This window comes from Phacochoerus africanus, chromosome 15, assembly GCF_016906955.1.
Source record: "Phacochoerus africanus isolate WHEZ1 chromosome 15, ROS_Pafr_v1, whole genome shotgun sequence".
Taxonomy (NCBI): domain Eukaryota; kingdom Metazoa; phylum Chordata; class Mammalia; order Artiodactyla; family Suidae; genus Phacochoerus; species Phacochoerus africanus.
The window spans coordinates 122,835,660-122,957,555 of NC_062558.1; the positions used below are offsets into that span (position 1 = coordinate 122,835,660).

Consider the following 121,896-nt stretch of genomic DNA (forward strand, 5'->3'; position numbering starts at 1 on the left):
TACATTACCAGAAGTCTTCTAGGAACTGAGCACATTCTAGTCCTAAAGATGAAAGAGTCCACCTATTTCCTATCAAAGTACATTGGCAAAGCTCCTACTGTAAACCCAGGACCATGCTAGGTTCTATGGAAAAGATGAGCCATACTTTTTTCTCTGGATAAGTTTATGGTCTCTTTAAATGATAAAATGTTTGTACCAAAAGCTCTGGACCCCCAACATTCAATTGAGAACCCCTCAAATGTACAAACACACTTGCATTTGTGAACAAACATTATCCACCTCCTCCTGGAAAAGCAGATGAGTCAGTATAATGGCTCTGAAAATAATTCAAGGACTTAGGGGAAAATGACTCATTTCGTTAAAAAGAAATTCTTTAGGGCTACTGAACCAAGGCATGAGGAAGCTGGGCAAGGCTGTAGAGCATCCTTTTTCTCTCTAAATGTAAATATTATCACTTTTTGCCATGTCAGGATGCAGACACACAGCTGAGTAATGACCGGAGCTTCCGGTGCCATCAAAGAACATGATAACGGCAGCAAACATTTACATATTTCCCGCCCCTGAGGTGCTCAGAGGCTCTTTTTTTTTTACAAATGTTTTTCAAAAATATAAATAAAAACCTCCCTGATGCACCAGAGCAAGTGGCGACAGGTATTCCATCTCTGTAGCAGAGACAGTGGGAGTCCAACGAGATCGGAAACAAAGCTGGACACATAACCAACATGCACGTTTGGAGCCAGCATCCTCTTCTTCCTCTGAATTGTGCCTCTGCTTCTGATTTCATTGCCTGCTACGGCAAAGCCCGTTCATTCTCATGAAATTCTCGGTGTGCTCCCCAACGCTCCCCAGACTCCCTTAAGCCAGTGGACTAGTTCTGGTCAATGGACAAGGAGCAGAAGTGAAATGTGTCGCTCCTGGGTTGGAATTTAAAATCAGTGCCCTTGCAATCACTCTCTCCATCACTGCAGCAACCTTGGAGGCCACGTGGTGAGACAGAGGCCTCACAAGGTGGATGAACACGGAAGCATGAAACCAAGTCACCAGGTGGAGAACACCATCTAACCTGAGTCAGACTCTGTGACCATGAAGAATACTTTTGCTGTACGAAGCCATGGGGATGCTAGGGTTGATTTATCACCACAGAGAGCCCATCCTGTCTTGCCAGATACTACCCACCAGCCATTCTTACTACCTGCACATTCCCTTCCTGGCAAAGTCCCAGTCTTGTTAATGGTTCACTCTCTTCTTGGCCACATGCTCAGGGTGAGGGACTGCCTCTCTGGCCCTAGGACAGCAAGTCATGAGTTGATCTCATCAGATAATGATGGTTGTACTTGCCTTGCCAGAGATGACTTTAGGTTTAGACATGTGATCCTATTCTGGATAAGGAGTTATAAGGGAAGTCTCCTGCAGAAATTCTGGGAAAGGCTTTATTCACTCTTAAAAATATATGTATGTGGAGAAGTCATCCGTGTTATGTTTCAAATGCAACTCATGAGGAAGTGATGCTTGGCGTCACTGTAGCCATCTTGCAACCATGAGGCCAATGAAAAAGCCAACATGGTAGAAATGACAGAGAAGGAATGTGAAAATAACATGAGTCCTTGAAATAATTGAGCCATAAATGAGCCAACTCTGCAACCACTCTGCCTTTTTATTATTTGAGAAGTGAAAAGTATCTACCATTCAAGTCAGCATGGCTTAACCCCTGCTGGACATTAGGAAAAGCTGGGAAACAGTGAAACACACCAATGCCCCAGCTCCTGCCCAGAGATTCTAGGTTATCAGACTGCAGTGGGGCCCAGACATTGCTCTCTCAATATCTCAGGTGATTCTAACATAGAGTCAGAGTGAAAGGCCACTGCAGCAATTTAAGATTCCTGAGGACAAAAACTACATCCTTCCAATATTTTATGTCCCTGCAATCACTAAGCCTAGGGCTAGTGTGCCTGCAGGCTCCTCCATAACTGGAAAACAATCATCTATAAAGCAGGTAACATGGGCTCATCTCCCTGCAGGATATTTTCTCACATGAGGAAAACCAAGCTACACAGTTCCCATTGTGGCTCAGCAGGTTAAGGACCCAACGTTGTGTCTGTGAGGATGAAAGCTCGATCTCTGGCCTCAATCGGTGGGTTAAGGATCTGGTGTTGCAGCAAACTGTGGTGTAGGTAGCAGATGCAGCACGGATCCAGCATTGGGTGACTGTGGCCCGGAGGCCGGCAACTGTAGCTCCGATTCCACCCCTAGCCTGGGAACTTCCATATGCTGCAGGTGTGGCCGTAAAAAGAAAAAGGGAAAAGAAAAAAGAAAAGCTGTGTCTTGGAAGAGGTGAGTTGTGACTGGCAGCAGAGGCATGGGAAGAGGGGTCAGAGGCAGCTCTCGGCCAAATGCCTCTGTCCTTGGGAGCTCAGGGTGCCCTTGACCACCCGCCTGGCCTCTCTGTGCCTTCAGTGCTCCACCCCTCGCATTTCCCAGGCCTGGAGAGTTTTCTGGGTCATGTCCGGGCAGGTCTTTTTCTGTGTCTGCTCTGAAACCTGAGAGAGTGAGATGCTACAATATTGCCACCATCTAATATAGAATAAACACCAATCCGGTGTTCCTTTACTTTGAAGCATCCAGGGCCATAAAATAAACGAGTCCTTTACTCGATGCTGAAAGCTCCAATTCTGTACAGCCAGTGACGGCAGAGCCTGGGGTGCAGACAGCAAACAGCCTGGACCTGTAACACTCCTCATCCCCACCCCGCTGTCCCCAGAAACTGGGGCAGACTTCCCTCCAAAGATAAGAGCGGCCTCTTTCCCTCTTCCGAGTCTCCTAGAACTGGGAGGAAAAAGCCCTGAGAAACCTCACCCTCCTATTCATTTTCCCTCTCCCTCCCCGAGGAACACAGAGGCTGAAGCCTTCCACAGCTATTCCAAAACACGCACATTCCAAAACAAGCTTAGACTGAGCCTGACTGTAAATCCTCTGTCTAGATAATGACTGACATCTATTACCGCTTATGATGCACAAGGCACCGAGCGGGGAGCTTCAAGCATTGCTCCAAGGTTAACGGTTCTATACTCGTTTTTCCGTCAAGGCAACAGGCACCAAAAAATTAAGCCACATGTCTGTGATCACTTCACTATGTATCAGTTACACCACGGCAGAGTTACAAAAATGCCTGAAATGTCTTAAAATTTTTTTTTTTTTTTTTGCTATTTCTTTGGGCCGCTCCTGCGGCATATGGAGGTTCCCAGGCTAGGGGTCCAATCGGAGCTGTAGCCACTGGCCTACGCCAGAGCCACAGCAACGCAGGATCCGAGCCGCGTCTGCAACCTACACCACAGCTCACGGCAACGCCGGATCGTTAACCCACTGAGCAAGGGCAGGGACCAAACCCGCAACCTCATGGTTCCTAGTCGGATTCGTTAACCACTGCGCCACGACGGGAACTCCGAAATGTCTTAAAAATTTAAGCTAGCTTCGGCTCGGCAATTTTTCCCCACCTTGGCCATGATCTGTCTGCCTTTGCCATCACCTGCAAATTGATGCTTCTGCATGTGTCTAGGTACCTGCTTCTGGCTGTTGGCTGGCTGTTGGCTGAGGTGCCTCTGTTCCCCTCCAGCAGGCTAGCTCTGGCCTGTGCACAGAACAGAACCAGTGTTCAGCGCGAAGGCGGAAGCACAGAATTGACGCAGTGCCCTTTTCCCTGCATTCTGTTGATGAGAGCAGGTTACAAGGCCAGCCCACATTTACGGGCTAGGCGAAGAGGCTCTCTTTCCTGATGGGAGGAGCAAAGACACTGCAAAGGGTATGGATTTGGGGAAGCTATTAATCCCCCACAGCTGAAAATGATGGCACTAGATTGGAATCCGGGCGGTGTGGAATCAGGCCCTGAACTCCCCCAGCTACACACTCCAGGGGCTGTTCACACTCCCAGATATCCAGGTTCTATGGTTCTGGTTTGAGCTCCCCACATGTGCTCTTTCCAAGCTAAACTTCCCAGATATTCTGCAAACATATGTTCAATGCCACCTCTGTAAGCGTCAGCCATTCCAAAAACTGGAGTTAATTGAAGAGGGAAGTATGTAAATCTTTTTATTATTTATGTATTTATTTATTTATCTTTGTCTTTTTAGGGCCACACCCACGGCATATGGAGGTTCCCGAGCTAGGAGTCAAATCAGAGCTGCAGCCGCTGGCCTATGCCAGAGCCACAGCAACGCCAGATCCGAGCCCTGTCTGTGACCTACATACACCACAGCTCATGGCAACGCTGGATCCTTAACCCACTGAGCAAAAGGGCAGGGATTGTACCTGCATCCTCATGGATGCTAATCAGATTCATGTCTGCTGAGCCTCGATGGGAACTCCATAAATCTTTTTAAAGCCGGGCTCAATTCTAACCAACCAAACGTGCCACTGGGAAAACCTCATGCACCAACAATATCATAAACAACATCCACCAGATTATGTGCAGTGGTAAAATTAAGTACCAAGAAATAAAGCATCTATTTACATAGAACTGCAAGAGGAATCATTAAATGGTGAAGGATTTTGAGAACAGCTCCTCTCCTCCTGGTGAGAGCTGAGAGTTCACCCAGAATGAAGGACCCAGTCCCTGGACTGACACTCAGGACTCAGACTGTAATTTCCAAGAGAGCTTTTACCCAAAACTCCCTCATATAAATACTGCTTGATAGCCTCGGACTCCAAGTCCAAGCACACTTCATTTTTCTTCAAATTACCTCCAAACAATTACATTTGTATTGCACTCATGTCCTGTAATCCAAACTCCATCCCTCCAAATTGTCTGCTATAGGAAGCATGACCAGATCCTTGCCTGCGAGAATTTTTTTTTTTTTTTTTGGACATGTGTGGTGACATCTTTTAAGCAGAGTCTAACAAACTGAACTTGTTACACAGTCTGTAAGTGGCTGCTTGGGATGTGCGAGGAACTCTTAGCACAGAAAACCGGTAGCTCCCCGAGAAAGAGCTCTGGTCCCCACTCTGCCCTCTCCCTTCTCCGACCACACGGAAGCTCCTGGGCCGGGCTGGACAACCCAGAGCATTGTGCCCGCCCCTGCACCCACCACCACGGCCCCGAGAGGTCCCAGATGGAGGAGGTGCTGTTTGCTGAGCGGCTCCTCACCTTTTCCACATTTTCAAAGCAGAGGGAAATTTTGCCTGGAGCCAAACACCACCATCGTCTTTCTCACATCTTCCTTTTCTAGCTCCCAAATGAAAATATTAAGAAAATACAGGGAGGTTTATTTCACTGAGAGAGAGAGAGACTGGAAATGAGAACCGCGCTTGGCAGCCAGAGGAAATCAAATGGATTTCGGAAATAAAGGACTGGCACTTTGCGGTGCCGCAGGCCTTGCCCCTGAACTGAAGAGTTGCCTCATGCCTTGTCCACGTCAGGCCGGCACATGCTCCCAGTTCCACGGACCCTCCACTCATCAACTCCCACTGCCCTTTTACAGAAGGCCGGCCCATCCCCCAGCTGTAGGTACCCACCCCCCCACCTTCACCCCAACCCCTGGCTCTTCAGCAGCTGATTAAAGCACTAAGCCTGACTGGGTCAGCTGCTCAAGGATGGGCCAGGGGCTCTGCCAGCAGGGCCCGGGGCCCGGGGGAGGGTCCCCCAAATGCAGAGGGTCATCACCACCCCTGAGGGAGCCCCCCACAAGCTCAGATTCCTGTCCTGACTCCTTGGAACCCCCCTGGGAGAAGGGCTGGCTGTGTCCACTGCAATCACCATACCAAGTGAAGTTCGTCAGACTGGAGAAGACAGAATCATATGATATCACTTATATGTGGAATCTTAAAAAAAAAAAAAAAAAAAAAAAGGATACAAAGGAGCTTATCTGCAGGGCAGAAACAGCCTCACAGACTTCAAAAGCAAACATGGTCCCCAAGGGGGACAGGTTGAGGGGAGGGACAGACTGGGGGTTTGGGACTGGCATGGGCGCAGTAAGGTCTATGGAATGACTGGCCAGTGGGGACCTGCTGCAGAGCACAGAGAACTCCGCCCAATATTCCGTGATCATCTATGTGGGAGTAGAATCTGAAAGGGAATGGATGTGTGTACATGGATAACTGAATTACTGTGTTGTGCAGCAGAAATGATCACAACCTTGTAAATCAACTGTATCTCAATAAAACTTTAAAAAATGAGGGGAGGAGTTCCCGTCGTGGTGCAGTGGTTAACGAATCCGACTAGGAACCATGAGGTTGCGGGTTCGGTCCCTGCCCTTGCTCAGTGGGTTAACGATCCGGCGTTGCCGTGAGCTGTGGTGTAGGTTGCAGACGCAGCTCGGATCCCGCGTTGCTGTGGCTCTGGCGTAGGCCGGTGGCTACAGCTCCGATTCGACCCCTAGCCTGGGAACCTCCATATGCCGTGGGAGCGGCCCAAGAGATAGCAACAACAAAAAAGACAAAAAAAAAAACAAAAATGAGGGGAAAAGTGAACTACAACAGTCATTAAAAAAAAAAAAAAAAAAAGGCTCTCCTGACCATGTTGACGGTGGGCCAGCTTTCGAAACAGGGGAAGCAGACAAGCTTTGAGGAACCAGACACTACCAAAAAGACACAAAACAGAGACTCTGATTTGGGAGGACTCTGGGGGGCCCACGTGCCTCGTGTACCTCCCAACGCCCCCAGACTTCATCATGAGGACCCTGGTGGCCCCAAAACCAAGTCATTATAAACTGCCACCACCCTTACTCTTTTTATCTTCAGTCCTAAATTGTCAGGGGCACATAGAAGAAAGCCCTCCTGATAGAACTCGGCATTCTCAAATCATGTTTTTCCTTTTTTTCCAGGAATTAGTCCATGATGAACGAGGCAGTGACCAAGACCCTCCCTTCCAGGGGTACAGAGAGTAACAGATCATTACAAGGGTATGCCATTACCGTGGGCAGTCATGGTCACTTCTGAGCCCAGTCTCTCTCCCTAGGTCACCTGAGAAGCCAAGTTGCTTTTTGACAGGGGACATTTGGCAGTCAGGAGACATTCTGGCTGGGTTGGGTTGGGTTGGGTACATCTCAGGTAGAGTTTGTACTGCTCTCTGGTGGGTAGAGGTCAGGAACATTGTTCCCCCTCTCCCGTGCACAGGACAGCCCCTCACCAAGAATTATCTAGCCCAAAATATCAGTTGTGTTCAGGTTGAGAAGCCCTGGCTGAGAACAATGTTCAGCACCATACTGAATCAGCAATTAATAAACTCTAAGTTCTAACTGAATAAAAATCCTTTTTTCTTCCAATGGTGGAGTAATCAATGTGACACATGGTTGCTGCAAACCTTTTATCCATTCACTCAGTAGGTGTCTTAAATTCCAACTCTCTGCAAGTATTATGCTGGGGAGAGGGCTTTAGAGCAAAGAAGCCCTCACAGAGCTGACAGCATTGTTGGGGAGAAGGGCCCTAGGCAAAGAATCACCAAAATCAGGGTGAAGGTGCAACTGTACATGCTACAAGGAAGCATGGGAGTGAGTGACGGTGGGATTTCACCCAGCAATGCATATGCTTATGCTCGCAGGTGTGTGAGCGTGTGTGTGTGTGTGTGTGTGTGTGTCCTGTGTTGGGGCATGGGTCGGAGATGTCAGAAGCCTCCCTGAGGAAATGGGGGTTAGGCTAAGATGTACAGGATTCATAGGAGTTCACTGGGACAAGAGAAACGATAACAGCTTTCAAGGCAAAGGACAGTGCGCATCTGAAGGTCATGGGACGGGGGAGGGTGGTACATACAAGAGGCTGAGATGACAGAGAAAATGAGAATCTGAGAGTGGCAACAGAGGGGGCTGGACAGGGGATGGAGAGCTGAGAGCCTGAGAAGCTTTGGTTTAGGGAATGTTCAAAAGGAAGGTCTTTCTCTTAACAGCGCTGGGAAAGCATTCAAGTCTTGCAAACTGGAGCTGGGGGTTCCAAGGCCTGAGGTATCTCCTTGTCCATTAGCTCTCAGCCCTGTTTGCACATGAGAAAAACTCTGGAGAGCTCTTTAAGAAAATACATCTTCATTCCCCACCCCGAACCAAATGAAAGAAATTCTAGAGGTGTTTCCCTGCCATCAGTCATTTTTTAAAAGGTTGAGAAACAATGTTCTAAGCTATAGCAAATGCCAAATTCACACATACCCTTATAATCCATCATTTCATTCATTAATAAATGCCTGAAGATGATGAAAGGTTAAGTTACCCAGAGGCAGCTAGTACCTTCCATCGCAGGAGAAGTGATTCCATGGGAAGGTTTGGGGTCAGGTAGATGGCTTTACAAGGAGGGGGCCTCGCTCAGCATACCAGCCTACGGCAGACACAGTTCTAATTCTTTTCTTTACAAAACCACAAACAACATCAGGACCTCTAAAATAGAGTTAATCCCATGAGTTTGGAAATGTGCAAATGCCAAGGATCTGCTGTATTTAGAAGATGCCAAATGCCAAGACAGAAATCAGATTGACATGATGCAGCAAAGCAATGGTAAAAGTGGGGAAAAGAAAAATTGAACAAAATAGCAGACGCTCTGGTCATACAGAGAGATGTTAGATTTTTAAGTAATTTCAAGGGGAGCAGGGATGGAATTCGTTTCTGAAGTTTAGAATTTCAATGTTGCCTGGAATTACAAATAATTTATAAAGTTACCAAGATACGCTCATGTAATTCACTCAAAGGGCTTAGCTTTCTGCTGACTTACCCATTATGGTACAAAATAGGTGACTAAACCAAAGTAAATGTAACAGATCAGTGCAAATCATGGTAAAACCTAATCTAAGCACCAATAATTAAAAAAGAAGACCCAAATTTTAAGCTAATAAAGTTAAGAAGACCCCAATACAGTGCATCACTATTTACAATAGCCAAGACATGGAGGCATTCTAAATGCCCATCGACAGAGAAATGGATTAAGATGTGGTACGTATACTCAATGGAATATTACTCAGCCATAGAAAAGAATGAAATGATGCCATTTGCAGCAACGTGGATGGACCTAGAGATGATCATACTAAGTAAAGTAAGTCAAAGTAAAATACATAATATCATTTATATGTGGAAGCTTAAAAAAAAAAAAGGATACAAATGAACTTATAAAACAGAAACAGACTCACAGACTTCAAAAATAAATTTATGGTTACCAAAGGGGAAAGGTGGGGGGGTGGGGTGGGGTTGGGGTGGACTGGGAGTTTGGGATTGGCACAGTCACCCTGTTGTATATGGAGGGATGATCACTGAGGACCTGCCTTAGAGCACAGGGAACCCTACCCAATATTCTGTGATAACCTATGTGGGAAAAGAATCTGAAACAGAATGGATATGTGTATATCTATAGCTGAATCACTTTGCTATACAGCAGAAATTAAGACATTGTAAATCAACTACACTTCAATACAATTTTTTAAAACAAAAAAATATATATAAATAAAAAGATTTGGACAGAAAGAGATTGCCTGCACTAATAAGTAACTAGGTAAAGAGCTTTTCACATTATTATTATTATTATTATTTTGGCCACACCCACAGCTTGCAGAAGTTTCTGGGCTAGGGATCCAATTCTTGGCCACAACAGTGATAATGTAGGGTCCTTAACTGCTAGGCCACCAGGAAACTCTAAAAGTAAAACTATGGGGTTTTTGTTTTGTTTTGTTTTTGTTTTTGTTTTGGCTACACTTGTAGCATGTAGAAGTTCCAAGGCCAGGGATCAAATCTGCACCACAGTACTGATCCGAGCCACTGCAGTGACAGCACCCTTTTCACGCTAGTATTAATACAACAAAGGAAACCTGAGGCAGTGCTTTAAATGGAGTCTTTGTATAAGACAAAATAATAAACAATGGGTAACAGTTCAAAAAAATGTTTAATTAAAAAAGAAAAAAAAAGTAGGCAGGGAAGGAATTTTTTTCAACACAGCTTATTAGACCAAACAGTACAGCTAACTCAATAAAACATAACCAGTTCCATGATGTCATCTTCATACCACCAGATAATTCATTTGCTTCAGTCCACCACACACACAAAACACTGTCGATGAGAGACACCTGGGAACAATAATGTGTCTCAGTAGGATTCATGACCGTGACTCCTGGTCAAGGCCACTGGCAAAATGAGTGAGAGGTGACCAATAATTTCTTTGGTGTGGCTTATATAAGGACAGTGGGGGAAGGAACAAAGCAAAAGAAGAACGTATTTGGCTTCTTGAGCCAAAGTCAGACCCAAATACCTCCAAGCTTGAACTCAGAAGACCAAAAGAGACTGAGAATCCTTCCAGAAGCTTCCAGTTGGGGATGATCTCAAAGTGCTATATTGAACTAACATTCTATAATTCTATAGCAAGGGATATCTAAGATTAAAGGGAAAAGAGCAAAGGATAATAACCAGACAACCAAGATACTAAGAAATTTGGAATATTTTGACCCAAACAGAGGCTGATTCTTATTTACATTCTAACTTATTTGTAAAATAAAACAATAGGAACCCTTTAAACCCTTTAGTAATCCAGTGATCTAGACCCATTTATAAGCCAAACTCCTCTGGAGATATAAATTTCACTAGCCATCACAACCCATTTTTCTATTCAAACAAGACACACTTGAGAGTTAAAAAGGGTCAAATCACTCTCAGAATCACAGATTATGATATTAAAAAAAACTAAATAGAATTTTCTCTAGGCAAGGAAAAAACATATTAAATATTTCGTAAGAACTGCTTCTTTATTATTCTTTACCTATCAATTGATTAATAGTGAGTGACAGACAAAGAATTTTGAATTTATAAGACAAATTGTGACTTAAAGCATTAATTGAGAAAACTCCATTTAATTATGAATGTCTCTAAGATGTGCATGCACGCCGTTTGCTTTACTGAAAGATAGATGCCGATGGCATTTACAGAAGCCAAACACTATCATTTCCAGACAACGAAGTACTTTGTCTTTTTCATTAAATGTATAGCTCCATCAGAAAATGACTAGACAGTGCATTCATTTTTTTTTTTTTTTACCATTTATTTACAGCTAAACAAGGCAGAAAAATGATAATGCTCCTGGAAGGAGGCCCATTCCCAAACAAACAGGCCGATGGCCCTTATATTTAGGCATGTTTTTGCTATGGACAAGAACCATTACCCTGACAAACAGTAAAGCAAGTGATAAGCTTTTAATAAAATAAGAAGTCCATATACTCTGTATGTATTTCCTGAACAAGCAACTTAATTTTTTAAAGATTTTGTTCTTTTTGGAGTTCCTGCCGTGGCTCAGTGGAAACGAATCTGACGAGCATCCATGAGGACGCAGGTTTGATCCCTGGCCTTGCTCAGTGGGATAAGGATCCAGCGTTGCCGTGAGCTGTGGTGTAGGTCGCAGACGTGGTTTGGATCTGCTATTGCTGTGGCTGTGGTGTAGGCTGGTAGCTACAGCTCCAATTTGACCCCTACCCTGGGAACCTCCATATGCTGCAGGTGCAGCCCTAAAAAAACAAAGAAAAAAAAAGTTGTTTTTTTTTTTTTTTAAGTGTATAGTTTCATTATTTGGGATATGTTCCCATATGTCAGGGGGAAAAAAAAAAAAAAAGGATCACGTCTGGCATGTCAGGCTGTGGAGCTGAGAATTAAGGAGCACACGGGACTTGCTATCCTTTCATCTTCCTCTTTGTCCTGAGGCCCAGCTCTCTACCTGGAAGGTCCACTGTCCATGGCACCATCAATGAACTGTGGCTAACTGATTTCCTAAGACCCACTGAAACATACCAAGAAGCAATGAAATTATCCCCACCTTCCTTTTCAATTTTGTTTCCATTCACTCCAGAAACAGTGACTAAAAGTCTACTGTTCAAAGTCTGTCATTTCCCCAGAACTGGTCTAGGAACTAATAAAACAGAATCAACCTGTCTCCATCTGATTCAGCCTAGTTGTAGCTTCATGGACATAAACAAGGACATTCTGAAGCACTAGTTCCTTCCTAAGGTAGGAACTTGCTCAGAGTATCTTGGGATTGATTGTTTTTTGGCCACACCCACTGCATGCAGAAGTTCTCAGGTCAGGGATCAAACCAAAGCCACAGCAGTGACATGCTGTATCCTTAACTGCTAGGTCACCAGGGAACTCCTATATCAGGGGTTTAACTCATGGTGAGCATATACTAAGGGCTTCCCATGTGCCAGGAACTTTACATGGATTATTTCATTTGAGCCAGAAAGGAGCAGGGCACTTTAATCTCCACATTTTAAGAAGGGAAAAACTGGGGCCTCGAGAGGTTCGGTAACCTGCTCTGGGTCACACAGAGAATAAACAATGGCACCAAAGTATGGACTGGGATTTTCTGCCCCCAAAGCCTTTGCTACTGACTTTTCTGCCATATAATCCCAAAAAGTGGAAGTGTCTCATCTTGTTTGGGGACTGGAAAAAGAAACCAGGAAAGGCTTTACAGAGGATGTGACTCTTGAACCAAGTCTGAAAGATGAGGGTGTACACAGGTAGGCAGACCAGGAGAGGACGGTGTGAGCAAGACAGGTGTAAACATCTTAGCCCTCAGGGAAGCTTCAGGGCAAGGGCTGGAGAGGTGGTGAGCCATGCACTGGAGACATCCACGGGGCCAGGCAGTGGAGAACCTTGAATCCTAGCTGAGGGGTGTGGACTTGATCCGCAGCAGTGGGAAGCCACCAAAGGGTTTTAAGCAGGTATATTGATGGGGTCATATTAGCATTTTAGAATGACTAGCTGACAGTGCAAGACGGATTAGTAGGATATCAGATCAAAGGCAAGAAAATCAGGTAAGAAAGAATTGTTTTAGTTACAAAAAAAACAAAAAACAAAAAACAAAATCACTAACACGGAAGCAGTAGGGATAGAAAAGAGAGGACAAAGTTAATGAAATTTAGAGAGTTACGGTGAATAGGAATGTGATTGACGAACCCTGGGAAGGGAAGGAGAGGGCAGTGGTTTATGCCACTCAGATTTCCGGAGGGAACTGAGAGATGCCATTAGGTCAGAGACCAGGACACAGCTAGAAGGTGGAGGAGGGAGGTAAAGAGGTCATTTGGTGATATTTTAAATACCAGGTTTCTATGGAGCTCCTAAGTGGAGACATATCCAGCAGGCCAATGGATATGAGGCCAAAACGCCTTACGGCAAGCACATATCAAAACAATAAAGGTAATAAGCAATGAAAAAGGACACCCTGTGTTCCTTAACCTGCCTGTATGGACCAGGGCCTCTAGGTAAAGAACGCTGAAACCTTAGAGGCAGCGGAAGGATTATGCTCCACTTTCACCACATGAGGGCAGCACAGAGGCCCCTCCTCACCAGAGACCAATTACTCTCTTGCTCCTGCTTGGCTTTTCAGGCCCTAATTGGTGGCATAGGACACCAATGTTCCGCCTAAATAAAGATGGTTCCGAAGGAGGCCCTATCCATTTGCCCTTCCTGCCCTCAACAGGGGTAGGCTGGGACAAGCAGTTTTTCTTTCAATAAATTCGTCCTGAGAATCAGAGCCCTGGTACCAGGTAAGGTGAACTAATTTCTCCTTTGTCTAAACCCACCCCCTTCTAGAGACTGAAAGTGTTTCGGAGGTAGAGTTTAGGGGAGTTTCATGCAGCCATTCAGTCATCATAACTCCCATGCCCCTGCATATTTATTGCATAGGTATGTGAATTTTTATTAGCATTTCCCTTAATATTTCCGCCGGTGTCTATGACTGTTGCTGTCACCTCCTGTGTCCTGGTTAACATTTACCATTCAAGAAACTAACAGTGGAGTTCCCATCATGGCTTAGCGGTAACAAACCCGACTAGTATCCATGAGGATGTGGGTTCAATCCCTGGCCTTGCTCAGTGGGTCAGGGATCTGGCGTTGCCGTGCACTGTGGTGTAGGTCGCAGGTGTGGCTTGGATCCTGAGTTGCTGTGGCTGTGGTGTAGACCAGCAGCTATAGCTCCAATTTCTGATACTACTCCTAGTCTGGGACCCTCCAAATGCCGCAGATATGGGCCTAAAAAGCAATAAAAGAAAAAAGAAAAGAAAACTAAGAGTCACGGCTTACCCTGTGTCAGAAGGAATGCTGGGTCCTAAGGATGTCCAGCTGGCTGAGACCCAGTCCCTAACATCAAGCCAAGCATGGCTCTGATAACGTCCTCTTGGTCAGGCAGGGACACTGACTCAGACTGCTGGAAAGAAGCTCTCTCCACCCCCCTGCACCAGCCTCCAAAGTGCCCCCAGAGGTCTGGCCTTGACCTTTAAACCACAGAGAGCAGAGCCTGGGAAGAAAGGAACCCCCCCATCAGCCATCACATTTGGCGAGAACTGAGATTAATAAAACCCTTCGAATTTCTCATAAATGATAACATTGTTTATTCTTAAATGAGAGAGAAATGGTACTTCCTGTAAGAGTTCCATTTGCCCTCTTTCATTCTGAGACGCTTCCCGACTATTTCATAATCAAAAAGCACCATGCATTTCCCACAGCAAACCCAGTCTCGTGGCACGCCACCATCAAAGTTAAGATTTACATATTGCTGAAATTGAGGATTTTTAATCTTTTTGTTCAATAACAAGAATTGTCGTGAATTAGTAGAAAGAATTACAGACCTAACACATGATCAGAGGTGATTAGTTTGAGGGGAAGAAAAGGACACGGGACCATTATTATGTATGAAGTAACTTGGACACTGAATTATTTCTTCAGCGAATATCTACAGGCATCTCTCTAGATAGATAGATAAATAGATAGCTAGATGAATGTGTGTATATGGATAGATATATATATCCATTTTATTCCACTATAGGTTGCATACCACACAATTCACCCATTTCAAGTGTGTAACTCAGTGGTCTTTGGTATATTCACTGAGTTGTACAATCATCACACTTTCTAATTTCAGAAAGTTTTCATCACCTCAAAAAGAAAGCCCATAGATAAATCAGTCATTTCCCAATCCCCCGCCCCCGCCACTGGAGACCACGGCTCTATTGTTCGCCCCTGTGGATTTGCCTATTCTGGATATTTTATAGAAATGAAATCATATGATATGCGGTCTTTTGTGACTAGCTTCCTTCACTTAGCCCGATGTTTTTAAGGTTCATCCATGTGGGAGCATGCATCACTACTTTGTGCCTTTTCTTTGCTAAATAATATTCTATTGTATGGATAGACCACATTTTGTCCAGCCCTTCATAGTTGATGGACATTTGGTTTGTTTCCACTTTTTGGCAATTATGAATAAAGCTGCTATAAAGGCTTATCACAGGTAATTGTAAGGATGTGTCTTCCTTTCTCCTTAATGGGCACTTTAATTCCCCATTAATGGAATTGCTTGGCCACATTATGACTCTCTGTTTCACGTTTTGAGGCACAGCAGGGCTATTTGCCAGATCACTGCACCATTTTGAATTCCTCCCGGAAGTATTTGGGAGATCTACTTTCCCCATCTCCTTGCCAGCACCTATTACCATCCATCTTTTTGATTATGGCCAGCCTAGTGGGTATGAAATGGACGTCATGGTTTTGATTGGCATTTTCTTAATGATTAATAACGTTATGGCTTTTTGAAGCCAAAAGTTCTGGAATATGATTTAGACCTTTCTTCCCCCTACACTGAATGAAAATCTGTCTTCTGAGAATGTAAGCAACCACATAAAGCCACAGAATCTAAAAGATACTTATAATATTAATAGAACCCAGAGCACCATTGGTGGTTTCGGCGGAGATGTGAGAAGTTGCAGTGAAGATAAGCTGTGGGGTAGAAAGTATGCATGTTCGTGGGCCTCCAGAGAGAAGGGAATCGAGTCCCATCAGCCTCCACCGGGCAGGGAGGCTCTGACTGAGGCTGCACTGAGCAGGTGCCACCCCCATTTGCTCCAGGCCTCTCCCTGGTGAATGACCTAATGAGGACACAGTCAGAACCCAATAAGCGAAGAGGAAACTGTGGGCAGAGCACCATGTGGTCGTGCCGACTGGCCTGGGGAAAGGTCTGGCTTGGAGTTTGTGGGGTGGGCAGGGCTTGCACAAAGCCTCTTTAGGACCATGTTGTGATCCTACAGGGGCCTTGGACCAAAGATGGGAGCATGAGGAGATGGTCTAGGGTTGCAGAATCCAAAGTGGGTAGGCTATACTGAGCCCGTCAATCAGAAACTTGGACTGCGAACCAGATGTTACCACAACTGTGGTCAAGAGCATCAGTAAACAAACCAAATGTTTGTGCACCCACCTCCCCTCCCCGCTTCTATCTGGTGACCTCCCCACATGACTCTGTTTCACAGGAGGGCAAGGCTCTTCTGTTTCTGGGGTTTGCGTGGATCAGCTTGTATTACAAGAAATTGCGAGAGTCACTGGCCAGGCGTCGGAAGACTGAAAAGAGAGATGCAAAGACCTGGCCTCCATTTGAGAAGCTTACCTATTACAAACAAGAAGAAGTGGGGTGTTAGAAGGATAGGGAGGGACGGACGGAAGGAAGGAAGGAAAGAAGAGGGAGGGAGGGAGGAAGAAAAAAGAGAGGGAGAGAAAGAAAAGAAAAAGGAAAGGAAAGAAAGATTTTTAAAATGTTAATCTCTATGATTCTATGTGGTTATATATCATAGAAAAACCCTGGATTTTACTTTAAAAAAAAAATCAAAAATCACCACTTAGGATGTGACTGCCGGTGAAATCAAATTGGGGCCCGAGCTTCTTCAAGGAGGGGAAATTTAGGGGCAGGAATAGTTTGTGTGAACCCCACAGGATCAGCAGCTTGTGACCATAGATGACTGCTCAACATGGAACAAAAATGATCAAGTGGCCCAGGAGGTTTCTGCCATTCTGGCCATTGGTTTGGGTGGGCCTGACCTAAACGGCCCATCCAGGGAAAGCGCAAAACCCAGGACTGGCCAGAGAGACTACGATCAGGGACTTTAGCTGGACCAGTGACAAAGAGAAGACTTCTCTTCCTCCTGGACTTGAAGCCAGGCATGCTTGGGGACCATTCATGCAGGAAAATCTGCCGGGAGGAGTGGCCAACAGAAGAGAGAGACGTCAAAAGACAAAGACAGACAAAGAGAGACAAAGCACTGTTGACATCATTTGAGCTTCTTGGCTACATCTGGGCCTGAGATGAATTACGTCTGGAATTTTCCATTAAGTTAATGAAGGACCCTCCTGTTCCACACATATACACATTTTTGTTTGGTTTCTGCTTTTGCCCCTTAAATCAGTTTAAATTGGGTTTCCATCACTTGCAAACAAAGGCCCCAATGGACACACATGACTCAGATTTTTTTTTTTTTGTCTTTTTGCCATTTCTTGGGCCACTCCCGCGGCACATGGAGGCTTCCGGGCTAGGGGTCGAATCGGAGCTGTAGCTGCCAGCCTACGCCAGAGCCACAGCAACGCAGGATCCGAGCCGTGTCTGCGACCCACACCACAGCTCACGGCAACGCCAGAACCCCGACCCACTGAGCAAGGGCAGGGACCGAACCCACAACCTCATGGTTCCTAGTTGGACTCGTCAACCACCGCGCCATGACGGGAACTCCAGATTTTTTTTTTTTAATTTTCAACCATCGGTGTCCTATCCACATGGACCCCCTTCACGCCTATGGACGCCTGTTTGTCCCTGGACCACAATCTCCCTATGTATAGACAAAGCAAACTCCATTCGCATTCCAAACACAAGCCAACTTTCTTCTCCAGCAGCCTGCCCTGCGTGATGCCTCCTCCTCTGAGCTGTCACAATCTGTACACTGACCCACCCTCAGCAGGGACCTGCTGCACTCCCCATCCTCCTGCCCCAATGTCATCTATTCAAGGGCATCTTTAGCTCCAAGACAATCAACTTGACACACTGGTCTCAGCTTGCCAGCACCTCAAAGGCACCCCCAGCTCACTGGTGCTCATCTCCTGGTCCACTGCTCCTTGTTTTTCCCATTTCCAATCCACACAGAAGTTAAAGGTTTTTAACGACAATAGTAACATGCTCATTAGCAGGTGCAATAACCAGGCTAAGTGGTGCCTTCACTTTCTCCCTCCTCACCAATCTGCAGGACATAAAGCCAGGCATGGTGCACATCCTCATGGCACCATCCAACCCAAGTCCCTACTATGCCACTGGGGTTTTCTGGGGGTGTTTGTAAAAATTCACAAGGAACTTTACCTAAAACTTCCCAGGGAAGAGAGTTCCCATTGTGGCGCAGTGGGTTACAAACCCGACTTGTATCCATGAGGATGTGGGTTGGATCCCTGGCCTCACTCTGTGGGTTAAGGATCGGGTGTTGCCATGAACTGTGGTGTAGGTCACAGATGTGGCTCACATCTCGAGATGCTGTGGCTGTGGCGTAGGCCGACAGCTGCAGCTCTGATTCGACTCCTATAGGGGAACTTCCATATGCCACATGTGAGTCCCTAAAAAGCAAAACAAACAAAAACTTCCCAGTGGAGAAGACAGATGTATACAGATGTCCTGAACTCCATATTCCGTGCCCTCTTGCATGTCACCTCCAGCCCACCCCTGCTGCTTCTCTTCACTCCCTGACACTCCAGAACTTTCAAACAGGCAGGAACATGGGCAAAAGGAAGTGCCTGCTCCCACTCCTTGGGTGGGACTATATTTCTACACTGCTCCCCAGGCTGAGGTGTCCTGGTGCCCAGCCAGGGAGGCTTAGTTGAAAGAACACAGCTTAATTTGTATTATAATGTGATTTCACCTACAGTCACATCTCCCGGGTGTTTGAGCAAGACTGGGGTTTATTTTGCAGGGAATGGGGAGAGACATGCTCATATACACAGCACAGCGGTTTACAGGGTAGCCCAGGTGCTGAAGGGGATCCACGTGGATGGGATACTGGTATCGATACTGGAGTCAGAGGTCAAGCATTGGGACTACTATTTAACATGCTTTTCTGGTGTAATAGAGACAGTAATGGAAGCAGCATTGTAAGGTTGCTGGGAAGATAAAAAGTGATAACCTGTGCAAAGCACTCAGCACAGCCCTCAGCCCAGAGCAAGTGTAGTGGAACAGTGTTGGGATGCTGACCTTCTGATGCTGACGAAGGGGCCTGGTGGTCCTAGAGCTCATGATGTTCACGGGCTCTCGGTGGCCAACTGTCCCAAAAGGCATGCCTATAGGTCTCACGTAGAAGCAGTGGTTCTCAATTGGGGTCGATTTTCCTGCCAGGTGTCAAGGGGCAGTGTCTAGAGACATTACCAACTGGGAGGTAGGGGGTTCTACTGGCATCTGGTAGGCAGAGGCCAAGGATGCTGCTGACCACCCTCCAATGACTACCCTACAGGGCAGTGCCCCATATCTAAGAATCACCAGCCCAGATGTCAGTGGCACCAAGGTTACATAACCTGGGCTATGGCTACATCTCTTGAAGTGTGGTTCTCAGGCTACCTGCAGAATAAGCTTGGAGAACCAGTTAGAAATGTACAGACTAGGAGTTCCCGTCATGGGTCAGTGGAAACAAATCTGACTAGCATCCATGAGGATGCAGGTTCGATCCCTGGCCTCGCTCAGTGGGTTAAGGATCCGGTGTTGCTGCGAGTTGTGGTATAGGTCGCAGACACAGCTCAGATCTGGCATTACTGTGGCTGTGGTGTAGCAGCACAGCTCCGATTCAACCCCTAGCCTGGGAACCTCCTTATACCGCAGGTGCAGCTCTAAAAAGACAAAAAAAAAAAATGAACAAACTGAACCCTGGACCTAATCAGACCTTCCAGGGCTCCCTGCTGATTCCCAGGAGGACCACGGTTTCATGGGGCTCCATCCTCGTGCGATGCTTTGGAAAGCAGCCTTCATGGACCTCCCCAGACCCACATCCTCCTTCTCTCTTGCTGTTTCCAGGACTGATTGAGGAAGACTGCAGTAACACTGGAAGCTGCTTCAGGTACTAACACATCTCTCTCCCAGGTTGCAGAATGTGCTGGGGGTGGTGAGTCAGGGAAGGGGGCTGTCATCAACTTAGAAGCCGGAAGGAATCTGTGAGATCACCAGTCTAACTCCTTCTTTTTGCAAAGAAGGAAACTGACATCATTAAGAGAAAAAAAATCCATACTTGGTCAGATTCCAGAGTGGGTCACTCTTTGGTTTATTTCCTATTTTTTTCCATCTTAATCAAAATCACATAAAGAGGAAGTGGGGGAGGAAAAACTGCGTGGCAGGAGGTGGAAAGTGAGGGACCTGGTAGCTGGAAAGGTGAGAATAATGTGCCTTATTGGGTAATGGAAGAGGAGCAGCAAGAGAGGGATTTTAGGATCTAACTCTTAGGCAGTAAGTGGTGAGCCCTTGACCCCTTCCTCTGTCATCCTAAAGCAGCTGTGGCTCCTGCACACGGGGAGGTGACTTCAGCAGACAAGACTGTCAGCTGTGATCAACCAGGAAAATATCACTGGCCGTATTTTCTTATCCTCCCTTTCAAAAAGGAAAAGTAAGAATATCATCAGCCTTGGGATATCACATAAAAAGGCAGACATCTTTCACATGTTTTTACTCAGCAAGACCACTATCCAGGGAAAAATGTTATGTTCTTTTCATTGACACACACAGATACACACATATACACAACAGATTATATATATATATATACACACAGAGACACACAGGTACATACATGCACACAGAGACACACATGTATACACATGCACACACATGTACACAATATACACATGAATACACATATATACATAACATACACACACAAACACGTGTGCGGAGTTTTTGCAAAGACAGCATAGACAACACACCTATTTTCCCCTCCTTCAAAACTATCTGCTCAAAGAACTTTCAGAAAAGGCAGCTCTAAAGCAATCCATCAGGCCTGCTGGAAATAGAAGTCACAGCCCCTGCCCTCAAGGGGTTTCAAATCTGGAAGAGGGCAGGTGAAGCCTCCATGAGGATGGCAGGAGAGAATCCTTCAACCCAGATGAGGCTGCATGAACCAAGTTCAGCTATGATCTTAGCGGGGTGGGGCGTGTGTTGTTAGAGGGCCGTCTTTGTGTTCCCCCCTCTGCCTGGAACAGCCTCCTGACCCAAGTCTGGATTCAGGCGAGTCCCAGAGCCTCCTACCCCGGACACAGTGAGGAATCTCAAGGCCTGAAGGATTCCCCAGTCCTTGCCCTCCCTTCCATACCTCCTCTGTCCCAAATTCCCTCAAAGGGGAGCCTTCCTCGCATGCCATGCCCAGAGCCAGGCTTCCACAGTGATCATTCCCATGGAAGGGAAGAGCTGGTTCTCCTTCAGAGGAAGAAGGCACGTTCCACCGCACAGGAGCACCCTGCCCAAGTGGAAGAGACGGGCTGATGGGGGAGTAACTCCCCTGCCAAGGGACCACGGCTCTACCAGCTTTACCATGTGCCAGGAGGTCACAGGGCAGAAGTGTTGACCCCATGCTTAGAGCACAAGGGGGAGGACCATGCACTCTGCGGTCAAAGAGAATCTAGTCCAGATTCTCTGACTGCCATTTAATAGCTATAAAAAATGATGCACATTATTAAAAGTAGGTGCCTACTTTCTTGATTTCTTGGTTCACCGATGCATTATCTCTTTCTTCTTCTCCAGGTGATAGAACCATGATTTTCCTTTCGGTAGAAAGCATCTAACTACTAACCCCATCTGTAGCTCTAGGTGGGCTACAGGTGGGCACGCAGTCAGCATACTCCATTCTCTCAGCCACATTGATCAAATCAGCATGACACATGACCCAAGTCAGACCAAGGAGATTCAATGCTGGGATTTGAAGTTGGGACCCTCTGAGAAGGAAAACTTTCTTTTTACCACATTTGAAATTGAGAAGGTATAAACCTGAGGTCTCTGGGGCTGTCACACGAAGAAAGCCCATCAACACAGCAGAAAGTAGAATCAACACAGTGAAATGGTGTCCTGATGACATCATGAGGACCCTAGATCCAGCTGTGCCTAAAGCATTAGAATTTCTACTTACATGAATAAATTCCTATTTGCCTTATACCAGTTGAACCTGGGCGCTAAACATCTGCAACCATGAGTCCTCAGTAATACACTCTCCAAGCCTATGTTTCTTCATATTATAACAGAGATAATGCCAGTTTTTTTAATCTCCTGTGGTTGTGGTGAAGTTTAATGAAGATAGGACAACAAATAGAAAGTGTGGGCCTTTAATATCAGTTTCTCGTAGGTAAGAAACTCAACTAGATTAGATTAGAAGTTGTGGCAGAAATAATAATGTTTATCAAACAATCTATGCACTTCTCTATGTCTCCCAGCCCTGCTGCCTTTAAGTGAGGCTATATGATCGGTCCTGGCCAATGAGCAATAACCAACATTGCAGAGTTGGTGTTTGACCCTCCAACTCTCATCTCTTGCCATAGTGACCAAGAAGATTCCCAAAGAGATGGTGGCACCACAAGATCAAAGCAGCCAGAATCACTCAGTTACTGTGTAAAGGACAACTGGCTGGAGAGTTGTTAGCCCATATCTGCTGTGTGAAGCCACTGCGATTTGGGGAGTATTTGTTACTACAGCATAGCCCTTCCTATACTGACTAACAGAGCTGTCTTCCAAAGAAAGACTCCCACAGCCAGGCAGATGAATTTAGTGAACACCCAAGCCTGCAAGAGGGGCAACACTTCCAAGGAGGTGGACACTTCACCCCCAAGACCAACTTCACATCTACTTTTGCAGAAGGGCTGCCCATGCCATCTCCCAAGGTTCCACTTCAAATCTGTCAAGTGCTATGGCAGGCTTGAGCTATCAAGCAGAGGGAATCCATGGCTGGGAGGAGGCGCAGAGGTTGCCAACGCCTTGCCAAAGTTCTTAGGATTAAATGTTAAATGCTAATTTCTTACTATGACTCAGAAAACCCATTATGACTCAGAAAACCCATTACTCGGTGCTGCAATTCATGCGTGGCCCCCTCAGTCACCACAACTCCACCTCACTGACCTTCCAACAATTTCTGAAATATGCAAGCCTCCTTACTTCCCCAGGGCTTGTGCACAGGCTGTGGCCTCATTTCACATGCCCTTCACATACTTGGTTCCTTTTTGTCTTTCAAGTCTGCACCTCTCTGGCTTGTCCTTAGGTCTTCTTGACCTCTCTCTTGGAAGCAAGTCCCCTCAATGTTGTCCTTCTCAGCATCCTTCCTGCTTTCTCCTCCCTCCTCCACCATAGCTCCTTCTTCCTCTTCTTCTTCATCAACATAACGAACAATGACTGGTTGTTTCTTATGCACTGGGTGGAACTCTAAGCTCTACATGGATGAATTTAATCTGGCAACAACCCTAGGTACCAATCAGGAATCTTGATTTCACCAATAGAAACAAAACCTATTTAAGTCAAAAATACACTTATGGGAGGGATGTTGAGTAGCTCACAAAATCAGTGGGATGCCTGGAACCAAGCAAGACCAAATGGTCAGAACCCCAGCCCTGATCAAACCATGGGCAGGAACTGGTGAAGAATGACTGCCACCAGTGCTAGACATGGGTCACCATGGCTGTCTGGATATACTCACTGCTGCCTCTGCCAGCTGTAACTGTCCTTGCGCCTCTGAGGCACTTCCTTGCTTGAGTCAAAGTCTTTGAGCAGAAGCATCCAATTTCCCAAGCTAAGACCAAGGCCCTTTCCAGGCTGCCCAGGGGCTAGATATCATCTGCTTATGTCAGAAGCAGGGCTGCCTGGTAAGAGGCACAGTGGGAGATTCACAAAGCTTAAGAAGTGGCCAATATCACACTCCCATCATGTCTCATCAGAGACGAATCTGACCATGTAACCATGAGGACGGAGGTTCGACCCCTGGCCTTGCTCAGTGGGTTAAGGATCCAGCATTGCTGTGAGCTGTGGTGTAGGTTGCAGACGTGGCTCAGATCTGGCATGGCTGTGGCTGTGGCATAGGACAGCAGCTACAGCTCTGATTTGACCCCTAGCCTGGGAACTTTCCTATGCCACAGGAGCAGCCCTACAAAGTCCAAAAAAAAAAAAAAGAAAGAAAGAACATCCAAATCACAGTTTTTAAAAATCCTTGCCAACACCAATGCCACCACCCCAACCACTGAAAAAATATGTTGAACAATTAAGGACTCTCCACTTGAAGAGAGGTCAAATTATTATGAGGGTATAGCCATCCTTTCCAGTCTCAATCTACTGATGACGGCAGGTAGGGGGGTTTCCCAGATGGAGGTCTGCAGCCTGCGTTTCTCACGGATGTGTAGCTGCTGACAGCAGAGCCAGATGGCAGCGATTTCTAGGTCTTGCTGCTCGAAGTGTGTCACCTGGGAGCTTGTTAGACATGCAGCCTCTCAGGTCCCACCCCCATCGGCTGAATCCAGATCTGCATTTTAGCAAAAGCCCCAGTGATTGATGAAAGTTTGGAATGTCCTGTTGCAGCGCCCGTGACTCTCAGCCTCACCCACGCTGGAATCACACGGGCAATTTTTACAAAGTCTCGAGGCCGAAACTTACTCCCAGAGATTCGACTGCAATTGTTTCCCAGGTGTGGCGTGGGCATTGAAATTCTGAAAACTCCCCATATAACTTTAATGGAAATCCAAGGTCAGCAACAACTTAGACACACATGATTCTATTCAATCCAGCGCTCTCTCGGATAAAGCAACATCCTTACTGTGTCGACCCAGGCCATCATTTTTCAACCTCTCCCAGGAACTCCTCAAGGGCCCCTGAGCATCCTCTAATCTAGAGGCCCATTCCTGTAGAAGTCGCTCCCAGCTCATTATTCTAGATCTCAGTGCTTTAATTCTTTTTCCCATAAGCATTCGAATTCAATAAAGCAGTGAAAGACACTCAGAAGTCCCAGCATCAAACGCTCCCATTTTACAGATGAGTGAACTGAGGCACACAGAGAGGAACTGAGTTTCCCAGCATGAGGACCTGAACTCTAACCTCCCAAATTCCCCGGCAGCCACTTTTCATTGTGCACACTCCCTCTCCAGCAAAGGGCACTTATGAAAAAGGATGCTTGATGGTTGTCTGGTCAAAAGTTCATCACCAAAGTGTTTATTATTAATAATGAGGTTAAGAGCTTCAAAGCCAATCCAGTGCCTGTGGCTCCCATGAAAGCCATTTTTCAGTCAGTCCTCATCTAATTACTGGTCGGTTCAGTAATTGGAAACAGGCTCTATCCGACGGTCAGGGTTTCAGGAAATGGAAACCTCTAATACAATTCTGCCTGGGAGGAGTCAGCTGCCATGATCGTGGGCAGCTGGGACTTTCACACGGCCTGCCCTGGGGAACAGGCACAGAGAGCATACTCCAGGAGAAGTGGGAAACACAGGCTGAAAAGACAAGATCGCTGAGGTCAGGAAGGGTTACGGTCCCACCAGGAAAGCCGAGCGCTGGGCTCCTGTGCTGCGGGGACTTTGTGTTGGGCCAGTGCTCCAAGGACCATTACTAAGTCCAAGGTTAGGCAAGCCCCTCCACGGTGTGGTTGGCTTGGGGTCTTGAAGCTACGCTTACTGAGTAGGTGCTGGGTACGAAACTGTGCCCTGTTTGTAGTGCCCCATTTAATCCTTGAATCCATTCCAGGAGGTAGGTACCCTGCTTTTATTTTATTACAGTGATTTTTATTTTTTCTATTACAGTCGGTTTACAGGTTCCCTGCTTTTGACAGAGGAGGAAACTGAGGCTAAAAGTGGTTTGAGTCACTTGCCTGTAGCCCCTCAGATGGGGTGGAGCCTGGCGTGGGATCCATCTGATCCCAAGGCCGTTGGAGCCCAGAGCTCTCACACCCACCAGGATCCCCTGTCCATCCTTTCTGGCTGCAAGGATTTCAGTTCCTAATCAGCAGCAGCCTGGTCCTCACAGGTGGACGTAAGCAGAAGGTTCCATCCGAGCAGAAGGGCAGCTGCCGGTCAGAGGAAAGGAAGAGGAAGGAAGAAAACAGCCTCCACGGTGTGAGCAGCACAAACTTGTGGAGTGCCCGCAATGTGACTGGGCGGACCTGGAAGCTGCCAACCCCGGCATCTGCCGCAGCAGCTCGAGTTCACTGCAGTGGGACCGTGAGGCCACCACCACCACCACCACGTGCGCCATCTGGCCTTCCAGGGGCAAAGATCCCGCCACCACTGTCTGCAGCTGAGCAGGTCTCCGGCGGCTACTATTTAACAAGTTCTTGGCTCAGCAGTTCCAGAGATGGATTACTCGAAGCCCCACACTCGGGTGCCGGATTTTCTGCCACGCCAGCTGCAGGTGGGTTCTTAGGGTTGCCATCAGCCTTGTTAACAGGACCTGGTCTGTAGATCATCGTTTGCCCATCTGGTGCCACCAGCTGGGCTGCCAGCGGCCAGGGGATTGATTTTTCAATCTCTCTCTCCCTCTCCCTCTCCCTCCCTCTCTGCATTTTTATTCCAAGCCAACTTTCTCTCAGCATTTCAAAACCCCCTACCTCATTTCATCCCATTTGGTCCTCGTTTTCAAGCCCAACCTCAAGTGTGCATCAGCGAGAGGAAAATGCTCTTTTTGGTCTGATCAAGCAGGTGGAACTAATTCAGGCCCACCCTCCTTATTTCCTGAGATTGCACAGAATGTTCAAGAAGGCCAACACATGGCAGAGAATTGGCGCGAGAGGAAGAAGGAAGGCCATCTGGACGTTGCCGAAATCTGCCCATGCAGGTCACCGCAGAGTCATTTCCATCCCTAACCTCAAGGCCACTTTTGGCCTCAGGACTTCCCTGGAATCATCTACTGCTCCTTTCTCATTTTTTAAATTTTTTTTTTTTTTTTTTTTGGCTGCACCCACAGCATGTGGGAGTTCCTGGGCCAGGGATCAAACCCATGCCACGGCAGAGCAACCTGAGCTGCTGCAGTGACAACGCCAGATCATTAACCTGCTGAGCCTCCAGGCCACTCCTCCTTTTTCATTTTAGACTGAAGATATACTGAGGCTATCCTGGCATTGCTTATCAAGACTCCTTAGGAACTATTTCTTCTCTGAGGTCCTATGGCCTCCGACACAAGTCTCCTCTGCTCTCGGCCCCCGCAAACACATCTGTGTGGCCACTTCACCAGAGCTCAGCCTGCCAAGCAGGAAGTCAAGCCCCTCATGGGGTCTCCCCATGGCTACACCGTCCCCTCCTCCCCTCTTAGTCACCTCCTGCCTGCATCCCTGAGAGTCTTCTGGTCAGAGACATAGATGGATAGGGTCTTGCTTGCATAAGCTCTATTCCTCCCAGAATATTTTTCTCCTATATGAGTCCTTTCTGGTCCCCAAATAGTCGAGGCTATTGAAATCCAAAGGCCAGGGAGAGAATTCTTTTTCCTTCTCCTTTTTGTCATCACAGGAAGGGACATGAGACAAGACAAGACTCGGAGAAGAATGGAAGAGTCAAGAAGGAAAAAGAAAGAACAAGTCAGTTGATAGTTTCAAAATACGTGCCCACTACAGGTTAGTTAGCCAGTCTCAGAAATGTGGGGCAAGTCGCCCAGAGACACAGACCACTTGCTGATGAGACAGGGTGAGCCAGAAATTAGCATCAAGATGAGATGTGAGGATTCAGACAGCTTTCATCCAGTGCGTCCAGCTGTGAGTCAGAATCCCCTGATCCCCCGCAGAGAATGTGACTTGAACACAAGCCCCAGGAAATTGTTCAGCTGCAATTCTGTCCTCTTTGGAAACAATTTTCCAGAGGAACATGCTAAGGCCCAGCGAGAAGAGGCTCTCAGGGAGCCGTCGTGTATGATCCATCTCTGGATTAGAATCTCTGTCCAAAAAAATCGAGACGATTCATAGCAAAGTCATGGCATCAAGGCTAAAATATGGGGCTCAGGGTTCTTTCCCCCAGAAGCCAGCCTACTGTGTCCCTCCTCCCTGTTCACTCCTGGCTACAAAAAAATGTTATCCATTTTGACATTTATTCCCCCAAAATTATCCAGGAGGCCAGTAGGGTTGCAAGAGGAATGGAAGAGCATATGCCCAGATGTGCCTGCCGTGAGCAATAAGTGATATAAATACAGGGAGTCCCCGTTGTGGCACAGCAGAAACAAACCCTACTAATATCCATGAAGATCAGGGTTCGACCCCTGGCCTCGCTCAGTGGGTTAAGGATCCGGCGTTGCCGTGAGCTGTGGTGTGGGTCACAGATGTGTCTCGGATCCCGAATTGCTATGGCTGTGATGCAGGCCGGCAGCTGTAGCTCTGATTCGCCCCCTAGCCTGGGAACTTCCATATGCAGTGGGTGTGGCCCTAAAAAGAAAAAAAAAAGAAAGTGATGCAAATACGTAGTCTGCATCTGTCTGTCCCACCAGGGGGTGTATGTGTACAGGTGTTGGGGGCAAGGACACTAAAGATAATCCAAAAACACTAATCTGACCAGTAATTAATTACTTGATTAGTCCTAGGCAAGTACTGGACAACGTCATAATTTTTTTTATTTCAGTAAGCAAATAAATGAATTCCTCCTATGTACCCACCCACCCCCATGCTTGGGCAGGAGAATACAGGTGTAAAGACATCCTACCAGGCCCCTATGCTCTGGTAATTGACATTTTTATGGGAAGAAAGACAAGGGAAAAAAAAAGTAAATATGAAAATATGGACATTGATTCTTAGATGTGAAAAATGGCATCACGAAAGCAAAGCAAAAGGCTGAGCTAGAACAGGAGTCGGAAAATTTTCTCCAAAAAGGGCCAGATGGTAAATCTTTTATGCTTCGTGGGCCATATGGTCTGTGTCGCAACCACTTGGCGCTGCCGCTGTAACCCCAGCTCAGCCACAGTCAACAGGTGAAGGAATGGCCGGGCCGAGGGCCAACAAACGTTATTTACAAAAGCCAGCTGCAGTCAGATTTGGGCCATGTAGCCTGATAACCCTGAGCACCGCGCAGGGGGGCAGAGGGTAGAGAGGACATCCCCGAGGAGGTGGCGCTGAAGCTGAGACTTGCAGGGTCTTGAGGAAAAGCAGCCCAAGGAAGTGAGGGGAGGGTGTGCCCAGGGCCAGAGCCGGCTGAGAGCCAGGGCAGGGGCAGCAGAACTGGTAGCAAGACAGCGAGCGGCAGGGGGGCGGGGGGTGGAGGCTGGTAAGGAGGTGAAGGACCATAGGCATCAGCAGGGACCCTCTGTGGGCTGTAGAAGGAGTCAGAATTTTTTCTTTTTTTTTTTTTGTCTTTTTAGGGCCACACATGCAGCATATGGAAGGTCCCTGGCAATAGAATCAGCTGCAGGTAACAGCCACAGCCAAGCCTGATCCAAGCTGCATCTGCAACCCAAGCCGAAGCTTACAGCCACACCCGATCCTTAACCCACTGAGTGAGGCCAGGGATCTAACCCAGATCCTCACAGACACTATGTCCGGTTCTTAACCCGCTGAGCCGCAATGGGAACTCCAGGAGTCAGAATCTTATTCCAAGTACAACAGAAAGCCATGGACTGTTTTAAGCAAAGGATGGACATGATCTATACCTGCTGGGTTCATTTATTCAGCAAGTACTTAGGAAGCCCCCACGATGTGCCAGACACACAGCATAAGGAGCCAGGAATACAGGAAAATAATAGACACATATGCCCACCAGGAGCCCATGATCTCGTAAGGAGCAGTGTCAGTCTATTCAAAACTATGCTTGTAAAAAGTGCTATGAAGGAAGTTAAAAACAGAATCGGGGGGCGGGGGGATGGACTGGGAGTTTGGGATTGGTGGATGCAAACTATTACATTTAGAATGGATAAGCAGGAGTTCCCACAGCAGAAACAAATCCAACTAGGAATGATGAGGATGCGGGTTCGTTCCCTGGCCTTGCTCAGTGGGTTAAGGATCTGGCGTTGCCTGAGCTGTGGTATAGGCCAGCAGCTGCAGCTCCACTTTGACCCCTAGCCTGGGAACTTCCAAACAGAAAAAAAAAAAAAAAAAAAAAAAATACAGAAGGAGTTTCCATCGTGGCTCAGCAGAAATGAATCCAACTAGTAACCATGAGGTTGCAGGTTCAATCCCTGGCCTCGCTCTTTGGGTTAAGGATCTGGCATTGCTGTGAGCTGTGGTGTAGGTCACAGACACAGCTCGGATCTGATGTTGCTGTGGCTGTGGCATAAGAAAAAGGGAAAAAAAAAAGCTACAAAAATATATCCTCTCAAAGTTCCAGAAGCAGAAGGTAAAATCTGAAATCGAGGTGTTGGCAGGGCCATGATGCCCCCATAAAGGCTGTAGGGCAGAACCTTCCATGCGTCCTCCTGGCTTCTGGTTGTTGGCAATCCTTGGCATCCCCTGGCTTGCATGCATCTCTCCAGCCTGCCTTCTCACAGCTTTCTTCTCTCTGTGTGTCTCATGTCCTCTTCTTCTTCTTCTTTTTTTTTTTTTTTTTTTTTTGGTCTTTTTGCCATTTCTCGGGCCGCTCCCGCGGTATATGGAGGTTCCCAGGCTAGGGGTATAATCGGAGCTGTAGCCACCAGCCTACGCCAGAGCCACAGCAATGCGGGATCCGAGCTGCGTCTGCAACCTACACCACAGCTCACGGCAATGCCAAATCCTTAACCCACTGAGCAAGGCCAGGGATCAAACCCACAACCTCATTGTTCCTAGTCGGATTCGATAACCACTGAGCCACGACGGGAACCCCCTCATGTCCTCTTCTTATAAGGACACCAGTCACAGGGTTTAAAGCCCACCTAAATCCAGTATAACCTCATTTTAATTACATGTGCAAAGAATCTATTTCCAAGTTAAGGTCACATTTTGAGGTTCTAAATAGACCTGAGTTGGTGGGGGGCGGGGGGAACCACAATTCAACCCTCGACGGGATTGGAGGTCAAGGAAGAGTAGGATGAGATTTATGCTACAAAATATGACTCTGGCAGCAGGGTGAGAATGGATGAGAGTGAGGGCGCGAGAGGGCAGAGGTCAGTGGGGAGGTGATGGAGAGAAGGGGGCGGACTTAAAATCTGTCTTGAAAGTTGAGCTGACGCAGCTGGCCATGGAGCAGATGTGAGGGACAAACAAGAGGGGTCGAGACTGTCTGGCCCTTCTTTGGACACCTGGCTGGCTGGGCCATGGGATCATATCCACGTCGGGAGTAGGCGATGACGTGGGCAGTGCTCCGGAAGTACCCACGTGTTGACGGCTGGCTCCGGAGCGAGCATTTCCGCTGCCAGGACAGGCATCGTAGAAGCAAGCACAAGACCCCTTTCTCTGCTTTGCAGCTGACACCTCCAGGCTCAGCCTTCAGCTCGCACAGTGGCTTCCACCCCTCAGGAGAAGCAGAGAGCAGACCTGTGCTTCCCGACCCTCTCCAGCCCAGGCACCCCAGGCTGGGTGTTTGGGTGACTGTTATTGCTACAGTTTCCGCGTCAGTCTGCCTCATCAGCCCCCAGGACCCCCAGAGGTTCACATCTCACTTCTCAGCTCTGGACGAGAGCTGGGGCTGAACAATGGATGGGAGGGAGCAGGAGGAGAAGGCCAGGATCTCAGACTTTTTAGGGTCCCTGCTGGGAAAGATCTGGAGTCACAATATGGGTGACAGAAGCAGGCCACAGGGGAAAAGTGGTACACAGACATCAAAATAAGTCCTGTGTCCACTGAAGAAGACTTCTCTGAGGCAGTATCCCAGGGGACTGGCTTTTAGAAAGGGGACACTCTGTATGTGCTCCTTGCCTGTTCTTTGATGAGTAGCCTTGAAGCAGTTTTGTGACCGTGAGAAGAGTTTGTGGCTGCAGGAGAATAGTGGCTTCTGGCAAGCGGCCAAAGGGAGGAGAGAGAAGCCCCTAGGCACATGTACACACAGGATGTAACATACACACACACACATACACACACACTGCTCAGCGGGCTGCCTTTTGATTTTGTGCTTTGAGGATGCTGGTGCTACAAAACTTGAATCCAGATCAGATTGAACCTCCAGATCCAAGCCTCCTGATTACAAGCAATTCGGGGGACGGAGGAACAGATTGTAGGACCCCAAAGATGAGCCAACAGCCAGAGCCAGGTGTGGGGAACCACAGAATAACTAACAAAATTTCTTGAGATCATTTTTTTTCTTTTTTTGGCCTTTTAAGGCCGCACCCACAGCATATGGAGCTATAGCTACAGCACCCCAAGCTAGGAGTCCAATCAGAGCTACAGCTGCCAGCCTACACCACAGCCACAGCAACGCGGGATCTGCACCGCATCTGCAACCTACACCACCACTGATGGCAACGCCAGATCCTTAACCCGCTGAGCGAGGCCAGGGATCGAACCCACAACCTCAGGGTTCCTGGTCAGATTTGTTTCTGCTGTGCCACGATGGGAACTCCCTGACAAGATTTCTTAAACGAGTACACTGCGGGGGGGGGGGGGGGGAAGAGAAATGGAGAGAAAAACTACAACTCAAAAGAAACTTAAAAGATTTTGCCTGCCATATGTGTCTCTTACTTGGATCCTGACCAGCTGTTTCAAAAAAAAAAAAAAAATCGAGGCGACTGAACACTGACTAGAGTGACTGCTGATGTTTTTAGGTGTGATACTGGCATGATGATTATGCTTTTCTTTTCTAAAGACTCATTATCCTGCAGAGCTGCCTGACGAAATACTTATGGATGAAATGATACAACGGGAAGGATTTGCTCTGAAATAACCCAGGGGTGGGGGAGCAGAGAGGATACAGATGAAATCGGACTGGCCCTGAGTTGGTGATCACGGAAGGTAGGGGACGGGCACCTCAGGCTTGTTCCACGATTGTCTGCATTTGTGTGTGTGTTTGAAATCTGTCCACGGTGAACAGGGCTTTTGCTAAAAGACCTCTGGCCACAGACTCTCGCTCTGCCACTGATCAGCTGGGGCCCTCTGGCTGCTCCTGGTTCTCCTCTGGGTAGAACTCCTGCTTCACCAGGACTAGTGTCCAACGAGAGCTCCATCGCTGCCAATTATTGCCGTGATTTAGGTGTTTGTTAGTGTCTATTCTCTGTTTCTTTGGGGACATTCTCAACAGGGCATCGGATTACTAGATTTATTTTTCGACTCTGTGTCACTTCTTCCAAGAAGACTCACTTAATATCCCCATTCAGCTGAGGTGAGCATCTCCTCTGAGTCCCCCTGACCCCCAATCTGGGCTCCCCATCCCCTGTATGTCATAAGGGGCTGTTGACTTGTCTGCATCCTCCATTAGACTCCAAGCTGTTCCGGGCACCAAGCATGCAGTAAGCACTCTATAAAGATGGTGGCCCCTTCAGCAGACAGAACCCTCCAGGTCGGGATGCAGTAATCGGCCTTCCAAGCCTTGCTATGTCTCTGTTTTGCTGTGTGGCCCTGCATAAGAATCTCAACCTCTCTGAGCATCTGCTCCTCTATAAAATCACACTTACAGTCACACTGCCACACAGAATGGACAGGAGTCTGGCCATGGCCCACGTGCCTCTTGTTTCCTCCTGGAATCTGCCTTCATAACACAGCCCCTCTATCAGCCTTGCCTTCAGAGGGGTTGCCACCTCCAACCCGTGGTCCTTCCCTTCATGGGATCCCCTCGTGTGCCCCACAGGCTCCCCACAAGGCCTCAGGCTCTGAACAAATGCCATCGCTAAGACTCTCATTGTGATGGAAACCATCCACTGATGATTTTTTAAAGTGACATTTCACACAAGCCCATCACACGTCTACCTCGCTGGCCACGTCCAGAGATGCTGGCGGTGAGAGTCACACCAGCGGAAACCTCTGCAGATGTGACACCTGCAGCCGGAAGCGGAGCTGACTTCATTAGTTGGTTTCCTGGTTCTCAAAGAGCGGCAGGCTGGGGTGGCTAAACCTTCTCCGGATTTGCCCCCCCCTTGCCCCCCCGCGCCCCCCCCCACCATCTGAATCCTACCTCCGCTTCCAACAACAGCTCCCTGCCCACCCTGCCTCCTCCTCTTCCCCTTTTTCCTGCTGTTTTCACTCCACACCCCCATGCCATTCAGGATCCCCAGCCTCTCAGCTGCCTCTGAGCCCCATCCTGCAGGACCGCCACCTTCCCACCCACTCACTGTTTCCCAAGGTGCTGCCAACACCCAGTAGGCACACAGGCCCGGTGGATTTGATGAGCTCCTACTGGGTGTAGGATCCAGCCATGCCCCCCAAAGGGCAGAGGAACAGGAACAAATACATCAAAGACAGATGCTCTTTCCCAGGAAACTCACCCTGAGGGAGGAGGCCGTAGGCACTGGTGGGCTCCTGTGCGGGCAGACCCCACCACACACACTGGGGCCAGCTTGGAGCCCCTCTGATGCTCATCACAGCAGTCCTCAGCCCCCGGAGCCCCACTCCCCAGGGCTCACGTTGGCACTGGTAGATCCCCAAGGAAACAGCATCCACATCTGAGCCGCAGAGGGGAGGAGGGGGGTGCAGGGGATGTGAAGCAGCACTTCCAGGCACTATGGCATTTCTGAGGGTCCTCAGACACCCCAAACCTCTCCCCCTTTTAGCTACCTCAAAGCTGCACAAGCAACTGCAAGGTGCTGCCGCCCTCTAGTGGTCAGATCCTGGAAGGACCGTGAACTTCCCAGAGAGGCACTTGCCCAGGGCCAAACTGTGAAGTGCAGGACACCAGCCTTCCAGCCGCAGCATCACTCCCCTCGCCCCTCCTCAACATCTCCCCATCTTCCCACAGGTCCCAGAGTTAGCATTCTCCCTACATCTCTTCCCAGCTTGCTCTCTGAACTTCATATTCAGCAAGGTGCAAACTTTACACTGTAAGTAAAACAATAATGGCAACCTTATCAGAAGAGTCAATTTAGAAACAGCAAAGTCTTTGTTAGTGAGGTTCTTATGTAATTCAGACATCCACGAGGCATTGCTGGGCTGCAGGAGAGGCACCCACTCTCCCTTTCTGCAAGCTAAGCCAGACTAAAAGCCTTCTGAAACCATCAGCACCCCACTTTTCAGTGGTGAGGAAGTACACAAGTGGGTCACAAAGAGGGAGGAAGAGGACACCAGAGCTCACTGCTTATGCAACAGCAGTGAGAGCCAAGCAGGCTTGGAATCCCAGGCACAGAACAAAGGAGAAAAGTGATGGGCTGCCCTGGTCCCATCACTCTGCAGCCTCTGCAAGCATCCTCAGTGCTCTCAAGACAGCAAAGACGGCCCTGCTTCAGTCCCCTTGGCACCCACATCTCCAACAGTATCAAATCTTTATGCCTGTTTTGCCAAAGGGAGGCCATTCGGGAAATGCTTTCTATAATCACAACAAAGAGCAGCAACAATACTCTTTAAAGACCTTAAACTGTGTTCCCCTTCATTGGTTTCTCTGCCTTGAGCTCTGGCTACCTTGCAACTCAGGGGCTGGCCAGCCTCTTCCAGCTTCTCTATGGTCCAGAAGGGGCTCTGCTTATGCTGAGCAGAAGTGGGCAGGGGACCAGAATGACAAAGTGACCAAAGCCTAGACTAGCACAGAGCAACGAGCAGAGACAAGGCCACAGATAGGAGGCCTGGCGCTGCAGGGACCACGCCCACTGCTGCCCCTTTATACCCCACACCTCCCGGTTCCTGTCTCTTCCTTTTCCCTTTCCACCACTCGGAGGATCCATCCCGGAGTCTTATTTGTGGCCCTCGGTGAGAAGCCCCATTGTCAAAGAGCATCCAAAGTGTCCCCCCGCCCCAACTCCCAGAAAGCACACCACTCCAGTCCCAGGATCCAAGAGGCAGCATTCTATCAGCCGCGGGTCTGGAAGCCCCAGATGAGGTTCTAGCGCCACCTAGTGGGCTGATATGGAATGCGAGACGTGGCCACACCCTGTATCCCGATGCAGGTGGGGCCAGATGGAATCTGATTGGAATTAAGCAAAATCGCCTCTAAAACTACGACCTCAGTGATGCTGAGGGCGCACAAAGCACTAATCCGGACCACAGCTGCCCCTGTTCCCGCGCTGCCTTGCACAGCGTCTGTTAGAATATTCTGGGAATTTCTGGCTGAGGGAGCAGAGGGCAGATGGAGGCAGAAAAAAAGCACAAGGCAGAAAAAGCAGAGGGTCGGGGGCGAGGGGCGGGGGGGGGGTAGTTTTCTGAGTCACCTGGAAAGAGGTAGACCTTTAACAGAGCTAGCATTTATAAAGCTTTCATTATGTGCTAGGGTTGATGTTAAATGCTTCATGAACATTCCTTACCTCCTTGTATACCAGGTGGAGACCGTTAATCAAGAAACAGGCACCAGGTCACGTGCACAGGGCTGATGAGCTCAGGCCTTGGATTCGAACCCTGGGGGCCTTAGTCTGATTTTTGAGCTCGGAATCACAAAGCTATAAACACTTCGACCGCAGTATGTCACAAAAGACAACCCGCAAGCCCCCAGATGCCTGCCTGCATGGGGACCCTGCATATTCGAAACCAGTTTGTTGGCCGATCAGGGTTCTGTACCCCAAGACAGCCGTGAAAAAGCCGTGCAAATAGACTCACCTATGACATCAAGGTCAAGGCTTCCTTTTCAATGCTCAGAGATCACAGATGATGGCATCATGCACCAGGCCAACCCTCTCTTCCCCTCCCAAAACAGCCGCGGCCTCTGGGCCCTGGATTGGACCGCTTTAACTCCCAAGGCAGACGTGTGGGTCTTGAGAGGCAGGCTTTAAATTATGGGGAAATCATCAAGCCCACATTCTAGGACATCGCCCACCTTTTCCCTTCCGCTACCCTCTTCCCTATCCCACCCTCAAAGGTAGTGACGGTGGGGGCTTACCACACGGAGATCATGAAATCCAAACACTCAGGAAGAAGCTCAAGGTCAAGGCAACTCCGGGTTCCGTAGAAAGCACAGGGGTTTGAGCGGCAGGCTGCCCATGCTTCCCTTAAGAAACTTAGGGCGTTTCCCAAGAGTTTCGCGCCTCCACTTCCGGTCTGTAAAATGGGGCGGGGCTGGTCATGCCTGTAAAGCTGTTAGCGCAGCAACTGGCCGCTTATTCATGCTCATCGCATATTCCTTTATTCTCCCCACCTGCTCACTCCACTTTAAATAAAGACGTGCCTTTAGTGACATGGCTCTTTGTTTTGGAAAAATGAAATAAAACTGCGCAAGTCCAATAGGTCAATGACCCCTGACCTCCGTGCCTGCAGATAATCCAGGCCTGCGGAAATATAACAAACTGGAAGGCACGTGCCCTTGTAAATGACCGCTACCCATTATCAGCCCATGGTTCCGTGTAGAAGGCAGACCCAGCACTGCCAGATCTTCTGATAGTTTTAACAAAAGCTAGACTGTTATTATAATTTTAGATGCTAAAGAAATAGACATCTTGAAAGGTGGACTCCATTTGTTTGACGTTTCGAAATTTACCAAACTAGGCAAGCCTATAGGTGGAATTCAGCCTAGGTACACAGGTTTTGCACATGAGCTTTAATATTAAGTTTATTCAAATTATCAGGTGGGCTCTTCAAAGGATTCCCGCTCCTTGCCCTTCTTTCCAGGCCCAGTTAAGGACTGACTCTGCCAGTGAGCCCCCTCAGTCAGCTCCCCCATCTCCCACAGTGTGTTCTGTATTTGCCTGGACAAGCTACAGTGTTATTAGGTAACCTTTCTTGGGTAGCATCCTAAGTCCTAGGACACAGGACGCTGCTCCCAAGTGAGCCCCGTGCTTGACCCTCGTATCTCCCCTGCCTGCCTCTAGACTCTGTGCTAGTTATGGATAACATAGCACCCCCCTGAATTCTAATTTCTCTAGCCATCATGTTGATCTTTCTCACTGACAACCAGCAAGGGAGGCTGGGCAATGTTTACAGATCCAGTCCTCGCAGCCGTCTTCAAACACAGATGTCCAACCGGGAATTAGAAATGCCATGTTGTCTCTCTCTCTACTTATTCTGCATTGACCACGTGTTGGTGAGTCCCCCCTGACAGCCTCTGGAAACACTAGCTCTTGACATCACTTTGCGTACAGCATCTAGTCGGTGACAAGACTTGAGGTCCCTCTCAGTTTGGGTTCCCCTGAAAACAGCTCCTGAGACAGGATTTGGCTGCAAGTCCTTTACGTGTGAGCTGATGTCTGGAAGCACCAGTGAGGGACAGGCAAAGGGAGAGATGGAAGGGGGAGGGTTATTATACCCCAAGAAAAGGGTAATGGGTAATGATCACTGGAGCTTAAACCCACTGGAGACCCTCTCAATTGTTCCAATGAGGGGCTTTTTACCTCCAGTTCTCATCTCTCCCTGGATGAGAGTCACTCCTGGAGTGGTGACTTCCCACCACCTTCCAGCAGGCTCTGTGGACCCCACATGCTCCTGAGTCAAGGAACGTCTTCAGCAGGGAGATCTAGGCAGATAAGGATGCAGGGATGTCTGCAGGTGACCCTAGGTGGCCATGGGGATATAGGGTCCTAAAAAATCCACTGCAAGAACTCTGCCTCCAGAAAACCCAACACTATGGTGGAAGCCAGTCTTTACACTTAGAGAATAAATCAAACTTTCAAAGCACTGCCTACTGGCTCAGGTGGCGTTCAGGACTGCAGCCTACAGTGTGGGCGGCCAGGGCAGAACTGCTCCTTCTTCTTCCACACAAGAGAAAGAGACTTTTCCAATCTAATGAACACAGTGGAAGACTTCAGAGCAGGCCCAGCCAAAGGCTGCCTTGGCTCAAAAGCCCTCCCAAATAAATGTCCTGTCCAAATTCTGTTACAATGTTATTTGTTCTCCCTTCCAGACAAGGACCCCACCAGGGAGGCCTAGTGCCCCCACAGAACACTTCTAAAATGCAACGTTGAAGATCAAGTTTGGAAACCAGCCTCACAGCCTGCCAGCAACATGACCCTGAGGAACTGCCTACATTTGGTTTCCTCTTAGGGTCTTTAGAACCATCATCAAGTGAGCAGCACCATGCCTGGCACATAATGATCCTAAAAGACCGTCATATTATTGGCTTGCAAATTCGCCCCCCTGCATGGAGGGCAAGGAGAGAACAGAGAGAGAGGCAGACCACTCCACATTGGTAGGTTGCAAGTTTCACAAACAGGGGGACTTACCTACAAGGCTTGTCGTGGGCCATGAAATACAAGCAGATCTCCACTAGAATCTTAAAAGTTTATATAGAGGCGCTAACTGGGCTCTATATTCAGTCCAGTTAGTCTTGACAACACCTTACTCTCAGGGCTGTGTCCTTGAAGTGGCTGCCAGCAGGGGACTAGTAAGCAGAATGTACATCCATTCCAGAACAGGGAAGGGGGTGGGGAGCCTCCTATTGCCTGGGTCTAACTCGTCAACCTGTGGTCCCCTCGTCTCCATGACCCCCTCCAACACACAGGCTACTCACTGCTGAAATCTGGCTCTGCAATGCAACAAATCCACCGTGAGTGGCAGCAAATTCTAGCCATCTTCCACCTCAGAGGATTTCTTCTGGCTTGCCTGGTTGGTGCAAAGGGCATGGTCTGGGAGGGCTTCTGCGAAATCCTTCGAGCTAGACACATCGCCTTCATGAACATGGTTGCCCTCTGAATTGTGGGGTTTCAAAGGCGGAATTAGGTGAAATGAGGGGGAAGAATCCTTGCATTCTTTTCCCCGTGTCCTGATGAGACACATCGCTTTCTGCCTTGTTCCTCTGGGCCTGTTTATTGTTCCAGGGTAAGAGCAGAGTTTGAAAACCCAGGAAAAAGTGTGTCACCATGATAGAAAATTTGCACTCTGCCTTGGCAGAAGCCTTCAGCAAACGACTTCACTCTAAGCCTTGTGGTAAGATGGGGCTAACGGCACCTCCCCCAGAGAATTGAGAAGATGCATAGATAGTACTTGGCATGGTACCCAGCTAGACACCCACAAATAAGTCCCAGGCCCCAGCATGTCTAGTACATTGCTTTGCTGGAGCCAATTAACTTCCTCTAGCTTCGCATCCTTAAGTACTTTGCCAAGTTCCACACCAATCACAGGCATTGACCCTCCTTCACTGGATGGGGGTTGCTCATTCTGCTTTCTCGTTCACCTTCCACATGCCCGGTGGTCATGGGATTGAAGGGCAAATGATGTTGCTTCTCTTCTGGAGTCTGTCATCATTTAACTGTGTGAGCACAAGGGATGTTCTCTTCTATAAACCTGGGTGCTGAATACCAGGTGACACCTAATTTACCTTGCAGAGCTAAATCTTTTTTTCCGAAATCGAGAAAACCAAATGCCACACAGTTGCAAGACTTTAAAGCTTACAATACACTTCTGCATTCATGCCACCACCTTTCATTCTCAAAATTCCACTGTTGTCCCCATACAACACCAAGGACAACCACGTTCACAGAGGTGAGGTGACCAGCTCAAGGTCTGAGCATGTGCACAGGAGAGCTAGACAGTCCTAGGTTTACTGCCCCCAAACCCCATGCTCTCTCTTCTATATTCCTTTTGTTAAAAATGATAAAAACTGTTTTGAAAGGCTATATAAAACCCACAAACAGAACACAACATGGACAAGCCTTCCTTTTCCTAGACTGAAGACTGTGACCAAGCATTGTGGCACAAGTCACACAATGCAGGAGCCACGCTGTCATTGACAGAGACAGTCATCCAATGGCAGGGCTCCGGGCTACCATCTCCCAATGTAGAAGCATCTGAACATGCATAGAAGGCCCAAGCATCATTACCTTAAAGCCCAGTTTTGTCAAGGTAAGTCAACAGCTTTAATACTTCCCTGAGGAGTGTTTCTTACCCATCCTCCTACCTTGTTTTCTTGTCTTTTTTGTCCTTTTTTTTAAGGGCTGCACCCGTGGCATATGGAGGTTCCTGGGCTAGGGGTCTGCTCGGAGCTGTAGCCACTGGCCTACACCACAGCCACAGCAACACCATATCCAAGCCACGTCTGCAACCTATACCACAGCTCATGGCAACACTGGATCCTTAACCCACTGAGCGAGGCCAGGGATTGAACCCGAAACCTCATGGTTCCTAATCGGATTTGTTTCTGCTGCACCACGACGGGAACTCCTCCTACCTTGTTTTCACTTCCTAAGCGCACTGTGTAGAACTGTGGAAACTCCAGTTTTTGCCAAGACAGTGCATCTAGAGCTGGGGTTCTTAAACCTTCTGTGCCTTAGAACCCATAAGAGCTTGTTAAAACAGCCTGTTGGATGCTGGGGTGGGCCCCAAAAGAATTCGTAGTCTCAACAACTTTTCAAGTGATATGGATGCTGCTTGTCTGGTGACCACCCCTGGTCTCAGGAGAACTGCCATATCCAGCCTCTCCTTGAAATCCCCATCACGGGCACCATGCTGTTCTGCCTTTTCCTTCTTGGGTGAAGGGAGGCAGGCAGCTCTTCCTCACCACACACACCTAGAATCAGGCACTAGAATTGGGGATGTTTTGCTCATCATTTCAACAACAGAGAAATAATGAAGCATGTGCATTTGGCCTCAAACCCTCCAAAAGCACACATGGAGATGGCTTTTGTGACATTCTGAAAAACTGAGCAATTACTTGGTGAATACTTCTCTGCTATCTCCCCATAAGAATTAAGACTGGTTCAAGCAGCAGCAATTAGATGTTATAAACATTCCCTTACAAGTAACTTCAAAGGCGGTTGAAGTTTTCAGATGATAAACACCAGAGTATTCTTTAAAAACAAAACAAAACAAAAAACTTTCTTTTCTCAACCGTAGCAGGAACCTCCGTCACCATGTCATCTACTATCCAAACCTACACTCTTCTGAGAGTCAAAGGGGGCATTATTAATAATTATCAAGGGAATGTTGCAGGTATATGAGAATCTAGGTGTAGGATCAGCCCACCAATAAGGAGCCCAGAAGCAGGAAAACATATCCACATCTGCTTTTGCCTTATGTGGCCACCTCACTCCTACAAAGTTCTACATCTTGGCTATGTAAGTTGGGGACTTTCAGTAAGTGTGAGGGTGTGTCTGTAATGTTCTTTTCGCTTTTAATCTCAAATGATCTGCTGCAGGAAGATAGCAAGATGCTGTCCCAGAAGGCTGGAAAGTGAGCCTATTCGCTCATTGATTCCCATCACTCCATGTTGGACTTTTATCATAGCAAGATTCTAACTTTTACATCCACTCTTTCAGTGGATATTAATTCTGAAGTCTAATCTATGATAAAGGGAAAGCAATGTTTTGCAGCAACAAGAAAGTTGCTAATGCAAAGGAAAGAAGGAATACACCAAAGGGTGAGGGCATAGTCATGGCAACAACATCCCAGGGGAAATCAACGGGGCTAAAGTACAAAGCTCAGATAGAGAGGCTGGCACAGAACAGATAAGACAATCTTGGGTGCTGGTCAGGTTGACGGACCTGTCAACCACTAACATGCACGCACGCCAAGGGCACGGATGGCACAGCCAGGCACCCGTTAACGCCCTTTCCAGAGGGCACACTCCTGAAAGAAGGCTGCTTTTGAGCCCTTTCAAAGCATCCACAGAAAACAGTGCTCTAGTAAAATACTTAACTGTCAAAAGAGTAAACTCTTTTGAGCAACAATTATGAACTAGTGGGAAAAACCCAAGACTTCAGTTTATACTTTTAAACTTAAACATATTAAAATAAGACAGAAGTGCCACGTTTAAGAAATATTACAGAAACCCACAGAACACCTCTGTGATGGGAGCATTTACGGAGGATGGCAGTATCTGAGCCATAGATATCTTCATCTCCAAATGGTTGATCAAATTTGAGGAGCTCTGGGTCAATAATAAAATCATGCACTGCCGGTCCTCAAATTTATGTAAGATTATTTCTTAAAAGCATTTTAATAAAGTTCTATTTTAGGTCCAACAAAAACTATACAATGACTTATGTAGGGGAACTTTTAACTACAAAAACAAGACATCAAGAATACATTCACTTTTCGGTTTATTAAAACAAAACTACACTTCTGTGTGTCTTACAATATATTAACAGGCATAAAAAAAAGTTTCCATATAAGTTTCACTCGTGACGTCACACCGTGTCATTTTTCCGGTACTTTATAGTACATCTTTCTACAACAATCTAACATTTCTTTGTACAACAGGCAAATAGTTTAACACCTTCCATCAAGGCATTTCAGAGTTTAGATGTTTACCAGTAGAGTCAAAAGTCTCTTTCAAATGCAATCATTAGTTTGTATTAAACTAAAATGCCAGATGCCAAGTCTCAAGTTCCTACAAAGAGTGTTTTAAAAAACAGATTTACAGCCAAATTAAGTCTTATAAACCTCAGTGGTAAGTCCTATCATTTCTAAACGCTAGAACTACCTGTGGATAAAAAGCTGCATTCAATTGTGCAATAATTTCTTCTAGATCTGAATTAAAATCTTAATTTTTTACCTCAATTAATCCTAGTGTTTATTTTGCTACTTTCAGTGAAAAGAACCCATAATCATTAAGGAAAGAGCTCTGACCAACTGTATGATCGATTTCTGTGCTTATCATCTCTAGAAGAGGAAATATACATCCATTAAATGCAACATTTGATTTACAAAATGTATGCAAATTCTGCCTCCGTGCCATCTGGGAGTTATTTTGTCCCCTTAAAGAACCACCTGACATAGTGTTTCCCAAAATGTCTTCTATGAACCTAATGAGAGGTCCATAGGTGTCCCCAAGGAGAAAAAGGCCCTGGGGTCACATGGATTGGGAAATGCTGGGTTAAACAGGCTTGGTACTGGCAGACCCTGAAGCCCTTACAAGTGCACTGTGAATTTCTAGGAAAGAGGGTCCACGTGCAAATTGATGTTACCAGCAACACTTTTTTTTACAAAACACCCAGGAACATCCCACAGAGCACTCACACGCATGGAGAACTCTGGGGAATGCTTTTCCCTTCAGAGTGGAAATCCCACAGTCTGAGTTTACAATAGTCATTGCAGTCCCTAACTTATTTTCTCCACTCGCTCTTGTGACTTTGTGAGAGTTCACAGATCTGAGAAGCAAGTCTCATAGCACTTTCTCTGTTACTAGTCCTACACATTTCATGCTAGTTTTTTCCTTTTTTCTTAAAGTTTTGAGAGCAAAATTTTCTTCTCCTCTTCTGAATCACTTAGGAACTTCTCGTTGTGAAAGAGAGCAGTTTCATATTGCTTATTATCGGGTCTTTTTGTTTGCTTTTTAACCTGATTCACAGTCTGCCTTTCCCTGGAGGGCATGCATTTCAGTTTCATAGAAATGCAACAGAGTAAACTGTAATAAATTATTTATAAGCACCTAGTTTGTTTAATCTTACATGAAAGCCATTCGCTTTTGGAAAACAATAAGAATAAATCTTTTAGCAAAACAGTGCTATCTGGAAGCCTTACTGGGATGACGGATGATCGTTCGGTAATGAGGCACTGAAGAGTGAGCTGTGCGAAAATTAACTCGAGGGTGAGCTTGTCCGGATGAGCAGAACTTTGGTTGAGATTTGTCTTCCTTAAAAAAGGTTTTCAAAGCACCAGTTAATTACAGAAAGCATGCATATTTATTCTCACAGTGAGTTAAGGTGGCGAGAGAGCTAGCAAATCACACATTGCATTCCCCAAAGCATCTGATTAGATTTCTAGAAAACAAACCAACTGAAAGGGAAAATAAAGCCAGAGAAGCCATGGTCCCCTGGTCAGGCTGGTGCATCAGCAGCTCTTAGCAGAAGTCACAGGCAGAGCAGCAGTCCCGACCTTGACTTAAAAAGGCTGAGAAATCCTCGGTCTATAATTTAGAGGATGAAGAAAGGACTAGTGAAGTGTTTGCTTGCCTAGATAAGGAACACACAAGGGGATACACAAGCCTCCCGGCTGTTCCCCCAGTCGCAGGGCTCATTCTCCTTAGGAAAATGGAATGCTAACCAGTGAGGACCCCACTCCACCCCAGAGTCACCGCAACACTGACAATGGCTCAACAGCAGGGAGTCCTATAAGGAAAACATATATTTTAACAGTAGAATTTGAGAAGAATGGAAGAAAATCACAACAGCATAGCATTATTGCTCTGAGTTTCAAAAATTTCATACACTGTGAAATACCAATGAGTATCTCTCCCTCTCTCAACAGTCAGGAGACCGTATGAGTGTTTAAAACCCACGCTGATGAAAGTACAAACTTGATTCTCAGTACTTTTCTATTAAATGCAAAGACTATCTACAACATTCACCAGGAAGAATTCCTGATTCCATAATATCATGGAGAGAAGAGAAGGAACAGTAAGCTGTTAGAAAACATTTAATATCACATGATTTTTAAGAAATCACCATAATTACCACAGTTAGTTAATAATTATGACCCCTGCTCACAGAAAGGCACCTACCTGTTATGAACAATTCATAGTTATTTGCCACTATGTGACATCAGAGTTTCAGAATATAATCCACACATGTTTTTAAGGAACCATGATTTTTCCTCACAGCTAAAAAAAATCCATAAATGCCTCCAACCATGTGCCAAACCGCAGGCCCATCACATATACTGCACAGGTTGTACTGTGCCCAACTTGAGTGGGTACCACCCAGAGAGGGGCATGCAGTGCACGACATGTCTGCAGGGCAGGAGACGCCTGGGTCGGCTGCCTGCAGCCAGAGCACTTTAGGATAACACAGGCTCTCAGGCCAAGTGAATGCGTTAGGACAGTGGCTCTCTCTGAGAAACAGCTGTACCTGGGAGGGGCAGGTACCATCTGAAGGGTGGGAAAGGATACAGACATAAAATAGGAGTTGTCCCTAAATACTCGCTGGTCATTTACAACTCAGTGGCACGTTATTTTTTCAAAGTCAGTTTTCTGGCCACGTTTACCCTGAATTTACTTCCTGGTGTTAGCTGTTTGGTCACATTATCTGTACTCCTGACCTAAATGAATATTGTGTCTCCACGTAGCTCTCAAGATGCTTTCCAAATCTGACTGCAGAGGACAGCACAGTGATACCTGGGTGTGACGTGCATTCGCCCTTCATTTGTAAAGCACTTGGGATGAAAAGTGTTCCCCTTGAAAATTTAGCTACGACTGACAAAGATAAAACTGAAAAGACAAAAACAAACAAAAAACAGTGGATGGATGACACAATTATCTTTAAAGGAAGCATTAACCATTAATCAGAAAATATACCAACAAATTACCTGACAGCATTAAGTACACTATACAAGACTCAGTTCTAGAATCAACTACATTTTTGTGTCCATCACAGTAATTAGTCCTTAACTGTTATACTTAAAATGTCAATCTTTAATCAACTCCAAAATAATCATTTGCGATTTCATCTCGTCATCTCTTGATTATGAACTGTGACTGGGGGCGGAGGCCCCACAGTGGGATCTGTAGGCAGCTGTGTCATCTCGGAGTCGGATGGGCACAGACCATGGAGGGGAGAAGGCACTTGTCTTCCAGGAGGTCGCATCAGGACAGGCCAGGCCCGACCACACCACAGCACCTTCCACTCTCGAGCCAGAGGCTGGAGCCTACGAAGGACTCATCCCACACCCTTCACCTGCAGAGGTGCCAGGAGTTACCTACAGCACCACAAAGCTCAGGATATATTCCAGGAGTTTCTGCCGGTTGCACTGAGGTAGAAAAGTGCTGCTGAGTTCTAAAACAGACACTTTCTTTTGTTTGGTCTCTTTGAAAACCTAGAGAGAAAGTTTAGATTAAATTAAAGACGAACCAAAAAACGGGGGGAGGGGGAATGGACATTTCTGTCACCAACTCCATCCAGTGTCCTTGACCCCGTAAGACAGTAAGGCACACAAAACAATCCGGGCTTTAAGGAAACGTACGTGGCGGTGGGTGCGAGTGTGGGGTGGGGAGGTTCTGGGGGCAGGTGTCAGGTTTTTGGGAGTGCAATTCAATCAGTGTACCATATTTCAAAATTTACGTTGGAATAGAGTCACAAATAGTCCCTTACAAAGACCATTAGTACCGCCGTGAACCCACGTCCCAAAAGATACACAACAATAAAGGATACCTCCAGCCATACTGGTAAAAACAAGAAAATAACTGAAAACCATACGGGAGAGTTAACATTGCCACCAAAATGGTTGTAGAATCTTAAAACACACTGACGCCTTCATTTAGAATGAAGATGAAAACCAGGAAAATTCTGGAACATTCAAATCAATCTGTGCTGATGGGGCCTCACCTTCAACACACCCTTCTTGCATCCCCAGAAATGCCTGCCTGCCTGATCCAGCAGAAACTGCTTATCTCAGGGGCCAGCCAACACCAAGGTGGCTCCAACAGGCAAGACCGAAACAGAAAGAGGACAGAGATGAACGTGCACTTTCACACCGTGAGCCGTGGACACTCACCCCAATATCCTTAAACATTTTCACAGCATTCTTCACAAGACAATATGTGGCACTCTCAGCTGTGGGGAAAGAATAAGACTCTGTCAAATGTTTAGGCCCAGCAACGATGAGACCCCTGACGTCCAGGGGAAGGAAGTGCGGGGCCTGGGGGAAGGGCCACAGCAAGTCTGTGGACCGTGTCAAGCTCCCTCAGGCTACCTGGGAGGCCTTCAAGGATTTGCTGTTTCTCTAAATCCAATTTGTCTATTTTTTTTTTTTTTTTGGTCTTTTTAGGGCTGCAAGTGCGGCATATGGAGGTTCCCAGGCTAGGGGTCAAATCAGAGCTGCTGGCCTACACCATAGCCACAGCAACACAGGATCCTTAAACCACTGAGCGAGGCCAGGGATGGAACCCACATCCTCATGGATACTAGTCAGGTTCATTGACTGCTGAGCCAAGACAGGAACTCCCTGATTTGTCATTTTTTAAGGAAAAAAAGAGGAGAGAGGGATAAGGAGAGAAAGAGGCAAGGAAGGACAGAGAGAAGAAGGGAAAGAGAAATATCCAAAACATCCATTTCAAAGAGCTTTTGTGAGATTCAAATGAGACAGTGTGTGGAGATTCTTTTAAACAGCACAGCGATGCACAGATGACTCCCACGATAGTGGAACCAGAAAGAGCACAAATCTAGAGATCACTAAAAAAAAAAGAATTCTAAGCCCAGTTGCCCTTTAACTAGCTATGTGATCTGGGAGAGTTTCCATCTATACAGGAAGGTGATTCTAGCTCTACTGCCAACCCACAGATATGTCTCTATCCATCCATCTATCCATCCATCTACACGTCTACAGGTAGATAGGTAGGTATAGACAGATGCAGGGAGAGACCTAGATTATCTCTAGATCCCTCATGGCTCTAAAAATGACTGGATTCAAATTAGTTTCAGTCCTAAATCATAACTGTATAAAATGCCACTCCCACCCCAATCACTCCTCTTACATAACATATATTACCAAGTGTCAGCAGGATGGGGCAAGTGAAACATACACCACTGCTGGGAGTGCAAACTGGTTCAGCAATTAGGAACCATTTGGCCATCCCTTCCACAAACCTATCATCTGACTGAACTTACCACACCCCGTGACTAGGCAATTTTTCTCCTATATATCCCAACATAAACGAGTCTGTACATTCACTCCAAGACACGTTCAAACATTTCACAGCAGCACTACCACAGTAGCTCTGAACTGCAAAACCCAAATATCCGTCAATGATGGAAACGAATAAATGAAATGCAGCAAGTATTTATACACTAGACTAGGACAGAGCAACAAGAACAACCGCATGTAAGAACATGTATCAATTTCACTTATAATCTTCTGTGAAAAAAGCCAGACCTAGGAGTATCTATCTGTATCATCCAATTTATATAACATATCAAAACAGGTAACAGTAGTAATCTATGGAGTTAGAGGTCAGGATAATTTTGCATTTTTTTCCCCAATTATCTACAATGAACAGATTCCTATAATCAAAAAAGGCACAGCTTTTAAAAGAAGCAAAAATAGGGTCATACATACCATATACTGCAACTCTTCTTTCTGTTCTGTTTATCAGGTACTTGTGCAGCTTCTGCAGGTACTCAGGCTCCGGGACGGGACCACTGAAGTTGTGAATGAAGATGGCAGCAGAGCTGTAGGCCTCCAGCAATGGCCCAAGGAGCCTCTGCAGGAAGGTGATGAACTGCTGGTGCTCCTTGGATTGGCTCACCTGGGAGGGCAGGAGCGGGAGAGCCAGTCACATGTGGGGGCACAGAGGAAAGAGATCAGGCAGACAGGGGAGCCCTCTCGGAGCACCAGCGGCTCCAGAAGACAGCCCCTCGCTGTCAGCACACCATTGTTCAAGTGCAGAGTCACTGTTGGAAACAAACACTGGTTTTGAAACGTGTTCTTTATTGTAATCAGACTTTCATGGTATTTGAGGTTTGTATTCACTGAACAGCTGCCTAGAAGAACTGTCATATTTGAATGACATAATTATAACAGAATGTCATCACTGAAAACAGCTAGTCCTGACACTGGACCCTCCAGCGTTTGAAGCCTGGCTGGACAGTCATTCAAGTCCAGCCACATGTGCAAAAAAGCCACACGCCAAGACCCAAGCAATCACTTCAGTCCTTCCCAGCTCTGTCTGTCACCTCCATGTGGCCTTGGGCCCACAGGGTGACAGAACGGGGAGTGGTGGGGGGATGGGGTACTTTGGGCAGTGGGGGCTCTCACTCTACATCCTCCAAAAGCACACATTCAGATGAGCCCCTCCGCAGTATGGTAGCAAGATCCCTGTACCACCTTGACACTAATAATGCCCGAAATGGAAAAACTTCCAAGTCATTCGGACTCTCCTGTCTGTGTGTGTAAACTAGGGAGTATTATTCCACCACAAAGAGAGTAATCTACTTAGGGTATTCAGAAAAGACAAATCATTATCACTCATTTCTCAAACTGCAAATTAGAGGAGTTTCCGTCATGGCTCAGTGGTTAACGAATCCGACTAGGAACCATAAGGTTTCGGGTTTGATCCCTGGCCTTGCTCAGTGGGTTAGGTCCTCTGTGGTGTAGGTCGCAGATGCGGCTCGGATCCAGCGTTGCTGTGGCTCTGGAGTAGGCCGGCAGCTATGGCTCCGATTCGCCCCCTAGCCTGGGAACCTCCATGTGCCGCGGGAGTGGCCCTAGAAAGGGAAAAAAGACAAAAACAAACAAACAAACAAAAAAACCCTGCAAATTAGACAAAACTGATTTTCCTAAAGCAGGGATGATCTTTTAATTTTTTTTTTGGCCACGCCCATGGCAAGTGGAAGTTCACAGGCCAGGGACTGAACCCCGACCATGGCAGTGACACCACCAGATCCTTAGCCCGCTGCACCACAGCAGGAACTCCAGGGACAATCTTTTAAAAATCAGATTTTCTCGTGTGATAGGATTTGTTTTAATTGAAGGCAAAGAGCTTGATGTATGGAATTTGGGGAAAGATGGCAAAACTGAGCATGACTTAAAAAGAGCAACCAGGAGTTCCTGTCATGGTGCAGGGGAAACTAATCTGACTAGAACCATGAGGATTCGGGTTCCATCCCTGGCCTCATTCCGTGGGTTTAAGGGTATGGCATTGCCGTGAGCTATGGTGTAGGTCGAAGACGAAGCTCAGATCCTGCATTGCTGTGGCTGTGGTGTGGGCCAGCAGCAGTAGCTCTGATTAGACTCCTAGCCCGGGAACCTCTGTATGTTGTGGGTGCGGCCCTAAAAAGCCAAAAAAAAAAAAAAAAAAAGAAAAAAGAAAAGAGCAACCAGGCCAGTGGCAGCTGAATATTAATTCTCTTCTATACCTGCTATGGTGTTGTCTCGCTTTAGCGCTTTGGTGATGACTGAACAAAGGCCTTCCCTCTTTAGGGAGTGAGGGCAGCTGTGGGTAGAGAGGTGGGCACCTGTGCATTCTGATGAGAGGGTCATGAAAGGTATCATCTATGACATTCTTCTTCCTGAATTTTCAGTCTCTCTGGTCTCTTTCGATTTTTCTATATCCAAACTGAACAATTTAAGGTATTAATTTTATAAACCACTTGAGTGTCTTCACTGGGTAGAAAGCACCACAGCTGGTTTGCAGGTGCTTTGAATATGAATAAGTCTCCAGAGTCCAAGCTTATAAGAGCCTCATAACGAGTGGCACATAGACTAAAACTCATCACTGCAGAGTCCACCAGAATCCTTCACCAAGTACCTTCAGGTAGCAATCTCGCTGCTCCTCACCAAAATCGCTGTCTTCATCTTCCTCATCACTTCTCCATGACAGAGGTTCAGGGAGCTTCTTGTCCCAGTGCTGCTCAGCAAGACTGGGACTAATATCCTCCTGATCGTCTTGCTGTGCCAAGGAGATGACTGAGGGTAAGTACATCTGCACACAAACGCCTGCCCCACTGGACCCCAGACAGCGCAGTCCTCACTCATGCCCTCCCCCGACCCTTCTGTCCAGCCATTCACATAATCCCCTGCCCGCTCCAAACTCCAAAGCACTCAGGAGACAGCGGGGCGGGGGGGATGCAGGGTGGAGGAACCAGGCAGATCAAATAAAATACCCTCACCTCTTCTAAATCAGTACCTACTTTCCCAGGCCACACCCTTTTAATCTGCCAAAATTAAAACAGAACCTCAAAAAAGAAAACTGCACGTGTGCAAGCTGCAAGCACACTGATGTGCGGATCTCATCTCAGAATGCAGACTTCTGGGTGTCACAGAATCAAGTCAGGGTACGTTTTAGACAACACCGGTTACACCAAAGGAACCGAAAGATTAAACAATCCCCATGTTTATTCTCCCCATTGTTATTTTTCTCTTCAACTCATCTGGACTTGACTATATATGAAGTGGAATGACTGGTTAATGTAGCTGATAGAAAAGAAGGAAAAGGCCAACACAGGCAAGCTTGTCCTCTTACCTCTGCCACTGTGAGAATGCCGTACTGGATAAACCTGCCTACTGTTTCATGGCAAATTTGGTAAAATGTCTGGCAGGGCTGAAAAGAAAGGCATTTCAATGTAAATGTCACTGAATTATTTTTTAAAGACCAAAAACAGCACAAAAGGTGGCTGCCCAGTACTTCCATGGCATCACCTGCCTCACTCCAGCGGGCAAGCCCTGCGATTTCCAACTCCCACCCTCTTGACGAGCGCATGGTGGTGGACAAAGCCTGAGAAGAGACCGTGTCACCTGACTGGCTGAGAACCCAACATAGCACCACCTGCAAAGGGGGTTCCTGAGCTGTGTCTCCCCCAGTGAAGCCAGGCCTCAGGACGGCTGCTTGTCAGGCACCTACCACCTGTTTTCTCCTCTATAAGACAATTTCTCTGCAAAAGCTATCTTACAGGAAATGTTGTACATACAGGTGGTGGAAGAGGAAAGAGACAATGTGAGAGACAAGGTCAGTCTGGAGAGCCTTACCTACCCGAGCCTCTCCCATTCTGCCCCTCGAGGTTCATGCAAATCAGATTCCCCAACAGGACCACAAACATACCACATACAAAGAAGGCTGTGGAAGAGGGATCGTCACAATACATGTACTAATAAATGGGACGCACTCAGGTCAGTGGGAACACACAGACTTTAAATAAAATACGAATTCTATTTGTGGATGATTTTGAGGGAAAAATTCTGCTTAATCTGTATACCTCATCGTAAACATCCACAGGTGTTTAAATATAACACAAACGTTCATCGGTTCCTCTGGGCCTTAATTTCACCATGGGTGAAGGAGAAGGGGTTGAGCCTATGATTGTTAAGATCATTTCTGACTCTCATCTTCTGTGGTTCCACCAACCACGAGTGGGCGTGTTAATTATTTACAAACCCCTGACCCACTGCCTCACTACAGTAAGAGCTCAGAGCGATCTGACTGGCAGAGAACGCTGAGCAACCTGTCCTATCACACCTCCCAGTGCACCAACGGTTCACCGGAGCAGTGGTCCCACCAGGCAACCAAGAGAGGAATGACATAATGGTTTGGTGGTCGCTGAGACCCAGGAGTAGGATGTAAAGCTTCAACAATGGGCCAGAAATTCTCTAAGGGAAAAGCGTTTTATGCTGTCATTAACGATATGCTCAAGAAAAAGAGAACAGGCAACACTCACGAGCCCTCACTTACGAGAGAGATGGTGCCCTCGTTGGAGAGCAGGTAGCACAGGCTGGCGGCCTTCCGCACCAGTTGCTCCTGGCTGATCAGGCTGGGAGACACAGGCCCTCCTGAGCCCCTCTTCTTCAGAACTGCATAGAGGCTGCAGGCTGAGAGAGGAAAATGTCAATGAAGCGGGCAGCCTTAGCACTCCAGAAAAACTTCAACTGGCTCAGGTAAGTTGGATTACCTTAACCTGCTGTTAGTACATCAAAAAGAATTATCTGCATTCACTGGAGAAACTTAAGATTCCATGGGATCCCAACCCTACCAAACCTTCCTTGGAAGCTTCCAGCCCCTCTGCTGTCTCCTCTGGTCCCCCCACTTACTTCACTGCCATCTATACATCTCAGCTCACTTAAGATTTTCAGCTCCTGGACAGCAAGACATCCTACTTCTCTTCCTTAGTAAAAAGTGCGATACTATGCATACAGTAATTCAGTTATTCCTTGTTGAATAATAAATGTAAAAACAAGCTATAAAGAGTGAAATAGCACATTACAATTTTATTTGAAACTAAAACTATGCAACACATTCCCTTGAACAAGGGGTAACCATCCAAATTAAAGTGGACCCCTCTATGTGCCTCTGGCCATTTTATTTACCATGAAAATACTTCAAGACTGGATGTACCTATGATGGCCTCCATGATAAAGACGTGGAGTACCCCATTGCTGTAGAAGTTGAGTTCAAAGACTGACGGGACCGTTGTGCTGGGAGTAATAAAAAACTCATCATTCCTGCTGGTGTGGGTGATCGTGATGCAGTTTCCCAGCAGCTGTATGGCATGCATGACTACATCTTCTGAATTTCCTGAGAAACCCAGGTCAAAATCACGAGCCAGGACTTCCTCCTTCATCACAAAGAAGTCTTCCACCAATGTGGAGAGATCAATTCCCTAGAGAAACAGAAAAAAAGTGGTCTTATGAGAGTAGGAAACCTACTTCCCAAAAGGTAGAGAGACCATTTCAAGGATTTTTTTTTTATTAGAGCATACTGATTTACAGCATTGTGTCAATTTCTGCTGTAAAGCACAGTGACCCAGACATACATATATAAATATATACATTTTTTTCTCTTACTACTTTCCATCACGTTCCATTCCAAGAGATTTTGCATAGTTCTCTGTGCTATAGAGCAGGACCTCATTGCTTATCCATTCCAAATGTAATAGTTTGCATTCTACCAACACCCAAACTCCCAGTCCATCCTACTTCCAAGGATTTTTTTTTCTTGCCTTGGCTTTCCTGCAGCTCACTGTCAGCACATACAGAGAAAGGGCCAGAACACCAGTGTAAAGAAAGTCAGGAAACTGGTTACAAAGCTGTCCCCCAAGAATGTCAAGATACACCCAGACTACTCTGCCCACAACACATGACATGAGCATGTAAGATCACAGCAGGAAGCAGCCACCATCTGAAAGGAGGAAGTGCTTATTTTTTAGCAAGAACTTTCCTCATTTTAAATATTTATCTGACAAATATTTATTTGGTGCCTATATCCTGCCACTATGTTTGGTGTTGAGAACATAACTATGGACAAGACAGACAGTCCTTCTTATCACAGGGCCTAGACAAGTGTGTTGCGGGAAGGCAGAGCGCAAGTCCTAGACACAAATCAAATGGCTTGGAAACCATTAGCTACCAGAATGTTTTCTGCTTATGGATGAGATCTGCCTTCTTTCTGTTAACTGTATTACTCAAAGCATGCCTTATTGTCATAGATAGAGATATAGGTCTCTGAGGCTTTTTTCATGTAGATTTCTTGCTCTATCAGGTGTTCAGAGCTTAGCTTACTTTACTGTTTGTCTCATAGGACTAGCTGGAAGGGGGGCAGATCCATCAGTGGACAAGGATTTGAAGAGCTGACAAAGCATTCTCATGCTTTCTGTTGAACTCTGGGCGACAGTACAGACATACCTGCCTGTGTCTGTAGAGGAGCAGGCAGGCCACGATATGGGTTGACATAATGGCACAAGACTTGCTAGCCGCTGGAAGGCAAACACAAAGCTTTAATTGCACTTTTTTCAATATAGCTGAAGCTTTTTATAAGTACCTAAATCTTAATCAGGAATATCTGAAGCTACAAAAAAAAAAAAAAAAAGTCCTCTACCACACTTCCCATAATTGATTTACCAAAGCGAAGCTATAACATCATACCATGTTCTGGGCCAATGGAACCTCATTAGAGATCATTATTCATCATATAACAGAACTCAGTCTAAAATAGGTCCGCTCTCAATCCAGACCAATAGAAGTCAGTTACCGAATGACTATGAGACATCTTTATGGAAATACCAAAACTGAGGGTATGAGCCTGTTCTAGGAGCTCTACAGGACAGCCTACTTTTGTGTTTGTGACTTATTCCAGGCCTCAGTCTACTGTAACTGCACCTCTGCCTTACTCCCCTTGCAGGTATTCACCACCACATTACACAAAGGTGTGTGTGTGGGGGGGGAAAGTGGGGGTGGATAGATTTAAAGTCAGAAACCTGAGTTCCCACTGTGGCTTAGCGGAAACGTATCTGACTAGCACCCAAGAGGATGCAGGTTTGATCCTGGCCTCGCTCAGTGGGTTAAGGTGTAGGTCCCAGACATGGCTCGGATCCTGCGTTGCTGTGGTAGAGGCCAGTGGCTACAGCTCCAATTTGACCCCTAGCCTAAGAACTTCCATATGTTGTGGGTGCAGCCCTAAAAAGACAAAATAAAATTAAGTCAGAAACCATTACTCAAATCCTAACTTCTACACTAATTTCATGACTTGGGAGAAATTTCAAAATTCCCAAGCCTCAGCTTCCCTTCAGTAAGTGAGCATACCACCTAGTTCACTGGGCTGTGTGAGCATGAAATGATCCATCTGGCACGGGACCCCACAGTAACGGGTGCTTAATTTCCTCTGTTCAACCTGGCCCAGAGGAGGGTCAGAGGTAAGGAAGAAAAGAACAGAAAGACATTTGAGAATGACTATAGTCCATAACTCAATATTCTGAATTTGCAGAAAATTATAATCATACAAATCAAATATGAGAACATCTATGGAATAATATTTTAAAAAGATACCATGTGCAGGTTTTCTAAGATGATAATGAATTCATGAATACTTCATTCATAACGATGTTGTCTCTAATGTTTAAGAAACAAAAAAGTATGCAGTATATATGTAGCCATTAAAAAGAATAATTAAGTTCTTAATTAAATGTTTGTATTATAAATGGAAAATAGCACAATACAAAACTGTATAAAAATTTTTTTATAGACTAGACAGCAACACAGCTGGTTTTTGAGTAGTGGGTTTTATCTTTATTTTTCAACTTTTCAACATTAAGGATGTATCAATTTTAGTATCCACAATTTAAGCAAGGAAAAGACACAATCAAATGTGCTTAGGAAAAATAGCCTGGCCCAGCATTAGGCAGGAGTGGGAGCAGCTAGAGCGGACTGAGCTGAGAGGAGGTGAGGAAGCCGCCACGCTGGTGTCTCAGAAGTGCTGAGTCTGACCTGATGGGGAGGAGGCACAGGGAGTGGCGAGGAGACACACACACACACACACACACACAGAGTGCACCAAGGGCCCACACTGCTGCTGCTGCGGAATCTTAAAACAGCCTCTACAACAGCCGCCACGTGAAACTTGCTCTGCATGCAAGCACTCCACTCTGGGTCACTCCCACTTGCCTCATTTGTGCCCAATATCCCACTGAGAAGAGCATAAGCTCGTTAAGTACAGAGCCATTAATGATTCAATTTGTATTCCCCACAGCTAAAATAAAGCTTTACCCATAAGAGCCACACAATATTTGCTGAATAAAAAGGATCATGGAGTCACAGGGGAGAGGAATATGCAATTATAAACTTAGAGGCTATACCACAAGTAGTTCAAAGAAACTAATTCATGAGCAAAAGAAGCAACACATCATCTTGACAGGTTTTGTTTGTTTTGGGGGGTTTTTTGGCCATGCCCACAGCATGCAGAAGTTCCAGGGCCAGGGATAGAACCCACACCACAGTGGCAACCCAAGCCACTGCAGTGACAACACTGGATCCTTAACTGGCTGAGCCCTGAGGGAACTCCCCATTTTGGAGATTTTTAAAAGCCTAAGAATTACCACATGGGTCCCTCCCAGTTACCAGGTACTGTGTGATATGTTTTACTCCATTACCTCCAAGCCTTTCAACATCACCTTCTTTCTAATAAGTTACCTATCAACGCCCCGTATGAGGTGATAGAACTGGAAGTGGAATCTACCTTCAGCAGATTCCAAAACCTGGATGGTACACACTGCATCACGCCAAACCTGAATTACAGAATTAAAGAGTGTGGAACTCTACTTACTGAAGAGAATGTGCTCAGCCAGATTTGCAATGAGTCTTCTTCGGAAGGATTCATCTGCTGCGTTTCTGGACTCATTGATGGACATGTCTGTACCTTCATCAACAGCATCATTGGGTCTGAAAAGTTTGGGTTTTTTTGTTTGTTTGTTTTTAAATTAGACTTCTATAATCCCACTCTTTTACAAAGCAAATTACATGAGCTTAAGATATAAATTATTAGACACTTTAAATTACTACATATTCAAATTTAAACCACAAATGAAGTATTTCTATGAGTGGTTTCACTCCATAATACACTATATTATGTTTAATACACTCTGTTGACCAAAACATGTTATTTAATTATGACTGTTGGTACATCGCCTCCAAACCTCACTGGCAGAAAGAATGCATAAAGCAAGATGCCTCCTTTTAAAACATTTTCAAAAAGTTGATACTTGAACACATTAAAGGATGAACTTAATATTCTATTTCTCTAAGTAACAATTTGAATTTTGGAAAACTCACATAGGAAAACTCTTTTATATGTTGCAAAAATGTACAATATGCATAACCTACGCTACTATCAAAAAGACCAATTCAAACATTCAAAAATATAAGAACTCTCACATTATTCACAAAATCAAAAAGATTTTATGATGCAAACAATCAAAAACCTTCAAACTAATATGGAAACACATCATTTCAAAATCCTTTATCAGACCAAGAGAAAAGTTACTCAAGTGAGGAAGTGAAAGCAAAAACACAAATGTTCTTAATAAAGGTAACAGATTTTCCAATGTGATGTAAGAAACAATAGAAGAGTTCCCGCAGTGGCGCAGCAGAAATAAATCCGACTGGGAACCATGAGGTTGCAGGTTCGATCCCTGGCCTCACTCAGTGGGTCAAGGATCCGGCGTTGCCATGAGCTGAGGTGTAGGTCGCAGACGAGGCTCAGACCTGGTGTTGCTGTGGTTGTGGTGTAGGCTGGTGGCTACAGCTCTGATTAGACCCCTAGCCTGGGAACCTCCATATGCCACTGGTGCAGCCCTAAAAAGCAAAAAAAAGAAAAAAAGAAAAGAAAGAGAAAGGAAACAATAGCTATTTGATAGGCTACTATAAAAAAATTTCCATCAATCTTACCTGGAAGGAAGGATTGCTGGTAACAATGCTTGCTCCAAAGAAAGAGGAGCAGACACAGGTTTCTGACTTTGGCTTTCTAAATATTCCTGGGGAAAAAAAAATACAACATGATCATTTATTCCCACTGTCTCCATTTCCATAAACTAACATATAATTTCATGTGCAAAAAGTAAAAAGGAGTTGATAATAAAATGAGCCATACTACAGAACATGAAAGATACTTTCTATATCCTAAACTATCTTCAGAAGTATGGGATGACTCATAGAATGCTGCTAAGAATGAAATCTGAGACCTGAAGCTACAAAAAAACCAGGACAAGGTTTAAGGAAAATCATTTAAAAATTAAGGGCAAACGTTTCCACAGAAAAGAAACTCAAGGACTTGGACAACAGACTTGTGGTTGCCGAGGGGGAGAAGGAGGAAGTGGGATGGACTGGGAATCTGGAGTTAATAAATGCAAACTATTGCATTTAGAGTGGATAAGCAATAAGATCCTGCTGTATAGCACAGGGAACTATATCTAGTCGCTTGTGACGGAGCATGATGGAGGACAATGTGAGAGAAAGAATGTGTATATGTATGTGTGACTGAGCCACCTTGCTGTACAGTAGAAAATTGACAGAATACTGTGAACCAACTATAATGGAAAAAATAAAAATCATTAAAAAAATAAAAATAGGAGTTCCCCTCGTGGCTCAGTGGTTAAGGAACCGGACTAGCATCCATGAAGATGAGGGTTCAATCCCTGGCATCTCTTAGTGGGTTAAGGATCTGGCAATGCCATGAGCTGTGGTGTAGGTCGCAGATGAAGCTCGGATCCTATGTTGCTTGTGGCTCTGGTGTAGGCCGGCAGCTACAGCTCCGATTTGACCCCTAACCTGGGAACCTCCATATGCCATGAGCGCTGCTCTAAAAAGACAAAAAAATAAAATTAAAAAAATTAAAAAAAAAAAACTAAGCGGAAAATTTAACTTTTCGCACATCTTCATGAAATTATCTGGCATTCTCAATAAGACTAATAGTGATATTCGTTCAGCCATACCTTTTAAGGGAAATATGACAACCTGAAGGTCACATAATATTCAAAAGACTCTCATTCAAAAGCAAATCATAAACAAGAGAAGTTGTGCAATATTTTTTTTTTTAAGTTGCCAAAGGAGTTCCCTTATGGCACAGTGGGCTAAGGACCCAGTGTTGTCACTGCAGTGGCTAATGTTGCTGCTATGGTGCAGGTTCAATTCCTGGCCCAGGAACTTCTGCTTGCCGCAGGTGCGGACAAGAAATAAAAAATAAATAAAACTGCAGGACCTTAGGGGCCCACCATCTCCAGGTGTCTCCATGAGGGTGGCACTATCCCTCTGAACATGTGGGTATTAGACTCGGTAGAGCAGAGTTTCATCCTAGACTTATCAGTGTTAAGCAGCCATGAGACACGTCTTGCAAAATTTCTCCTAAGGGTATTTAGTGTCCTTTGGCAACAGGCATGTTTCAGCAAACAAATTCAGGAAACACTATTCTTGTCAGGGTTCTCATTCTACAAGAGCAGAAAATGAAACCTAGGGTCACACGGAGAGGAGGCACCAGAGGCCAGACTAGAGCCCAGATCTGGCACAGAGTTGCACCAATGCATTGGCATGGCTTCACTTCAACAGGCACTCACCTTTAAGGAAAATGGTTGTGCAAAGTCCACTCTGACACATCCGTAGTTTTTTCGTAACATTCTGATAACACCTCTCGCTACACTCCAGAGGCTCTCATTTTTCTTAGGTTTTCCCTAATTTGCAATTTTGAAAGAATAGCACGGTAAGAAATAAAGCTACCAAATATGCAAACATTGTTATCCAAAGAATAAAATTGATTATTTTTTTAACAGAAACCGAAGGTTTGTCTGGGAAAAGATAATAATGAATGAAGAAGGAAAATAAGTACTTATTGATTGAGACCTGTTGGAAAATGTTTAGCATTCAAAGATGCTAAAAGATATAATCACATCACTGGGAGAGGTAATTTGGCCAATAAAAAGGAAACACTGAACACGCAACTTCATTTAGGGCATTGTTTCCACCATGTGCAAACTACTGAAGGATAAAAATGACATAACAGCCTAAAAAATTGTTCTGCAGTTTTCAGATAAAAATAAGATGTCAAAAGGCCACCTTACTGTAGTCTGATGGTCACCATGGTCCGAATATGTAACATGAGGCAACTGAACACCAAACTCAGCCCCAGAATAGCCTTTGAGCCAATTGCTCACTCACTAAGCATTTCCTAAATATTTACCATACACAAGGCATGACGACGACGACAGCCATAGAACAGACATAGGACACATGTCAGGGCGAGTAGAGCTCATGTTCCCGACAGACACATGGGACACAAGGAGGGTCTCACAAGAGGGATACAGGTAATAATCAGATAATAATCCAGGTCTATCACTCAATTCTTAAGGCTCCAATTAGCAGGAATTTTTGAGCTTCTGGTATGTTTGGGGGAGTCTTAAAACAAGTACCACGACAAGACTTCCACACTAAATAGGAACGAAACTAAATTCCTCTGGAACTTGCACACTGCTGGGAGGAAGGATAAGTTGGCAAAACCGTCTTGGAAAACTGCTCGGCAGCATTCACAAAGCGGAACGTACATATATTCTATGACCCACTGATTCCACTCCTAGGTAAATACCCAACAAGATGCATACCTGTGGTCATCAAGAGAAATGTACAAGAATGATCATAGCCCCAAACTGGAAACCTAACATGTTTTGAATAGCAGAATAGACACACTGCATATTCATACACTGTGATACTATACAGCTATGAGAATGAACAAGTTCTAGCTATTTGTAACAACAAACGGTTGTCACTTGAGCAAAAGAAGCCAAAGGCAAAAAGTTCACATACTGCGTTACTCCATTTCAATAGTGTTCAAAAACAGACAAAACTAATCACTTCTGTAAGAAGTCAGGATAAGAGGTTACACTTGAGGGGAGAGCAATGAGAGCAGGATAAGGGGATTCCTAGGGTCCTGATAAAGCTGTTCCAGGACCTGAGTGCTGGCTGTGTAGGTATGTTCACTTCCTACTAATTCCAGCTACATGTGCTTTCTTCTGTAACTATTTATTTATATCAATAAAAAGTTCACTTAAAAAAAAATTACTGCCACTTACATTAATCTGCAGTCACTCTGCCAACATGATCCCACTAGTTCTTCAGGCTTAACTTAAACTCTACACACAAACGGTAAGCCCTGGGGAGAATGAGCCACATATAACCCCCGCCCCCAGAGTAGAGATGGCTACTCAGCACCAAGTGTTCTTCCACTTCCCCATCCCATGACCAGGGCCAGTGCTGATAAATCTCGTCATGTCACTTCCTCCAAGCGCCAGAAAGCCCCCCGTTAGCACGACCGCCCAGGATGCTGTGGGAGATGGAAGCCCACCCTACCTGCTTCCTACAGTGCTGTAAAACTAGAGGGTACAAAAACAATTCTCAATTAGTTCTAAAAGTATCCATCCAAAAGCAAAAGACTGTAAAAGTGAGGACAACTTTTGTGCAGGTGGTCTTCTTACCAATTGCTCGCCATTGTAATGACCTTCAATAATACGATCGTAGGAGATCCCAACAGGTATTATCAAGATGTCTGGGATGGTATTGGTGGAGAGAGTATCTACCACAACTGACAAAAGTCCTGCCCGAGCACAGGAGGTTTTTCCACTCCTAGAGCGTGTGCCTTCCAGAAAAATCTCCAAGAACTGCTGCTGTCGAAGTAGTTCAACTATATGCTAGGATATAAAGAGAAAGTAAAACATGAACTCAAGACCACCCAACTTAGAATAAGCTCAGCAAAGTTAAATCTAAAAAACAAACAAACAGGAGTTCCCATCGTGGCAGAAACAAATCCGACTAGGAACCACAAGGATGCGGGTTCGATCCCTGGCCTTGCTCAGTGGGTTAAGGATCGGGCATTGCCATGAGCTGTGGTGTAGGTCATAGACGTGGCTCACATCTCACGATGCTGTGGCATAGGCTGGCAGCTACAGCTCTGGTTAGACCCCTAGCCTGGGAACCTCCACATGCCGCAGGTGCGGCCCTAAAAAGACAAAAAACAAAAAACAAAAAAATAAAAAACAAACAAAACAAAGAAAAACAAAAACAAAAAACCTCTAACTTCACTACTGACAAAATATTTTACTTTCACAAATAATAGCAAGACAGGTCCTCCAATGCTATATTTTGGTAATAACAAAAAACCACCATCAAACTCATTCTCAAGCAGTAATCACTGAAATAATTAGTCAGACAACTGTCTTTTTAAAATTTCAATCAAGGCTCTTTTTCCTTCTGTTGTGGTAAGTATCATAACAGCTTTACGGACAATCAGAGATCATACATACCCCATGGAGCAAAGCCCTATAGAGAATATCTTTCCGTCCATCTGGCGTCTCATCTAGCCTCCGTCGTATGAAAAAGCCCCCAAGCTTATGGATCAAGGTACTATAAAATTTAAGAATGCATTAATTTTCTATAAGAAAAATGTAAAAACAGTATTCAAATTACAAGTTATTTCATTGTCATTCGGATGTGTCATTTGGATATAAAATGTGTCATTTGGATATAAACCACGTGTTGTTTGAGCTGCTGAGTGTGAAAATATGGACATTTTCCACTTTACATATTATTGATGTGTTTCAGTCATTTACATTATTCATTAACCCATAGAATATAACTGTGTATAATGAAGCTCTGTTGCATCTGTTCTAAGCCAGAAGGAGTTTACATGACATATTATTCCACGAAGCTGCTGGTACAGATTTTAAGAGGATTATAAAATACTAACTTTTAAAACTCTGCCGGAGGTCTCAAGACACTGGCCTTTACACATCCCCAAATTTTCCTGTGGCACATTTACTACAAGATGAATGTGAGGTTATAAAAGCTCCTTTGGGGAAATTTTCTCAAAGAAGTATTCCTTAGGGAGTATCCCAGTGAGACAAGGATAACTTTATCAAACTGAAACCAAGCATAACCATCCTCTCAATACATGAAACAAAAATCTGCTTCACTTATACATACACAGAATAAAACAGCTCTCACAACCTCACGTCTCTCTCTACAACCTGACAAATTTGGATAAGAGGTTAAAATTTAAGTCAACCTTTCCAAACTCAGAGCCTCCTCCCATTCTATTCAAATAGAGTGATATAAATGTTGATATACATTTTCAGCATCTTTTACAGTCAGTATAAGGAGGCCACAGTGAGATGTCTCCAGAGCTTGATTTCACTCCTTGAAAGTAAAACTCTGCAAAATACATTCTTAATGAGATCAACCATCCACAAAAACAACCCACACTGAAGTGGTTTGTGAATGTACAGACCAGTATGGAACAAAAGAACGCTGCACATAAATAGTCCAGGTTATCTAGGGTCTGTCGTGACTACAGGAATGAGGAGCTGAGCAACGACTGACACTGAGGCAGTGAAAGGGGAAGCTGGATTATGAGAAATTAGCAATGTTTATCACGCACTTCCCAGAGATCCACACAGAGGCCCAACCTGGAGGGAAGGAACAGGTGAGTTGTTTCGATTACAGAAGAGGCAAACTATTATGGAGCAAGGCTTCCCTACAGCCCAAATGGAACAGGCCTCTTTACACTAGGTCTATACCTAAGCGCCTTTCTGATGACTTTCTAATTTAACTTTTCAGGTTCCTTGACACTGGGAAGAGGTACCCGCGAGAGAAAACACAGATATTCTGATACTTGGAAAGGCATGTCTTTCCTGTAGGGTCATATCACACTGGATGAGAGCTAGCTGTTTGTCTACATTCCCCATTATTTTATTAGCTACTGGAATGCAAGGACCTTGTATCTTGTTTCCTCTTGTCTAGGGCACAGCCGGGCAGTATGGGCTGACTGCAGGAATGCTTCGGTCATTCACATGAGTCAGATTAGCTACAGAACTCTGAGCCAAGGGATAAGGAAGGAGCTCCTTGGACTGTGAGGCTGGGGATCAGACTTCCGGTATGCAAGGCAGTGACTGCCCCCTGGGAGGCCCTATCCGCACAAGCTGCCAGCCAGCTTCTTTCCCAGTCACTCTCCAAATTCACCCCCCTCTTCCTCTGCACCCCTCACAGAGCTGACCTCAAAGATGCTTTGTGCTTGGAAGCCTGAAACTTCAATTTCCCAAACCAACTAAAACTTACTATTCCATACCAGTTCCCCACTGGTGATCAGCCCCACTCTCGACCTGGTTCCCCGGGGATCGACATCTGGGAGTCTTCCCTCCTCTCCTCCTCTGCCGAACCACATCTGGACTAGCACCTGGTTTTATAAATTCAACCTACTAAATACTTCTCAAATCTATGACCTCTTCCAAGAGCACTACTACACTTTTATTGAAGCCTTCATTATCTTCTGCAATAGAGTCAGAATTGATCTAACTGCCTCTAGCCAGAAGGACTTTTCAAAATGCAGATCTGAACAAACCATTTCTCAATTATGAGATACGCTCTAAATTCTTGGCTAATTCTCACTACCTATGCAGTCACCACCTCCAGGTTCTGACCCTTCCCAATGCACCCTACATCCTAACCCTACAGTCTAAGAATCATCTGCCATTTCTTGACTATATCATGCTTTTAAATCTTTCTCCCTTTCCACATACTATTCCCTCTGAGTGGAATGTACTACATTCTCTTGAAAACCTCTAAAATATACCTTTCGTGTTATACTGTAACTATTACGTTTCTAGCCCTACTAAATTATGAGGTTACAGTAACAGGTATGGGTCTAGCTTACCGTTATACCAACACAACCTGCCCACCACCACCCTGACTCCACCTCCCTACTGTGGAGCCAGATACAGTAATTTGTTGTCTTACCTTTCTAATTGCCTTTTATCCATTTGATAAATACTGTTCAAAAAGTTTAGCTATTTTCACAGTTCACCAAATACCCCATACAAAACACAAAAATAATGATGGCAGTCGTAATGGGTATTTTTTGTACTTTCCAAATTTCCCAGATAAACATGCATTACTTTTATAATAAAAATTAAAAGCTAATGTCCACATCATAGAAACATGGATCAAAAGGTGTAATTTAAAAAAAAACAAAAATTCCAAATATAATCTTCATACCCTTCAAAATAAGCTTAAGCTGATCTTACCTGAAGATGGGGATGTTGAGATTATTCCCTGAAGCAATGTAAGGTGCTTTGATGTTATGGCAGAAGAGAATGAAAGTGAGCAGGAGATAGTCAATATGTGATCTATGAACTGGTAGAAATATAAGCGGCAAATTCATCTAGCAAAAGGAAAAATGCCAAATTTAAAATTCAAATGGAAAGTTCAATTACAGTTTGAAACTTCCTATTTGGTTATTCACTCAAAACACAAGTGAATTAGTGACTTATTCCTTAAAAACATTTTTCAATAATAAGAACTTCTTTCAATTTAATATTATCTACCTAAAAAAATTAGAGCAACAAAATAATCAAGGAAGGAGACGGGCAATCACAAATTCAAGTTGAGAGTTCCCTTTGTGGCACAAAAGAAATGAATCTGACTAGGAACCATGAGGTTGCGGGTTCAATCCCTTGCCTTGCTCAGTAGGTTAAGGATCCGGCGTTGCCGTGAGCTGTGGTGTAGGTCACAGACATGGCTCGGATCTGGCATGGCTGTGGCTGTGGCATACGCCAGCAGCTGTAGCTACTAATAAGACCCCTAGTCTGGGAACCTCCATATGCCTCAGGTGCAGCTCTAAAAAGACAAAAAGTGGAGTTCCCGTTGTGGCGCAGTGGTTAACAAATCTGACTAGGAACCATGAGGTTTCGGGTTCGATCCCTGGCCTTGCTCAGTGGGTTAGGGATCTGGCATTGCCGTGAGCTTGATGTAAGTTGCAGATGCGGCTTGGATCCCATGTTGCTGTGGCTCTGGTGTAGGCCAGCAGCGGTAGCTCCGATTAGCCCCCTAGCCTGGGAACCTCCATATGCCATAAGAGCAGCCCTAGAAAAGGCAAAAAGACAAAAAATAAAATAAAAAGACAAGAAGACACACACACAAAAAGTTAAAGTACAGTTTACTATCTTCTGAGAGGAAGCCCTAATCTTATAAAAAGAACATAGGTTTTGGAGACAAGCTAGGTTTGGTTTGAAATCCTGGGCAAGTGATTTACTAACCATGCCTTAACGACAATTTCCCAACCTTTATATGTCTTTATTTTTTCATTTACAAAACAAGGATTGTTGTAACTGATTTTCAGAGTTACTGCAAGGTAACTTACAAAAGGAATCCTGCATATTCCTGGTAGGTTCTCCTTTACCCCACTTATCCTCCCCAAATTCAGAGCTACTATAATTATCTCACATGGGGAAAATCTTTCAAATGTATGGGAATCCACAACAGTATACAAGAGAACATTTCCAAAAGAATTCCAAAATAACTCTGCAAATGTGGAGAAAACAGAATGAAAGATTCACATTCTTGCCTCAGTTGCAGCTTTAACCATCTCAAGTTGACCCTTGTGAATTTGAATATTCCAAAAGAAGCTGTTGAACAGTTTTAGCAGCACCCATCCAGTTAGTCTGAAAGTTAAAAAAAAATTATTTCATGTATATGCACACATATATATAAACATATAAACATATATAGCTGACATTTGTCTATAAACATTTGAACCTACAACCTGAGAGTGACTATAATTGATTTCACATATGAGCACATGTGCATGTATGTGTATATCTGAATTGTGGACCTAAAAAACTGACTTCACCTATATATTACTTATAGAAGCATCCATTTATATGTACTAAAATCTTACATTTCACTCTGATTGCATACTATATATTTCAGAAGCAAATGATCAAGCAAATATTTAGCTGAGTAGAGTGATCCCTCCACTGCATACAAATCATTCCTTTAAGTCATGGGCATGTGTAAACTCATCAAGAAAAAAAGAGAGGGCTCAAAATAAACAAAATCAGAAATGAAAAAAGAAAAGTTACAACCAACACCACAGAAAGAATCACACAAGATTACCACAAACAATTATATGCAAATAAAATGGACAATCTAGAAAAAGTAGAAAAATTCCTAGAAATGTACAATCTCCCAAGACTGAACCAAGAAGAAACAGAAAATATGAACAGACCAATAGACAGGAATGAAATTGAGTCAGTAATTTAAACAATTCCCAACAAACAAAAAGTCCAGGAACAGATGACTTCAAAGATGAATTCTACCAAACATTCAGAGAAGAGTTGACACATATTCTCCTCATACAAGTCCAAAAAACTTCATAGGTAGTTTGAACAGAACAAAAGAACAGAAGACTTTTGCATCCTGCTCTTCCTATGAGCCTGATACCAAAACCAAAGACATCACAATACAAGAAAATCATAGGCAAGTATCAGCGATGAACACAGAAGCAAAAATCCTAAACGAAATATTAGCAAACCAAATTCAACAATACATTAAAAGCATCATACTCTGATCAAGTGAAATTTATCCCAGGATGCAGGGATGGATCAAAATTTGTAAATCAATGTGAGACATCACATTAACAGGTCAAAGAATAAAAATCATAAGATCATCTCAGTAGATATAGAAAAAGCTCTTGACAATTCAACAGTCATTTATGATAAAACCTATCAATAAAGTGGATATAAAGGGAACATACCTCAACATAAGAAAGGCCATAAATGGCAAGCCCACAGCTAAGATCATATTCAACAATGAAAAGCTGAAAACATTTTCTCTAAGATCAGGAACAGGATCAGGATGCCCTCTCTTGTCACTTTTATTCAACACAGTATTGAAAATCCTAGCCACAGCAATCAGAAAACAAAAATAAATAAAAGGAATCCAAAGTGGAAAGGAAGAAGTGAAAGTGTCACTGTTTGCAGATGACATGATAAGAAGAAAAAGATGCCACCAAAAAACCATTAGAGCTCAACAATGAATTTGGTACAGCTGCAGTATACAAAATTAATACACAGAAATCAGTCATGTTTCTATACTCTAACAATGAACTTTCAGAAAGGAAATTAAGAAAACAATCCCATTTACAAATGTATCAAAAAGAATGAAATATCTAGGAATAAATCTAACCAAGCAACTAAAATACCTGTACTTAGAAAACTGTAAGACACTCATGAAAGAAACTGAAAATAACACAAGCAGATGGAAAGACACATTATGCTCACAGATTGGAAGAATATTACTAAAATGACTATAACTACCTAAGGCAATCTATAGATTCAATATAATCTCTATCAAAATGCCAATGGCATTTTTCACAGAACCAGAATAAATAATTCTAAAATTTGTACAGAAACCAAAGAATCCAAACAGCCAAAACAACCTTAAGAGGAACAAAGGTGGAGGCATTACGCTCTCTGATTTCAAACTATCTTACAAAGCTACAATAATCAAGATAGTGTGTTACTGGCATAAAAAGACACACACATCAATGGAACAGAAGAGAGAACCCAGAAAGGAACCTACAATTACATGGGCAATTGATCTATGACAGTAGATGAAAAAAATACATAATAGGGGAAAGAGTCTCTGCAGTAAATGGTGCTGGGAAAACTGAACAGCTACATGCCAAAAAAATCAAACTGAGCTACTCTCTCACACCATGCACAAAAATAAACTCAAAATGGATTAAAGACTTAAATCTAAGACCTGAAACCATAAAACTTTTTGAAGAAAACATAAGCAGTACGCATTTTGACATCAGTCTTAACAATATTTTTTTGGATCTGTTTCCTCAGGCAAAGGAAACAAAAGCAAAAAAAAAAAAAACAAAAAAAAACAAATGGGAATACATCAAATGAAAAGCTTTTTTGGAGTGAAGAAACTATCAACAAAACAAAAAGGCTACCTACTGAATGGGAGAAGATATTTGCAAAATACACCTAATCAGGAGTTAATACCCAAAATATACAAGAAACTCACACAACTCAACATCAAAAAAATAAACAATCTAATTAAAAAATGGGCAGAGGATCTGAATAGACATTTGTTTGTGGGGAGCATGCAGAAGTTCCCAGGCCAGGGATCGAGCCCAAGCCACAGCTGTAACCAGAGTTATAACAGTGACAATGCTGAATCTTTAACCCTCTGAGCCACAGGGGAACTCTTGGATAATATTTTTCCAAAGATATATGGATGGCCAGTAGGCACATGAAAAGACACTCAACATCACAAACCATCAGGGAATACAAATCAAAACCACAGTGAGGAATCACCTCATACCTGTCAGAATGGCTGTTATCAAAAAGAGAAGAAATAATAAATGTGAGAGAATGTAGAGAAAAGGGAACCCTTATGCATTGTTGGTAGGAATGTAAATTGGGGCAGCTACTATGGAAAACAGTATGGAGAGTCCTCAAAAATATTAAAAATAGAACTGCCATCTAACCCAGCAACTCCACTCCTGTGTTATTTACCTGAAGAAAGTGAAACATTAATTAGAAACCATACATGCCCCCGCTATGTTCACTGCAGCATGGTTTACAACAGCCCAGATATGGAAGCAACCTAAGTACCCATCAACAGATGAACAGATAAAGAAGATGTGGTGGACATACGCACACACCCACAAACACGTAATGGAATATTACTCAGCCATAAAAAAACGGATGAAATTTTGCCATTTGTGACAACATGGATGGATCTCAGGAGTATTATGCTAAGTGAAAAAAGCCAGAGAAGGACAAATACTGTATAATTTCACTTACATGTGGAATCTAAAAATCAAAACAAAAGAATAAACATAACGAAACAGAAACTGAGTTACAGATACAAAAACCAAACATATGGTTGCTAGAGGAGAAGTGGGTGGAGAGGTAAGAAATAGGTGAGGGAGATTAATCGGTACAAACTTCTAGTAGTAAAATAAATGAGTCACAAGTATGAAAAGCACAGTGTCGGGAAAACAGTCAATAACCATGTGATATCTTTACACGCTGACAGATCATAACTAAACTTGGCACTGATCATTTTGAAATGCATAGAAATACCGAATCAAATCAACTATGTTGTGTAAGGGAAATAACATACTGTTGTAAGTCAATTACACTTCCAAAACAAACAAACTCAGAAAAAGAGATCGGATTTGTGGTTATCAGAGGCAGGGCATGGAGGGCCTGGGGACACACACTGGATGAAGGTGGTCAAAAGATACAACCTTCCAGTTGTAAGATAAATAAGTACTAAGAATGTAACATAAATAGGATAAATATAATTGACCCTGATATATGTTACACATGAAAATTGTGAGGAGAGTAAATCCTAAGAGCTTGCATCACAAGGAAAAAAATTTCATTCTGTATCTTTTTTTTTTGTCTTTTTGCCTTTTCTAGGGCCACTCCTGTGGCATATGGAAGTTCCCAGGCCAGGGGTCTAATCAGAGTTGTAGACGCCAGCCTACGCCAGAGCCACAGCAACTGGGGATCCGAGCCACATCTGCGACCTACACCACAGCTCATGGCAATGCTGGATCCTTAACCCGCCAAGCAAGGCCAGGGATGGAACCCACAACCTCATGGTTCCTAGTCGGGTTCGTTAACTACTGTGCCACAACGAGAACTCTTCATTCTATATCTTAATTTTGTATCTATGAGATGAATGTTCTCTAAATTCATTGCGGTAGTCATTTCATGATGTATATAAGTCAAAGCACTATGCTATACACCTAAAAATTACACAGCGCTGTGTGTCAACTATATTTCAATAAAACTGAAAGCAAATTAAAAAAGACAGGGGCATGTGAAACCTGGCTCACAACTAGCCTGGAGAGAGGTTAGCACTAATGTTACGGCTGCTACCAATTAACAAGGATTAAGGCACCTTGAAGCTTCCCAAGTGCTACTTCATGAAGGTTAAATAAGAATGTAAAGAGGAGGAGTTCCTGTCATGGCTCAGAGGCTAATGAACCTGACTAGCATCCATGAAGACAAAGGTTCAATCCCTGGCCTTGATCAGTGGGTTAAGGACCCAGCGTTGCCATGAGCTGTGGTGTAGGTTGCAGATGTGGCTCAGATCCTGTGTTGCTGTGGCTCTGGTGCAGGCCAGCAGCTACAGCTCCAATCTGACTTCTAGCTGGGAACCTCCATATGTCATGGATTCGGCCCTAAAAAGCAAAAAAAAAAAAAAAAAGAATGTAAAGAGGAGTTGGTTTTAACATCAAAATAGACTGAGAGCATTGGGCTGGGAAAAGAAAGTCCAGTGATTTAGTCCTATCTGCTCAAAACAGGATGGCTCTTGTTCAAAGTTTTTTGCTTTGTCTTTTGATACCTGATCATTGCCGGTGAGACAGTGGCAACCATTTCTTGAAGGATCTTTTTGGCCTTCTTCTTCACTTTATTGACCGCTTTTGACTGCTGCTGAGCAGAACCATCAGGGTTTAATTCAGCAGCCACTTCTGCAATTGCCTCTTGTACTCTGATTTCAAAATGGAAAGACAGATGACATAAATGGTTCTATGCTACATTCTATATTATTTTCTAAACTATATATATATATATAAATTACAAAACAAAATGTACTTTCTCTTTTAAATGTGATAACATAAGAGAATAAGCACAAGTTAGACGTGCTTTCTTTGGCTGCCTATTAAATATCTGGGATATTATATTCCTAAATCAATGAATCCTTAGGAAAGCTGGAAGGCAGATTTAAAATTTCAATTCAAATTCACTAGGTTACAGCTACGTTAATTTGAATGTTCCAGTTATGCTGTGAGTGACACAAAGTTATACCCTGGCAGAAGGGAAGAAAAGGCAGATTATCCCTTTAGGCATCTAATTCAGAGGTATCCAAAGCCCACTGCCAAAGTAATGTGTGAGCTTTCTTTGAAGGACGAATTTATTATTCATTTACATTGTGGCTCTATTAGTGGAACTATTTGTAAAACTCTCTAGGAGGGATCAAAACGAGATATAAATACTTACAAGTGCCTTCCAAATCAAACCAGTAATTTTAAAAAGGCACAGCTCAAGATTTAAGCAGCACAGACCAGTAAGCAGTAAGGTAAAAGGGAAGATTTAATCCAGTCTTGTAAACATTCCACATGACTCAGGCAAGAACGCATGAGGCCTAAATCTCCTTAAATTACTTCTAAAATTCTAGTCACTACTCAAAATATCTAGATGGGATGAAACATACTTGAGGGGTTTTACCTGGAAAACAGAACATATAATAATCTAGGAGAGTTTCAAATAATTGTTTTCTCCTGCTGTTGCTGATTTTAGTCTAGAGTACAGCAAGACTCCAAGAGCCTCATCACTCACTAATACAAAGAGACCACTTCCACAGGACACTGGTGCACCATCCCTAAGTCTACTCCTAGAAGAGCAAATTTTCAATACAGCCAAGGATGTTTTCCTAAGTAATTCACACAATAATTACATCTCCATTTCAACTATTTACTCAATCATTCAATAAATATTTACTATGCGCCACTCCTATTCAGTCCTTAAAAACCACATCATTGGACCTGCATTTCTAAGCATCCTTCTGTCCACTCTGGTCTCCAGCTCCCCAAATCCAGGCAGATACCTAACATGGGCCACAACAATAAGGTGGAATAGAAACCAACCTTCACCCAAACTCCCATAGTCTGATGGCTAAGCTTCATGACAATTTATTTCCCCACTTTCTTTTTAGAGCTGCACCTGTGGCATATGTAAGTTCCCAGGCTAGGGATGGAATTGGAGCTGCAACTGCCAGCCTATACCACAGCCACCACCACAGCCACGTGGGATTTGAATCAGATCTGCAACCTACAACACAGCTCACAGAAATGCCGGATCCTTAACCCACTGAACGAGGCCAGGGATCCAACCTGCATCCTCATGGATACTAGTTGGGTTCGTAATGCGCGCTGAGTCAACAATGGGAACTTCCTAATCATGACTTTCTAAAGACAAGAATTCATGCCTAGGTGCTTAATAAGTGTTTGACAGAAATAGCAAACTCACCTCTCTTCTGGCTATCAAATAGGAAATGCATTGCACAAACATCGATATTACAGAAAACTTAACAGAGGACTCTGAAAATATGTGCATCCCTGAACTCCAACTCGCCTTTCATATATTAGAAGCTCATTCAATTATTAATGCATAGTACAAGACTGCTATCCCCACATGGCACCAGCACCACCTGTTCCTTGCCTTTCCTTGTTTTCCTCTGGAGCTTTAACATTTACCATATGGAAGCACAAACACCTCCTGAGACAGAGTCCCGGACAATCTAAAAGTTAATAAAGGAAACCACTTCCCCACTGCCATGGCCTGTGGCAACGGCGTCCTGCCCTTACCTACTGCTATTCAGTACGTTTTCAGTCACGTTGGTGGCAAACATGCCTTTATGGACATCTCGCTCTTGAATGAAAAGCACGTAAGAAAGACGTCTTGCCAGCCATCCTCGGTGCCTGAAATGTGAAAATGATTTATCATCGAAGTACCCTAGGGATACCGAAAATAGGTTACTTAAATTACACAGTGGTTTCCCTCCTATAAAAATAAATCCTTGTTTCACCTATTCCCGACATTTAAGGTTCTCTTATAGCAAATTCTCCTTACTTCAGGATGCTAGGCAATTTTATTTCTAATTTCTTTCATGTACCTTCAGCTAAAATTTAAACTACATATAAGTTACATAGCTTACAGCTATGGGCTATAAAAGATAATTTGGAAGTCTTCGCCTACCATGAAGGGCTAATTCTTATACTGTTATTTTGTGTTCTCCTAAGGTGATCACTGGCTCTCAAATTGAATTGATAAGGCTGATTAGTTGAGGCAAGGGTGACTAGACAAGCGTCTGAATATTTGTATTCTGGGCTTATGAAGCCAAAAGTTCTTGGCATTTTTTGTTTGTTTGTTTTTGTTTTTTTAACACAGTCAACATTCCTAAGGATAGGACACACTCCCATCAGTGACAGTGTCTATGTTATATGGATAGCAAGTAAGGCCAAGGGTCTCAGAATAAGAATGTTACAAACTTTTATTAGGCAATTTGAAACCATCTGTAATAATTACATAATGCCTCATTATCATTTCTTCCATAATTATACTCATATAGACAGTAGAAGATTTCAATTATAAATTTATTCTAAAAGATCCAAAAAGTCTACAGCTGAAGGAAAAGCAAGATGAGGAAGAACCGTTTACAAATCACCTGTTCTTTCATCTCTCCTTCTTGCATTAACATTCTTTTCTTCCTCTTTGCTTTTATCTCATTTCTCTGAAAACTTGGCCCAATATGTTAAGCATTTAATTCTAAACTCTTCCATCAGTGAACATTTTTAAAATTATTCCTGGAATACACAAAGTCCAAACTCTTGATGAAATCTCTTTGCAACTGACTGAAAGCTGTGTGTGTGTGTGTGTGTGTGTGTTTGTAAAATGCATATGCTTTGCTTCATGCAACCCTAAGAAGAGCAAAAGAGCCAACTCAACTGCACAGGTAGCTTGCTACACTGAAAAGTTACATATTGACTGGGCAATATGCTAAAAAGTTGTGTGTTTGTGTGTATGTGTGTGTATCACATCTTTTACATGCTTTTTTCCTTAACTACTCCACTTGACAACAAATGAATTCCTCCATTCTGCATCTAAAATATCTACTTACATAAAGAAGAGACACAATGGAATCCTTTTCTTAGGATCTTAATCATGTGATCCAAAGGGAAAAACATTTCTCCTCTTTCCTTTAAACTTAAGAGAGCGAGAGAGCGAGAGCGCAGGAGAGAGAGGGAAGGGGAGCACGGAAATTAGGAAAAAACGTGTCCCTTGACTCTAGTTCTATTAAAAATAAAAACTAATATATACGCAAGTTTTGTCAGGCTCATTTATAATCTCATCATCAAAATATGAGCAGTAACATCGGAAAGACTTAAAATTTAAGTATTTGATTTCTTAGATCAGTTTTTCCATGGAATGTCATGTATTTCTCATCCCCTGAGCCTACTACTTACCTACTCCAGACATTTACTCAGAGGATTAGAAGGTCTGGTAGCACTTTTGGCTGCAATTTCTCTCTTGCCTCGCAGACACTCACCCTCCTCCCTTATCCCCTAGCCTAGATTCTCTCAGAACAAAGCCTCTTTTCTCTCACCCTGACACCTAGAAGCCATCCTCCTATGCCTGGAATTTGGAAGTAAGAATTCTAAGAACAGCCTTAAGCTAATAATAAATCAAAGAAAATTTGCTCAATAGAGGAAAATGTCTTCTAAAACTCTACAGATTAGGCAGATTTCAAAAAGTTATACTTTTTTAAAGTATAAAATAATAATCATAAGACTTTCAACCTACACCTCTCCTCAGACAAATCTTTATCACATTTTGGCACATTTCAGCTGCAACATTAATATATGAATAGAGAAAGTTCTAAATGCTATCTACACTCTAACAAAAACATTAGATAATTACAGCAGTGGAATAGTAACAGGTCTCTTAGGTTCCAATTTTTAGATAAAGGCTCTTATGTCAGAAGTTAATACTCTATTAACTAAAAAACATAAAAGACTCATATTAGAGTACATTAACTGGTTATTATAGAGTTTTCTCTTGAAATACATTAGAGTATAAAAAATTTCTCTTTACCTTGTGTGAGTTTCATTGATGTAAATAACATTCCGCAAACCCAAAGATGGGATACTGGGGTTGAAAAATCTATCCTACATAAAACGAAATAAATATGGACATAAATACACAACTAGATTGCTGGTGAATGATTCACAGTACTAGCTCTTGAAGATTTTTATAATTAAGCATTAAGTTAGGCATTGCTTCAAAAATCTGAGATGAAAAATGATGTTTCATTGAAAAGCACTTTTTTTCCTAACACCATACCCCAAAAAAAACTCAAAATGGATTAAAGACCTAAATGTAAGGCCAGATACTATAAAACTCCTAGAAGAAAACATAGGCAGAATGCTCTTTAACATAAATCACAGCAACTTCTTGTTCGATCCACCTCCTAGAATAATGACAATAAAGACAAAAATAAACCAATGGGGCCTAATTAAACTCAAAAGCTTCTGCACAGCAAAGGAAACCATTAAGAAACGAAAAGACAACCCACAGAATTGGAGAAAATTTTTGCAAATGACTCAACCAACAAAGGTTTAATCTCCAAAATATACAAACTACTCATACAACCCAACAACAACAAAAAAACAAACAACCCAATTGAAAAATGGGCAGAAGACGTAAATACAGGTATTTCTCCAAAGAAGACATACAGATGGCCAGCAGGCACGTGAAAAAATGTTCAACATCACTAATCATTAGAGAAATGCAAACCAAAACAATGAGGTATCACCTCACACCAGTTAGAGTGGCCATCATTAACAAGTCAACAAACAACAAGTCATCATTAACAAATGCTGGAGAGGATATGGAGAAAAGGCAACCCTCCTTCACTGCTGGTAGGAATGTAAATTGGTACAATCCCTATGGAAAACAGTATAGAAATACCTCAGAAAGCTAGAACTACCATATGACTCAGCAATTCCACTCCTGGGCATATACCCACATAAAACTTTCACTGAAGAAGACACATGCACCCATATGTTCACTGCAGCACTATTCACAGTAGCCAAGACATGGAAACAACCTAAATGTCCAAGAACAGATGAATGGATTAAGAAGACATGGTACATATATACAATGGAATAGTACTCAGCCATAGAAAAGGACAAACTAATGCCATTTTCAGCAACATGGATGGAACTAGAGACTCTGATACTGAGTGAAATATAAGGCAGAAAGAGAAAGACAGACACCATGTCATATCACCTGTATGTGGAGTCTAAAATATGGCACAAATGATCTATCTATAAAACAGAAGCAGATCACGGTCATGGAGGACCGACTTGTGTTTGCCAGGGAGAAGGGGGATGGATTGGGGGTCTGGGGTTAATAGATGAAAACTGTTGCATTTGGAGTGGATGGGCAACTATATCCAATCACTTGTAATGGATCAGAATGGAGGATAATGTGAGAAAAAGAATGTAAATAGGTAGATGTATAAATGGGTCACTTTGCTGTACAGCAGAAATTGGCAGAACACTGTAAATCAACTATAATAAAAAATGTTAAAAGTAAAAAAACAGGTAAATGTAAACAATTATGTCATTAGCACATTATATTTCATCTTCAATTCCTTTTAATTTGTTTTTTTATTAAAAAAGTAAATTTTTTGCCTTCAAAAAAGGTTACAAACTCAAAATTAATCATCGGCACTTTGCAAAGGACAAAGCCTCTCCCTTTCCTGCCCCACTCCCACCCCCGACCAAAAAGAGTTAAAGTCACAGACAGCTTAAGCCATTGATAGGAAAAGTGGATATCTCAGGGTTTCCAAAATACAAAAAAATTGATGTTAAGTACAATGCAGTTATTGTGAGATTACTAAATCCCCCAATAATCCTGACACATGGAATTATTATCCCCATTTTATAGATAGGAAAATTGAGGCTGGCAGAAGTTTAGGATTCAATCCCAGGTTTTGCTTCAATGAGTGTGGTCTCTCTATTCCCCTAAAATGACTGTCTACTTAATGAGAAAAATGTATGACTAAAGGTCACCCTCTGTACAGGCAATCTTGAAAGAAAATCCAGAAATAGCTCTGCTAAAAAGAGAAAGTCCATAACTTTAACAATGTCAGCAAAAAGGCAAACTTTCCATAAGTAAATGCTAAGAAAGCCTAATGCACCCTAAACAAAAGATGTAAAAATACTTGTGATACTGCTTTTGAGAAACAGAAAATAGATTTCAAAGAGAAGGCAGCAAATGACAAAAATAAAAAAATATATAAAAGTATTACAAAACAAAAGTTATTTTAAATATGCATGCCATGGAAGAATATAAGATCAAGTTCAGCTCTGTCAGGTACTATGTTTAGGTGAAAATCAATTATCTGTTATACTACTCACCTACCCCTACCCCCAAACCATCACCACCACCAAATAATCCCCTATACCCTCTTCTGACTGAAGAACACATTAGAGTTAAGGTATTGTTTTGATCTTTTAGGCAGTCAAAATTAGAATTAGGTTGAGATGCTAGATCTAAAAAGAAAAGCCACATGATCTTCTATTCAAGTCTTTATTTCTCCTGACCTATTAATCTGAACTGGCCTTACTCCTAGATTAGAAATTTCCATGATCCTTCACCTCTACCAAATTCTTGCAACAAGGCACCTGTGATTTAAGAGGAAAGTATTTCTATCGAGACGTTCTTAGGCAGACCTGAATATGTAACATAGACTGCTTTGGTATCACACAAATCTCTCCCAGATTAGTAAATTCCTTACACCAGATGCAGAATTCTATTTCCTGACAAGTCAATCCTAAGTGGAAAATTCACACAGCGCTTTTAGCTATTCACACAGGTTATAAGCAACCTCTGTAAATGGCAGGGTTAATAAATGGCACTTAAATGTCCTGATAACTGGCCCATCCCAGAGAGAGCTTACCAGTCAGGGATACCTTTTATAAAGCAATGAACTCCACTGCCTTAGAACACAGCCATGGTCGAGTCTCCCTTCCTATGCTAACTCATCCCGCTGGCAAAATGCCCCCAGAAGCACACTTCTTAGCCAATCAACTCCAATACTACACTGTAATGTGGATGGCTTGTGTTTTTTCACCGAAATACAAGCAACAAATTCATGCACAGTCTTTCTTGAATCTTCATCCTAATATTTTAGTGAACATCCATCACTATCACAGAGTCAACAGACACCCTACCCTTCTCCCCTAGGGACAGACACTTAGCAAAAGGGAGAGCATGGCAAAGCCACAGCTTTACTTTGTATTCTGTCCTGCTCATTAGCACATGCTCTCTGTCTCTTTCTCTCTCTCTCTCATCTTGCTAGGATTTTAATGTTGAGTGCTAAAGTTCAACATGTTGAAGTTACTTGAAGGTTCCCACCAACTCTTTGGAAGAGTTATCTGAAAGTAAGATCTAGTCTCCCCCTAAAGTCATACTAAAACGAAAACTTAAAAAAAAAACTGCCTGGCATCAACAATTAGACCAATATTCATTCACTGAATTAATCAATGGAAAGAAAAAGCAGGTCAACATCTTCACTTAGAATATTTAGTTTCTAAACTAGGGCCTAAGTTCTAAAAATGTGTTAAGTCCCTTAAGACTCCAAAATAATAAAATTCATACAAGTTGGAAATCTATGTCACATATTTCACTGTGTTGATTAAACATCAACAAAGATATGAAAGGTAACATTCTTACCCAGCTCTGAGGAGTACAGGAATAACAACATCGTCCCACAAAGGGCCTTTTCCGGCTCATTAGGCTTTCTTTCCACTTTAAGGTTGCAGATCTGAAGACAGGTGGTCTGAAACCACACTCACCCTAATAAATAATAATAAAAAAAATGGTGTGTGAATGGCAAGAGAATTAAACTTGCCCACTTGATCTCTAAAAGTAAGCTATTTCAGATAGAAGATAAACTTCTGACATATTTTCCTTCTGGTTGCACGTATTTCTCAGAGGTATTGTCATTCAAGATACTCCCTCCATGACCGCCACTTGGAACAAAGCATAAGCAAAAACTGAGCAGCCAAGAACACCATGGCAACACTCAAATGGCATTCAAGTTTCAAAACTAAGTTGTAAAGGGTCAGATAGCCTTCTGACAGTAGCAGGATCAATAATGCCGGACTCCCAGAGCCCTATGCTAGCAACTCATCTCAGTCCCTCTAAAATCATACGCTCCCACAAAAGAACTACAAAGATTACAGAGTAAGCAAGTTGTTATAATATAGCTTATAAATATTTTACTTTCAATGAAAAACAAAGTAAACATATAGCAATCCTTTATCCTAACAAGATAAAGTCTAGAACTGAAAATGATAGCTGCTGTACTCAATTAAGGTTAAACTCTGCTCTTCTGCTCTAAACGATTTTTTCGTAACTTTGAGTTCATTGGATGCTCAACTTCCACTGATATAACATTCTCAAAAACAAACCAAAAAAAATCCAAAACTCCAACATCACTTTTTATCTAAAGCAGACAGTGCTCAAGAAATATTTAAAACATGTCATGTTATATTGACACAGAGAAAACAATTATGCATTTGGATTGGGATTCATACTAAAATTTCCCATTCTCAATTTTTAAAATAAGGTTTTATTTCCATTACAAAATACACACACATGAAATGTAATTATGGAAAACAGATATGGAAAGAAGAAAAAAAAAACTCCTCATAATTTTATCACCCAAAATCACTAATAGGGTATTTTTTCTATGCAAAAGTGTTCTGCTTTTTTTTTTTTTTTTTGGTCTTTTTTGTCTTTTTGCCATTTCTTGGACTGATCCTGCGGCATATGGAGGTTCCCAGGCTAGGGGTCTAATTGGAGCTGTAGCCACCAGCCTACGCCAGAGCCACAGCAACACAGGATCCAAGCCACATCTGCAACCTACACCTTAGCTCACGGCAATGCTGGATCCTTAACCCACTGAGCAAGGCCAGGGATCGAACCTCATAGCCGGAACCTCATGGTTCCTAGTCGGATTCGTTAACCACTGAGCCTCCAAAAGTGTTCTGCTTTTTAATACAATCACAGTACTTAAATTTCCTACCCAAGTTTTCTTCTTTCCAGTAACAGAGTACCAAAAGTATTTTTAAATATTAGACTTCATCAACAAACCTTCTAACAACTGGAGGAAGTTTTTGTAGCTATTAACCTCTATTTGAATTTATGTTGCTTCCAATGTTTGCACCTTCATAAACGACACAGAAACGAACATCTTTAGGCTGAATGCTTTTAGTCTGTATCTTAGACTTACCCATTCCTCACTTGCATGCTTACATCGACCAATACTGTATTCAGATGAATTTGGCAAATAAGAAACGTCTATTGTGCCAAGCGTCAGTGCAGATTCATCCATGTCACAAAGAGTAACTTCCAAATCATGTGCTACAAAAAATATATACCACTGAAGTTAATGGGCAGTCCAGAGAATAAATATTAGAACTCAAAATTCTGACTTCTATATTATGTTGACTCATGACAGGATATCAAGTGAACTATGGAGGACTTCCACCATGTTAGGTTCAAGTGCAGAAATGGACTTTGATGTGTATAAAGGAACTGCATTCTGATAAAAAAAAAAATTAACATTTGTATCTTTAGACTTCCTGAACAAAACAGCTATGAATTTGCAATGATAAATAATAGCTTATTTCAGGTATGTGACAAAGAATTATTTCATTTGTGTTGATAACTGAATAGCTCCTGCAAGGATACAGACATGCATTTATTAAATTAAAGTTTCATGTACGCACGCAAGTACATCATTTTGAAAAATGATGTGCTGGAATTTTTCGCCATATGTACTATGCAATGTAAAATGGGTAAAGGTAATGAGGGTACCTCTAAAGTTTGCCACTTAGATTGAATTAAGCTCTTAATTTTTTTGTGCTGCTTTAAATAAAATTTACCCTTTTAATACATCCGCAAAGCCCTAAAACAAAAGTTCACTGTTTTCAAACGTCTGATTTATAAGCTTTCATATTTTTTCAATAAGCCTTTTCCTACCCTAGGAAAAAAGATTTACTAACAGTGCACTGCATAAAGAAAATATATATTAACCTAAAATATAAGAATTTTCTAACAAACTCTCAAATTATGGGTTTTTTTTTTCATTTTTTTTCAAATTATGTTTAACTTTCGGCTATTTCTCACCTGGCCTTAAATTAGTCTTTTAAAACCTTGAAAGGTCACGTCCAGGTTAACAGTGTTCCTTGGAGGGTAGATTCTGATTTCTTTACAATCCCCACATGGATTTACTGTGGTAACTGTTGTCCTCAGCATAACTATATACACCCTTAACAATGTTACATAAGTAACAATCTAACGTAATAGGCGAGTAGAGAGAATTGTAAAGCAACGCACCTAGCATGAAAACTCTGCTGTATGACAAAATAAAACTCAGCTCTATCAGTTTCAGGTGCAGAATGTAGCTACAAGAGGGGGAGCCGGTTACTGCCTGAGAAAATGAAGACTAAACTGGCCCCAGCGATGAGCGGAGGGGAGGAGGTGGAAAGAGTCTCCCGCCAATGCTAAGTCCACGCCTCATTCCTCCCTCCCTACGTTTGTCCCAAGCTCCATAAGTACCGAAATAAATAAATAAATAAATAAATAAAAATCCTGGAGGCGCCAGACTATCGGTTCATGGGAGCCAACTATGGGTTTTAAAAGTGATAGAGGCAGGAGGGCCAGCTCTGAAGCCAAACATATCCGAGTTACCATCTATGAGACTTTGGACAAGTTAACTTCCATGCCTTGGTTTCCCCATCTGGAAAATGGGCATGATCTGATAAAGCTTACCTCCCGGGTTGCTGGGAGGATTGGATAATACATATAAGGCGCCTGGCACAGTGTCTTACACACGGTGAGTGCTCAATCCAATCAGTGCTCATCTGTCGTCGGACGGTCCCCAGCACCAGCTGCTCTCAACGCCAAAGCCCCCACGTCCCCTTTGGGTGCGCTGGGGACTGAGCCCACAGGGATTGTCCCCCCGCCCAGAAGAAGCCCCGACGCAGCCGCGTCTCCCGGGTAGAGAATAAGTCCGACCCCCACGCGGGCACGAGCCAGGCCCATTTCTCCGGGGAACCCGGGAGCTCGAGGCAGGTAGTTGGGGGAGCGGACCTTCCGGCAGCTTGCGGGAGTCGCGCCGGGTTCGGCAAGAGGGCGACCACGCACCTGTCCCGGCGCTCCCGGCCTGAGCAGCCTCCCGCAGCCCGCTCCCGCCCCGGCCGCTCGCGCCCGCAGCTCCGCCGGCTTCAGCTCTGCAGCTGCCCGCACTTCAATTCTCCGCCGGCGCGGCTGCCAGTCGCGCCCTGATGACGCAACGGGCGCCCGGAGTGACGTGCTGAGCCACGAACTGGCCGCTTCCCCGCGGGCGAGGGCCAGGGGTCGGGGCTTCTTCGGATGGCTGGTGGCCTTGCGTGCTGTGGATGGATCTGAGTGTAGAAGGTGGGCCCACAAGTGTGCCCGTGTGGCCAAGTCCAGTGTGTGCTGCCTAAACGCGCGGTGCTTCTGCCTGGGCGCTGAGTCACTGAGTGTGTGTGCACCTGTCTGCATTGTGTGAACGCCGCTCGTCTGGGAGTTCTCCGCCAGCCTCTCCTGGGAGTGTGCACGTGGGCAGTCTGGGCTTACTTGTGTAGGTGTGGGCTGCCTTTTTTGAGATTTGTAAATCGCTGCAGAATTTATTAAGCATGAGGGAGGTGGGGATTAGGAATGGCCCTGCTGTGTAATTTTCCAGAGTCTGAGTTGCCTTAAAGAAAGAAAATGAATTAAAAGAGAAACAAATGAGGCTTGGAAAAGCCTGAGTCCAAATGTCCCTACCCTCAGTCGTTGAAACAAAATAACCAGCGGCACAAAGAATTTCTTTCACAATATTTCTCGTGCCATTGCCAAGGCCATTGGTTATCAAGAGATTAGCAATTTAGAAGGAAAAAGATAACCTTTGCAGGCACTTAAGCAACAGGCATTAAGTATGAACTAGCAGCTGAGGATACAAAGATCGTTAAGGCATAGTCCCTGCCCTCACACCTCTATCACCAGTCCTCCTCTCTGCACACGGGAACCCTAACCCTCTCTTCTAAACAATCTCTGCCATGTCCACCCACCAAAAAAACATCCAGAGCTGCCCACAGTCCAAATGCCTGAGCCTGGCATCTAAGGCTTGCACAGATAGGCCTCTACTTTTTCCGAGCCTCTCAGATTGTCCCTAGTCAAACCATGGGCACCTATACTCCAAATTATGTTCACACCACTCTCCCCTAAATTTTCTGGTTCTTTCCTGAACTAGGTCTCCATGCCTCCCCAAATCTCTTCAGCCCATCATAATCACTCTGTCCTGCGAAATCTCAGATTTACTGTGGTGCCACACCTTGGGTTTTTATCAATTTCTGTCATTCTTCCACAAGATCATGAACTCATCATCAATGCTTCAGTTTCTTGGGTAATACTACCATACACTGTTATGGTAAACATCAGTAAATACTTGTCCAAGCTGAGGAACGAGAAGAAAAGCAAGAATTCCTTCTCTTGCAAATTTCTGTTAATAAATCCATCCCCAAACAATTCAAAACAGCAGGAATGGTTATTCATTGAAAAAAAAAAAAAAGTTTTTGAGGAGTTGCTGTCATGGCTTAATGGTTAACGAATCGGCTAGGAATGATGAGGTTGCAGGTTCGATCCCTGGCCTTGCTCAGTGGGTTAAGGATCGGCGTTGCTGTGAGCTGTGGTGTAGGTCGCAGATGCGGCTCCGATCCCACGTTGCTGTGGCTCTGGCATAGGCCAGCGGCTACAGCTCTGATATGACCCCTAGCCTGGGAACCTCCATATGCTGTGGGTGCGGCCCTAAAAAGACGAAAGACAAAAAAAAAAAAAAAAAAGGCTTTGAGCTTCTTGAAATCAAGGACACTGTCTTTATTCAACCCCTAGACACACCTTAGCTCCAAACACACACCTAAGAACGCAAGGCATGTGTTGAATAGAATGAGATGAATTCTCGTTCCAACATGTAATGAAATGTGTGTACAGATTACTAGTCTCTGACATTAAAGAGAGTTAACACAACTTTGTATGTAGATTTTATTCTAATAAAATTAAAAGAGAGAAAGAGAAAGAAAAGGGAGAAAATAGAGGAAAGTCGCAGGATTTGAAGTCACTGCTAAAGAGAAAGTAATGAGAAGTGAAGTAGACCATTACAGGAATGAACAGGTAAGCCAGAGAGGAAAATTAGGGTGTCCTACATAAACTTCTTCTACAGGGAACTCTTCTATAACACACATTGCACAAGAGTTTACTGTACTTGCAGGAGATGTGGAATGCAATGTGTTTAGGATTACTTAATGAGAATTGTTTTGGAAACAAGTGACACCCTTGGCAATCTTTTATCAACAGAACCACAATAATTTATAATAATCCAGGTCCAGTCTAGCCAGTCAAGGTGTAGCAACAAGGGCTGAATTTACTCATCTGCTAAGACAACAAGAGCAAGCGAAGTACATAAAACAGGCAGCAGTGCAGGACAGCGGTCCAAAAGGAAAAGGGAAACAAATGAGGTAAGCACTGTGATTGCCTCAGCTTACGGACTAGAAAGAGTTGCCAGGCTCTAGTGCAGAGAAGGGTAATCCAGGAGGAGCTCAGCAGACTTCCTGAGCTTAGGAGATGGAAGTGGGAGACCAGGAAGGCCAAAGCAGCGGGGAGTTGAGAGTAGATTACCAGAAGGAAGAGAGCTGTCCAGAGAAAGAGGAAGCCCTGGAGACCTGCAAAAGTCCTGCTTTGGTCTTCAGTGGGCTAACACATGAGTAGGAGGATGCTACTCATGGCCAGGCAAAGAACCATCTACACAGAGGTGGCAATCACCAAGGAATGCACAGGGCAGAGAAATGTTCCTACTCCCACAAGGCAGAGTGAAAAGATACCCAGTGAACAGGCAGGACCAGGAATAGGGCGTGATCCTGGGCCCCAAATCAGAGAATCTCATGATTCACAACTCAAAAAGTCTTGCCTCAGTAGTGCGTAAAATTAATCTTAGAGTAAATGCTGCTCTAGTCCTACCTAACATCTTAAAAGACAGCCCCCAAGGGATGAAGCTTTCCAAGAACAAAATATCCCAAAGCAAAGCACAAGAATACTTAGAGGAAATCAAAAATACCTAGCACCCAACAAGGCAGAGTTCAAAAGTCTCTCTTTCAAACAAAAATCATCAAACAGGGAGTTCCCTTGTGGTGCAGCAGATTAAGGACCCAGTGTTGTCACCACAGCAGCTCAGGTTGCTGTGGTGGCACTGATTTGATCCCTGGCCCCGGGTACTCCCTCATGCCACAGGCATGGTCCAAAAAATAAAAGAAAAGAAAAGAAAAAGAAAAAAGAAAAAAAAATCCAGAATGCAAAAAGAAGCATGGAAGAATGGGAGAATGGATCATAATGAGGAGGAAAATTAATCAATTGAAAGAGTCCCAGAAATGACAGATGATAAAACTGCTAAATAAAGACACATAAAAATAATTTAAACTATATTAAATAAGTCCAAGAAGGTAGAGGAAAGATGGAGCATGTTAATTATACATGTGGAAAATCTAAAAAAAAAAAATAATAATAAGACCCAAACAAACATCTAGAGATTATAAAACCATTGTCTGATATTTTTAACACACACACCGCTTGTACAGGACTAATAGCAAATTAGGCATTCTGAAAAAACAAGATTAAACAACCTGAAAATATTTCAATAGAAACTATCCAAAATGAAACACAAAAGGAAAAAAGCAAAGACTGAAAATAAAGGTGAACAGAGTATCAGTGAGCTTAATATACATGGAATCAGCTTCCCTGAAGAAAAGGAGAAATATCAGAAAAACACTTGGGAAAATATAATGGCTGAAAATTCGATTAAAAATATAAACTCAGAAATCCAAGAAGCTCTACAAACTGTAAGCAGAGGCATGAAGAAAGCTGCACCAAGGAACATCTCAATTAAATTGCTTACAATCAGTGATAAAGTGAACATCTTACAAACAGGAAAAAAGACACATAACTGTGTAGAGGAACAAAAAAGAAGACCAGCAGACTTCTCATCAGAAATATGCAAAATGAGAGGACAGTGAAGCAGCATATTTAAAGTACTCAAAGAGAAAACTGTCAATGTAGGATTCTTTCCGCAAACATGTTATTTCAAACACAAGACAAAGACATATCTGACAAACAAAATCTGAAAGACTTCACCACCAGCAGACACTTACTACAAGAAATGTTAAAAGAAACTACTTCAAGTAGAAAGAAAATACAACCAGATGGAAATTTGAATCAACATAAAGGAGTTAAGAGCTCAAGAAATCATAAATCTGCAGGAATATTTTTCTTCTTTTTAAAACTCTTTTAAAAGATAATTGCTTAAGGCAAAAATAAAAAACTATTCGGGGAGTTTATAACATATGTAAAAATAAAATGCTTGATGACAACACAACATCTAGAAAGGAGGAAATATTCTGTTGTAATATTCTTAAATTAAGCATAAAGTGGTATAATAATATACTTGAAGGTAAACATGATAAGTTAAAGATGTATACTCCAACACTTAAAGCAACTGCTATAAAAGCAAAACAAAGAGTTTTAGCTAATACATTAATGAAGAAAATAAAGTAGAATCATTAAAAAAAGAAATCACTCAGAGTTCCTGTCATGGCTCAGTGGTTAATGAACCCAACTACAATCCATGAGGATGAGAGTTTGATCCTGGCCTTGCTCAGTGGGTTAAGGATCCTGTGTGGCTGTGAGCCGTGGTGTAGGTCACAGATGCAGCTAGGATCCTGAGTTGCTATGGCTGTGGTGTAGGCCAGCAGCTACAGCTCTGATTCGACCCCTAGCCTGGGAACCTCCATATGCCATGGGAATGGCCCAAAAAATGGCAAAAAGACAAAAAAAGACAAAAAAAAATATTACCAGAAATAAGCAGGACCATTTCATAATGATAAAGGAAACAATCCATCAAGGGGAAAAACAATTCTAAACATTTTTGCATCTAATACAGAGCTTCCAAATATATGAGTCAAAAATTGACAGAATTACAAGGAGAAATAGAAAAATCCATGGTTAGAAATAGCAATTTCAACACCTCTCTCTTCATAACTGACAAGAGAAGAAGGCAAAAAAAAAAAATCAGTAAAGTCTTGTACAGTGCTATCGACCAACTTGGCCTAATTGACATTTATAGAACACTACACCCACCAATAGAATATAATTTTTTCAAGTGAACACAGAATATGTCCTGGTAAAACCTGCCATAAAGCAAGTCTCAATTGATTTATAAGGATTCAAATCATATAAACATGTACTCTGACCACAATGAAAATTAGAAATCATTAACTTGGGGGTATCTGAAAAATCTCCAAATATATGAAAAGTAACACACTTTAAAATAAAACAAACAAATAAATCCACACTTTAAAGGATAAATAAGAATGGAAATTAGAAAGTACTTTGAACTGAATGATAGTTGAAAACAGCCCATATGAAGGCTGGAACTCTTAACACCTTGAAATACAACCCTGAAATCAGTGATTTGAGTTGACACCTGTTTCCTTTTCTTATGCAGGTATTCGACTGCTATAAATTTCTCACTAAGTATTCGCTTCAGCTACATCCATCAAATTATGACTTGTGGTTTTTTTTCTCTGCCAGAATATTGTGCCAGAGGAACAATGTCAACTGGCTTGCTGAAATCCATTGATAAAATATCTATGACATGCCCTGATCTCATATATAACAATTACTCTATCAAAAATTTTAAAGAAAATAAAGTTTGGGCTGACTTACTCTTCCTGAATCCAAAGATGTTCTCATCATCTTTGTTCCTCTGGGTTCATTTTCTTCATTTATTTGACAGATATGTATAGAATGCCTACTGCCTGCCAGGCACTCTTTTGTGGAGACAACACAGGAGGAGACTGCTAGAAGACTTATGTAACTCCTGTTTGATAAATGTGTCCCCAAACAATTAAAAAATAAGCATCAAGTTCATTAGCCTGTGGCTTCTAAAACTCAGTTGATTTGGGCCAGACACTGAGAACTATTGGTCCAATATCCCCATTCCTTCTGGGTTCCTGGCAATTAGAAGCCTGATTTTATTCAGGGTAATCTCTTGCCCATCCCTGAAGAAAGAGCAAATCAGTATATCTGAGTTAATTAAGATAATCTTGTTCTCTAATATTCTAACTCTCCCTTCAGCCAAGATAGTTTTAAGATCCAGTTCTAGGTAATGACACCTAAAAGAAAGTCAACCTTGAGGATTTCTGGAGAAGTTTTTCTATCCTAGTAAAAGAGGATGGATACAGCTGGCACTGCTGGGTTTTCATTTTTTCCCTCCATTTGCTCTGTAAGTTAATATTCAAACTCCATGCTACCAATCACACCCATCTGGATTTTGTTAAATCTCTATCTGTTGAAGCCACCATAATCTTATTTTCTATTACTTGCAGACAAATGCATTCCTGACTTGTATTTAATTTTTAAACACAGTTCCAGCTGCTAGAATAACTCAAACATACGAGAAAAAAGAGTTGAGAAATAGTCCCTACCAATGTATCCCACTGGAAGGTGGCAATGGAATTGACCTTGGAGCTTGTCACTTAGAAACCCTCATCCAGAAGAGAATGGAACCCCTGAAACCAAGCAGGGCCCTGTGGGGCTCCTGGGCAGAAGTCTTTCTGTGTCACCAATTTCTTATTTTTAGAGAATAAGCTTCAGCTTCCATGGCCTTCCCTGAGTTACAAAGGGTAGGTTCAAACAGTTGCTAATCAGAGAAGAGAGGGGATGCAGAGACCAGGGAGGTGAAGTCAAGAAAAAACAAGAGTGCAGCCTTGGGGCAGAGTCCTGGTTTCTCCTCAAGGAAGGTATATAAAAATATCTTTGAGTTCTTCTGCAGAACTAAAATCCCCAACGAATGAAAACCAGAGAAGAGGACCAACAGAAGCAGTCCTGGGGCCACCAAACACCAGCTTTGAAGAAGAATGAAAACTTGCATCTACCCAGATCCTTATCTGCATCCCTATTTTCTACTCCCAAACTATAAAATCCACTTCCTCTTCTCTCCCAAAGGAGGGCACAGTCTTTAGAGCATTAGCCTGCTGTGACCTCCTTTGCCTGGCAAAGCAATAAAGCTATTTTTTTCTCCTTCGCCCAAAGCTCCATCTCAACGTTTTTATTTAGCACTGGTGGACAGTGGACAGAGGCCAAGTTTCAACAACACCCCCTTTGACTCACTTTTACCACTTTTGTGGCAGAATAAATACTTCAGTTTGATTGAAAATAGTTCCATCAGTAGATGAAGATAAAAAATCCAAAAAGCCAAGCAGGAGGCAGTCAAGCTTTAGGGAGAGCTGTCTTGGCATCTCCTACCCCGTGGGCGAGAAGGCAAAGCTGAGCCTCAATCCCCTCCATCCCTCACCCTCCGCCCCCAGGAAGGAGGGCCAGCAGGAGCAAGATAGGGTTCCAGGCTTTCGGCCACTAGCAGGGCCTCAGGGCAGGACACCAGTTCTAGAGTTGGAACCAGGGCACCGGAACAGTATCTGCTAGAGCCAGGTAATGAAGAAATTAGCTTACAAGTCATTAAAAAAAAAAAAAAAAAAACCAACAACGAAAAAATTATTAGCTCATTCTTAGGAAAGCTATTTTTCCTTCTCCCAGGATGTAGCCAGACTCTGTGGTTGAAGTCCTGAGGTTCTGTCGAAGGAGGCCAAGTCCTTGCCATTAAACAGCCTTTTATGTTACTGAAAGCCAGCGAATGGGAAACTGTTGACTAGACATCAGTCACCAAGAAGACAAACACTGAATGGGCCTTTGCTTTCCGTGTGGAGTCAAGCTGTATTGGGTGGTAAGAAGTTGTCTGAAGAGGGGGAGGCCAGGAAGGCCCAGGCGCTGAGAAGGGGCTCAGGATGGAAGGTTCTGCTTCTGCCTCCGATTGGGATGGGTCTATGCAGGCCTTAGAGGTGGCAGGTCTGCAGAAGGAGAGTGAATGTGGGATGACTGTGGGGAGGGTCTGGAGTCTCAGGAGCCTCAGCGAAGGTCCCAGTGGCTGAGCATAATGGGTCGGGGGGCGGATGGAGCGACACATGCCGTGCAGGGAGTAGGCAGGGAGCAGTGGTGAAGGAGACCAGCCTGAATCAAGCCAGGGCCTCTGGCTCACAGCACAAGTGCCAGGGAAAGGGAGGGGACGAGGATCCTAACACTGATGGCCATTGGACCTCTGGGGACCCTTGACATGAGCAGACTGGAGACAGATGAATTCAACATTCACTCATTCATACTACATTGGCTGAGGGCCCATTCTGTGCTAAGCATCATTTTTAGGCACCAAGGATGTATAGATGAAGATGTCACCCATAGATCCTACCCTGGTGGAATCAGCAGACTAAAGGCCTGTAGCACGATGGTGGGGAGAGAGTAGAGAGAGAGAGAAATAAAAACAAGCAAACATACAGAATTGCAACAAGTCATAGAAAGTGCAGTTGAAGATCCAACAGCATCTGTCATGGAGAATAGCAGAGGTGATTGGCACTAGATAAGGTGATCCGGGAGCCTCTCTAAGGCAGCGGCCACCTTGCGGCTGGGGTGTGAGAAGGACAGTGAAGGAGACCAGGATAGACCTTTCCAAGAAGAGGGAACTACACCTGCCAAAGCCCAGAGAGAGGACAGGGCTTGCCCAAGAGAGTGAACTGAACAAAAGCCAGTGCCAGCTGGAGGGAGTGAGGGGGAAATTGGCAGAGGGAGGGGCTGGGGAGCCTGAGGGACCAGATAAAATAGGGCTTTTTATTTATTTTTTAAAGTTTAATTTAATTTAATTTAATTTTTTTTTTTTTCATTTTTGTCTTCCCTGCGGTATACGGAGTTCCCAGGCCTAAGATCAGATCTGAGCTGCAGCTGTGGCAACACCAGATTCTTTAACCCACTGTGCTGGGCCCGGATGGGACCTGTGACCCAGAGCTTCCAAGAGGCCATCGCTGATCCTGTTGCAAAACAGCAGGCACTCCCAAGTAGGGCTTTTTAAATCCTAGTAAGAAGTTTGGAAAACACAAAAGAGAATGGTGATGTGTCATAAATGTCATGGAGGAATCCACATGCCCTTTGCTCTGTAAAGATTAGAGCAGGATAGATCAAGACAAACCCAGGTCTGTGGACCTGGACAGCCTGGATGGATGAGAAATGATTCAGACAGTGATTCAGGAGCTGTGATTAAGCAGGGATCTGCCTGGCACAGACTGGCCTCAGAGAATCTAATAAGAAGTAAGTCAGTACATTTTGTAAGCTACCATTGACTGGGCACTGATTACTGCACTCCGTACTTGGCAGAGGCATTATCTCAAGCAATCCTCTGTATCAGCCATGGCACAGTGTGGAAAACAGCCCATGGCAGACAGCCACTAGTGGACTTTAATGCAGAATTCTACTAAGAAAGGTCTTAGAAGAGCTGAAACGACAGAAGGTGACACTGAGGCAGACTAGAGATTAGCAACAATGGATCACTCCCCTCCCTAGGGCTGTCCCTAGGACAAAGCCAGGTGCTAAAAAGAGCTAGGAGCTAAAGCCACCTGGGCAACAGCTGCGACCAAGGAAAGAGGGGCTGCTTAGGAGAAACGGAAATCACAGAGCAGCAGCCGCTGGAGATGCTCCCTAAGAAAGAAGGGGATACCCTCCCTGGCCCTTACTTCTTTCTGCCCTCCCATCACCTGCCTTTCCTCCCATCACCTGCCAGGCTTCCTGTTGGATGGAGCAAACTGCAAGGCAGCCTAGAGAATGAATTTGTAGAGGCTGCTTACCTATCCACCCTGCCCCAAACATAGAGTACAGCAGAGAAGAATGGGATTAGATCTGAGAGCAAATAGGAAATAAGGGGCCCATCCTCCCAATAGCCCCATTAGCTAAGAACTATTATCATCCCCATTTTCTATATGGGCAAACTGAGGCACAGAGAGAGGTTGGGTGAATCCTGTATGTGGGAGAACCCTGATTTCCACTCAGATCCCTCTGGTTCTAGGGCCCAATCATATAACTGAGACATTATTCAGCCAGCATAGGTGAGAGCCTGGGAGTTAGGCTTGGACCACCAGACGCCACATCTGAAAAGCAAAGCTTCATGTTACACCCTCTTCCATGAGGGAGCTGAGGGTAGTGATACTCAGAGGGGGTTGGTTTAAGGACTGAACTGCTAGGAGTTCCCAATGTGACTCAGCAGGTTAAGGATCTGACGTTGTCTCTGTGAGGATGCAGGTTCGATCCCTGGCCTCTCTCAGTGGGTTAAAGATACGGTGTTACTGTGAGCTGTGGTGTAGGTCACAGATGCACCTCGGATCCCAGCTGTAGCTCTGATTTGACCCCCAACCTGGGAACTCCCATATGCCACAGGTGGGGCCCTAAAAAGAAAAAAATAAATAAAATAAATTTTAAAAATAAATAAAAGAACTGAGCTGCTGCTAGTTTGGACATCAGTGACACTCTGGGTCCTTCCGCAGCCTGTCTGAAAGCTGTGTAAGGACTTTGCAGCCAGACAACCTGGGTCCCAATCACGATTTTGCCACTTACCAGCTATGTGACCCTGGAGAAGTCATTTAACCTCTCTGAGCCCCAATTCTCTCATTTTAAAAGTGCATTTGCACAGAATGAGAGAAAATAGTTTCAAACGATGCAATGGACAAGGGCTTAATCTCTAGAATATAGAAGCAATTTATACAACCCAATAGCAAAAAAGCCAATCACCCAATGGAAAAATGGGCAAAAGACCTGAATAGACTGTTCTTTAAGGAAGATATACAGACGGCCAACAAGCACATGAAAAAAGGCTCAACATCTCTGATTATAAGAGAAATGCAAATCAAAACTACCATGAGATACCATTTCACACCAGTCAGAATGGCCATCATGAATAAGTCCACAAATAACAAGTGCTGGAGGGGGTATGGAGAAAAGGGAACCCTCCTGCACTGCTGGTGGGAATGTAAGCTGGTACAGCCACTATGGAGAACAGTATGGAGGTACCTTAGAAAGCTATACATAGAATTACCATATGACCCAGCAATCCCACTCTTGAGCATATATCCAAGCATAAAAACATCCCTTAAAAAAGACACATGCACCCGTATGTTCATTGCAGCACTATTCACAATAGCCAAGACATGAAACAACCCAAATGTCCATCGACAGATGATTGGATTAGGAAGATGTGGTATATATACACAATGGAATACTACTCAGCCATAAAAAAGAATGACATAATGCCATTTTCAGCAACATGGATGGAACTAGAGACTCTTATACTGAGTGAAATAAGTCAGAAAGACAAAGACAAATACCATTTGATATCACTTAGAACTGGAATCTAATATACAGCACAAATGAAACTTTCCACAGAAAAGAAAATCATGGACTTGGAGAATAGACTTGTGGCTGCCCAGGGGGAGAGGGAGAGAGTGGGAAGGATCCAGAGTGTGGGGTTATTGGATGCAAACTATTGCTCTTAGAATGGATTTACAATAAGATTCTGCTGTGTAGCACTGAGATGTCTAGATACTTACATCACAACAGAAAAAAGGGAGGAAAAAAAATATATACATGTAAGTGTAACTTGGTACCCATGCTGTACAGCGGGAAAAGAAAATTAAAAGCGCATTTGCTAAATAAAAAAATAATAATAATAAAAGCACATTTTCTAGTGTTCCCTTACTGACTTTGAGGTAAATGAAATAACATATACAAGATAACTAGCCCAGTACCCTCCCATGGTAAGATGTACTAGATAGTAACTATTAATATGATTGTTGTTAGCCTCCTCTTTCAGAGACTCTAGAGACAAAAGGGAGAACCTATTCCTTTGAGCTTGAATCCTGGCAAAGAATTTGTCCTCAAATATTTGGAACTTGTATAAACCATGAAGGTTATTTTGTGCTGTAAAGAATGTCTCTGTATCAGTCAGGATGGGCTAGGTGATGACTGAGTAACAAATGAGTCTTAAGACAAAGTTTATTTGCCTGTGCTACATGGAAACTGAAGGTTATTATAGGGGCTCCACTCATAAAGGTGACCAAGGGAGGCTGCATCTGGACACATGCATCCTTGATTGTGGAGGCTGGGACCAGAGAGTGCAGTAAACCACATACTGGCTCTTAATTCACGTCACTTCTGTTCCCACTTCATTAGTGAAAGCATCATATAGAGCAAGAAAGTGAAGAAATATCATGCCGCCCATGCTCCAAACAGGTAAGTAAACATTTAGGAACAACCCTAATAACTATTGGAATAACTTAAGGGAACCTTCTCGTTGGGCTGGATAAAGCAAAGGCTCCAATTTGGAATGAAGGGATTTAGGAGCTTCTAATAGGCCAGACTACCCTAATATGACAACATAAATATTTGCCTTTGTTGTGCCTAGAATTGCATCTCTGAAGATAACATGTCTTTTAGGAAAATGTTTTGTTCCAGAATATTGCTTAAGACCACTTCTCTGAAAACCACTATTGGTTCTTGGAACGTATTGTCCCAGAGGCTTTGTGGAGCTGAGACGCTGATTATAAACAAAGCATCTTATCTTCTGGAAGAGGTGTCCTGCTATGGGCTGGATTGTGTGTGCCTGGACTTAACCAGGATCTTTCTGCTCTTATATAGCCTGATGTCACATCATTGGGTACTGATGGTTTGCTAAGCAAGTTCAAGCTCTGGGTATAAGCCTTTCTTGGGCTTTCACTACCCCATGTCCTGCTGGATTTCTTTCTACCCACCTGGATATTTTTTCATGGCATCTTTTGCTGGCTCAAGGTCCCCTTGGATTCTCATTCCTCACTCCTAGGAATGAGAGTCCTTAGCAGGAACCTAGGAGTCATTCTTAACTTCTTCTCACATCCAATACAATTCTCACTCCTCGTAATTTTACCTTCTAAAGAGCTCTAAATTCATCATCCTTTTATCTTCCTCTCTACCTGAACCATCTAATTCCTGGTACACCACCATCTTCCCTGGGAGGCCTAACCACTTCCTACCTGGACCCTGTGTCTGCTTCCCACCCACCTCCCTCCCAGACATTCCACGCATCAGCCAGGAAGAACATCGGAAAATGCAAGACTGATTTCATTTCTCTGCCTGGTCCTCACTCCAACTGAGTAAAACCTTTTCAATTACTCTTCATAGTTTTGAGAACCTCCAATGTCTGGCACCTTCCACCCTTGTTCATCTCACCCTCCTCACCTCCTCCCACTTGCTCTCTCTCTCCAACTTCAGTCAGCTTGGCTTTCTTTCAATCCCCCAAGAAAGATGGACTCTGATCTTTCCCTGCACAAACTGCCTCTCTGTCCATAGTGGTCTCTCCCATAAACTTCTTTTCTCTCTAACTCATACTTCTTAACACAGCTCAAATCTCTCCTCCTCATAAAAAACATTCTGACCCTCAGACTAGGGCAGGGCCCTTGTCATATGTTTCTTCCCCAGGGGACTTATCACAATTATAATTGAATACTTAATTGTAGAATTAGCCATTTAAGATCCACTTCTCCCTCTCAAATGTCATTCTTAACTTTCCTCATTCCCTTCCTTTGGATCCCTGGCACCTAACAGAGCCTTGCACAAAGCAGATGCTTACCATCTATTTGTCAAATGTTTAAAGACATGATTAATTAACAATGAATAAAGAAAAGTGTGAATGGCTGTTACAACTGTCAAGAGTCCTGAACAAGGAGGGCTCTAGGAACAGAAGTATTCAGGGAGGCACATATGAACCTAGAGTTTTGGGGGCTTAGGACTCACGGGTCTTAGGAAGGGCACATATCCAATCTTGATAGAGAAGTAGGAAGCCAACAGCACATTCCTCTCCCTCCCCCACTTCCTGAGTCCAGGCAACAGCACAACCAAGTGCAGAGGCCCAGCTCCCCAGGGATAACCAGCAACAGTGCTGGGTGGTCCACCACGGATAAGAAGGGCACAAATGAGAACAATGCAAAGCACACGTGTGCTTTGAAGGAAGGAATTTGAAAATACTTGAAAGGGGAAGCTAGACATGGCTTGGAGACAGACTTATTTGTATTTTTCGTCTTCAGAATCAGTCTTGGACAAAAGGAATTTTTTTTCTTCATGACGAGGATAAGGAGAAGCAGAACTACTTTACATTTATTCTTTTTCTAATGAGTTCAAAGTAAGTTAGAAACTTATTAAGTTTAATTGGAAGGAAGATCAATCAAAGTTCAGCTAAGGCTCATTTTTAGAAAACTTTTAAATTCATTTACTTTCATTACTTTTGGGGACATAGGAGCTCTAAGATCTTCTTTTGGAAAAGTTTTTCTCCTGGGTGTTTTAACCTTACTCCTTCTAACTGTCTTTGGTTTTTAACTTAGAGATTTCCCAAAAGAAAAGTTTTCCAAAACAAAGAGTGTAAGCAATCCGGGTTCCAATTATCTAAATTACCTGGTACAAAGTGAAACTTGAATATGCATAATGCAACTGGCTGTGGTGTTAATTAAATATTTTTTGATGGTCATCATCATACTATTCGATGAAATATTTGAAATGTGGAGTTCCTGTGGTGGCGCAGCAGAAACGGATCCAACTAGGAACCATGAGGTTGTGGGTTTGATCCCTGGCCTCACTCAGTGGATTAAGGATCTGGCATTGCCGTGAGCTGTGGTGTAGGTCACAGACATGGCTCAGATCTTGCATTGCTGTGGCTATGGTGTATGCCAGCAGCTGTAGCTCTGATTCAACCCCTAGCCTGGGAATCTCCATATGCCATGAGTACAGCCCTAAAAAGCAAATAAATAAAATAAAATAAAAATAAAATTTGATACATATTGCAAGGATGACCTCCAACATGAAAGTAAGATATTAGAGAATAGGTTTTCCATAGCTGAAGGTCTCAGGATATAATCCTCTCTCCCAGCCCCGCTTTATTATTCTGCCCACTGGGTGGGGCATTGAGCCGGACCCTCCACTTAGGGTGACTTACCCCTTGCCTATTGCGGGTGCATATCCAGTTCTGCTAAGAGAATGGCAAAACCTTTCTCTCTTTAGCAAATTATTTTCCAGTTACTTTTCCCAGAGTTACATATTTTGCCTCTATATGTAAATTTAGCCAACATAATAACATGAATTGTAAAATTCCTGGTAACCACTCTAGCCTACAGGTAGGATTAAACAAATCTTAATTTCCACAATGTTGTTTTTTTCTATAGATTATTGATCAGCAGTTTTCTTAGAGAATAGTCTATCTAAATTTCTAGATAACCTACTCATTAACTCAAATAAATATAATCTAGGTAAAGGGTGAATTAAAGCTAAAGTCCTATCCATTGATCACCTCCTGGAATGAATGAACTTTAAGCCTCCCAGAGACAAGTCTTAGTTGACTTTAGGCTCTACAGGGCTATTGGCATGCCTCATGTACACAGTGTGAATTTGTTAGTGACGACAATGTTATGATAATAAAATTATCTACTTGAGTAGTAACCTCATTTTATGAATCATAGTGACACTTTGCCAGATTCAAACGAAGCAGACTAGTCAGCTGGCTCACCTCTGCATGTGACCTACAATCTGTTCTTATTCCTAAAACCAGAGGTGGCACATGTAGGAATCCTGTTCTTAATTAGGCATGTACTTCACAACGTGGCCGCCATGCATATACATCCAAAATGATAATTATTCTGAACCATTCATTACAGCTGGACAAACTACACTATCCAGAGCTGTGAAGGGTCTTGGAATGTTGCATGGAAACTCAATCTATGGTTTTAATCTGTGTGTGCCTCATTTCCCTTAGTCAGTAAAACAAGACTGATAATAGTATGTACTTTATAGTGTTGATGGGAGGATTAAGAGTTAAACTGTGTGGGGCACTGGGACAGTTCCGGGTGTACAGTGGGAACTGTATGGTGTTTGTAGCCATGATAAGGATTCCTAGGAAAATGTGTAGTCCTCTAAAAGGGAAGCTGCCTCTGACCCAATTACCAATCCCACTTGCTTTCCCAGGTCATAACTGTGAAAACCGGGTCTTTGAGAATCACAGGCTTCTCTGGCTCCAACCCAACACATTTTTATTTTCCGGTTAGAAAATTTCTGGAGTTTTCCTTTGATAACCAACCTGTGGATTGAATCAGTAGTCTTCAAAGCAGTAGCTCTTGACTTTGGGGAATCAGGGCACTCTCTGAAAGTCTGATGAATCTCCAGACTCTCTCCCAAGAAAAAATGTACATATAAAAGTTTGCATTCCCTTTCATGGGGGGTTCATAACACCTCTCTAGGGTCATTCATGGACCCCAGATTAAGAATCAATGTTTGAAAGCTTGGCTTTGGATCTTGTTCTTAACAATGTCTGAAACAAAAGGAGATAGAAACACATACTTGCCCGTTGTAAAGGAAGTATTAATGACTGTTAGGGGTTTTGATGAATGAAGGGGTTTGATGAGGATGAAGATGATGAAGAAGAAGGAAATGAAGAGGAGAACAAGAGGAGGAGTCCCCCCGAAAGGATCAAGATTGGTAAACTTAACGTACCTTTTACCTTTAAGTGTGCCAAGTCACGCTTCCATCTTTAAGTGTGCCAAGCCTGCAGCCATGTTTGCAACTGGAAAGTACTTACCGGTGGCTCTGGAGGCAGTTTGAGTAACCAGTTGTATCTAAAGCTTTCTTTCAAAGCTCAAACAGGTAAAATATTATCACTGGGGCTCTTCACGCCCATTCAGTGACTCAGACACAAAAGAAATGCTAACTAGGGGAACTGAGCTGTGAATGTGGAGTGACCCCGAGGGACAAAATGATTATCTGGTTGTCTTAGATTTCGGGGAAATTTATTAGGGGGTTTTAAGATTACATTGACTGATTTTTACCTTAAGTGCTCCAACTGGAGAAGCATTAAAGTCTCCTGATAAGGAGCAATTTCAAAGAGTTAACGGCATCAGCCAGATCTTTTTGGTGAGTCAGGGGTACTGAAAGGCGAAAAGCACAAGTGAGGACCGTGTCTCCAGCAGGCGGTGTGATGGGCTTGCCACTTTGACTGGGGCTCACTAGGGCCCCTACTCTTCTCCTGTTTCCAAGTGACAAACACCAGAGACCAAAGAGGAAGAATAATATATTTACAGCAAAGGTCATAGAATGAGGCCAAGGACCTGGTTACATTTCTGCCCATTGTGGTCTCAGATTGCACCTCTGCCTCTAAAAGCCAAACATCTGGGAGTTCCCATTGTGGCTCAGCAGTAACAAATCTGATTAGTATCCAGGAGGACCAGGGTTCGATCCCTGGCCTCTCTCAGTGGGTTAAGGACCCGGCATTGCTGTGAGCTGTGGTGTATGCTGGCAGCTGCAGTTCCGATTCAACCCCTAGCCTGAGAACTTCCATATGCCACAGGTGGACCCCTAAAAAGACAAAAATAAAAATAAGTAAATAAATCCAAACATCTTCTCATTGTATGCAATGAGTGACAAGCTTACCTCTGCTCACCTTTGTTCCTTCATCCCCTCCCATCTCCCCATCTCACCTTGCCCCAGTCCCCAAGGCCATCTCTTTGTTCTTGGACTATCCCAAGTTCATCCCTGGCTCAGGGCTTCTGTATTTATTGTTGCCTCTGCCAGGAACATTCCTTCTCTAGATATTTTCATGGCTGACTCATTCTCATTCTGACGTTTAGGTCTTAGTTCAGTTGGCAACTTTCTGTCCCCTGCCTTGTCACTTTCCTCCATATTATCCTGTATTATTTATAGCACTTGTCTCTCTCTGAAAAAAAACCTCTTGATCTGTTTTCTTCTTACTGTCTGCCTTTCCATTAGAATGTGAGCACCATACAAGCAGGGATCCTCTGTCTTGACTTCTGCTGTACCCTCCCCACCGCCCCCACCACCCCAAGTCTTCTTAGCACACAGAAAGCACTAGATATACATTTGTTGGATAAAGGAATGGATGATCATCATAATAGTGACACTTATTGAGCTTTTCCTCTGTGCCAGGCACAGGGCTGCAAATTTTTACATATACCATCTCACAGAGTTCTCACAGCCACCGTCCAAGCTAGGTATCTCTCTCTTATCCCCACGGCACAGGTTAGGCTTCAGAGGGGTTATGTGGCTTTTCTAATGTCAAAGCTGCCAAGTGACCAAGACCTGATCTGAACCAAGGTATGTTTGTCTCCAACACTCACACTCTTAAATCAGGAATCAGCACACTTATTTTTCTGTAAAGGACCAGGTAGTAAATGTTAAAGACTTTGGGAGCCATATGGTCTCTGTTGCAAATACTCAGCTCTGTTGTAGAAAGAAGCCATGACAATGCATCAACAAAGGGATGTGGCAGTGTGCCAACACAACTCTATTTACAAGGGGTGGGCAGGATTTGGCCCAGCGGCCATAATTTGCAGATCCCTCCTGTATGTCATCATTCTATCTAGACTTTGCTAAAAGAGGGTTAAACCAAAGAAGAGGGGAGTAAAAGAAAAGCATTAAAATGTATGCTCTTCAAATAAGAAAGAGGGCAGGTGGATAAACTAGGTTTAAAAAGGCAAAATAGGTGATAGAATTCTGGTAGGGGTTAAGAGTCTACTGATTCCACTTCTCAATTGAATTAGAATAGCCACTGAAGGTGATGGGAAAGTTTAATTCCGACAAGGTCTTCTATTTGAACCAAGGTTCCATTCATATTGTAATCATATGTGATTTCACCTGCCAGCACTGGAACAGACCCCATAACCTCTATCCCAAGCAGACCCAAGAGAACCAGTATTGAACAACAAGGTGTCCCAAGGCATTCTATTAAAACGTCCTCTCTCAACCCCTGAGCCTGGAAGTGGCAGTCTTTTCTTCTCAAGCCAATGTATGAGTTCACTGGCAAGAAGCGAAAGACAGGCTGTACTTCACAGGCCGGAGCCAGCCCAGAGAAATTTCTCACAGCCTCCCTGGGAAGGTGAATATGTTTGTGCCCAGTTATTCAATCAGAGTGGCTCTTGAGACTGAATATCAGCCTTAAAGCAAAAGATCAACTCACCAGTCCCTTCAGATTGGGCTGCAAGGGAAGGGCTGAACTTTGAGAAGGTGAAAGGAAGGAACAAGCGTACTTTCTATCATGCTTGGCTGTGCATGAGCAGAGGCTGGTGTGGGCTGCAGCCTTTGAGGGGTGGCAGGGGAGCAGACCTCCTCTCCACACTCTGTTTTAGTCTCAGCTCTGGAGCACAGAAACACAGTAGACAAAATACTCATTTCTCTCTTACCCTCAAGAAAGTATCCCACTGGAAATAGCACAAGGTTCTTAAACCAGTAGGTCTATTTTCCTCAATCTGTGTGCAATTTTCTAAACGTGGGCTTCAAATAGTGTTTGTTGTTTGTTTTTCCCCATATTTAGAATGGATTTTTTTTTTTTTTGTCTTTCATGCTTTTAGGGCCAAACCTGTGGCATATGGAGGTTCCCAGGCTAGAGGTCTAATCAGAGCTGTTGGTGCCAGCCTGCCCCGGAGCCATAGCAACACCAGATCCAAGCCGCATCTGTGACCTACACCACAGCTCACAGCAACGCCGGATCCTTAACCCACTGAGCGATGCCAGGGATCAAACCCTCAACCTCATGGTTCCTAGTTGGATTCGTTTCCGCTGAGCCACAACAGGAACTCCTAGAGTGGATATTTTTAATCATTATCCAGGCAGTAGGTGAAGGATAATGTTGATCAATGAACCCTTAAAAGAAACAAGTCGACCAAGAATTGTTGGGAAATTACATTGATTCTATTAACAGCAGGTGGCAAAGATGCAGACCTTAGGTTCCTGAACCTTCTCTGAGCCTCTGTGTGTGTGCTTTTCTGTAACATTCAGTTTTTAAGAACCCTGCTAAGTCAGTTTAACCAGAATCCCCACCTTCAGTATCTGATTGGTTTCTTATCTTCTGCCTTGCCCTGGGTAATGACTGACATCCCCGCCTGTCTTCAGCCAAGAATCCTGTTAGGTCGGTTTACCCAGAATCCCCCTCCCCCATGATGTTTCTTCTTAGTAAGTTTCCATCCACTGACCCCCAACCTGCTCCTGAGCTGTAAACCACCACTTGCCATGCTGTACTTGGAATTGAGCTCAATCTCTCTCACCTACTGTAAAGCCCCATTGCAGTGGTCCTTATGCTTATCACCATGGTCCCCAGTAAAGTCTGCCATACCATTTTTAATGAGTATTGTTCAGCATTTGTTTCCCTCTAACACAGGAAGGCAGCCGCCGCATGGTAGAACCAGCATCTGGAGGGGAATCCAGGGATGCAAGATGCTCTGCATTATTCAGCAGTGATGTCCTGAGTTCTCCTCCCCACTTGCTTTGTTTTTCTGAGCCTGACTTTTTTTTTTTCTTTCCTTTTTAGGGCCACACCCACAGCATATAAATTCCCAGGCTAGGGATCAAATCAGAGTTGCAGCTGCCAGCCTAGCCACAGCCACAGCAACACCAGATCCAAGCTGCATCTGTGATCTACACTGCAGTTCATGGCAATGCTGGATCCTTAACCCTCTGAGTGGGGCCAGGAATCGAACCCGCGTCCTCATGGATACTAGTCAAGTTTGTTACCACTGAGCCACCCTGAGCCTGTTTTCTTATCAGCAACACAATGAGTCAATTTCACGCCTTTTCATCTACACAGATGCCCATTTTTTTGTTTACTGTTTAACATCTACCAAATTTACTGTTGCTATTAGTTAGTATTTAAGATAGTTTATATTATCAATGAATAATGATTTCTATTGAACACTCTGTATTTAAGAATTGTGCCATATTCTTTCCATGTGATCTAATATTTAGTTCTCACCACCTCCCTGTGAGGAGGAAGACTTGTGATTTGCAGATTCACAGAAATGACAGCTGAGGTTCAGGGAGGTAACAAATTTCCCCAGGTCATTGGAGAGGAAGCAGCAGAGCTGGGATTTGTGGCTGACCTTTTTTTTTTTTTTCTTCTTCTTCTTCTTCTTCTTCTGAGAACTACACTGTGTTCATGAGCTCTGTAGCCTCTGGTCAGCATGTGACTGGAGAGGAAAATGCAGATTCAATTCCCTTGCCTGACTTTTTATTACTTCACTCTGACGCCTCTTGCTGGGTCAGGCTGTAAACTAACAAGATGCTTTTCCTGGAGGGGATCATGCAGGACCTACCATGGATGTTCAACACAGGGTCTTTGCCTTTGAGACACTTAGAATGCAGAAGAGATGATAAAAGCCACAGCCAAACTGATGCCTCAGGAGGAGCAGTGCTGATAAACAAATAAAGTAGTTCTCTCAATTCCATAATCTTTTTTTTTTTTTTTTTTGGCCATGCTGGTAGGATGCAGCCAGGGATTGAACCCACAACACAGCAGCAACCCAAGCCACAGCAGTGACAATGCTGGATCTTTAACCACAAGGGAACTCCCATCTTGAATTCCTTATTGTCATTGCTGTGCTCAAGCCAGCAGGAAACAATGGCGTCTGTAAATCTCTGTTTGTTGCAGAATCTTTTTCTTTGCTGGGGAGAGGAAATTCCCTTAAGGATGGACCAAGTCAATGATCTGGTGATACAGAGAGTCAGGGTTCTCCTTGAAACAAACAGTTGAGGATTTACTTTTGAGATGACATGTCAGTGTTGGCCTGACTGGGAAGGGGGTTGAGGCACATGGTGGGATGAGGGTAGCTTCCCAGAAATAGTAGAACCAGGCCAGCAAAGTTACTGGTTTGTGCAGATTGGATTCTCTCAGGGGGTGGAGGAGAGAAAAGGGGAATGAGTTTAATTCACTGATTGTCTACTATGATCTTCATGATTTTTTTTTCTTTTTGTCTTTTTGCTATTTCTTTGGGCTGCTTCCACGGCATATGGAGGTTCCCAGGCTAGGGGTCTAGTCGGAGCTGTAGCCCCGGCCTACGCTAGAGCCACAGCAACGCAGGATGCTAGCCGCGTCTGCAGCTTAACACCACAGCTCACGGCAATGCCGGATCCTTAACCCACCGAGCAAGGGCAGGGACCGAACCCGCAACCTCATGGTTCCTAGTCGGATTCGTTAACCACTGCGCCACGACGGGAACTCCTGATCTTCGTGATTTTATATGCACTGAGAATTAAGTCCTGACAACAACGGGTGAAGTTGCTGTTTTACGAATGAAGCTAGTAAGAATACAAAGGAGGATTCTCATTCTTTCACTCTTTACCTTAATGCCTGTGTAGACAACATCTTAATCTAATCAAATAGAATAGAATACCTATAAAATAGAATTCTTAATAGAATATAAAAAATATTTAGGGAGTTCCCATTGTCACTCAGTGGGTTAAGAATTCATCAAATATCCATGAAGATGTGGGTTCGATCCCTGGCCTTGATTGGTGGGTTTAAGGATCCAGTGTTGCCATGAGCTGTGGTGTAGGTCATAGACGTGGTTCAAATCTGGCGTTGCTGTGGCTGTGGTGTAGGCCGGCAGCTGCAGCTCCAATTTGACCCCCTAGCCTGGGAATTTCCATATGCTGCAGGTGCAGCCATTAATAATAATAAATTTAGGCTGTAAAACCTAATACATTGCCTAGCATATTGTAGGAATGCAAGAGAATAGGGTAAGGTAACGACTTTTTTTTTTGGCTGCACCCACTACATGCAGAAGTTCTGGGACCAGGGACCAAATCCAAGCCACAGCAATGACAATGCCATGTCCTTAACTGCTAGACCACCAGGGAACTCTGAATTAACAACTCTTAATGTGGTTTCTCAAACTTAAATATCATCTGATCCAACAGTTCTCAACTGGGGGTGATTTTACTCCCCAGCAGATATTTGAAAATGCCTGGAGATTGTTATTGTCACAAAAGAGGGGAGGAGGGGTCCTGGTATCTCGAGGGCAGAGGCCAGAATGCTGCCGAGCATCCTCCCCTGCATGGGACAGCTTCACAGCAAAAACATATGACCCATCATGTGAGTGGGGCCAAGACTGAGAAATTCTGATCTAATCCAACATGTTTGACACACAAGGAAACCATGACCCAGAGAGATAAAGAGACTTGCCCAGGGTGATACATCACCAACCAGTTGACGGCAAATCCATGATGAAAAACATCCCCTGGAGCCTGCTACAAGGGTTCTTGCCAGAACTCAAGGCTGACCAGCCAGAAGGCTGCCTGCCACAAGAGGCATGGGTTCAGCGGGAAGGAAAGACTGTTGGCTTAATGGCCCAGGCAAACCAAACAGAGCTGCACAAGTTCAAATGGACCAAGACTGTTGCTCTTCACTTTGGCTCATCCCCTGAATAAGCAGGAAAGGGAGGTTCCAGGGAACTAGGAGACCAAGACTCAGAACACAGACTGCTCACCCAGAGGCCCTTGCTGCCCACTGGCTTCAGACTCCCACTCCTTCCTTTCCTTAGGGTTACACACCGAACTCAATGATCAAGTCAAAGAAAGAATTTTCTTTTGATGATTGAATAGGCACAACATTGTAAATCAACTATACTTCAATAGAGCTTTTAAAAAATCAAATAGGCAAGTTAAAAACATTAAAGGAGTTCCTGCTGTGGTATAGTGGGTTAGGAGTCTGACTGCAGTGGCTTGGGTCTCTGTGGAGGCATGGGTTCCGTCCCTGGCCTGGCACAGTGGGTTAAGTATCTGGCTTTGCTGCAGCTGTGGATTCGGTCCCTGGCCAGAGAACTTCCACATGCCATGGGTGCAGCCATAAAAGTAAAAATAAAAAATAAAAACAAAAAATATTAATGATCAAGTGGTCATATTAGATCAAGTAGAAATTGCCAGAAACTGATTCTGTCTAAAACACAGTATGTTTTAGATGTTATTTGCATGGTCATTGTCACCACCCACAATTTCTGGGCCTCTTTTGTGCCAAGAGCTATGTTGGGTCCCAGGGGAGAGATGGGCAGAAGGAGAAGAGTGTCCACCAACCTCACACATGAGGAATATCCTTGACCTCAAGATGTACTCAGTCCAAACATGAGGGTCTCCTTTGCAATCAGCATCACAGAACAAAGCCAACATTGCCAAGTGGGTAAAACAAAACACTCCTTACAACCAAGTGGCTGAACCTAGAATGACTCATTCATCTTAAACAACTTTTAAACATTCATTTTAAACAACCTCAGAAACATTCGACTGCAGCCCAAGAATTTGGACTTTACCACTTGTATTATTGGGATTTGGTTTGCCTGGTGGATATTTTCTTCTCTCCATCAAGCTTCATGGGGGACATCCAATGCCTTGGATTATACCTAGAATGGCAGTGTAACCAGATGTAATATGGGACTTGATTTAACCAGAGCAGATGCTTTGACCACAAGGTCCCCTGTCTAAGAAGGTAGACATGGGGTCCCCAAAAGGCTCCCACAAGCTGGGGTACTGGTGTCTTTTCCAGCAGTCTCTATGCTGCATTTCAGTGGGAGCTGGAGATCTCAGTTAACACAATTCTCAAGATCGACTTTTATCTTGAAATTTCAATGAAAAATTAAACATTCTGATAACACCAAGTACTCATGGCTTTTATTTCCATTGCAGCTGCTTTCTGAGACGGATAATTCCCCTTTAGATTTTCATGAGTTTGGCCCAGAAATTGGACACTCAAGGCATTAAACATACAGGAGCCAAGGACGCCAAGAAAACAGTAGTTTCTATTTAAGGACTTGGCTGGCACAGGCAGCTAAGTGTCTTGGGGAAGTGAGTGGAATTTGAATATGGCAGCTCTGCCACTCTGTAATAGACTGGAAAATCAGATACTAAGACACGCTAGGGGCTCCTGCTTGGGTTTGGACATGGGTGCTAATTTCAGTGATGAGCTGCTTGTTGAGCACTGCTTCCCAGACTTTGAGCTGTCACTGTTTTCTTCTGCCCTGTCAAAATACTAAAATTAAACTCAACAGAAATGTACAATCTACAAACACCACCATTTAACAAAAGAAAGAATGTTTTAACATCCCAACACACAGACAGAACAGACTCTTAGAACAAGGGGAAGTTTTTTAAACTGAATACCCGTAGCATCTTAAAGAGTTGCTACTTTGCCTTCGGTTCTCACGTCACCCTAGACTGGAAAAACCTCATGGACCAGCACCCATCTGCAGTCTGGAATCTGGGTACTGTAAACAGCTACTGGAGTTGCATGGAAAAGAATTAGGTTTGGGACCCAGCTTGAATGGAGAAGATACTCCAGGGCAAGGACAGGGAGGGGTGAGGAGTTGGAACTGAGGGGACAGGAGTTACCCTGAGAATAAGCTCTCTGTTTGATGGAGGCTCTCACCTTGCTGTGATGCTACAGTCCATTGCTTGTTTAATTACCCATCTCTTCCACTGGACTTCGAGTACCTCGAGAGCAGTGACTGTACCTTGTTGCCCCCAGCCACAGAGCTAATTAGATGTGGTAGTGTCTCAAGGGGGTATATGAAGGAGCAATGGCAAAGCACATGGGACACACAGTGCTGCTTCAAGGACCCATATGATCTGAGGACTAGAGGGCATATTTTCTATTGTCTAATCATGCAGGCAGTTTCTGGCTGGTGTCATGCAAGATGTTCCACCTCCGTCCTACCTGGCAATCTCAACTTGAGCATCCTCCCACTAGATAATTAAAATGTGCCCCCAGGGGACCTTGGTAGAGGTCAGGACTGCTGCCATACCTGGAAGACGCCAAGGGACCACTGAGTAAAGACCACTCTTATGGTCTCTGCAGCTATCTGGGCAGGAGCAGGGCTGGGGGTGGGGAGCAGCCAGCCTCCTGCCTGCTCGCCGCTTGATCCTCTTGGTTTTCTCATTGCCAATTCTGAGCAGGGTTTTCAATTTTCCCAGGCCCCTGTTTGTCATAGTCACTTTCTGGAACTGACTCAAAAGGAAAACATCACCAGCCCTGTTACCAGGAGCCCTCAGGGTTAAGTTCTGCAACAAGCACCCCTTCCCTGCAGAGACAGTCCAGCCTATAGAGAAATGGATGTGGCTTTTTTTCAAGACTCATTTTGAGTGGAATTTTTTTTTCTGCCAACCCGATTTCTGATAGGAGGTTGAAGCCCAATAGACAGAGCCAGCTTCAGCTAAACTTCCCATCGGCCCCACCAGGCACTGGGTGGAGGCCAAGTGCCATGCTTACCCAGCAAGTGCACTGGGGCAAGGGAGGACCTGAAGGGGAGAGGACTCGGAGCCTGGGAGTGATGATTGAGCTTTTTCATTAGCTGGCTCAGTGTGGCAACCAAGAGCCCCATTAAACATCTGAAATGCTACTCAGTGGCTGGAGAACTGGGTTCCACTTTAGTGGAATTAGCAAGGCTGTGGGTTCTGGGAACTGAACGGTGAGCAAATAATATTTGCTCTCATTGAAAATATCCTGCCATTTTCCTCTTACAACCTGTTGGGGAGAATTTGCCTTGGGGGTACCTCTTGCCATTCAAAATCTTGGAAATGGTCTTGTCTAGGATATTGTTTATGGCATCACATCTCTGTTGCTTTCTCAACATCGAATCCTCTATGACTCTCCCACCAAACAGAGGTTTTCGCATCCCGAGTTCAGGTAAAGACAATTGTGTGCCTTGAGGTATCAATCCCACTGCCGTCTTCCCACCATGACTGCTCCCTTCAGGCATCACTGACCCTGGGAGGTCCTATCTGACCTTACTGTGGCCAGCAGGCAGCAGGTGGGCATCAGCTGGCAGACGGCCAAAGGCAAAAGAATGAGGCCCCAGGTAAGGAAGAAGAGACAGAGGGAGAATTGATGCCTCTGAAGGTCATGAGCACAGGTTCCCCGACAGGGAAGGTGGGAGAGAACTGAAGATGCGGATGCTGTCCTTTTAGGAGCCCAAGACTAATCATTCCCTTTTATCACTCTCTGCAGGCTCACCCTGCCCATTACCTTCCAGAATTTCTGGCTGGGTCTGGAGAAAATGCCAACCAGCTCCTTAGAAGAGCTGTCACTGAAAGTCCCAGCCAGAGGGTTCACAAAAGACACTGTGTGCAGCACAGAAGGAACACGGTGCTCCTGGGAGGCAGAGGGGTGGGGACAGGTAGCCTTGGGCACAATCAGGGGCAACCAGAGAAGACGGGGGCCCAGGCCCAAACCCTCTGCTCCCTGCCTTCCTCCCAGCCTGCCTGTGCTTGGGATTTCACCACCAGAGATGACCACCGCGGTTCATCATCTGGGAAGGACATGTAGGAACTTGGGTGAGAAAGACCCAGAGAACTGGTTATCTGCTCCCCCCACACCCAGCGTCCCTAGGAAGGGGCTTAGGGATTTTCATCCATAGAAACCGCCCCAGGGGAGGGAGGGTCCTGGGCTCCAGCTGGGAGTAGGAAGGAGGGGCTAGAGAAAGGGGATTCTAGAAGGAGGACTTGACCAATGTGTTTGGACCCAGCCCCTCTCCAGCAGTGGAGGCAGCTGGGTAGGCGAGCACTGGACAGGGAGTCAGGAGGCCCCTGTTTCCTCTGGATCTATCGTGTATGGGTCAAGAAATCATAAAACACCTGGAGTTCCCGTCGTGGCGCAGTGGTTAACGAATCCGACTAGGAACCATGAGGTTGCGGGTTCAATCCCTAGCCTTGCTCAGTGGGTTAAGGATCCGGCATTGCCGTGAGCTGTGGTGTAGGTTGCAGACATGGCTCGGATCCCACGTTGCTGTGGCTCTGGCATAGGCTGGCAGCTACAGCTCCGATTGGACCCCTAGCCTGGGAACCTCCATGTGCCGCGAGAGCAGCCTAAGTAATGGCAAAAAGACCAAAAAAAAAAAAAAAAAAGAGGAAAAGAAAAGAAATCATAAAGCACCAGAGATCAGCACTTCAGTCTTAGGCATCCTTCAGCCCATCCCCCACACCTCCCTCACTTTATACTCAGACTCTGAGTCCAGAGAATGTCAGGGCTTGAACAAGGTCATACAGAGCACCTACTGCATTCTGGTGGAAGCCGTGTGTCAGGTGCTCACATGTTGTTGGTTCATCAAAGAGGCCCTGGCTACCTCCCCACCCCCACCCCTATCTAAATTAGGTCCTTTGTTCTGTTTCTCGTCACAGATGGGGATGATCTATTTATTTGTGCGATTTTTTTTTTTTTTTAATGTCCACCCAATTCGGCTATCACCTCCACAAGGGTAGGAAGCCTTCTCTGACGGATTCTTCACTATGTCCCTATGCTTTGCACACAGTCAGCACACACTGATGTTTACTGAAAGCTGAGTCTCTGTTCACAAAATAACCTCATGAGAGAAGTGTTATACCTATTTTACAGATGAGGACATTGGGGGCTTAGATAATTTAAAGAACAAGTGGAGAAAGCAAATTTCAGCAATGGATCTGAATGACCCTTCCCCCTCGGGCTGTACTACTCTTCCAACAAAGATTAGCAAACTAGGGAGAGTCCCTTAAGCTGGGGGCCTTGGCTCAGGCTTTTGGGGCCACGATGTTCTAGGCCCAGATGCCCCAAGATCACTCCCTGAGAGAGGAGGAGAGGGAGAGGGGTCACTCCAGAACAGAGGGCAGCTCAGAGCCAGTGTCCCCAGGCAGGGGCCTGGTCTTGACAAGCCAGGTGCTAGCTCAAGATCCAAGAAGCATAACTATGTACCAAGCTTGAAAGGGACTTACTTTGATGAACTTCTCAGACTAATTACTCTGAAGAGACTTAAAAAATCCAGTGGGCCTCAGTAGAGAAAATTCCCCAGAAACCACAAGATATTATCAGGAGGAAGAACCTTCCATCCTGTGGAGCAGCTTTGTGGGACCCAGCCTTGAGAGCACCCCACTTCAGCAAACAAAGCAGAGACAACCCAGCTATGAACATTTGAGAATTAAGACCACACAGAGGGAAACATCTGGAGATGAAGACAGCCACCGAGACTAGAGAAAGGAAAAGCAGTTGGCATGGCTATTCCCTAACCTAAAATGCATATGGAAAAAATCAGTTTTAATCAGTTTTAAGCATAGCATAAACACAATACATAGAAGTATTTTTTTTTTCACTTAATGCCAAAATAAAATGACTGTTTTCCTTGGTTTTGTATCATACCCTCCCTCCTCAACCACCTTCAGCTAAACCTAACAATTAGGATAAAATCCATGCTTTCATCTCTCTTTCATCTTCATTCCAAGAGGTCTTGTCTCTGCTGGCACCACAAGCAGCCCAGCGTTCATTCATAGCAAGGAAGTCCTTGGACATCAAGCTCTGCCTGCCTACGCCACCCCCAACCCCTGCCAAGTTCCAAAAACACCGCTGAGGTGGGATTATGATGAGAATGAGAATGGACAGGGCACATCAACACGGACCCCAGAAAAAATGGGGAACACATTCTTATAAATAAGGTGCTCAGCCCCACTCTTCCTTCTCTGATGCCAACATCACAAGGCTTAGTACCACCGAGGAGAAATTCCCAGGCTGGTGTCCCATCTGCAAATTCAAGTTTGACAATGTTTCAGGCTAAAGCAAACGGATTTCTCATAAAGTCTGCAACACTCTCTCGGGACTTTGGAGTTCTGAGCCAGGGAAAAGGATAACAAGGTGGGGGGATGGTCAGCTCGACCTCAAGAAGGATTTCATGGAGGGGGGACAAATGCACCAGATGTGAATGCAACCTCAAGATGGCCACACAGCTCTCTCCAGCTGCAAACTTTTGCCTTTTTCTAGAATTCCAAGATTATGAGTTCTCTTTCCTTTCACTTCCTTCCTCTACCGTCTCTGCCTTTCCTCTTGGCTGCCCCCAGCCCTCCGCCCCACCCCCACTTCTAATGTATTAACATCCTAAAAAATTAGGAACCCCCCCCCCACAAAGAAAATTGTTTTAAATACCTGTATCCTTGAGTCTGTGCTGCTTGAGTATGTCCAAGCAGTTGATCAGCAAAGCAGATGGAGACTCTGGAGCAAACAGCCCCAAGCCTGCATGCAGGGGACTAGGGGATGAATGAAAATCTCCTGTGCCTGCCTGTTTGTAAGGCCAGAGATGGAAGGACTTTGGGTGCTCGGGAGTAACCTCAGAAAAAGTCCCTGGGGAAGCAGCAAACTCTCCAGCACAGTTTTGAAACACCACGGAAGGAGGAAGCCTCTTTAATCAAATAATAACCAGCCAGAGATAAGGCCCTCTAGGACGAGCTCAGCTGACCAATCACAGCCTTCCTTCTGACCGCCAAGGACAAGCAGACCCAGGCTTCTGGAGTGAATTTCAGGGATTGTTATCATTTAACGATGCTGCTGCTGGTATCTTCTTGGCTTTGCCTGGCAGGATTTTCTGAGCGGGAAGAGGATCTCTGAGCCCTGACGCCTCCTTCTCGGTGGAGGCACCCAGCCCCAGGGGCTGCAGCTGAGGACCCTGAGCGATCACGTGGCCCCCAGCTCCCAACCCTGAGGCTTCCGCATTGCCAAGGGAGTTGTCACAGCAGCTGGGAAGCAGGCCTGGGTCACCAGGGCTGAGCCTAGATGACACCAGATGTACAACTCATTGACTTGTGACCCTAGCGACTCACTCTTACATCTTGGAAATGCTTCTCGTGCATTTCCAAGGGGTCCTTAATTAGCAGTGACTTTGAACTTTTCTCTAATCTTCAGCCTTCCCAATCACCCTCCCCTTCCAATGTTATCAGTGCTCAAGCCACAGAGGTATCATAAGGAGGGTGGATTCTGGGTGCTAAGCAGGCCTGGGAGTAAATAATGACCCTCCAGCTCTCCAGCCCTATGGCTTTGAACAGGCCACTTAACCCCTTCCTCACTGAGTTGCTGCAAGGATGAAATGGGAGAACCCTGCCAGATCCCTATGGGGTTTCTTAAGGTCCTGAAAAAGTGTAAAGAAACCCTTCAGTGGTACTGATATATTAGAACTCAAAGAGGACAGTTTTGCTGCTTAGCATCAGCAGAATCAATCTTAGGACATTTCATCCCCCCAACAGGAACCCCCTTCTCCTACCCCAATGTCCCCACCAGCCACTCACTCAACAATATCTCTTTTGCATCTATCACTGGGAGAAGCATCAAGGTGGGTTCCTCAATGTCACGTTTATCAGAGACCTCAGTGCAATGCAGCCAACAGCAGGGCAGCGAATGGGGCTTGTCACAGAGGAATTTGGTCCTGTCCGAAGGGAACAAAGGAGAAACCAGCACTGAGGCACAAGAAACAGAGTCAAGTCAGAGGGCCAAGTGCAGCCCCGTCTTTCCCGTGGGAACTCCCTACAGGTATTCTGCTAGGGGAAAAAGAGGAAAAGCGGCGTTGTAGCTCTATTCCTTAAAACAACAACAACATATAGCAGCCTCATGAAACTCTAATTCCTGTACCATACAATTTACCCATTTAAAGTATTTAAAGTCACTCCATGGTTGTAGCGTATTCACACAGTTGCACAGCATCAGTTTTAGACCATTTCATCACCCCCCAAAGAAACTGCTCATTAGCAGTCATTCCCCATCCCCCACCCTCCATTCCCACCTCCACCAGCTCTTGGCAACCACCCATGTACTGCCTCTCTCATGGATTTGCCTATTCTGGACATTTCACATTAATGGAATGATACGCTCTGTGGCTTTTGTGACTGGCTTCTTTCACTTGCCATAATGTTTTCAAGGGTCACTTCATTCCCTTTTATTGTTGAATAATATTCCATTGTAATAATATACCACAATTTGCTTTTCCCATCTTTTCCCATTCATCCCTTGATGGACATTTGGATTGTTTCCACTTTTTTTTTTTTTTTTGCAGTTACAAATAATGCTGCTATGGACATTCAAGTACAAGTCTCCACTCCCTTTTATCCACAGACTCACAATCTTATAGCAAGGAAATAAGAAGGAAGCTGAGCAGGTGGGAGAAGTTACTTTTGAAGGCCGTATCTCTAGCCAGAAGTTAGAATATTACAGATTTTCACAACACATAAAGCACTGTCATCCATTCCCTCTTGTGCAATCCTCCCCTCAACCCCAGGGATGAGAGAGGCATTATTTTTATGGCCATTTTAAAGATGAGCTCATAAAGAATAAGCAAGTTTGGGGTAACTTGCCAAAAGTCACCCAATCAAGAAATGAAGCCAGAATTAAGTTCTATATTCTTTGGACTTGAGCTCTTCGCACACGAAACAGGCTTTATTCTTCTCTTACATACTCAATCTTTGCTTCTAGATTGTGTAGTTCAAGGGATAAAAAGAAAAAAGAAGAGAGAAAGTGGCAATTAGGCCAACAAATAGTTACTATTGTCTGCATTTTAAAAATTTGTACTTAAGACTCAGGAAGATTAAATGTCTTTTTTTTTTGTCTTTTTTAGGGCCACATCTGAAGCATATGGAAGTTCACAAGTTATAGGTCAAATCAGAGATGCAGCTGCCCGCCTGTCTACACCACAGCCACAGTAACTGGGGATCCAAGCTATGTCTATGATTTACACCACAGTTCACAGCAACGCCAGATCCTTAACCCACTGAGCGAGGCCAGGGGTCGAATCCATGTCCTCGTGGATACTAGTCAGGTTCTTTACCACTGAGCCACAATGAGAACTCCTAAATATCTTATCTCAAGTCATAGAGCTAGCAAGCCAGCCATGGCTAATTTAAAGGCAGCTATGTGATTCCCAAACATAGGCTAGATCAGCTTGCTTTCTTCCTAATGTCTAACCTAGAGTAGCAGAGGTCTTGGTTGTTCAGGTAGATGGAAGGGTAACTTTGGATGAGGAATTACAGGTAAGGGTAGGCCTTGGTGAGATGTCATACATAGCAGGGGGTAATGGGGGTATGAAAGGGGGATTAGGGCACATGAGAGTCTGAAGTTGCAGAGAAAAGACAGTTAGGAGGAGAAGAGCACAAAGAAAACAGAAGAGAGAAAAAATGGAAAACATGGGAAGAGTCCAGTTGAAAGGCTGGCCAAGTTCCCAGTTTGTCCCATGGCCAGGAAGATGTCATCCAAACTCTTGTGGTCACTCAATAAACAATATGAACAGATGTTCTGGGTGGAATGAGGTGGGGAAAATATCAACCAGGGACAGAACTGGAGTGTCCGCCCAGCTTCTCATCACTTGTCCAGCCCCAACCAAAAAGCACAGCCCTGGTGGGGCACCACCCAAGAGGGAGCCTCCTGGAAGCAGGAGGGTGAAGATCTCCATGGGGAGAGATGAGGCCAAGCAGGCCAGGTGAGCACAGGTGATGGGCATGGACAGAGCTCACCTCCAAGGTGGAGATTCCAGTGCAAAGTGCTTTTCACCTGGGAGTAGGGATCACATTTGGACCGCAGGGATGTAGGTATGGGCACACTGGAGATTTGGAACCAGCCAGTCATCTTGTGGCTCTGGATTTTGACTTATTGCACCAAGACCACACCAACTTGGTGCAGTAAGTCAAAATCTGGTTTCCTGAGGCCCATTACTTGCAGAATTCAGTACAGCAGGCAAATCAGTGTGGGAAAAAGTCAGTTCTAAAATGTCTCTAGGATTCCCTGTTGTGGCTCAGCAGAAACGAACCTGACTAGTATCCATGCGGATGGGAGTTCCGATCCCTGGCCCTGCTCAGTGGGTTAAAGGATCTGGTGTTGCTGTGACTGTGGTATAGGCCAGCAGCTGCAGCTCCGATTCAACCCCTAGCCTGGGAACTTCCATATGCTGTGGGTGCGGCCCTAAAAACAAAAATAAAATAAAGTAAGATAAGATAATAAAAATCTTTAAGTTTAGGAAGGAGACCCAAGCTAGTCCCAGTCTCCTTAGGCTGCTGTAATAAAAACAACATAAACTGGGTATCTTATAAACAATGGAAATTTTTTCTCATAGTTCTGGAAGTTGAGAAGTCCAAGATCAAGGCACCAGCAGATTCGATGTCTGGCAAGGGTCCACTTCTTGCTTCATAGACTGCTATGGTTTCATTTTCACTTTGTCTTCACAGAGCATAATCAGAGAGGGAGATTTTCAGCCCCCCCCCTTTTTTTTCGAGGCCCCTTAAATCTCTGAGCCATCTACAAGATCCACTACTGGAGAAGGAAAGACTCTCATTAGATGTGCTGCCACTTCAGAGCACCAGAGCGTATTGGGCTTCAGGATGCAGAAGAAGGCAAGCACCTACCAGCAGATTCAGCTCAATGGACAAAACCCAGTATCTATTGGTACTGCCATGGGCCAGGCCCCAGGTAGATGCTTTCCCTGTCAGGTTTTCTCTTCCCCAAAAACTCTATAGGGTAGGAATATTTATACCCATTTCAGAGGATGGAAGAGTAGAGCTCAAAGAGGCTAACTAGCTTGCTTGAGGTCACGCGGTTAATATGTGGCCAAGTAAGGACTGGAGCTCAAGGTCATCTGACACCAAAGCCCATGATCTTTCTACTGTTTCCTGTTACCATCCTTTCCTTAAATTCATTTTTCTTTTCTGGCCCTGAGAAGCTGCCACTTATTTCCATTCTTCCCTCAGTAGTTTTTCCAGCATTCCCCAACCATTTGTGTGCATGCATTGATATATGACACATATGCATCTAGGTTCATATTCAGACATGTCTGTGAGAATACATATCTGTGTACATATATTCATTCGTGTGTGTCTCCTTGCTTTTCACTCTGTGTGTTCCATTGCCTTCAGAGAAGGAGCCAAATGCCTTTTTGGTTTTAACATCCTCGAGGCTGTGTAGGAGTCTGTCCCGAGATGCTTGTTTGATGGCAGTCTTCCTACTGCATGTCAGCTAGTGACTGGTGGGATTGGTCTCTGTGACCAGGGCTATTTCTCTACGGCAGGCATCTTCTGAGGATCTGGTCTTAGGATGGGGCTTTCATAGGTGTCTCTGAACTGGACACTCAGGCTTAAGGTTCTCAAAAATAGAATTTTCTACACGTGAGAGATCAGAGGATTCTGGGTCTTCTGCCTGAGCCTAGAACTAGCACAAGGCAAACCCCAGTCTGCACTAGAATGATTCTGTTTTCCAAAGTCCTTTCATATTTATGTTCTTGGTGACAAACGTTTCAGAGCCAGCAATCGTCAACTCCATTTCACATAAAAGGAATAAAATTCCAGCAGTATTGCTCAGATATGATGTTCCTAATCCTGGGCCACCATTAGCTGTGTGACCTTGGCCAGGTCCCTTAAATACTCTGCCCATCTCTTCATCATTATTTCTTTCTTTTTTTTTTTTTTTGGCCTCCCTCTTGGCATATGGAAGTTCCTGGGCTAGTGATAAAGTCCAAATGGGAGCTGCAACCTACACCACCGCTGCGACAATGCCAGATCTTTAACCCACTGTGCTGGGCAGGGGATTGAAACTTAACCTACTGTACCACAGAGGGAATTCTCCCATCTCCTCATATGTATGTATTTATTTATTTTGTTTTGGGGGGCTGCTCCTGTGGCATATGGAAGTTCCCTGGCTTGGGATCCAATCACAGCTACAGCTGCCAGCCTGCACCACAGCTACCACAATGTGGGATCCGAGCTGCATCTGCGACCTACACCACAGCTCACAGAAATGGCAGATCCTTAACCTACTGAGTGAGGCCAGGGATCGAACCCACATCCTCATGGGTACTAGTTGGGCTCTTTGCCACTGAGCCACAATGGGAACTTCCCCCATCTCATCTTTAAAATGAAGATGCTCCATCGGGTTGCTCTAAGCATTGGCTGTGTTAAAATATGTAAATTCTTAGAACAGAGCCCAGCATGTGCCAAACTCACAATAAATGTTGACAGTACACCTTCTTTGGCCCGGTGCCCCCTGGAGACACCTAAGTCTGCTGGCCATGGAGTTTTCAGCCCTGACTCCCCTCTTCTCAAGCCAATCCATCTTGTCATGTCAATCCAGAACAACTCCTGAAGGTTTTTGTTCCCACAGCATGTGTGCAGTACACTCTTAGCCTCTTCTCATTTCAGGGTTGATCAAATAGTCTGCCTTGAATATGAACCTTTAGTGCCTCCTCAGTGTGTCCTTGCACTAGGATCAGATCCCTGAAACCACCGACTCTGGAGCCAGATAACCTGTCTTCAAATCCCAGCTCTGCCACTTACAGCTGTGTGACCATGGTCGGTTCACTCCACCTCATGTGCCTCAGCTTTCCCATCTGCAAAGTAGGGGTAATAATGGTGCTTATAGGGTGCTTATAAAGATCAAATGAGCTAACTCATGTGAAACAGCTACGGGCATATATTAAAGTCTATATTAGTATATGACTCTTTTATTTTTACTGCAGAATTTAAAAAATTTTGTGGTACAATACATATAGCATAAAATTTACTGTCATTACTATTTTAAAAACATTTTAATTAAAATGGAGTTGAGGTATAATATTATATAAGTTATAGGTGTACAATAGAGTAATACACAATTTATTGTTGGTATAAAATATTGGCTATATTCCCTGTGTTGTACAATATATCCTTGTAGCTTATTCTACTTTATTATTTATGCACCTGCAGCAAATGGACGTTCCCAGGCTAGGAGTCAAAGGAGTGCTTCAGCTGCTGACCTACACCATAGCCAGAGCAACGCCAGATCCAAGCCACATCTGTGACCTGTACTGTCCCTTGCAGCAAGGCTGGATCCCTAACCCACTGAGCAAGGCCAGGGATTGAACCCTCATTCTCATGGACACTATGCTGGGTTCTTCGCCCACTGAACCCCAATGCAAAGTCCTTGTAGCTTATTTTAAATATAATAGTTTATACCTCTTAACCCCCTACCCGCATGTTGTCCCTCCCCTTTTCCCTTCATCATCACAATTTTAAGTGTATAGTTCAGTGACATAAAGTACATTCACACCGTTGTGCTACCATCACCACCTCTGCAGAATGTTTTCCTTCTCGCAAAACTGAAGCTCCATGCCCATTAAACAACATCTCATTTCCCCTCCTCCCAAGCCCTGGAAACCATCGTGCCCCTTCCTGCCTCTATGAGTTTGACTAGTCTAGGTACCTCATATAAGTGGAATCATACAGTCTTTGTTCTTTTGTAGCCAGGTTATTTCCCTTAGCATTCATGTCTTCAAGGGTCATTCATATTGCAACATGTATCCTTCCTTTTTAAGGCTGAACAACATTGCGGGTATATACCACGCTGTCTTCGTATATTCATCCATGCGTGGACACTTGGAGTGCTTTTATCTTTCAGTTATTGTGAATAACGCTATTGTGAACATAGATGTATAATATCTCATTGAGTCCCCGCTTTCAATTCTTTTCTGTGTATACCCATAAGTGGAGTTGCTGGATCATGTTGTAAATCTATGTTTAATTTTTTGAGGAACAGTCATACTGGTTTCCAGAGCAGATGCACCATTTTACATTCCGACCAGCAATGTTCAAGGATTCCACTTTCCCTACATTCTCCCCAACATTTGTTATTTTCTGGGGTGTTTGTTTTGTTTAGTTCTTATGGTAGCCCACATAATGGGTGAGAGGTGGTATCTCGTGGTTTTGATTGGCATTTCCCTAATGATCAGTGATGTTGTGCATGCTTTCATGTGTTTTTTGGCCATTTGCATATCTTTGGAGAAATGTCTATTCAAACCCTTTGCCCATTTTCAAATCAGGTTGTTTGGTGTTTTGTTGTTGACTTTTCATCATGATTCCTAAGCACTAACCCCTGTAATTCATATTATTTGGAGCTTGGTAGCATTCAGAAAATAAAAATTGCTCATTTTCCAAATGCCTTACAAAGAAATAAAAAACCAATTTCTTAAAATTGCTGACAGAAAATGAAAGGAAAGGCCAGGCTATTGAATTCAAGTGCCTTTTCTTCTTTGTACTTGTATAAACCCTGAGACACCACAATATTAGCAAGAAATAGTGTTTGCCGCCAGAACAAAAACATTTCCTGCTGCTGAACAGATGTCCAGGGACTTTTATATGAATGGCCAATATTCTGAGAGAATTAATGCAGAACTTGAGACATAGACCATTAGCAATACTACGAACTGATAAAAATGACAGGATTCAACTCAAAACATCAATAATGGCAACTTATAAAAGCCACCACCATCTCCAAACCAAAAATACATAAAAAGGATGAAGATGTGTGTACAAGACAGATTTTGTATGTTTGTGTGATATTACTTACAGATGAGTGCAAGGAAAAAGGAATATATGTGTAAGTATTAAAGAAATTCAGATAATGTCATTTAATTCTATTGAAAAGAAGAAAAATTGGGCGACTCAAGAATTGGGGTTCTGTTTGGTCCTTAGTTACCCAGGCTAATTTTTTTTTTTTTTTTTTTGTCTATTTGTTATTTCTTGGGCCGCTTCCGAGGCATATGGAGGTTCCCAGGCTAGGGGTCTAATCGGAGCTGTAGCCACCGGCCTACACCAGAGCCACAGCAACGCGGGATCCAAGCCGCGTCTGCAACCTACACCACAGCTCACGGCAACGCCGGATCGTTAACCCACTGAGCAAGGGCAGGGACCGAACCCGCAGCCTCATGGTTCCTAGTCGGATTCGTTAACCACTGCGCCACGATGGGAACTCCTTTTTCTTTTTTTTTTTTTCCAGGCTAATTACTTAAGCAATCATTTCTCCCTTGCTATAGATCCTGAACATACAAAAAGTGTCACTACCCTTCGTGGCAGAAAGCAAAGTTCAGTAAATATCATTTCCATGCAAAGTATTCTGTAAAAGCAGAAAATACATATAACTAATATATTTCCTCATTTTTCTAATTTGACTGGAAACTCTAGGGATAGAAATCATGCTTTGGGGGTTATTTTCTTCCACATTGCCTAGCAGAGATCCCACGCGTTATTATAATATGGGCAAGACTGTGGCTAGCTACTAAGCAGTCTATATAAAATGTAGCTAATAGCCCTGCAGGATAGATGTCACTGTGCCCAATTTACAGATGAGAAAATGGAGGCTCAGGAAATTGAAATGTGTGGTGGTAGTATTGTGGATACGTTTTTAACAAATAACATCCTTATTCTTCAAAGATACATACTAAAATATTCACCAGCTGAATGAAGCTAAAGGTGAAACAAAATTTGCCACGAAGCTGATAATTGTTGAAGCTGAGCGATGTGTGTTTTCATGGTCTATTATGTGATTTGCTATTCTATTTGTTCATATTTTGTCTATATATGCTTTTTTCTTTTTTCTTTGGTGATGAATGGAAAGAAAAGACTTCCTATTACTGCATCATGCTTTACAGAGCTTCACAAAAACGTGATAGCGAAATGCATGCCTTTGCCCACTGTTTGTGCCTCCCTGAGAATTTTAGCAGGATCCCAGACATTAGGAGCCCCACACAAAGGCACACATACTTCCATAGATTTGCTTTTAATGACTCATCAGTCTATAAGGCCCTTCGATAATGG

General features: G+C 44.2%; 2 protein-coding genes across 3 annotated transcripts; both read right to left on the reverse strand.

Annotated features, from left to right (window-relative positions):
* Positions 1-42,598: 42,598 nt before the first annotated feature.
* Positions 42,599-112,680, reverse strand: GPAM (glycerol-3-phosphate acyltransferase, mitochondrial). 2 transcript variants are annotated; one of them, XM_047760609.1, is made up of 21 exons: positions 112,454-112,680; positions 80,984-81,114; positions 79,420-79,542; positions 75,769-75,842; positions 73,482-73,595; positions 71,459-71,605; positions 66,642-66,738; positions 65,323-65,459; positions 62,548-62,647; positions 61,723-61,935; positions 59,815-59,928; positions 58,154-58,239; positions 57,033-57,148; positions 54,620-54,690; positions 53,334-53,598; positions 52,674-52,810; positions 51,471-51,548; positions 50,757-50,897; positions 48,566-48,755; positions 47,006-47,064; positions 42,599-46,327 (listed from the first exon to the last, which is right to left on the reverse strand). In XM_047760609.1, the coding sequence occupies exons 2-21, from the start codon at positions 81,083-81,085 to the stop codon at positions 46,211-46,213; spliced, it is 2,481 nt and encodes an 826-aa protein (XP_047616565.1). In that variant the 5' UTR covers positions 81,086-81,114; positions 112,454-112,680; the 3' UTR covers positions 42,599-46,210. The 2 variants fall into 2 exon arrangements, with proteins under 2 accessions (XP_047616565.1, XP_047616563.1); XM_047760607.1 differs by lacking the exon at positions 112,454-112,680 and adding an exon at positions 82,903-83,035.
* Positions 81,851-83,283, reverse strand: LOC125115897 (uncharacterized). The gene has a single exon (XM_047760610.1). It carries the CDS (start codon positions 83,281-83,283, stop codon positions 82,609-82,611), a length of 675 nt encoding a protein of 224 aa, XP_047616566.1. The 3' UTR covers positions 81,851-82,608.
* Positions 112,681-121,896: the final 9,216 nt, after the last annotated feature.

Bases quoted from the DNA above. Each gene is read 5' to 3' on its own strand.
- LOC125115897 (XM_047760610.1), bottom strand. From the start codon at position 83,283: ATGCAGACAGGTGCACACACACTCAGTGACTCAGCGCCCAGGCAGAAG.
- GPAM (XM_047760609.1), bottom strand. From the start codon at position 81,085: ATGGATGAATCTGCACTGACGCTTGGCACAATAGACGTTTCTTATTTG. The intron at 59,929-61,722 runs GTAAGAAGACCA...ATTGCAAATTAG, and splicing joins ATTACAATGGCGAGCAATTG to GGAAAACCTAAGAAAAATGA. The intron at 51,549-52,673 runs GTAAGTGAGGGC...CTTTCTTTTCAG, and splicing joins ACGAGGGCACCATCTCTCTC to CCCTGCCAGACATTTTACCA.